The 107,985-nt window shown below is 48.4% G+C and overlaps 2 protein-coding genes across 5 annotated transcripts; both read right to left on the reverse strand.

Annotated features, from left to right (window-relative positions):
• Positions 1-10,084: 10,084 nt before the first annotated feature.
• On the reverse strand, positions 10,085-27,830 carry LOC103766797 (putative neutral ceramidase C). Its single transcript, XM_029962625.1, has 20 exons — positions 27,662-27,830; positions 26,036-26,121; positions 25,501-25,650; positions 24,717-24,893; positions 24,240-24,367; positions 23,603-23,680; positions 23,068-23,188; positions 21,347-21,472; positions 21,051-21,137; positions 19,339-19,443; positions 19,126-19,207; positions 18,519-18,634; positions 16,096-16,190; positions 15,164-15,203; positions 14,240-14,335; positions 13,557-13,652; positions 12,845-12,994; positions 12,008-12,067; positions 11,327-11,415; positions 10,085-10,274 (listed from the first exon to the last, which is right to left on the reverse strand). Exons 1-20 carry the CDS (start codon positions 27,828-27,830, stop codon positions 10,085-10,087), a joined length of 2,241 nt encoding a protein of 746 aa, XP_029818485.1.
• Positions 27,831-34,298: 6,468 nt separating this feature from the next.
• SGMS1 (sphingomyelin synthase 1) lies at positions 34,299-102,910 on the reverse strand. 4 transcript variants are annotated; one of them, XM_018079942.2, is made up of 7 exons: positions 102,698-102,910; positions 95,819-95,937; positions 47,327-48,153; positions 41,724-41,841; positions 39,197-39,407; positions 38,451-38,617; positions 34,299-35,989 (listed from the first exon to the last, which is right to left on the reverse strand). In XM_018079942.2, the coding sequence occupies exons 3-7, from the start codon at positions 47,935-47,937 to the stop codon at positions 35,810-35,812; spliced, it is 1,287 nt and encodes a 428-aa protein (XP_017935431.2). In that variant the 5' UTR covers positions 47,938-48,153; positions 95,819-95,937; positions 102,698-102,910; the 3' UTR covers positions 34,299-35,809. The 4 variants fall into 4 exon arrangements, with proteins under 4 accessions (XP_017935431.2, XP_017935433.2, XP_029818476.1 ...); XM_018079944.2 differs by lacking the exons at positions 95,819-95,937; positions 102,698-102,910 and adding an exon at positions 77,193-77,209; XM_029962616.1 differs by lacking the exons at positions 95,819-95,937; positions 102,698-102,910 and adding an exon at positions 68,704-68,947 and having other exon boundaries at positions 39,254-39,407.
• Between the last annotated feature and the right edge of the window lie 5,075 nt (positions 102,911-107,985).

Genomic DNA, 107,985 nt, shown 5'->3' on the forward strand with positions numbered 1-107,985 from the left:
CCCGAGCTGCTGGGGCAGCACAAGGCGTCAGCTGCCGTTCCCAAGTCGGCTCTCACTGCTCAGGGCTCTAAACTTCAATTTTAATCAGTTTAATCAGCTGGTTATTGGAATGTTTTATGTTGCTGGAGCAAATAAAACATGTCATTGAGTTCACCCCAAACACTCACTGCCCACCTTCTCCTGCACCTGACAGTGGGGGCCCAATCCTGCCTGGCTGGGAGGATGATGGTCCTCCTTTTTGGAGCAGGGTTAATTTTCCCCTGATAGTTGTATTTTGTCCCATTCCCATTTAGAGCCAAAAAGCTCTAAAATTATGAGGATAGATGACAATTTTCAAAGTCAGCACAACTGTTTCTGGTCTAGGGACACAGAGAGCAGGAAACAGCCCCTCTCTGTCAGGACCCAACCATGGATGGTCACGGAATCACAGTCATGGAATGGCCTGGCTTGGGAGGCACCTAAAAGATCCTCTTGTTCCACCCCTTGCCATGGGCAGGGACACCTCCCACCAGCCCAGGTTGCTCCAAGCCCCAACCTCCAAGTGTCCAACCTGGCCTTGGACACTTGCAGGGATCCAGGGGCATCCACAGCTTCTCTGGGCAACCTGTGCCAGTTTATTGCCTATAAAGCAATTTATCTCTAAACCAGGACTACCCAAATTACAGGGTACAAACCACAGAGTAGCTCAGGCTGGAGGCACCGGGGTGGGGTGGGGTTTCTGCTCCAACCCTGCCGCAGATGCAGGAGGCTGTGTGGGGCTGTGTCCAGGAGAGCTGGGGCAGTGTCCAAGGATGGGGAACCCCACCACCCGGGGGCCCATCCCAGCTACATACCTCCTCTCCACTCCTTCCAGTTTGGGAATGCCTCCCTTCAGCTGGGAGTCCCAGGCAAGGTGCAGGATCCAAAACTGGAGTGCCACATCTGGGATGAGTCCCCTCCCCAGACCTGCTGGCTGATGCCACCCAGGATGGAGCAGATCTTCCTCACTGCAAAGACACACAGTTGTTTGATTCATGGCCCATCCACCTCCCCCCCCAGAACCCCCAACTCCCTTTGAACCAACACTTAGGATTTCACCCACCAAAGAAATGACGTGAAAGTTTGGATCTGATCCCAGCTCTCACACCCCCACTGGAAGGGTGGTTTTTTTTTCCCAGTTTGGGAATTCATACTCAATAGCTCTTGCAAGTGCTTCAAACAGCTTGGGAAGCCATGGAAAACCCAGGAATCCGGCTCACAGGCATTACATTTACCGTGCTCTCCAGCACGATGGTTATTCCGATGGAGTGGCAGCAGCACACGCCAAACTGCACATGAGGAATGCATTAGTCAGTACTACTGAGTTGTTTGGAGTGTCTCAAGGATGGATTTTTTAAAAAAAATAAAAATCTATCCGGCTTCCTGCCACAGGAGTCCGCAAAAGCCACAGAAAAATCAATTTGTCTGGGTTTGTGCAGGGCTTCCGCAGCGTGGAAACCAAATGGGCTCTTTATTGAATCCAGTCCCCACTTACTGCCTCATTAGAATCTCTCCTTTTCTTTCACCCACCATTATTTATTTGTCTTGGAAACACAACAAATTGACAAGCATTGAAGTCTCTGCTTGCAACACACGCACTGGTCCTTGATCAGGGCTTGCTGAAGGCCAGCTCAGCTCGGGCCATGCCCGGGTAGCAGCTCATTCCTCTTGTGATGGTGGCAGATATGCCTTAAAACACTCAATCCCTGGTCAAAACATTGCACCTCGCTTTGCTCATGCAGAGAAAATACTCTGAACAGCCACGTCACTCAAATTAAGGTGAATTTCTCATGTTTTCCCCCAAAATAACGCTCCTGATGAGGCAACGTGTGCTCGGCGTTGCCCAATATCACCGTTCCCCCCCGAGCAGGAGGAGCTCAGCTCTAACTGACCTTGAGTTGATCCCATTGCCCAGCTGGTCAGACAGAGATTTTGGAGCCAGCAGATCCAATGGATATCCCCCCCCCCAACTGCTCTTCCCAAATTCAGGCTTTGCCCTAACTCCTGATTCTTTCACGACACAATGGTGTGCTCTGGTCAACGAGCTGCCCTCGGAGAACCCAGCCCCAAACCATGTTTGTTTTTCCCCAGTGATTCACTCCAACTCAGCAAAGCAAACATCTTCCCATGGAAAACTTTGAAGTGTTGAAACCACATTTTCCATTAGAAACTGACGGGAATAAAAAAAAAAAAAAATCCAGTCTGCTAAATATTTCCTCCTCGATGCTGCACGGAGGGAGTTTCCCTCCTCTCTGACCTGACTGTCCTGAATTCCATGTGGTTTGACTGTGAAGGGTGTCAGAGCCATAATTTCTTCACGAAATTTGCCCAAATTTCCCTGATATTATGTCATTTTCTTGCCCTTCTCATGCCACGCGTGGGAGGACGGGTACAGAGCACATTAACACCCTCTTGGCTCAGGAATAATCAAAGCCTACGGAAAAAATATTTCACAGAGAGAGGTGTTTTTCAAGCACCGTCTTCAACAAACTGTAGGTGAGGAAGTGCATTAATTTTCCAGCTTTTTTTCTCAGCTCCCTTTGAAAAAACATGCCAGCAATGACCTATTTAATTTAATTAGATCATTCCCATTAAGAAGCTCACTGCTCCCCAGGCCATCCCCGTCCCCGGGGGATCAAAACCTACCCGGTGACGGCGAGTTTGGAGTGGATTTTCACTAATCTGCAGTTTTTTCCTTCCCTTTTCCCTGCAGGATACACCATTGCTAATGCAGCTGCCACTGTCACAGCCACTCAGCTCAAACAAGCAGTGACTGTGGGACAGGATTTAGCGACTTATGCGGCGTACGAAGCCTACCCCGCCTTCGCGGTCGCCGCACGCAGCGATGGCTACGGAGCATTTTAGGCCTGCCTTTAGTCAAGGTCCCCTAAATCAAGCACAGGCAGAAAGGAAAGAAAAAAAAAAATATCCCAGTCTGGTAATTTTTACACCCTCTCGGTTTTAAACTCATCTGTTGCCTGAGGTTCGTCTCAGTCGGAGTTTCAGTCCTGGAGTTCTTTAGGTTTGTAATGGGATATGGGGGGGGGAGGAAGGGAGAAATTAAAGGGAAAAAATCGCTCAAAATCAGGTTTTCACAGTAGAAAGCAAAAGCTCAGCCCAGAAAATGAGCAGGTCTCAGGTGTGTATATATATATATATATATATATAATATATATATATATATATGTACAGCCTATTGTGTGTGTGTTTACAAGCAACGACCTGTGCTGAATACAGTTGGTCCCGTGGATGTTGTGACGTGGGACAGGGGAAGGAAGGGGTGTCCCCAGCAAAACCCTCCATGCATCAGGAATTCTCCTACATTCACCCAAAAATTCCTCCTCCAGCCTTGACTCCTTGGCCACGTGGATTTGCCTCTCGCTGCCACCAGCACTGCGACGATGTGTTCAGGCACCTCAGGGGTCTTGGAGATTCTTTCTGGCACAGCCAAGGCAAAAAGTCACCTGTAATAAACCTTTCTGCCCAGCCAAACAGGCTGGTTGCCATGCTGATTCGATTTTTAGAGCAGGAGGCAAGCACTCAGCAGAGCTTTCCCTCTTGCTTTGCTCCTTCCCATCCACGTCCGCAAATCAGCAAATAACGGTGCATTTTTGTCCTCTTCCCATCAAATGGGAACGTTCACTGAAAGACAGGAAAACTTTCAGGACTATTAAGGCTGAGGACCAGAAAAGAGCTATTCATTAAGGCCAGTTCTCTACTTAATTAGAGCATGAGAGCTCACAGCCATGGCCCAGTAATAACAGGCACCTCTACAGGAACAAAATGATATCCAAGGAACATTTCCACAGTTTGGAAAGGGCCTTGCCTGTCTGCCAGTGCTGCTTTACACATCAAATCAAGGCTTCTGGCTGCTGTCATTCCACCAAAAATGAATTTACTGGAACAGCAGTAAAGGCACCTCTTGCTTTGGAGAGCACCAGAGGTCGGTGTTGTGTCTGAACACTTTGGGGATGCTGAGAGCACCCCTTGCTTTACAGCAGGAGGGCATTACCCATTTATTTTTGCCATGGGATCGAGGCAGGAGGAGTGATGCTCTGGAGATATCCTATGCAGTAATGCACACTGTGAAAATTCAGTCTAGGACCACAAAGAAACCCCTTTTTTGAGGGGGGAGAGTTTACAGCTGGGTTGACAACACCCCTCGAGTCCAACAGATCTGGCCCCAAATTTCCCACCTGGTCTGGGTGATGGGATGTGGCACCAAACAAGCCATTCCAGGAGGAGTTTTTCCCGTGCATCCCCAAAACTGCACGAGGCACAGAGGTCTGTGACACGGTGTTGGCTGCTGGGAAGGCAGTGTTTTCTACTCTCACGCTCCGGCTGACTCGGCTTCGCCCGGAATGGAACAAAACCACACAAGCTGTGAAGTTTGTGGTCCCGTTAGACCCCTTCTATTTATGAAGTACCTCGCTGGGGTGACCCTAAAGGTATTACAAGCCCTCTTGTGGCTGCTGTAGGTCACACTTTAAGTGACAAACCTGTTCACAGAGGGCTGAATGACCAAGAGTGTTATGGATCTTGTGGCTTTTTTTCCCCTCTTCTGTCTATGTCTTTAAGTCGTGTTTGCCAACGAGTAACACGTCCCTGAGTGTGTCTCTCTCAAAGGCCACCGTTGGCAAGAATTGTTTCTCACTTTGCCTGTTCAGTGACTTTAGTCTGCTTTTTCAGCTATTTATATGAGTTCAGAAAGATGTCAAAGGAAAGGGCAAGAAGCAGTATTAAAAAAGTGTGTGCATGAAGCACTTATTTTTGTACACTAGTACAATATTTGTATAGAGTTTTAACACTATGGAGTGTAGAAAAAAAAAAAAAAATAATCACACTTTCCATTTACTGGAGGACAATCGTGAGTGTTTAAAGGGAATGAAGTGGAAATGGCATCTCAATCATCCATTACAAGCAAATTATAACTGGGATTAAATTCTGTGAAGCAGGTCTGTAATTTTAGAGTAATCCGAGGACATTCACTGGACTTTGGAATATCATTAAAACTTTGTAAGCCAACCCACGTGCCTCTGTTCTTTTATAGCCCGAGTTCCAGCCCCTGTGTGGTCAATAAGAGCACACTCTGCTCCGTGGGGATCGATGGGAGGTCAGGCAGGCAGGGTCACAAGCTGTTCAGCAGTGCCAGGGGTGTTTTCCACTGCACCTTGGTGACACTCGTCGAGCTCACGCAGCAGAAAATCAGCAGTTTTACGCCTCTGCACTTTTAAATAAAACAATCAGGGGGCTGGTGTTTTTTCCCATCAGCTCTCTGGTCAATATTTATTTCTCTGTCAGAGCTACAGGAATCGCTTTTGCTACAAATTGATTCCAGGGGTAATTGTTCCTTGCCTGATCCCAGCGGAGTTTTCTTGGGGTGAGATCAACAGCGAGGCAGCAACGTGCAAGAATAAGGGCTGCAAAAATAAGGGCATGGCTGATACCTGGGTCAGGACTGTGAGGGACTGGCCCCATCCTGAGGAGAGCCTGTTGCCAGGTCACCAGTAGGTAAATCAGCTCCACTCTGGTCACTTCAGGATGAGAAGCTGCTCCTTGGAACACCGTCGTAGTTCAGCAGCTGAGAAACAGCAATTCCTGCTTCCACACCTGGTACAAAGGATTCCGGGTTTGCACCTTCCCAGAGAGATCCTGAGCCCAAGAAATGGGAGGAAGGTCTGGTACCTTGCTCCTGAGAGCACACAGCCCTCAGAAAAAGGCCTCCCTACCAAGCCAAAAGAGATTTTGCCAAAATAACTTGACATTGTTCTTACAGACTCACAAAGAGGTCAGCTGTGCTCTGGGCTCCAGTGAGAACAGCAGCTCTGCCAGCTCCATTATTTTCCCTCATTAGCTTTTCCTGATGTCCTGCTTTCCTTTTCTTTGAAACCAGGGCAATGGCAGAGTTTGCTTTTGAGCTCTAATGTTTCCCCCCCCCCCACCTCGGGAGCTGAGATTCCCTCTTTGCTCAGCAGCAGCTGGATGATCACTTTTGGAGAGCCAGAATGATTTTTTAAGGAATCTCAAATCCACAACCCAACTTAAAAAAAAAACACCACCATAATTTCCCTTTTGTAAAGATGTGGGTTCCCAGTGGAGAACAAGACAGAGCCAAACCCCACATCCATCCTCCACCAACAAGTCTGAACATGTTTGAGGTGTACGTGATGAGAAGATCAGTGGCCCAGAAAAATCAGCAGATGGCCTCATATTTGGCTGCTTGTAAGGCAGGAGGTACAAAACCTGCATTTTCCATCTCCCTTCTTCCAGCCAGCCCTTTCCTGGAGGTCTCTGCAGCACATCTGAGGTGTAAAGGGGGAATAAAACATGCCTGAGCATGTTTGGAGCTGGATAGACCCCGAAATGTCCCACATGGAAACTCTCTCTCATGTCCCACTGAAACCCCCTCCATGGGACAGTGTCTCCAGTGCCTTTCAAGGGGATTTGCTTTACCTTTGAGCTTGCATGGTTCCCTTTTCCCACTAGTCCAGCTAAATCTCTCAGAGGCCATCTCATGCCTCCATCAGACACCTACCTGGATTTCTCTTTTTTAGGGGGAAAAAAACCCCAAACAACAAAACAACAAAAAGCCACCTTTGAATGGTGACATTCCAGTCAGGGATCACAAATCACTGCTGTTCACCAGCTGAGGGTCAAGCCTTGTGCTGCTCATGGTGCTCTGATGGGATGCTCCTTTCTTTCTAGGGCTGGAAATTGTTGTGTGTCCCCAAAACCTCAGTCTTGGCTAAAACTGCAGCTCTCGGCTGCCCTTTGTTAAGGGCCAAGGCAGGGCTCAGACAGCCTCTCCCTCAGGGCTGCTTGGGGTGGGCTGCTCTCTCCCTGGACATGCCCTGCCAGCTCCATGCCCAGAGACTCATCCTGGCCTGGCTCCAGCTATCTGCAGGAAACGGGGACTGTGCTCATCCAGGTTTGGGGCTGGTTAAGAGAAACCTCAGAACAGTGACACTCCTTGTTCCCCAGGCCCACCCTGGGCACGTGAAGCCCCAGTTATGAAGGTGTTAAAAATCAGAGGGCTGCTGGTGGACCTGCAGAGAGGCTGCACACAGATATCCACTGTGGGATGCCTGGAAAAAGCACCAGACAACCACAGGATCAAACAAACCCCAAAGACTGCAGCGAAGCCCGGAGACAGCAGAGGATTCTCCCCCCTCCCTCCAGTGCCTGGGGTCAGATCCTAATTCGGGGTCTCTTCTGCAGCTCCAAACGCCGCCGGTGAATTTGGAATTTGCGCCGTACAAACAGGACTTTGCACGGGAGGAAGGTGGTGGCGCAGCCACAAACAAAGTTTCCCAAGTCCGTACCAGTTCGTGTCCCACGACAACCGAACTAAAACAGGCGGAGTGCTGCCCATCTCCCGAGCTCCACATGGAAGGAGAGCAGCTCTGATGAGTGGTGCTATATTTATAACAGCTGGCGAGGCGCCCAAATTCCTGAAAACATTTTCTTCCGAGCTTTGGGTCCGTTCGGCGGCGAGCTCGCTCTTGTGCAAAACGGCACTGGCACCTAGTGGCCGCCGGCTCCAAGCGCAGCATCCCAAAAAGTTTTCAGTCGGCACCCGGTCGCTGTGTGCCAGCTGCAGGAGACAGCCACGATGCTGTCAGAGAGCAAATAAAACCAAGGGATTCTCTTGCCGCGGCTGCTGGATTTTCTAGACAAAAAATTAGGGAAAGTCGCAAAACCCCCTGCCCCCTAAACTTCCAAAAGCCTGTGCCCGCTGCTGCCAGCCAAATAAAACAGCTGCTAAGAGGTGTCTCACAGAGCTGTCTGCTCTGGGGCACGGGGGGGACTCTCCAGACACCCAAATTCTGCCTCTCAACACCTCCTCTCCCATAAGAAACTCCAGCTTCTTAAAAACTCTCTTTCGGGGTCAGATGCTCACGTTTTAGAGGGTGGATCTTACCCACGAGCATTTTAACTGTGCAATTCAAGTTTGCTTGGTTAAACCTGCTCAGTGCTACTGAAAGAGATCCACAGTTAATGTCATGCAATAACAGAGACAAAACTACCAGAAACAAACAAACAAACAAAAAAGAAATACCACAGTGGGGGGGAAAAAGTGAAACACCATTTCCTTTTTCCTGGTGTATTTCTTTTAGGAAAACCAGAGCACTCCTGTGCAATTCACTGTGGTTTATGCAGCGTAAGAGGAACAGCAAGTGGAGAGAGAGAGAGAGACTGTTATGCTGGGATTCATTAGGCAGCACCATTTCCAGCCCAAAAAGCAGTCCCTGTGTTTCACACAGGTGCTCTGACCCTCTTTGAAGGGGCTGTGATCACACACGGTCCCACCTGGAAACATGAGCAAAGCGGGACAAACTCTGCAGTGAACTTTCTGCATCATTTTACAGCCTGAGTGTTTCTGCCCTGGGCAAACTGATCCCACGGCACAGCAGCATCCTCTGCCCCTCCCTGTATCCCACAGTGCTGCCCACAGAGTGATTTTGCCAAGGAAAGCAGGGCAGGAGGGCTGGCTGGGCAGGTTACTGGGAAAGGACATCGGGAGCATCCTCAGGGATTGGATTCCCAGCGATGTTCTTTCAAAGCCCTCTCTTTCCTGGCTCCATATTGCGAGTGCTTTGAGCTCCTCCGGGTGGGGATCTCTGAGACTGATTGCAGCTGGTTTAAAATGAATAATTCATCCTCTCCCACTGATGTTAAAGAGAGGCGAAATTATCTGATTGATGATTCTCTGAAGAATTAAAGAGATTGCATACAAAATTGGTACACATTATTGGAGCTTATTAAACATTTACTGTCAGGTCCTAGAAAAAAATCCAGATCTGAAAGGTGTGTTTTCTCTGGTATGTGTAAACATCCTTAATTTTGATCTTTTTGATGTGTCCCAAAGTGATATTTAGAGGGTAAAATGCCATCTGCTGCCCCTTTGTTGTGGCTGGAGGGCTGGGCAGGAGCTTAACACAAGAAGAGTGGACAAAGTCAGCCCCAAAGTCTTTCTCACCCAGCATCTGGTCTGTGCCACAGATGTGTGAGGTCTTCAGGTCATAAAAGCAGCACAAACACAGGTAGTCCTTCCAGACACTCAGTGGCCTCCAGTCCATCTGTAGTTTCTTGGGCCACTGAGAGCTTTCTGAGGGGATTCTCCTCCAAAAGCTCGCCCAGCAAGCTGAAATTTCAGAACCCACTCGTGGTGGGCAGCACTGAGCCCACCTGGCACACCAGTCACTTCAGAAGTGACACTGGTGAAGGAGAATAAATAACACAGACGTTTCTTTCCAGAAGGAAAAAAAAAAATGCCAACTGTTTCAAACTCTGAGTGGCTGACCTTCCTCTCCTTGCTTGAGGCCTGGGAGGTGGGAGCCCACACAGCCACTCTCAGCAGGCACCTCTGAAACTGGAACCCCTGATTTACGGAGAGCTCTGGGCAATTCTCTTCCCGTGGTGCTGTTGTTATCCTCCAAAGGATTAAATTAAATGATATTCCAGCCTTCCTGATGAATATCTATCCTATTTAACCCTTTGTCATCCTAAGAGGTCAGCTTTGCACTTCAAGCACGCTTGAGGAATCTTCCCTTCTGATGCCTTGGGAATTCAGCAGCTCTGAATTCCAGTTTTATGGACTGGGCTCAATTTTATGGACTATTTTATGGCCTGGATTAGCTCCCAATATGCACTAATTCCCTCAGAGAGATCCTATTCACCATCAATATGTGCTTGTTTAATGACTGAAGAAAAAGTTACATCTTTTATTACAATAAGAATCCACTGCCATGAGATCTGGCCAGGACAGGAACCGCTTGAATGAGAACACACGAGGAGACTGAACTGCAGCTAAAAGCCAAAACTTTGCAGGAAGCTGAGCTTTGCAAAGCAAAGGATGAGCAGCAGCACTGGAGGGACAGCAATGATGTACAGAGCCACGGGTGCCCCAAAAAAACCCTTCCAGAACATCACAGAATCACAGAATATCCTGAGCCTGAAGGGACCCACGAGGATCATCCAAGTCCAACTCCTGGCCCTGCACGGAACCCCCCAGATATCAAACCTCCTGCTCAAGGGAAACAATTCCTTTAATGCCTGAGATCAGCTATGGAACTGTGATTTCAAAGGCCGAGGAGGAGCCTTCGAAGGGAACGGTGATGGTGCGGGTGAGGAGCACTCTCTTCTTGTAGTGCCCGAAGTAGCGGATCCGGTACGTCCCTGGCTCTGTGCCAGCTGGGATGTGCCACTCGATGCTCACATTGCTCTGACTCAGGGATCCTCTGCTCCAGTAAAACCTAGCAAACAAGCCAGAAACCTGCAGTCAGCAGGAAACCCCACTTTTCGCTTGTTCCAGCGGCCCAAGAGCTCGCCAAGTGGAATGAGATGAAAGCACTCCGGTTAAGGACATTTTAAGAGCTTCTTTTGACCTTTCCTCGTATATTTAGGCTACCAGAGTAGCAGCCAACAAGCCAAGTCAAAGCCCAGCAGGGCTGAAAAACAGCTGGAAACATGGGAACACAAGTCAGGGGTCTTTTTGGTAGATGAAGAATATTTCTACCCCTGTGTTCTTCCATTTCCAACTCCACATCACAACCCTGTACAACATCACCCCGTGAGCAACATTCACCAGCTCAGCCCTCCCTGTGTAGGGGGAATGCTGAGCAAAGAGGAGGAGTACTCACTACAAGTGAGATAAGCACCCCCATTTCAGGACCTTAATTAAAGGAAGGGGTTGAACAAAACATCTTGAATAAATTTTTTTTCACATACCAGTCTTGCTGAGATTGAAATGAATATTTACAAATGTGACTGGATGAAAAACTGACTTTTGGTGCAGCTCTGAAAGGTGACCCCACCTTTGCTGCTTAATGGATGTTTTCCCTGAGGACTGACATCCCTAACCTCAACTTTTCTTTCTTGCAAACTTTTTAAATTGTTGTCTGTATCTCCTCTGTGATGTACAACAGACCCAGACAGCTTTTCCCAGTGAAAATCCTCTGAGTCTCTCCTATTTTCCATTTGGCATCCTGTTCATCCACATGGTGTGACAGATGGATGGATACAGGCTATGAACAAGCTGGACCCCAAACCTCCTGTAATTCTTGCCCTTCCTTCTGCACTTCCCAAACTTCTAAGCCTTCGTTGCAGGTGCCAGAGCCAAGGGGAACACCAGTTTTTGTGGTCTTGACAAGTTAACCACCCAAATATGGACTGATCCATCCCCAGAAAGCACCAACTGCAGGGTCAAGACTCTGAAATCAGGGAGCTCTGAAATGAAGGCCTTCAGGCTAAGTTTAAATTACTCCCTGGAGTCTGTGGAACAGTGAAATCTGCTCAGGGCACCCACCTGGTGTCCCAGGAGGCATCATTCTGCACCACCTGCCAGGTGCCTGAAGTGTTGGTGTGCCTCTCCACCGTCAGGAAGTTGTGTTCAGTCTGGAATAAAAATAGCAGAGTCAGCCAGATGCTGAAGGTACAGGCGTGTCCCCACCTCCTGTGTCACTGTAAAGTGGAGAAGGGCCTGTGCTTCTGCCTGCTTCACTGGCAAATGGGGTACTGACTGGCACTTACTGTGGTACTTACTTCTCTTTCACTGCCAAATCCCAATTTAGCTAATAAATGATGCAAAGAACTTATCATTAAAAAGAGAATGGACGAGTGAGGTATTTGCTATCAGTGTCTGTGCAAGGGGATTGATGGGACAAATTCTTTTCTAATTTTCTTTGTTTTATTAAAATAATGCACCAAGGTGATAGGATGGAGACTAAAGCCCACGTTTGCAGTGCCTGGATGGCACTGAGAGTGTCTGGCCTCACACACGACAGGGTTGACTTTGACTTCAACAGTGTGAAGAGTTCATGAACAGCCCAACGTGGCCAAATTCAGTTCTCTGCCCCAAAAGCACCCTGGTGGTGGGAATTCCCAAAGCACACACCTTCTTCTGAACCCCCAGCAAAGCAAAAAGCACTAACTGAACATCCACTGATCCCACATATCCCCAGTTCCAGGGCGGCTGCGTCGCATTTACCGCGTTCTCCGCGGAGTTCCGGGGGTTCGCTCCCACAAAAGTCACTTCAGCAACTTCTCCCTGGGGGGGAAATTGAGATTTGTGTTATTTGTGCCATCACACTGCACATTAAGAACATCCTTTGAAGATGCCATTTGAGGGGTTTAGGGGTTTGGGGGTTTTTTTGTGCTATTTTGGTGTGTTTGGTTTGTTGTTGCTTGAAATTATTTATAATTTCACTTGTTGAAACGGCAATGGACAATTTATGTTTTGAACTGGCATCCTGTGCCTTGCCATTCCACTTGTCCTGCTTGCTGGATAAACTCCACCATAAAACTGGATAAACTGCACACAAAAAAGGGAGGAAACAAGTGAGGTTTTTCAGAATGTCTCCCTGCCTTACTGCTGGAGAGAGCAGTGAGATGAAAGTCCTTGCTCTGAACATCTTATCTACATTTTGAGCACTGAAAACAGAACCATTTCCAACATTTTAATTTCATTTCATTTACATTCCACAGCAGAGGCATCAAAGGTGACCTGATTTCTGCTTGTAAAGGAATCACTGTGCAATATTTGCCTATTTAATCAACTGGTATTTTATTTTGAAGCAGAAGAGGAAATCTACTTCGTGGTGAATAAAGGGCTTTTGTTTTCCTCTTGATTCACCCCTTTGAGTCCCATTCAGCACGATGACATTGGTATGAAAACACTCTGTGCCTTCTCAGCCACGGTCACCAACAGAAACGTTTGGTCTGAGGGCACCACGATCCTTTAGGGAACACAGACCCTTTTGGGACAGGGGTAAGAGTTTAAAGGTGATTTCCTGAAGAGGTTTTAGTGAATCCCTGAGGCTCTCACCACTCGGTACTGCTGCCTCACTTCCTGCAGCACATCCCCAAATGTCTTGTTGGTCGGCGCGCGTTCGACACCGAGGGAGGGCAGCAAGGTCAGGTTGCCTATGTTGAAAAATGGGGGCTCTGGGCCACGGGGCAAGTCCTGGGTGGTGTTCTGGGAGAAGGAACACGTGCTTGTTAGACACACACAGACATAACCAGTGTCTCCCTGACGAGTCACATCCCTGGTGTGGCTCTATATCCCACACCACTGCTCGGGCAGATTTTAAGAATAATAAAGTGAGTGTAAAACCAAACTGGAGGATCTTGCTCTGCATGCAGGAGCAATCCCTGCAGGACACTCTGTTGCTGGCATCCCCTCAGACCCATCCACCAGAATATCCCAGGACTGCCCACCAGTCCTGCACATTCACATGATCACACTGATCAAGGACATCGCCAGCAGAAATGCAGCAGAGGGGTTTTTTTTCCCTTTAGGTAAAAAAGCAGCAACTTCAGGCCATGCTGAAAGGTTGGAGGTACTTATTTCCCAAACTTTGACCTGAAAATCCCCTCGAATTTCTCAAGTGGCATGAGACCCCCATTACAGGAATTATCTTCATACCACGAGTGTTTCTCAAGAGAAGAGAGGGCAGCAATCATTCGGCCTCACTGAGGAACAAATACAGGATTTAAATGTCTCCAGCAGCATGTGGCCTGTAGAAAAGGTTGATTACCGTGGCAATAGCCCTTGCAAGTCCTCTGTAGAGCTGGATGTAGGCAGAGAGGGTGTGTGGCCCATAAATAGTCGATGCAGCCTCATATCGTTGAACCTGGCGAAGGACAAATGGGGAAAAGGAGGCTTTGAGGGACTCTTGGGTGGTTTACACAGCCCATCCTACTGCACTAAGACAAGATCAGTGGTATATCAGGGTTTATTTACTGCCAGGGAGACAGTCCAACAACTGGCCAAAATATTTCTGCTGCAGTTCCAGGTGACTCTTCATTCTTTTACTCATGGTTTGCTCTCCCTGTTTGCTCTCCCAGTTATCACAGACTGTACTCTTTTTAAAGGCTTATGATGCTTCAAATTTTTGGGCTGCACAACCCCAGTTCTTCCAAACTCCCCTTCCAGTTCAGGCTTCCTAAACCCAAGGAGTCCAACCAATGGTCCACATCTTCCTCACAGCACAACATCTACTTTGCCTTGTGGAGACTCAGAACTGTGTCAGGCAACCAGCCTTTCCACAGCAACGGGGCACTGCAATCCATGGTTACCTCACAGCCCTCCTGCTCCAAATCTTTCAGCTTTTTGTGGCAAAGTGCTCTAAACACACATAGTTTCACACTAATTATCACCCCCATCCAGCCAAAAGCTGAGCTGGATTAAACACGTAAAATCCACAATTTTAACATTTACCTGGTATTCTTCATAGGTGGCAATGTAGTGGGTGTAGACATTGCACAGACCTGCAATTACCACATTCATCCCTGGTGTCCCATGGGAATCAAATTCCTAAGAAAGGAAAGAAAACACCTTGAAACAACTGCTTAATGCACAGATAAACTGCTGTTATTACTATTGTTGTTATTACTATTGAATCAATATTGTTATTATTGTTATGGTGGCTGGTATATTATTATCATCATCATCATCATTATCATTCTCATTATTCTGCTTTACCAGGATAGAATACAAAGTTACAGTGGGGAGAGGGCTGGATGCTCAGGACTGTAAACCTGCAAGTGCAATTTGCCTTTATTAACATCTCATATCCACTTCCCAAAGAAAAAGGGGGACACGTGACCTCCCATTCCAGTAAATTAAATGCATTTGAGGGTTTTCTGGCTGTATACCCCTAAAAAATCGTGACATAACTGTGAGAAAGGATCAGTGAGTTGCAGAGACAGCAGCTGAGACTATGATGGTGTTCAGGCTGCAGCTGAGGTGCACCAATCAAATGGGAAAAATACATTTGCCTTTTTTTTTCTTTTTTTGCAATTGTTCTCATGTTGCAAACTCCTGGTAGGGATTAAGGAGATAAAAATTCTCCATCCCACAGACAAAAATCCTGCTAGCATCCTGCCTGGATCCCAGTGGAATTAGCTTGTGTTGGCTTAATGGATTGAAACGCGATGGGTTTGCTTCTTTTGGGGAGGATATTCATTTCTGCTGCATGTCAGAAGGCACATGCAAAGTCTGTCTGAAGCAGCTGTGAGAAGGAAGCAGCTGTGAGACACGAGCTCCGTGGCCCCAGCTGGGAGGAGACAGGGGGAAAAGCAGAAGGCTCAGGAAATGGGAGGTTCCAGACACTCGGGAGAAACCTCTTCCTCAGCAGCTTACCCTTGTAACAGCTTCCCGCAGCCTGCGGCCAGACATGGTCCTAGGGCATGAAGGGGACAACATCAGGCTCCAGAAAGCATAAAATCCCAGAATCATTTTGGCTGGAAAAGCCCTCCAAGGTCACCGAGTCCACCCTGTGATCAACCCCCCCCTTGTCCCCCAGCCCAGAGCACTGAGTGCCACGGCCAGGCCTTCTTGGGACACCTCCAGGGATGGGCACTCCAAACCTCCCTGGGCAGCCCCTGCCAAGGCCTCACCACCCTTTCCAGCAACAAATTCCTCCTCCTGGCCAACCTGAGCCTCCCCTGGCACAGCTGGAGGCCGTTCCCTCTCCTCCTGTCCCTTGTTCCCTGGCAGCAGAGCCCGACCCCCCCCGGCTCCCCCCTCCTGTCAGGGGGTTGCAGAGAGCAGGGAGCTAAAGCAGGAACCACTGGCTGGACTTGCAGCACCCCACCAGAAACTCCCACAGCACCTCCAGCACTGCTCAGCATCCCTTAAGGCCCCTCTGAGATAAGCTCAACCAAAGCACCTCAAAAGATTTTTCCCTCATCACCACAGCCTGGGTGAGGCTGGAGACACCCCGAGATGGGGCAGGAATAAAGGTGCTGGAGACAAATCATTATCCTGTTCAAACTCTCACCATTGTACCACCAACAGTCAGTGCAGTTCATTATCAAAACTCAAATCAAAATTAACAAGTTCCTTTTGTTTCACTGAACCTGCATTTTGCCATGAACACTTAAAATTATTTAGGAATCCTGTTTCCATCTCATTCATTCCCACAGTGAGTTTATATATAACCTTGGGGACAATTTTTACCCTGCTCCCCCTTTCTACCTGCACACAGAACTACCACAGGGGGTTTAAATGAAACGCTGTCGGCTGCAATAAATTAATAAATGAACAAATTTCTCTCCTGAAGGAACACCCACGTGAGCTCTCCCGGGACAGCAACGATGGCCAGCGATCCGATGGCAGCGATCTGCACGTCCACCACGTCCGGGTGCCACGGGTGGGGCCAAGTCATCTGAGGGGGCACAAAAAGTGGGCACAACAACTTCAGGATGGTAAGGAAAAAAGAAAAAATAGCTGGAGTGTTTTCCTTCCTCCAGTCATAAACCGGTTGGTAAGTTTATTTGTAAATTCAATTTGTTTGTAAAACACGTGAGAGTGTGTTTTAGTTTCACTGGTAGGTCTGACCATTACAGTCACACAGGGCACGTGGAAATACTTTGTTTGGAAAAAAACAAACAAACAGGGTGTTGCCAGAGGGATAGCTTAAAGCAAAGTGGGTGAAATAAGGTCAGGGCAGCACCTATAAATCCCTCACCTGCGCGGAAAAAGGATGGAGCTGGGATTGATGAGGTCGAACATCTGATCAGGAGGGCAAAAGCGAACGAGTGAAGTCAGAGATCCTGATGGTGATGGGAAATGAGAGTTCCCTCTTCATCAGAATCATGGAATGGTTCAGGTTAGAAGGGACCTTAAAGCTCATCTCATCCCACCCCCTGCCATGGGCAGGGACACCTCCCACCAGCCCAGGTTGCTCCAGCCTGGCCTTGGACACTTCCAGGGATCCAGGGGCAGCCACAGCTTCTCTGGGCAACCTGTGCCAGGGCTCCCCACCCTCACAGGGAGGAATTTATTCCTAATTTCTAACCTAAACCTCCTCTCTATCAATCTGAAGCCACTCCCCCTCGTCCTGTCACTACATGGTCTCCCAGAGGGGGAGTTCCACCCCAAGGGGGAGTTTCTCCTAGAAAGTGATGATGCTCAGGGAACCCTCGACCTAACCCTGACTCCCAACTGCCCCTTAGCAGGGACCATGCCCAGACTCAGCACCATTGCAGCAGCCAAAACACACACACACAGCAGCATTTCATCTGAAAACAACGGCAAAAAAAAAAGTTAGATAGAAATGAAAAAGCCAGTTAAAAGGAAATCGGGAACAAGAGCTCGAGGCTGGCACAGCTCCAGCAAATGAAATGCAAAATCCCACTGCAGCCAGCCAAAAAGAGGGGGTTTTTTGGAGGAGCAATTTACTGGGGTCAAAGCATGAATGACAAAACCTCACATCAGAAGCAGGAGGTCTGCCAGAGCATCCATCAGATGTGATAAAGTTGTAAGAAAAAAAGTGTAATTTCCTCTCAGTGACACAGTTCTAGATGGAGGAGGCGGGTGGGAGGAGCTGGGACCTCTTTTTAGGGGAGATGAGGTGAGGAGCTGATTGAACACAAAGTGACAGAAGGAAAAGCTTTTAAGGAGACTGGTGAAAGGAATAACAATCATCCAGATGGCATCCTCTAAGTGCTCTAAAGGACCTTGGACATGATCCCGCTCCACTGCAGTGCATTTGTCTTAATGCCAAGGGAACATCAGGTGGGAAATGGGGCATCAATTTTCATTTAAAGCTGTAAGCAGGATTTTGGGAGGGCTCAGTAAGAACAAACACCAAGTCCTGCCCAGGATGGAGCAGCCCCGAGCATGGGGATGGGCTGGGACCAAGGGAGCAGTGGCTCTGCAGAGGCTGGGCCTGAGAAATAACCCTTCCCTGTGGATAGGGACCCATATGCTGAGGGCTCTCCATCCTTGCTGACTGTCCCAGCTCTTCTGGACATGGCCCTGAGCAACCTGCTGCAGCTGCAGTGCTGGTCCTGCTGGGAGTAGGATCATGCTGGGGAACCTCCCTCCAGGGTACTTCCAGCCTGAGCCTGCTGTGACTCTGCCCATGGATGAGCAAGGCTGGCATCAGTCCGTGCTGCAGCTCACAGAACTATCAGACAGTTGCACAAATGTGACAGAAAAGCAGAGAAGTCAACAGGACGTTTCCAGAGGAAGCCACGATCGGAAGAAACCTTGGAATGTAACAGTGAGGAAGGTGGGCAAGTTGGTTCAGTCCCCAGAGTTCCCAAAGGCCACCGTGATGAGTTGGTTCATTTTGCATGGATCAGTCTGTCCTATGACAAGAGGAAAGGTCCTCCCATGGATTAAGGCAGGAAACAAATGGCAGGACAGAAGAAAGAAACACCCAGAGCTATTAAGATCTGAGCAGCCACAGAGGATGGGTGTCCTGGAGCCAGAGGCTGCTGGGAGGCAACACTGAGCTCCACACACTGGTGGCTTTCCCTGACCTCATGCATTTTCCCTGTGCATCCAGCTCAGGGCTGTTTCACAGGCAGAGAATTAGGCCAGGGTAGATCTTCAGTTGGATTTTTTTGGCCCTAATGAGAGCAGGAAGTGTGGTCTCTCCTCCTGGGACACATGGAAAAGATGCTCTGAAAGAGGAAAACTTCCACCTCTCTCACTTTGATGCAAACCTCTGCACTTCCCAGGGCACACAGTGGTGTGTCCTTACCTCTCCCGTGCTGAAGAGGATTGGCTTGGGTTTGTGGCAGGCTTTTGTCTCATTTGATGGCTCTCCCAGCAGCTGGTCCCGGATCTGATCCCAGAACGGGTCACCTTCTACTGCACCTTGAGGGGGAAACACCTTTCAAACACTGTTCATCAGCTGCCCCAGCAGCTCTCAGACAGACACGACTCCCTCCCTGCTCAGGTGGGGTGGGATATTCCTCAGTGGATTCTGACCATCGCCCTTTCCTGGGGTGGTTTGAAAAGTTGAGCTTTAGCCCAGCTGAGCTCCATCTTGGCAGGCTTCAGGTAATGAGAACAAATGAGAAAGAGTGTCCCAAATCCAGGTCTTTCTTCTCCCCACTCCCCATCCAGTGCTCTCCCTCCTTCAGGGCATGGCCATACCCTCCTTCTCCAGGAGCTTTCTGACGCACACAGACAAACCTGCAAGGGGGCTGTAAGGTCACACCTTCCCAAAAACATCCCTTTGGAGGCTGTGGTTCAACCAGCAGCTGATGCTGCCAAGTGCCTCCAGGGAGTTCAGTCTGTGTGGGGGATGCCCCGTGCCCTCCCCATTTGTCCAAAGCCACAGTGACTCCTGCCCCCCAGGCTACCTTGGGTGAAGTTGAAAGCGCCCACGCCGTCGATGGTCCCCGCGGCAAAGCTGTGTCCCAGGGCTGGCTTACACGTTTTAACCTGGATCAGGCAGGGAGAAAAACAAGGAAAAAGGGATAAAACCCAGCTCCCCTCAGTGTGCCAGGTCCTGCTGTGGGACTCTGACCTTTCTTGCTGCCTGGCCCCCCTGTCCCAGCAGCCGCCGCTCTCACCGTGTGCGTGGCATTGAGCTCCACCGACACGTCACTCATGTTCACCCACTGGTGGGCCGAGCTCAGGGGCCCCCTGACCTCCTGGGAAGCCTTTTCATACAGCTCCTAAGGGACACACAAGGTGGAGATCCTTGAGGAAGAAGCAGTCAGGAAGCCAGCCCTGCTGAGATACAGCCACCTGGATTATGTCTTCGTTCTGTTGACGCCTTCCCACGGCCTCTTCCAGGTGTAAAAGCAAGAGTGTATTTCCCAAGCTCACAAGGTGTTTCTATCACCCCGTCTCTACATCCTGCTCGCCCTGAGCCCTGCAAGCTCCCCCTGTCTCAGGGAGGGAGGACACCCTGTGGTCAGCAGTTTTCCACATGCCTTTCTTTTACAGCTGAAACAGGCACCTATTTCTCAAGGGTGGCAAATTCTTGTTCCTGGTGCCGCCTTTTGGCATTTCTCACAGCTCAGACCAACCAGAAGGAGTGTTTCCTATGAGAAAGAAGCTGTATTCATTGCTCAGAAGTGCCTGGACTTTACCATGTATTTAGCACAGAGTTGACAGCTAAGCCAGTCAGCTCTTCAGGGAGCAGTTTGCCAGCCCACGTGCCTCGGGTTGGGACACAGAAAGTGCTGCCAGAAGTTGTACAGCTTAATGATGTTCCTGGAAGGAGTTGAGGGCGCAGCATTCGAAGGTCAGGAGTCCGAGGTGTTGAAAACAACTGCAGTGTTTCCCCTCTCTGTTTTACACACACCAGGACGCTCTGACTGGGACAATCTTGCGAGTCACGATCAGCCTGGAGTGACTTCAGGGCAAGGATCTGAAATGGTGATTAAAGGAAACCACCAAGCCTCCTGCTGGACACGTTCCAGTTCCTACCAGCTGCTGTCCCTGAAACACTGCCAAAAACTCTCCTTGCACTGACTACCCTCACATTACACGAAGCCACGGGAGGGGAACCAGTAAAGTCAGGTGGCTTTTGAGCCCTCAGGTGACACAAGGGAGCCCATAGGATGGAGGACACCGGCTGAGTAAATGCAAAGCCAAGCAGGGCAAGTGAGTATCTTCCATGGGTGTTTAATCTGGCACATTTTAACTCACATTAGTGTTAGTTTAGGAGTGTGATGCCGACAAGTGGTGTGTGGTGGTGTCTCTGAGCTCTTCCACCTCTGAGATGTGTGCGTGGGAGGGAGGGGGAGATGGGAAGGGGCAAGATCTACATTATATCCCTATAAGGGATACTGAGATTAAAACCCAAACTGATATTTTGAAATCACAACACCTACAACGATGTATCTAAATATGTGCCAATGTATCTAAGTGTGTGCTTTCTGTTCTAAATTTAGGTGTCTAGTCAGATATGTTATACCAGAAGGAGTTTTTCACTACCATTATGATTTCATACACTGCCCTAAGTTTAACAAATTCCAGGCTCTGAGGTCCTCTGATGGCAATAGAAGACCAATAAAATAAGATCAATAAAGAAGACCAATAGAAGATCAATAAAACCTCATTTACCCATTAAAAAAATAATCAAGAAACTTTTCCTTAAGCATATAAATGTAGACTTTGGAGTAATTTACATCTACAAACATTCACAGAGGACAGATAGAATGTTGAATATAGAACACCCTGAGCTGGAAGGGATCACTGAGTTGTTTAAATGAACGTGCATTCCTGTCATAACAAGCTCTCACACACACTCGCAAAGCGAAATATCACTTACCCTTGCTTTTGAGTAGATATTTTGCCCTATAATCCTTGTACTCTCAAACATGTCATTCCCGGGCCCCTGGGCCATGCACATGGCTGCCTGTGGAGAAATTGGTTGGAATGGTAGCCATCAGTTCCCACGGAGAACACGGGGCACTGCCGAGCGGGAGAGCTCACGGGGGCTCGTCCTGCCGCGGGAACTGATGGCCTCCTGCCAGAATCAGGCACTGGGCTGCTGCACTGACCCGGGCAGCAAGGCAAACTGCAGGAAACGGGGTGTGTGAGGCACAACAGGTAGGACACACTCACCCCTCCGACGGGGCAGGAGCTCTGGGGGTTGTCGCACGACTCGCCCGTGTTGGCGCAGGTCGGGCCGCGCGTGTTGGGCGACACGTCTCCCAGGTTGGAGGAGGCGAAGGCGGCAACGAAGGAGCCCTGCCAAACCCAGAGGTGCTCAGAGGGGCTTTGGAGCCTCTCAGGGAGTGCAAACACCCCCTGCAGCTTTCCCTGGAGCCGGTTACCACCAGCTGGCGAGCCCGTGATGCTGCTGAGCATTTCCGAAGCAATGCTGAACATTTCTGGGAGGACTGGAGTGGGGATTTATGGATATCAAAGGGGTTGGGGGCAGGAAGAGCAAGGTAGAACCGGACACCCAGAAAGCAATTGCCATTTCAGGGTGGCCTTCAGTCTGCTTTGGTATCCAGCCAGTGTTTCTCCATGTCCCTCCTGTGTCTCAGTGGCAGCTCTTCCCTCCACGTCCCCAGTTTCTCGTGTTACTGATCAGATGCCAAGTGATCATTGTAGCACCTTGCACAGAATTATTTTTTCCCTGCCAGGCTTTCACCATGACTGATTTACAGGGTGACAGCTACTGGATCTGCAGGAGTTAACATCAAGCAGTACCTGTCAGAAGCAAAGCTGGTTGCACACTGAGCACTGGCTGAATTCAGCTCTTGCAGATATTTCATTTCCCACCCACTCTTTCAGAGCTGGGACATGTCAACACCAACTATTCTGATATATTATCATCTCTTAATTCATTTTCTTGTAAGGCTCCTAGACACAATGTGCCAAATATTGAATCCTGCAAACACTTCTTAGCGTGTCAACTTCCACTGACTCGCACCTGTAATGATGCACTAAAGCTGAGTCTTGTTAAAAGCTTTTGGATAATCCACCACAAAAAGAAATACTTGCAAGCAGGAATTAGGAAGACTTCCTCTAGTTTCCATTTTTTGCTGTGAACCACACGTGTTCCCAGAGTATTAAAAGAGAAATTGGGCAAGAGTTTCTAGGCACCTGCTGGAGATACACCCAGGACAGCCTCTTGATCAATTCGTGACACAAAGTACCTGTGAGATGGGTTCGTGTCCACAGTAACATCTCAGAGGAAATAATGTTTTTTAAAGGAGCTGTGTTTGCAGTCTGAGGATGGCAAATCTTCTGGGTAAATGCAAATCACAAGGCAGAACTGGCTGGAAGCCAGGAGAAAAAAGTGGGGCTGAGCACAGGTTTGATGCCCCCCCCAGATGCAATGAATGTATCCCTCTGGATCAAGTATCCTGCACATATCTTGCTAGTATAGAATCCTGGAATGGTTTGGGTTGGAAGGGAACCTAAAGCTCATCCAGTTCCAACCCCCTGCCATGGGCAGGGACACCTTCCACTAGACCAGGTTTTTCAGTGCCCCATCCAACCCGGCTCTGAACAGTGGCAGGGATGAGACAGCCACCACCTCTCCAATTTCCAATAGTCTAATCAAAACAAACGTGGTTTATCATTTAAGTCTAAATAAATGCCACTGATTGCTAGTTTGGAAAGTCAAGAAAACACCTTCCAATTTCTCCCCTCTAGAGGAAGAAAGTAATTAAATCACAAGCGTTCAGTTTTGTCCTTGTTCTGTGTTTATCCTGCTGTCCCACTTCTCTGTTCGAAAGAACCCGCTTTGGCCCTTGCAAAGCACCAGCCACCCCCTCCGTGCTGCAGCCCTTTTCCACCCATTATTTCCAGCAGCCTGAAGGCACTCCCACCTCTCCAGGGAGCATTCCCTTGTTCTGGTCCTGCTCGAACAGGTAGGACGCGTAGCCCACGTTGTCGCTGTTCACCAGGTGGTTCGTGTTGTTCATGCTGACGGGGTGCACAGCAAACCAGCTGGGGGGGAGGCACAGGACACTCATTGTTCAGGCTCTGTGTTGGCAGCTGGCCTGTTCAATCTACATATTTGCAGTCAACCTATGGAATTTTCTTTGGGAGAACACAAACACAGACTCCAGGTACTTGGGGATGGATTAACAAGGGCAGAGTACTCCCATCCTCTCCCAGCCAGGAGGGTGCATGGCTATGATGGTCCAGGTCTTGAGGCCACAAGAATTTGGCAGTTCAGACCCGGACTGACTCTTTTACTAATCCAGAGGATTGTGTTCTGCAGGGTTTTTTTTATTTTCTTACTTCAAAGAAACAAGGAGGAGTCAACGATGTAAAAAAGGGGGGAAAAAAGGAACACCTTCATTCTTACAAAAAAGAATGAGGATATGAAGGAAAACGTGCTGCTTTGGTGGTCAGTACCTGATAAGGCCTAGCTCTTGTCCATCCTCACCTACCATCTTCAGAATCACCATTTCTTTATCTGTGTTGGATGAATACCTGGATGAAAACAAAGCAGGGAAATCTCATTAGCACCAGAGCTGTAGTCACACTCTGCAGTGCTCTGACGTGTTAAATCTCCACTAGGCTGAACAAGGAAATAAAAAGGTTATGCCAGGTATTACCAGAGCACAGTGAGACCTTAGAGAGGCATCTGAAAACAGCTGTGAAGGGAAGGGAAGAGTTATGGTTGTCCTCAGGCGCTGCTTCTCCAGAGAATGGAGAGAGCAGCTCTCTCCAAATACAAATTCATGCACCAAGGATAGCACTTCAGTGCCATCTGAATATTTTTTTTAATAAATAAAGCAAAAGTTCATATCCTTAACCAATGTCTCACATGTTTGGAGAGCACAACTTTGAAGCCCATTCTTGAAACTGATTTTGGGGGACACACCCAGGAGCCCAGGATGGCAACAGCGTCATTCTGCCACATCTTGACTCCACATTTCCAACCCTCCCGTGAATGACCAGAAACACCAACTGCCAGATGGCTGCTCATGGTCCCAGCTGGAGGATTCTCTTGGGGGCTCTGTTTCCCTCCTGCCTGGGGAGCTTTTACCTGCTTCGCTCGGATGCTGGATTGGCGAGATAGGAGAAAGGGCTTCGGTTGATCTGGCTGTTTTCTACAGTGCCTCTGTTTATAAAAAGCCTTCCTCTCTTCATGCTCTCATGTGCTATGTCTATGCTCTGGAAAGCAGGAAGACAGGGAATATTAGTCTGTAAGACATGCATGAGATTATCTAGAAAAACCTCTCTCTTTCCCTTCCTAGCTGCCCCCAACCCTTTCTTGGGAGTTTGGGGGTGCTTATTTAATTATTTTTTTTCCTTAAGCAGCCTAAAATTCTAGAAAACCATATTTTGAAGCTACTCACAATTGTCTCTAAAGAAAGAATTTAAGGCTTTTTGATCTGGTTTCTCTGGTAGACACAACCCCCCCTCCAAGTGTGTTTAAGACTGTAGCATTCAGAGGTGCTGCCACAACCATCACAGCCAGAGCTCTGTCAGTCACCAGCAGGTCAGAGGGGGTGACACCCACCTTCACGATGCCGTTCACGATCGAGTTGAGGGTTGGTCTGATGAGCCCTTTGCTCGTGATCCAGAAGAGGGTGTACTGGAAGTACCCCGCCGGCCCCGAGTGCGTGTGGGTGCCGCTGAGGATGACGTTGTCCTGCCGGTACAGGTCACCGTACTTGCTCTTCAGACTCTCGAGCACCTAAGAGGAAGGATGTGGTCTCAAAAAGCCCTTTTTCGTGCCTAAAATCTATAGAGATTTGTGCCAGCCCTTGCAAAAAACCCCAGCCACTCATCCTCCTCCTCCTCACTCCTCCCTTTCTGCCTGATACTCCCATGTTGGTGGCACAAGTAGGTTACAGTTGTTGACCCGGCAAGAGCCTCAAAATAATAAAATCTGGTAAGTGAAGACCTCTGTGGCCAACCTGAAGTGAATCCCAGGTCATCCAAGGAGTCCACAGTTCTCCAGCATCTCCCTCTCTCCTCTGTGCTGCTGGAGACCCAACATTACACAGTCACCATGATCATGTATTCCTGATTGCAATGGACTCCTGATAATTTTTCTGCTAAGAGAAGCATGGGTAAAGTGCAGTCTCATGGCGAGGAATCAACAGCTCCTCTGCCTCAGAGACACAGGATCTCTGCAAGAAGGTGCTGCAGGGAAATCCCAAAGCAAAGGGCCAACGTGCTGCCGAGCTGGACGTTATTTAGTGATGACTATGAATGCACAACCCTACATAAACTATAACCCTCGTGCAAACACCAGCAAGAGCCCACCCTGTGGCAGCCCCTCACCTGCAGCCACGTACCTGCAGCCTCACCCTCTGGGACACCATCCCTATGTCAGCGCTGACGAACACCACGCGCCGGGAGCCGTCGGGGTCTGCCACGATGAAGGCTCGGCTGTAGAGGCGTGTGAGGAGCCCACCAGCCGCCTGCTCCGGGTTGGCATAGCCCATCTGCAAAGGGGAGAGCTCCCTCAGGTCCACCCAGCCAAAATAACGAGGGATACGTTCACCTGCATGGACTCCTCCGAGCGTCAGAGGACTCATTCAGCACATAAACACTCTGAGCTGCAACTCTGCCCTGCCCCGGGAGTGCAAGGATCATGGAGTGGTTTGGGTTGGAGGGGACCTTAAAGCTCATCTCATCCCAACCCCTGTGCCACAGGGACACCTTGCACTGGACCAGGTTGCTCCAAGCCTCAAAGAAACTTCACCGAATGTTTGCAGAGGGCACACTTTGTCGAGGCAAAGGCTCTGAACTGGAAACCCTGCAAAAAGTGCTGTTGGGTGATGAACAATCAGTATTTTGCCAACCCCACGTTCGATTCCCCCAACTTACCAGGGGAACCTGTGCCACTGGTCCTGTGCAGTCAGCTCGACCCACGCCCAGCAAGTAGTTTGCTGTTTCTGATATGTCGATGGAATCTGTAAGAACAATAACCAGTAGATCAGTGGACACACGAGGGAGCAGAACTGGAGATAAAAGAGGCAACCCAGCTTTGTTCAAGAGAATCCACACCTGAAACCTGCTGGACATCCCCAGAGGACCCAGCAGACCCTGGGCAAGGGGGTCTAGCTGAGTCCTCTGCTGGGGTTTCCAGTGGGCTGTCGATGTGGTCCAAGGGTGCTGAGGCTGTGAAGGTATTTGGGGTGGTAAAGGGTGGAGCAGGCATGAGGAACTACAGAGGGAGGTCACAAGATGGTGTCACTGGACCATGGAAAATGTGTGGGGACACACAGGGAGGGGGAAACAAGCCCAGGGTTGCCAATTAAACTCTCCAAGCCCATCACCACCACGCAGGAAACGGATCCAAGGGTGCAAGTGCTGCTTCACACAAAAAAATCAGCTCAGCAGTGGCAAGAAAAAGGGGATGGCATGTCAGGAGCTGCTGGGAAGGACCAGGGAAGAAAAAACACCCACATGTTTCCCTGGTGCCTCCAACACACCCTGCGTCCAGTGCTGGCACCCTGGTCCTCCTCAAAAAAACTGAAGCAGAGCCACTTGAAGCTCAAAGAAGGGAAAAGCAGCTCTGGGCAATGACCTCCAGGCAAATGGTGAGGAAAAGTAATGCCAAAGGAGGTCATGTCTTGCCCCAGCCATCGTGAAGGTGCAGAAATCCTTATAGGATGGATAAACTCAGGGAAGAAAAGCCATAGAGGGCTCTAAAATAATAATAATAATAATAAATAAATAAGGTTATCTGCATCTCAGGAAATCCCAGAGCCACAGATCACTGGAGGCTGAGATAATCCTGTGGGAAAATATTGAATATTTCTGTTCTCACAGCCTTTCCCAGGCAGCTGCTGCCTCTCAAGGCAGGACACTGGGATTAGGGGATGCTCGGTCTTCCCAGTCCGGCCTTTCCTAGGCTGTCACTGAAACCAGAGAAGTGAAACACTCACACTGGCCACAGACTGGCCATTTCTGTGATTTAAATTGTCATCAGTGAAACGGGTCACCCATTAAAACTACCCTTCCTCCACCTCCTCCCCTTCTCCCTCCTCCTACAACACGGAGGAGAATCACTTGCCCAAAACTCTCACGTGTTCCAACCCAAACCCCCGAAGGAAGAGTGAACTGCAGCCAGCCTGAGATCAAACTCTAGGAGCTGGAAGGTCCCCCTGATGACGTGTGGGGCGATGCCCTGTCCAGGGGCAGAGTGAACTTGGGGCAGCCCCCAGCACCTGCCCTGTGCCCGGGGATGGGGTTGGAAATGTGAAGGGGCTGTGATGGGATGGCAGCAGCTGTGAGGCCCCTCGGTGCAGTGCCAGGAGGGAGGGAAGGGAGGATGTGTGGGTCCCTGCAGCCCCACCACGCCCAGGGCTGTGCATCCATGCAGGTGCTCCTGCCAGGTCTGCCCACCCTGCTGAGGCTGGGCCCAAGGGCCGTGCACAGGGGTGGTGATGAAGGCTCAGCAGTGCCCCTCTGTCTGTGTCTCTTTAAAAGGCTGCACTGGGCACACACCGGAGCAGCGTGGGAGGGTGGGACTGAAGAAGCTCAACTTGCCATTGCTGGGTCTGTTGAGGAAGTGGAGGACGAGGAGCACCACGGTCAGCGTGATCACCAGCGCCAGGCACACGATGAGGATCACCCCCAGGCGTGAGGAGCAGCACTTGGACCTCTGCCCAGACATGGTGGGGGCACTGTGAAGGCACAAAGGGACAGATGGGACAGCCCCAGCCTCGGGCACAGCACACCCAGAGCACACATCACACCCTCCAAGAGCTGCTGAGGGTTTGTGTCCCCCATCCCAGTGCCAGAGCAGCAGAGATAAGGATGGGAAGTGCAGGTTGGCTTTTCAACCTGCTTAAGGCAGCAGAAATATATCTCCTGGGAGCAGCAAGCACTCCCTGTCACGAGGGCTGATAGGACAGGGCGAGCACCCAAATTACTGACCCCACATTTCCCAGAACACTTGGTTCACCCTCCCCAAAGAATCTTTGAAATAAGCTCCACAATATTCCACCAGACTCCACGTTCACTGAGTGCCTGGAGGAGATGCTGCAGCCTGAAGCCTCACAGCTTTGCAGTTGCTCACATGCTCAGAGCACATCAATACTGTCACCATAATAAAGGTCAGTTTAACAACCTCAGCATGAGAAGAGCACAGCCCATTGCAGGTCCAAGTGCAAATCTCTCCTGGCTGGAAAAAGTGCTGGCTGTGACAGCTTTCCCAGATAAGAGCCTACATATAGATACTGGATTTCTTCAGCATATAAAAAAGTTTGCTTTTGGATATTATCCTTCCTTCTTCTATAAAGAAGAAAGGTTTATTTTGGGTTAAAAACAGAGGCTTGGTTTGGGTTAAAGATTAACAAGAAAAATCATGTAAAATACAGCTATGGGAAAATATGCTGTTGCCCTCTCTGATTTGTCCTGCTCTGGCAGCCCAAAATTGCACCCAAAAATTCAGGCTTGCCCAGTGGGAAGTGACACTTGGAGCTAAGATGTGCCTTTTGCCCTTCCTGTGAACACCTGCACGAGTTAGGAATTAACCTTTAAAACAGCTTTGGATGTTTCTGTGTGTCCATAGATGTCTTAGCAGATCAAACTTACTGCTGATCCCATCACTCTGCCTGTGACCCAACCACGAATCTGCTCCAAAGGGTTCCTTGTTCAGAGCAGGGAGGGGGATCTCTGTCCTTGGGGATGCCCCCAGCTCACCCAGACACAGCTCCAAGCAGCCTTGGCACTGGCACTGCAGTGAGGGAGATGGGGAAAATGGACACCCAGGAGAGGGGAAGGCTCCAGGGAGACCCGAGAGCCCCTTCCAGGGCCTAAAGGGGCTCCAAGAGAGCTGGAGAGAGACCTGGGACAAGGGATGGAGGGACAGGAAAAGGGGGAACAGCTTCCAACTGCCAGAAGATGGGATACTGGGAAGGAATTGTTCCCTGGGAGGGTGGGGAGGCCCTGGCACAGGTTGCCCAGAGAAGCTGTGGCTGCCCCTGGATCCCTGGAAGTGTCCAAGGCCAGGTTGGAGCAACCTGGGCTAGTGGGAGGTGTCCCTGCCCACAGCAGGGGGTGGAAGGAGGTGATCTTTAAGGTCCTTTCCAACCCAAACCAGCCTGTGAGTCTGTGATGATCCTGTGATTAGAAAGGGAAGAGTGAGGCAGAGCCTCTGATTCTCCTGGAGGCAACATTTGCCTTAGGGTGAGTCTGTCAGGGGGCTTGGGAAAGCTCCTGCCTTCAGGTTATTCCCCATAGGAATGTGCCCTGGAAACAAGGGACCTGCAGAAAACAACTGCTGAAATGAGCATTTATGGGCTTGGGAAGGTTGCAGTGAGAAACAACAGCACCAGAGAGCCAAGTGGTCACCTAGACCTGCTCTAGGTGACCTTTCTCATCAGCTTCTTTTGCCCTGGTGAGCTACAGCAGTTGTCATCAGGGTTGGATTTCACACAGGAAACATTCTAGTGGCAACAAAGCTAATATTACAGGTTTCCTTCCTCCTGCTTTAACTCTCCAAGCGTGGCACTGGCAGCCAGGCTTGGACACGCACAGCCCCAGCCTCAAACTCATCAGCACCACACACAGAGACAGTGCTCATTATCCCCCTGATCCAACCCAAACAACACCACAAGAAACAAACATTCATCCCGTGGAACCCCGGTGGAATCTCCTGCAAACCTCCCCGAGTTCCCTCACCTGCTCCAGTGGCCAGAGGAATGTCTCCCAGCTCCAGACCTGCTCCAAGCTGAAAAGTTGAGCTTGGAAATCGTTGCTGTATAACCCCGTGAGTCAAGCACTGCACAAGATAAGAAGAAACCAATCAATAATTTCTAGTCCACAGGGAGGTGAGAGGATTTTTTTCCCCCTAGTGTGTTTATGTTGAGTTAGGGACAGCACCTGCCTCTCTAAAATAACCTTCCTGGGGTTGCACTGATCAGCTCTGGTGCACGAGGAATTCGGGAACAGGACTCTTTTCCTCCTCTTTGCTTCATCACTGATGGAATTCCACAGCCTGTGGAATGAGGGCTGCTTCCCAGTCTGGCCATGACTCCTAATCCTCACAGAAGATTGCTCCTCAGGGTTTCCAAACTCTACCAGAAGAAGAACTTGAGAGCAGGATTGTATTTTAAGTGTAAAATAATATATTTTTATTTATTAAATTTGTTAAACCCAAGCTTTTTCCATCTATTTTCCCCTCAGGTCCCAGACAGGTCCGGATAAATTCACCAGCTGCTAAAGCATGCCTTATCCAAAGGGCTTTGACAGCTTGCTCCTCCCAAATATTACAGGACCCAGCCCACCCCTCAGATGTGGTGGTAAAGGAGAGGAAAGCTCCAACTAGCCATTCCCCTTTCTCCCTCCAGCATCCATGCACTTTGCTTGGGAATTCAAGGCTGGGATCACCTCTGACGTTTTCCATCCCAGCTGGGGAGTTTCAGTTTTCCTCTTTCATCCCCTTTTCTCCCGTACACCCCCAGTCCAAGGGTTAACCTTCCAGCTGGAGCTGAGCAGGGTCTGCGTCACCACTCCGGGGTCATGTTCAGTATTGCCCTTTGACTCGCTGATTTTTGGACTGGCTGCTTGGGAGACACGGGATTTACTGATACCTTATCTCCTCCCTGCAGTTCCCAGGGAACCTGCTTTGCCCCTGACACCGGTGGAGAAGCCACCTGCTTTGCCATGTGGGGTGCCAGATATCCCTGGGCACTACTGTGCTGCTGGGAACGTCTGAGCCACGAGGGCATCCCAAATCCTGCGCTGGCCCTGGAGGTAAGTGAAGAGCCTTGTTTGACAAAACCATGGAGCAGCTGCTCTGCTGTCACAGGAAAGGTCCTGGCACAGGGATGAGCCAGGAATAGGCTGTGCATTGGCTCGTTGGTGATACATTTGCTAGATCCTCGTGAAAAGCCAGGAAATTGAGTTTTAATGAACTGCCACAGTGATGGTGTGCCCTGCCCTGCCAGCCTCACCCCAGGGACTGCAGGGAGCTGAGGAAAAGGCCTCACCGTGGCTCTGTAACTCCAGAGAGAACAAACCACCTGTTGGTGGGGGTAGAGGAGGAAAAGGAAGTTTGGTGACAGCTCAAAACATGTTTGAGGGGAATGTTTTCAATTGCTTTCCTTTTCAGAAGACTGCTACGTGAGGGTATGGGGACCCACAGCTCCCCATCTCCCCCGGCTGATGTGCCCATGTCCACACGCCCTGGCTCAGGACTGCAGGAACCAACAAGCCTTCGGGTGCAGAAAAGGGACTTTCAGCACTGCAAAGACCTCAGGTGAAGTGCTGAGGGCTTGGGAAATCCCTCTGCCTGTGGGAAATGTGAACTGTTCCCCCCAGAGATGTTGGATTACCGAGATGGTGCCGGGTGGAGCACACAGAGATCATCACACAGTAGCACAACAGGTTCCTCAGAGCCACTGTCAACCCAGTGAGGAACAACAAACTGCCCCAAAGAAGTCCTGGAAATGCACCTGGCTTCTGCAACCTCATGTCTTCCCCCTGGGACAGGTCACCAGCTTGGCCACCACGAGGAAGGACAGGGGTCCCACCAGAGGCACGATGCTCACCCCAAAGCAGCCACACCGGAGCACCTAGCCTGGAAAATAAAACTTCCAAGGAAAAGCTGTCCTGTCGGGGGCAGGATGCTCAGGGATCTGCTCATTAACCTCTGATGGTTGAGATCAGAACTCTACAGATCCAGGCTGGAAGGAAACTGGAGCTTGGGAAGAAACAGCAACCATGGTTGGAGGGCTCAGGGCATCCCTGAAATTATACTCCATCCTGGGGTGGGAGGAAATGTGGGATTTGAAAGCAGGCACAGTTGTTAAATGCATGCAGACCCCCAGAAAATTCTTCCTTTGAGGTCCTTGTCCTGCCATGCCTGGACAGCCTGGCCCTGGACATCAGTCTGGGCTCATGTGACATCATAACATGCCAAGTTCCCTTCTCATAAGATTAAAGGTTCCCACAGATCATCCTCTTTCCCAAGACCAAGAGTCCTCCAACTTCTTCCCCTTGCCATTTTGTGCTAAAAGACACTAAAGAAAGTTATGTTTTCTTTAAAATATTTATCCTTCTGAAAAATGGCTTCTACCCATCACTGCTTACACACGACACCAATCTGTGACCTCCCCAGGCACAACCAGGGACTGCAAACAGCACAGGATTTTCATTTTCAACAAGAAAAACGTCTAAAGCCACTCAGGATCAATGGATCCACTGAAGGAACAAGGCAAAGCTGAGAGAAGGAAAACCAGTAAACACAGACTGCCAAATGTGCATTTCCTCATACAGCAAACATGGTGCTTCCAAATGGTTAAGAAAGAGGATTCAAACTCCCTCTAAGATCCCCTAGGAAAAAAAATAAATTCAGGGAACTGGCTCTGATATGTAAATCCATGAAGCATTTGCTTCCCTTTCTGCTCCTTACTTTTCAGTTTCTCATCCCTCCACAGCAAGACCAGATCATTTCAGGAAAGTGACCCTTTCTTCCAGCATCCTCATTTCACTTTAAAACCAGCATTTCCTGGTCTCTTGGAGAGCTCATTTTGTGCAAGCCATGGAAATTGGGATCAGGTAAAATGAAACTCTTCCCTTATAAATGCACAGGAGACCACGACCTTCTCTGTAAATTTCTGAAACAAAAACACCCTTCTGATGGGTAACAAAGGGACTGAAATTTCCTTTTTTAAAGAAACCCAGAAGACCCGGGAGGATCACATAATCCTGACAGCCCCCACAGCCCTCACAGCAATTAAAAGGCCTGCTATACAATGCTGTTTATTAAATGAAGGCCAAAGTCCTTTTTTACCAGCACACAGGATCCCGATGGCAGGAGATAACATTTTTGAGCAGAGTTGTCAGCAAAAAACCTCCCATGCTTTGGGGCAAGGACACACCAGGCATGAATCACTGCAGATGGACCATACCTGTGAGGTTTGGGGGGGGAAAAAAATACAGCTGAAGTGGGAAATTTGGGTTCCCAGGTCATTACTGCAACGCTTAACAAGGAGCACCATCACAAGCCATCGCCCATCTGAGGAAAAACGGTGCTGCCGAGCAGATCCGCCCTGGGAAGGAGAAGGACAAGGCAGCACAGCTCTGGATCAGCCCCCAAGGCACAGCATTCCCTGGGTCCCCTCCTCCAGCACAAGGCCATGGCACTGAGCTCCCTGTCCTGGCTCACCCAGACTCCTCTCCCAAGGCAGCACCAAAGCAGGGCGGGTGGGACAGCTGGGACCACGGGGAGCAGCATCCATGCAGTAAGTCAGACACTACAATGCAGGGATTCAGCAGATTCCATTTAATGTCATGTGCATATATATATCCATACATTTACTTATGTCAATGGTTTGGATGTGCGTGATGCCAGGCCTTGAAAAACCTACTCCTCAAAAGCGGGAATTCCCTCAAAAAATCACCCTGGGTGCTTTGAAAAGTGACTTTTAACCCCAGAGTTGCCAAGATAAAGCTGTGAATTGAAGGCAAAGCATGCAGAGCTGAGCCCTAAATTCTCAGGCAGCTCTGCAAATGCTGTTGCAAAGGGTTTGGCCAAGAAACCCCCTCCCTCCCTCCCACCCAGGCAGACAGAGAACTGATAAGGAACGGGTTGGTCTTGTTCAGCATCCCAAGCCACAACCAGCAGAAGCAACACCCCATCAGCTCCTCAAGGAAGTTTTTGGCCAAGGTTGAGGAACAGGGTAGAGAAGTCGAGATAAACCATCCCCAAAAAAGAAAGAAAAGAAGAAATGACACTTTCACCACCGCGGACTCACAGAAATTTGCTTTTCTTTCCTTTTTTTTTTTGTTTTTTTTTGGCGTCCAAGCGCCAGGACTGACAGACCCTGGGGCAGTGGGGGATGCTCCCCCTGCCCTGTGCTCCATCCCAGCAGTTCTGGGGTAGGTTTTTCAAGGCCTGGTGATGGCTCCCAGGAAGGCTCCTCCCAACCCGCCCCCGGCTCCCGCACTCGATTGCATAGCATTTATTTCAGATAAGGCACTGTTTTGCCCAACAGCAATTCGAAATCAATGCAGTTTCCATACAGTCCAAATCGGATGGCCTACAGTGCAATAACATCAACTTAAAGGCAAGGTTTGGAAGAATAAACCCAGCTTTAAATTTTCAACTTAACATTAAAAAGATAAAGGAAACTACACGTTTCAAAAGCCTTTTTATTTTCCTTCACCATTGTTGTTTTACAATACAAATATCACCTTGTGAATACACAAAAAACCTACAGAAGATAACTCTGCTTCACGTAAAATACAGAATGGATATATATATATTTATATATATATTTTTCTCTTCTTCATTCTTTTTTAAAAAAAACTATTTTTGTTCTGCACATTGGCAAGTTTAGGATAGGATACTTCCCCAGACATACAGTATGTATGGTAGGAGTGAAACTCAGAATTACATGCAGTTTCTGCACAAATATTTTAAAGAAATAGATTATCTTTGTTGTTTTTCAACAACACTGCAAAAGGGGATGGAGAAACTATACGTAGTTCACTCAGTGATCATTTGTAAAATTCTTAAAAAACAGGAATTCATGGCTGTTTTACTTGTTAAAATCCAGCTACCAAGAATAAAGTGATACTTTTTAGCTTGACCTGCCCACAATGTGTGAACAAGATCGGACCCTTTTTATTTGGTGGGGTGGTTTTTTCCCTAACACATGGCAATTTCAACATTATAAGCAAATTTCCAGTTTAATTTAGCTATAAATGCAAAAATTAGTAATTATATAGTATATATAATTCTGCTTTCATGGAATACTTTATTTTAAATAAAAACATTTAAGACTGCCTACTGACCATACAATCAAGACAAGAAAGGCACTAGAAACATAGACAAATCTCTCTCTCTCCCAAGAAGCATTTTCTTTAAATTTTAACTCTCTATTCTCTGACATGTAAAAATCTTTTTAAATTTAATTTTTTTTTTTTCATACACGTTTTGAAAAATAAAGTTAGGAAATACTTAGAAAATCACTTTACATTTTTTCTTTTTTTTTTTTTTCCTTTTTTTTTATTTTTTTTTTTTTGCACTTTTTGACACAGTCAGTCACTGCAGATTCTACAAAATCAGGATTACCAAACCTTTCTGTGTCTATCATCTTATTCGTAGCGCGGTGCAACAGGTAAGAAAGATTTCTTGATTTCACCCAAGGCAGGTATTTAGAAACCTTCATATAGTCATTTGCTAGAAAATGGCTTACAGCCCAATCTTTGGGGCAAGAGATATGAAAAGTATGTTTTCCCAAGAAAATAATATGCTTTGTTCCCAGACGTGACTGGAAAGACCAGAACTCATGATACAAAAGCTCTCGTTTATGTCGTCGCATCATATACAAAGGAACATGGCGATGGGCAAATGCAAATCCCAAACCTACCGACAAGAAACGTGTAACAGTGCACGATAAGTTAAATTTTTCTTTATTGTTTGTCCAACGCAGAGATCCTTTGGAGAGGAAAAAAAAGATCACAGTGCTTACCAGGTAACTGAACGGGTCGAGTCGAGGGGAGCTGTTAAAAGAGAGGGGGTTAAGGGAGCAGTTGATTTTTTTTTATATAATTTTTTTTTTTTGTTTGTTTTCTTATGGCATCTTCTCTCAGGGAGTTGTGAGCACTTGGGCCAGGTCCTTGCCCCGGCACTGGCCGTCACGTGTCGCTGGCCAGGCGGCTGTACTTCACCGGCCGGCCCCGCCGCAGCGCCGGCCAGGGCAAGGGCCAGTGGTAGGAGCGAGGTACAATGCCTTGGACATTCTTTTCAAAGTACTGGAAGGGCTTGTACCACCAGACCCTTGCGAGGAGGTTAGTTTGGGAAGCTTCTTTTAGCACCTGCGAGGAGAGAGAGAATGAGAAAGGGGAGAGTTAGGGAGGATTTAGGAAGCGCTCGCTCGCACGGCTTCGTCGGTCCTGTTTGTCACTGCTGCTCCCAAACAGCTCCCAGCAGGCCCAGAAACACCTCCCAGACAGAGCTGCACAGACAAAGATCAGGAGAAGCCAAGCTACTCTTCCACAGCCTCCCTGCACACACCCCAGTGAGGTTCACCAGCCTTTCCAAGACCTCAGTTGTTCGATGGGCCCTCAGGGAAAAAAAAAATGAATGGCCCAAAGATCAGTCTTTCCTCTCCCTTGGGAATGAAAAACCCAGCCCAAAGCACAGTTGTTACCATAAGTATCTCTGAAATTCCCTGTAGCTCAAGAATGGCTTTGGAACTTCCCAGGCAGTGAGCAAGGCACACCTCAACCCACTCAGAGCAGGTCAGGAGCCCTGCCCTGCCCTCCACGTGCTCCCAGACTGCTCCCACCCACCCTTTTCCTTCTCTTAGCCACGAGCAAGCCCCAGCTGAGACACAAGGAGTGGGCAGGCCCCCAGGGAGTTATCCAACCACCCTGCTGCATGTTTTCAACACCAGAGCCGGGAATCACCGAATCTGCCCACGGCAAAGTGCAAGCACTGGGCTTGTACACTGAGCTCTACCTCCATGTCAAGCTCACACGTAAAATAAAGCCACTTCTGCTTTTAACTTGAAGGTCAGACAGAAGCCAAAGCCCTGTGCACATGAGGAAGGAGAGGTGAGCACACAAAGGTGTGCTCAGGAAAGGATCCAGGGACTGGCATTTCCCAACATCTCAGCAGCTCAGGGAAGCAATGTTGAGCCACCTTCTGAATCACACCATGCAGCACAACAGGCATGTTTCCACACAGTAAGGCAAAGGGCTTTGCTGAAGCAAGTCCTCATTAGGACTCAGGGCAATCCTGACTGCAATGCTTCCAACTTGGAAGCACAGCCACCCAGCAACTGTTTTAACAGAGCCCAGGAGCAGATTCAAAGCCTGGAAGCCCATCTGGGGCTGTATGACAAGAGGTACAGAGTCTGAGCACAGGTTGCTATTGGACAGGGTGGCTCCCAGACTGACTGAGCAAAGTGCATCTAATCAGCAATTAGGCATTTTGGGCTAAAAACATACCACAGGGCTTGACTGTGGTGATTGCTTCAAGTAACATCAAAACCAGAGGAACAGAGAATGAGTTGTAGCCAGAAGGCCTTCAGGGGGGCTGGAACTAGATGATCTTGCAGGTCTGTTCCAACCCAGGTCATTCTATAAGAACTCTATGATACGATCTAAAACTCTGGCCTGTCACAATATTAACTCATTTCCTATCATCACAGTAGGTCTTTCTTAAACATAATTAACTGAGGCATGTGCAACACACAAGCAAAAAATCTTTCACCAAGTGCACAGAAAATATTTGGACACCAATGTGCCGTAGAAGTGAGCTTCTGAGAAGTTCAGCTTCTCTTAACTCACTCTGTCTGTTACCTGTGGCAGAGATTTGTAAATCTTGTCTCAAAGAATCAGTATCCTGAGCTGAATGGGATCCAGAGGGACCATCCACTCCAACTCCTGGCCCTGCACAGGACACCCCAACAATCTCACCATGTCCCAAACCCTCCTGGAGCTCTGGCAGCCTTGGGGCTGTGCCCACTGCCCTGGGGAGCCTGGGCAGTGCCAACCACCCTCTGGGGGAAGAACCTTTCCCTGAGATCCTCCCTTGACACAGCAGGGGAGGTTTCACATTCCTCAGCCCTGCAAGCTCCTCTCTTATTGCTCCAGTTCACTGGCAGGGAAAACCAATGACAGTAACATGAGACATCATTTAAACCTCTTTAGTCAACCTTTGATGAACCTTTTACAGCTCCTCTCTGACTGAGTATAATCATCAAGTGCTGTGTCTCCTCCTCAGCAGCTCCTTGTTCTCAGTATTTCCCTCATCACCCTATTTTCCCAGATATGGGCCTTAGGTCAGAAGCAGCCTGTTCTCAGCTGCACTGCCCTCCAAAAGGAAAACACTTTCCTTGGTCAGGAGAACTTCCCACCACTTGGACACATTTAAAAAAACTGGTTCATTTTTAGTGATGCTCTTATACTATTCCTCAAGAGGCCTGTCATCAAACTAAAGGGCACAAGCCACAGAACACAAGGAAAACCCAGCTGGCCTCAACAAACAAAAAAACCAGGCAAAGAACCCCACCATATCTAAATGGTTTGCTCTGCTAACACCAAACTGGCCCAAATTCAGAAGGATTTCAAAAACTGAGGCTATCCAGGGAAAAGCAGAGGCCTGCCTGCCTTGGGTAGACCTTCACATCTCTCTGTGGTCAAGACACAAGAAGAACCCAACCAATGATGCCTTTCTTTCCTGCAAACGTGGGTGGGTTCACTCCTGCTGGATATTTCCCCATCACCACCCCACTGCAGGCAGAGCCCCCCAGGAGTGGCAGGAACTCACTTGCTGGTTGGCCATTGTGTGGTACCACCAGAATAGCCTTGTAGTGATGTAGTAAGCCACCACCACGTCCACAGTGTAGTGGTCATGAGCAAGGAGGATGCAGAACATCCCAACCATGCTGAGTGCCCAGCAAAGCCAGTGATACCACCAGAGTCGCCGTGGGGAATCTGCAAGGAAGCACAAGCAGCAGTTATTTCAAAGTGTTATCAAGACTAGTGCTGTAATTAGCAGAGGTCATGGACTGCAATCCTGCAGGAATATCAGGAGCAGGAATGCTGAGATCACAAAATAAGTCCCATTCTCCTAAGGTGTAGCTTAAAATTGCAGTCGGGGTAAGGAGATCCTTGGACAATACAAAGGTTATGAAAGCTTGGAAGGAGATATAATATACCCTGGCCAATCTAATTAATCAATTTGTGTTTAGATGAGATATTAGGAAAAAATTCTTCCCTGGGAGGGTGGGGAGGCCCTGGCACAGGTTGTCCAGTGGAGCTGTGGCTGCCCCTGGATCCCTGGAAGTGTCCAAGGCCAGGTTGGAGCAACCTGGGCTAGTGGGAGGTGTCCCTGCCCATGGCAGGGGGTGGAACTAAATGAGCTTTAGTGCCAACTAAAAACCAACCCCAAAGCACTACAACCCTTGTGGTGAAGGGTTTCCCTAATGTCCAGCCTAACCCCACCCAGCACAACCTCAGACCCTTTCCTCTCACCCTGGAAAACACACGTATTTTAACTTTAACTGCATTTACCACCGAGCACAGCAATAATTCCCTCAGTCAGGAAGGACTGATCAGCCAGGCACTCACACTCTTTGATGAACAGGTAGGTGAGGGTGAGGATGACGGTGTGGCCGCTGTACAGGTAGTCACCACACATGTTGTGGGAGCCGGTGATGGACAATCCTCCACCAGCAATCAACTTCATTATCCTTCGCAGGTGAGATTCCCAGTCTCCAAACAGCTGGTGCAAGGGGAAAACACAAAAGTACAGTAAAATAGCAGCTTTAACCTTTCAGGTTAAAGGTTTCAAACCTTTGTTTAAAGCAAAGGGTTTAGCCAGCGACTTTGCCTTTTGGTTCTTCTCTCTTTCTGCTTTGATTCACAAGTTCAAGCAGCAAATAAATCCCCAAACTTGGCAGCACCTTTCTAGGGGGGGAAAAAACTGGAAATGAGCCATGATTTTATTGATGCTTTGCACCTATTACAGCTGGCATTCATGTGAGGTTTTCCTTCTGTTCAAGAGGCAACTCTAAAATAAATTATCTTGATAACAGCACAGGCCCTACTGATGACAATCCAACAGAAACCAGGATGAACTGTACATCCAGCTGCTGAAACCAAGACTTGATGAAGAGTATCTCACTCCAAACCCAAAGGCCACCTTGGAAAAGTCTTCAAAGTAATCTCTTTCCACCTCCCAGTCCAACAAAAACATGTGTGGTGTTTGTCAGAGCACAGTGCCCAACTTCAAGAAGTGGCAATTAATAGTTTCTGACAGACTTCAGCAGGTTCTTTGCAGGAATTAAACATTTCCTGTTAACTGTTCATTACAAACATTAAAATGCTCCCCAAAGCCCACTCTTCACAATCATATATAACTTAGTAAGGTGTTGAGAAGTTATTCTTTTCCCACCAGTGTATTTGTAGCTTTCAAGAAAACCCAGCTAATCCTTAGTCTGACTGGGGCAATGGAGGAGCACAACACAAGCTTGTCTCTATTTGAGTAATGAGAAGGATTTGCCAACACTGTAAATTCCCAAAAATGGCGATTTATTCCCTTCAGCCCATAAATACCTGTGTTCTTTTTTAATTTCATAACAGATGACTGATCAAACACTGTGTTGACTCCTCTCCCACTCCCCTCTCTTTCCAAAAGCTCTGGGTCCCTCCAAAAGCCACACGTGGCTTGGCCAACATTCTGCCTTGGCAAAGTGCTGGTGTCAGTACATTCACTGCCTTCATCTCCCTGAGGAACTGCAGCAGTTCAGCTCTCTTTGCACCTGCCAATCCTCACCAAAACAACGGCAGCACGTGCCCCAAGCCACAGCAGGATTTTACTACTTAATTTATGGCTGTGCACACAAAGACATTTTGGGTGACATGAGATGGATGCAACACCACAACCCCTGTCCCATCTCCACCCCAAGCAGCTGAATCACCCTTCCAGGCTGACCAGAAGGGTCTTGTCCAAGCACCTCTGTCCCAGTAGCCTGGTTTCATCCACGGCTTTTGCGAGCCCAGTTTATTTCCTGGCACAACAAACACGAGTCAGTGCTACACTGGGGAGGAGGTGACAAGCCCTTGTGCTACCACAACTGCAAAAATATATATATATGCAGGAGACAGAGTTCCACCAGCCTCAGAAAAGCCTCGTGGGGCCATTTTCAAACACAAATCATATTTGGATTTGACACGCTGAGGTGGTTAGAAATAAATGAGTCACGCGTGGCACACCTGCAGGCTGCACACCTTCAACTGCTTTGGTGGAGACAGAAAATTGCTGATCCTGCAAATTAGTTGAAAATGCCACAGAAGTAGTGTAAATCAGCATTTTGAAAAGGGTGGGAATGACTGCACTGCCCCAAAGCACCTGTCAACACCTCCACCAAGAGGGAAGCCAATGATCTGCAGGAGGATGTCCCTGCCAGGCCAAACCAGTGTTCTCAAATTAGAATCACAGAATGGTTCGGGTTGGAAGGAACCTTAAAGATTAGGGACACCTTCCACTAGCCCAGGTTGCTCCAAGCCCCGTCCAACCTGGCCTTGGACACTTCCAGGGATCCAGGAGCAGCCACAGCTTCTCTGGACAACCTGTGCCAGGGCCTCACCACCCTCACAGGGAAGGATTTCTTCCTAACATCCAATCTAAACCTGCTTCCTTTCAGTTTGAAGCCATTCCCCCTTGTCCTGTCACTCCAGTTCCCAATGAACAGTCCCTCTCCTATTTTCCTGTAGCCCCTTCAGACCCCTTCTCCTCTCCAGGCTGAACATTCCCAGCTCTCCCAGCCTGCCTCCACAGGGGAGGTGCTCCAGTCCCCTCAGCAATTTGGTGGTCTCCTCTGGACTTGCTCCAACAGTTCCATGTCCTTCTTTATGTTGGGAGCACCAGAACTGTGCACAGCATTCCAGGTGGGGTCTCACCAGGGCAGAGCAGAGGGGCAGAATCCCCTCCCTTAGTAACAACTCTTGAGAAAGCGTTGCTGGGGGTTTTGGGAAGAGCAGGACATGTGGGAAACACGCAGGTTAAAATCTGGAAAGGCAGCCAGAAGCAGTTTACCTTTGGAGAACACTTGAAATGCATTCCAGGTACTGGGAGCGTGGTCACATACATTGTAATACACCGGTACAGGTATAGTGTGCCAACTATACAGAAAAATCTTCTGCTAATTATAGACCTAGGAGGGGGGGGAAAGAAAAAAAAAGAGGATAAAAATAAGGAGGTCACTCAAGGCAAACAAAATACGCAAAAGGTAAATAAAACAAAACCACCAGCTGTTTTCTTCTGATGCTTTTGGAACTCGTGACAGTATCAGCTTACACCTGAGAACACTGAGCTGCCCCACAAACCTTCCCACGCCTTCCAGGTCACAAACACAAGAGCAACTACTCCAGTAACATTACCCACGGAGGTGATTACAGGAAATCTAAGGATTAGAACACAAAGGCCAGTGCAGATTGGGTGCTGAAGACATTAAAAGGGATTTCATGCCCCAAACTCCCCCATTAGTTGTGGGCTGTCACCAATTTCCTATTCAAGGCAGGGGGATAAAGTTACAGTATTTTCATTCTAAGATGAAAAGAAGGAAGTTTGTTTCAGCTGACACACATATTTAGTAATGACAAAGGGGCTCTTGAGAAGAAAGAGCTTGGATAACCCGAAGGAGTGAGAACACATCATTCCTGAGCAGCATTACAAAGGGAGCAAGTCACATCAGCAAGGAAACCTCCAAACTACAACTGCAGAGCTGCCCTGGCCACAGCACAGGGTGTCTGCAGGGGAAGCCACTCTCCAGCTGCAAAGACATTTATTACTGAGGGCTGCCAGCGAGTCCCTGGAGGGCAGATGCAGCTTTGGGGTACAGAGAGCTGGTTCTGCAAAACCAGCAAGAGCACAAGAGGGAAAGCAAGGCAGCTTGGGCTCAGGAGGGACAGCCAGCCCCAAAACTGGCCCCTTGGGTGTCACCACAGGGTAACAGCTAAGAAAACCTCAAGGAAAGAGCTACAACAATTAAAGCTCTTCTGGCACACCCATCAGAGAGACCCTAAAGAGACATCACTGCCAGGACTGCAGGAATCAAGGGCAAATCCAATTACAGCAGTTAACCACCCTTTGTGTTCTACAGACCCTGCTGGTTTTGCTTGATTTTAAATAATTATTTGCAGTTATGGTCATCTCAAGCTGCAGCTTCTGGCATTCATGGAATCACAGAATGGTTTGGGTTGGAAGGGATGTTAAAGCTTATGTTGTTCCACCCCCTGCCATGGGCAGGGACACCTCCCACTAGCCCAGGTTGCTCCAAGCCCCATCCAACCTGGCCTGGGACACTTCCAGGGATCCAGGGGCAGCCACAGCTTCTCTGGAGAACCTGTGCCAGGGCCTCCCCACCTTCACAGGGAACAATTCCTTCCCAATATGCCATCTAACCCTGCCCCTGGCAGTGGAAAGCCATTCCCCCTTGTCTTGGCACTCCAGGTCCTTGGAAATAGTCTCTCTCCATCTTTCTTGGAGGTTCCCTTCAGGCACTGCAACTCCTTTGCTGCTATTGTGTTCACTTTTAAAAAAATAGTATTCCTATCAAGCTGAGCTCTTTCAAAACTCAAAATTGTCCATCTTTTTAATTTTTAATAGCTTTTGGCAGAGTTATTAAACTGGAGAGCTCCACTCTTGGAGGAGGATGACTTTGCAGTGCCAGATTAATAACAACTTGAGTGCCTTGATTTATCAGAAAAGCATCAACTCTTACAGGGTAAACACATTTTGCACTGGAGTGCTCACTGCTCTAACACAGTATTCCCCCTTTTTTCTTCTTTCCTCTGATGTAAACATGGACCAAGACTAGAATTAAAAATTACACTTATTAATGTGGCTCCACAGACTGAAATTTAAGCATGGAAGGTACCAAGTTGTTGGGGCAGGTTTTCTCCTCTGCAGAATTTTTCTCCTGGAAGGGTGATCCAGTGAAGGTCTCACACTTGTGCCTGGCTTTTACTACTTGAATCTGCTTCTTTCTTTATAATCATAAAGGCAAACAGGGGAGTTGGGGATTAAAGACTGAGCAGCACCATATTTTAAGAGCCTGAAAAAGTGGCAGCATTTTATCGAACGCTGAACTTCTCTTTTTAATTAAAATTACCCACAAACCCATTCAATTTAGATGGATTTGGCACATTTCAGCTTGGGGAAATGTGAGAGTGCTCTGCACTGTAATACATATAAAAAAATAAATGTAAAAAGCCTCCTATTTCCCCTTCCTCAGAGGATTTGTGTGCGTGTGTGATTTAGAGCCAGTGATTATTGGCCCAGACAACTCTGTTCCAACTCTCCAGACCTCACCAGTGCACACGCTGCTTTTTCAGTCCCATGAGTGAATCAGATGTCAAGCATGGCCAAAATCCAGTGCTGTACTTCTCCCAGAACATCTGGGAATGCTTCCCAGAGAGCCTTGTTCTGCCCCAGCAGCCGGGCTGGACTCCTGGGGCTGCCCGTGGTGCCGAGTGCCCAGCCCAGACCTGCACACCCCCTCCTGCTCCTGCTCCCTGGGCACAAACCAGCCCAACTCCCTGCCAGGGACAGCCTCAGAATCCTGGGATCACAGAATGGTTGGGGTTGGAAGGCACCTTAAAGAACATCTTGTTTCATCCCCCTGCCACGGGCAGGGAAACCTGCCCAGGGAAACTAGCCCAGGGTGCTCCAACCTGGCCTTGGGCACTTCCAGGGATCCAGGGGCAGCCACAGCTTCTCTGGGCACCCTGTGCCTGTCCCAGGGGCCATGGGAACCCCTGGTTAGCTGCACATACACACCCAACACCCCCCCCCAGTTTGGCCCCAGTTCTGCAGTCCCACAGAGGAGACATGGAGGGCATATCCCACAGGATCAAGCAATCCCTGGACTGAAGGAGGAGAACCTAAGTGATGAGTATCATGAATGACACATCTCTGTTGTCCTTCTTCATGGCTTGGGAGAACAGCAGGCTCAGCTTGGACTAAATCACTATCTGCAAATAATGGATCTGGTGGGATAAACAACAGGAATTTCACTGCTTGGTGAAGAACAGTGTTTTAAAAAGCCTGAAACTGAAGCTGCCTGAAAGGTTCCACCCAGCCACTGGTTGCAATTCAACTCACAGGTCACAAAGCTGCTGCTTCACCAGTGACCCTGAGCTTGCAGGGGAGACACCCCTGACTGGTGTCTGTCACCTGAGCAGGGGAGCAGCCAGGTCTCATCCTGCCCAGCAGCCAGGGCTGCACATCTGACCTTCACATCAGAGGGGGGCAAAGCTTAACCCTGACCCATCAGAGGCCAGAGAAGTGAGGAAGGTCCACCTGGCCTAATGTACTCCCTTTGGTCTTGACTTAAGTGTCAAAGGGAAGTGATAACCCACACCACAGAAGTGATTCAGCTCTTTCTGAAGCCCCAAATCACCACCCATTTGGTGGTTCACCATCCAAAGCCACCTCCTGCTCTTGAGAGCATGTCTCCTGTTCTTCCCCTCATGCTGCTTAGCCACAGCTTGGGCTTCTCAGACTTCAGTACCTCTGCTCATGGATAGAAGATTTTTGGTGTCACGATGCATTAAATGGTGTCACAGAGCACTGTGTGACCACTCCACACACTGACCACCACTGATCAGCTATTCCAGGGCTGATACCGGGGATGGAAAGCTCTGTGACTCCCTGACACCTTCCCCTAACACCAGAAAAAGCCCCCTAAAAGGGGCTTCCCACGGCAGGAGGTTGGAATGGGATGATCTTTGAGGTCCCTTCCAACCCAAACCATTCTGTGTCTCTATAAGGCAGGTGAAAAGGAACACACTAAAGCAAGTGGGGATGGGGGGGAACCTTCACATCTGTCAATGATACCAACATATGCACCTTACCATCAAACCCAACCCACATCTCACTGCTACAAAACCTCCATGGACCTCAAGAATTCTGGTGTTCTCCCCCTAAAGGCTCTGCTCAGCTCCATCACAGGGTGTCTGATCCCTCACACCACCCATTAACCCCACGCCTCTCTCTTGAGGGCAATCCCACATCACCTTCTCCAGGAGTTTCCCTCGGCTTTGCTCAGAGACCTCAAGGAATTAATGCACCCACCAACAGGAGAGTGGTACTGAAGCTAGAACTTCCCTTCCAGGAGCTCTTACAAGTGTATAACAGTTTAAAATTTTACCTGATAAAATAAAGATGAATAAACCATCACCTCAGCCTTGTGGATTAATCTGTCCCATTCCCACAGGAATCCACAGCTGTGTCACACATCCTGCCCCAGGCTAAAAATTCTCTCCTTTTAAGCCATCTGCACCTCATTAAGTGGGTGAACCACCTGCTTGTGTTCAAGTTTTAATGTTTTGCTCCATTACAAGGGCAAGTGATTCACTGGCCACTGCTTTTATTTCTTTCAAAAAGGGAAATCTTTAATTCTAAGGCCATTCCCAAGCCCCGTGAACCAAAGGATCTTGTATTTCACATGGTGGGGCCCAAATTATGTTCCTTCCTCAGTTTTCTACATAGAAGTCACCAAAAAGTCAGTGAACAGGTAGAGAATGAGATGTATCAGCAGAGGAGAAAAGAAGAGAAGCCCCTCTGGGCAACTGTGGGGCTGTGCTGGTGCCTGGCTGTGGAAAGGAAAGGTGTTATGCCACCTCTTACTGCTTAACCTGCCTGACTTTGAACACTTCATTTAGCACGAGGGTTTACATCAGACACTCGAGGTCAGGCAGCCCAAGGTGTGCATTTCCAGCTCTATAAATACCTCGCATTAAACATCCACGTGCCCTCTGAGGAGGGGAAGTGGCAGGTTAATATTCCACTGCAAGGCAAATTCACCCTTGCAACTGTGACCAGTATGAGCAAGAGGCTGGGACAAGCACTGAGACCTTCCAAATTCAGTGCAGATCTAGGCTTTTGCTTATTTTATGATTGGCTTTTGGACATCCCTCGTGTTTGATGTTACCTGCCCCACCCAATGGCAAGAAGAGAAGGCACTTCAGTGCTTTTCCCACGCAGCAATATTCAGGTGCACAGGCTAATCCCCCACCTGCTGCTTTTGTGCAGGAGTTTTAGGGTAGGGCTTTAGGTCAGGCAAAGCACAGAGACATTAAATCACAGAATATACACAGCTGGAAGGGATCCATACTATAATCAAGTTAAACTCCTGGCCCTGACCCTCAGAGCGTTGTCCAAACCCTCCTGGAGCTCTGGCAGCCTTGGGGCTGTGCCCACTGCCCTGGGGAGCCTGGGCAGTGCCAACCACCCTCTGGGGGAAGAACCTTTCCCTGAGATCCAACCTGACCTTGCCCTGACACAGCTCCAGCTGTTCCCTCGGGTCCTGGTTCACAGCTGCCCTCACAACAGTGTGAGCTGTGCTCCTTCTAAACAAACAGAACAAGCAACTGAGTTCAGAACATATTTCACCCAGTTGCACATAAAAAGGGCTGCAGTTAGTTGTGCAGACAAGCACAACCAGGGGTATTATTTAGTTTCTTAGGGAATAGTTGGATCAAACTTCTGCCTTTTGCACAGGCAGCTCGCACTGCACGGTACCTATTTCAGTTTTGGAAACCCAAATCAGGAGATCACAAGAAGCTTCACTTCACTTGGATGCAAACCAGCCCCTCCCCTCCAAAAGCTGTCAGTTTTCTGAAGGTTTTACTTACTTGTACTTTAAGAGCAGCCACTGAACAAACCACAGTCCTACAAGGATCATGCCGTTGATTTCACAAATAGAAAAAGCCCATTGCACCCGATCAAAGCGATCAAAAAATGCGTCTGGGAGGGGAGGCTGCACCTCCTTGGGAGGCACTCGTTCGTGGACGACTGAGATAGTCACTGTGGTAAAGACGAAACAAGAAAGTGCATAAATAAAAGCCAGGAAAGTCTTGCCCCACTCCATGGGGTACTGCGAGCGCTCCGGCTCTGGCATGGGGATCTTTATCATCTCCTTCTTGAACCCGTTTGGCACCCCGTTGAGCTTCGCCTTGCCGCCGAAGCCGTTCTCGCCGCCGCCGCCGCGGATGTGCCCGTTGGCGTGGCCGTTCTTGTGAGCCTCCATGTGGTGAGCCATTTTCAGAGTCTCGATCATGTGCAAAAGCCGCTGGCCGCTGTCGGAAGACACCCGGGACAGAGGCGTCCTCTTAAAGTCCTCCTCCGTCAGGTCGATGAGGTCCCGCCCGGTGAAGCCCCTCAGGGGCTCGCAGTACTCGGGCACTGCGTTCTCCATCAGCCAGCCGGTCACCTCCTCGGGCGACCACAGCACCACCTCTTTCATCTCGCCAGGCAGCCGGGGCACGGTCTGGCATGGATCTCACAGGGGGCAGCGCTCACTGCCACTCCAGAGCGCTGGGAAGCTCCTCCTTGGCTTCATCCTGTCCCAGGATCCGGCCGGAGGCGGGTGCCCGTCTCTAACCCGCCCACAGGAGCATCCGGGCGCCCTGGCAGAGCATAGGAGTCACTTCACTTCATATTCGTGTTGGCATTCTTCTTCCTGGGGAGGGGAAACACCCAAAAGCACTCGTTAGGACAGCGTTTTGTTGGCAGTGCAGGGACAAAGACAAAACTCCTGCAGAAGAACACCTCGATTCTGCATGGAAAAGACCAACTCATTTGAGCTCCAGCCTTGGACACACAGCACTGTCCTTCCCAGCTTTGCTGCTGATTCCTTAAGAGCTTTAACACCACTTTGCAGCTGTGGGAAGACTCCTGCCTGCTCTGTAGTTGTTGCATTTTCCATTGCTGTGCAGTTCTGGTCCATAACCAGCATCCAAACTCCTCTTACAATCCTCATACTCACGGATTTAAGGATCTACAGAGGGAATGTTCAGCATTATTCATGTCAGAAGCCTTTTCTCCCCTCACAGACCGGTACCTTAATGCAATGTTTTGCACTAGTGATTGAACATGAAGCCTGGTTTTTGTTCTGCAAGGCAAAACCCACAAAATCCCAGAATGGTTTGGGCTGGAAAGGACCTTAGAGACCATCTCATTCCCACCCACTGCCATGGGCAGGGACACCTTCCCCTAGACCAGGTTTGCTCCAAGCCCTGTCCAGCCTGGCCTTGAACACTTCCAGGTGCCATATCTAATGTACCAGGTCACCAACACTCAAAAATCATGCAAGGATCTACTCTCTGGGCCAAAACACCAGCAGGAAAATCAGTGTCCAAACAGATGAGCCCAAAAATAAAGCATTTAGGTTTGCAGGTGTTTAGCAGCTCTTTGAGGTAGATTTTACTGTTTCCATGGCATAGTGCTACAATTCAAAGAATTGTTTTCTATCAGCTAAAAAAAGGAACCAGGAGGAAAATAAAACTTTAAAAGAAAAGACGAACTAGGTAAGAAACTTCTGCACCCAGTGAATTACAAAAATAGCTTAGAAAAGCTGGTCACTTCCAATACAAAAGGTACAGGAAAACAGATGTTACTTCCTGAATTTTTGAGGCACAAGCAGCAAAAGAGGTTGTGGTCCCATGGCAGTGACCACCACCAGCAAACCCCCACGGCTGAGACATTTATTCAACCAACCAACAAAAACTGGTCCTCCCCAGAGCAAAGGGAAGAGACCAGTGAACCCCCCTTGTCTCCAACCTGCCATCCCACAGACCACGTGTGAGAAAGAAAGTAACAGCATGGGGAAAAAAAATGTATTTTGAAAAGTCACATCAAGCCTTTATCAGCTTCAAGAATATTTTTAGCCTCTTACAGGCTACCAAGTGTTTGTGTTTCATTGCAGGGAGCAAAGCTGTGACTGAGAAAAACCAAAATAATTTACTCTACTGGCAAGATTGGAGGTGAGGTGGTTCAGAACAGATACAGAGCTTTACTCCTGTACAAACATGGCCACACTGCACACCAATGTGTTTTTTGACCTGTTGCCTCTGAACTCAGCAGGAAACACAGGGTGCAGTTTTCAGTCTGTTTTTCCCTGGAATGAACCATGATGGTTGAGAAAAAAAAAGAGCTCTGGAGGAAGGACTGGCAGTACTTTGAATAGGGCACCTCTCCCTTGCTGGGACATATTTAAATCCGTGGAGCAAACCAGGGATGGAGATGACTCTTCCACCTTGTGAATATCTGTGTTGTTTTAAAACAGAAGGGAAGATGCAGCTCTATTTTCTTTTTTTTTTTCCTCAGTACCAAGAAGGTTTTCAGCCACAGATTGCTTCATTATTCAAGTTGTGTTTAGCAAATCAGTATTTAGTTACAGAGCTCTGAACATGGAAATAGGACTGAATTATGCATGGTAACCCACATTAGAAGCTCCTACAAGGCTGGCACTGAAGGAGAGCAGCTCGGCTCTCCACTGTGCCTATCTCTGTGTGCTCACTGTACTTGAGGTATCCCAGGGCACAAAAATTCCCAACTAATCCTAACAGACTTCTCCACGGGCTTCTTCTTTCCAAGGATGATGCCTTACAATGCTGTTAAAGCCTAAGTTATTTATTTTTTAATGCTGTTACAACACCTGGTCTGCAGCAGGGCCTCAGCTTCCCGTGCTGTTCCACGGCTCCACTGCTGCCTCTCCAAGTTGTGTGTTACAAACCCAGCCTGGCTTGGGCTGCCAGAGCACCCTGTGTACACCACGAGGGGGGGCAACATTAAACCTTTTCAACTTCAAACACTGGAGTGACTGAATCCCAGTTTCCAGGCAAACCCTGAACCATTATCCTCCCAACAAACCGGCTTTCTGTCCACTCCCTGACGACATTCTTAAGGACTCACAATCCCAAAGACACAGGGCAAAGGGCTCCATCCATCACTGCTTAGGAGCCTGTAGCCAACCTTCAAACTACATCTCAACAGCCAGGAAAGGTTTAGACTGGACAGTAGGAAAAATGTCTTCACTGAAAGGCTTGTCCAGCCCTGGTGGTGTCACCAGCCCTGGTGGCATTAAAAGATGTGTGGATGTGGCACTTGGGGACTGTGTTTTAAACTCACCACCAGCGATGCTATTTAAGGTACCACACGAAGAATAAAGACTGCTTGACTCCAACTTCTGTAACTTCATGGATTATGAAACATAAATCTATCTCCTAAGAGTCTTAAAAACAAGAAATCCCCTCTCACAGGCAGAGGCACAGACATCCAGCCCACCTCGTGCTGGATGGATGGAAGAGGATGGTGAGGGGTTCACCAAGGAGCTACTGAGCAGAAAGTTCAGTCCTGAGGGCTGACATTTCTGGGAGCACGAGCCAGGTGCAATCCCAGCCCGCTGCTCTCACACCACCAGCGTGTAAATCACTATCAAGAACCTTTTGTAAAAGCAGAGTAACTGATACTCACGGGAGGAAGGCTCAGAGGAAAGACAATACTCTGTGCCAAGGACACAGGCCACGGAGTTGTTTTCATTGAGAGTTAAAATGAGGAGAACCAACTAGAATTTCTAACATCACCTACCACTCAAGCCTCTGTTTCACAGCCTGTCTAATGGAGGAGGAACAGGCGAAAAAGCTTCTTTACGAACACCTTCCAGCTTGTCACATTAAAAATTCCTTGTTCCCTATGGTGTATCTGTGACAGCTTGATCAGGTAAGGTTTGCAGAAACTGTACAGGAGACTAACAACCCTCACTGACCCCCCTGTTGCCACAAAAGGTCTCATCCTCTCCACAAAAGGTGGGGACCAGCATCGGCTGCTGCCAGGCCACGTCCATGGGTTCAGCTCCATCCTACAAGGATGGGCACACAAGCATCCCCAGCTCTGACACGAGCTCTTTAGGCTGGGCCAGGCCACTGAAACACTCCCTCCATCTGCAGCAGAGCTGCTTCATTAAGGAATTATAAATAACAATGTGATTACCACAATAATGCCAACTGCACTATGATAATGATGCCGTGTAAAACCGGCGTCTCAAAATACCCGGCACAAGACCCAGCGGGATGAAACAACCTCATCAAGGGTTCCAGGTCCCACCTCCTCCTCTTTACATGACCTCTTTCCCCCCTTGTTCCCAGCAAACACTCAAGTGCTAACTCAAACCATCAGGAGTAATTGCCACCACCACTTCAATCTGCACGTCTGTGGTTCTAACCCCCTGACCACAGCAGCTGGAACAAGGATTTGAGAGGGCACTAACTATACACAACCTTGGCTATCAAGACCTGTTCTCTTCTGCACTGCTTTGCAGAGGTGCTGTTGGGCACAAGGGCTGAGTGTGGGAGCAACCAACTCATTGGTTAAAGGGTGAGATAATGAGCCACAAAATCATCAGCTGGTTACACCTCCACACTTAGAATCATGGAACGGTTTGGGTTGGAAGGGACCTTAGACATCATCTTGTTCCACCCCTCTGCCATGGGCAGGGACACCTTCCACTAGCCCAGGTTGCTCCAACTCCCTCCAACCTGGCCTTGGACACTTCCAGGGATCCAGGGGCAGCCACAGTTTCTCTGGGCAACCTGTGCCAGGGCCTCCCCACCCTCACAGGGAACAATTCTTTCCCAGTATCCCATCTATCCCTGCCCTCTGGCAGTGGGAAGCCATTCCCCCTTGTCCTGTCTCTCCATCCCTTGTCCCAGTCCCTCTCCAGCTCTCTTGGAGCCCCTTGGAGCCCCTTTAGGCCCTGGAAGGGGCTGAGAACAAGACACAGGTTTGGGGTGTTCTTGCAAGCAAAAAGCATTAAGTCTTGCCATTAACACTGATAAGAGAAAAACACATTCAGTAGCAAAAAAAAAAGACCCCCAAACCCAGTCTGCCCACCTCCAAACTCCTCCTTAAACACTTTGAAACTCGACTGAAGAAAACCAAAGTCCTCCCAAATCAAATCACGCCTTCCTTTTACTCTCTAAGCTTTGCTGCCAAGGCAACAGTCACTATAGAAATCAGTAAAATCCTCAGCCATTTCAGCAGCTCCTCACCAGGAGCCAGGGAGATTTTCCAGTCCTTCCAGAGGCAGTGGGTGTGTTTCACTTGCAACCCTGAGTGCCCTTCCCAAACACCCCAGGGAAGTTGAGATGATCCCACCACCAGGGAACAACAGAGTTCAAATGAGCAAGGTCCAGGGATAGGCACAGATGGGAGACACAACAGTGACCTTTTGTGTTTGGAAAACAGACCCTGAGATTTACACTGATTACACGTGCACACAAATAACCAGGAGAAATCCAACTGCTGTAAGGATTGGAGGACTTAATGCTTTATAAACCAACCCACAAGGGAATTCCCCAGCCCCACTGGTGAGCAGGAGTTACACAGGGGCTCTTGTCCTGCCTTTTTACAGCACAAAAACTGTTACAGCAGGGTCTGAGTCACTGCTACAGTCACCTCCTCTACAGGCATTTTATCATCACCAACAATAACACTGACACCTCAATAACTGGACGTCCTGTCCTGGACAAGCACCTCTGCACACCAGTGTGTGATGCCTGCCACAAATTATGTGCTGGACAGCACTAATGAGCTCTCAAGCAATGTTTCCCTCTCTCCAGGGCAGCCTTGCCACCAAACCAGGATCAATCACCCCTTACAAGGGACTGCTGGCACTCTAAAGCGTGCCAGGAAAGCTGATTTTGTACTGTAAATACAAACACATGCAAATATATAACAGCTGTAAGTATAAAATCGAAGCACAGGTGGGCTCCTGAGTCACACAGAGCTCCAGGAAAGGTTACCAAGGTCGTCCCCAGATGGAAAACATTGTCCTGAGGACACCAAGTCAGAGCAAGTGGAGTTACTACTACGAAAAGAGAGGCTGGGATCAATATGCAAAGCAACACCCACATACCCTGAGCAGCTACTTACGTAGCTTCAGAGAGGAAAAAAACAACCCTGCCTGTATACTACATAAATCCCCGAGCAGCCCATTTTTTTCCAAATTACTTTATACCAAGAAGGAAAAGAACTCTCAGCGTGTATTTCCTATCCTAATTTAATAAAAAGAAAAATCCACTCACGGGCTGAGATCTCGGTTTAACAGCCCATAACCCAAGCCCAGAGTTCAGCAGCAAGGATTTAAAAATAAAAGGGCTTGTAGCACATTTGAATAACCAAACAGCTCATCTCCAGATGGGAACCACCACCAGGGAGTATTTCCATCACAGAAGTGTCTATGGGGATGTGCACAGTGATCCAGACCCCTTCTTCCTCCAAACCTGATGAAGCCTCATCCCTTTGCTTCTTCAGGAATTCCAGGGAGGTGATTCTGCCCCTTTACCCCACTGGAGCTTGGAGCTACCTGGTCTGGTGGAAGGTGTCCCTACCCATGGAAGGGGCTGGAATGACATGATCTCTAAGGTTCTTCCAACCCAAACCATTCTGTGATTCCATGATTCGAAGCCCTACATATCTCTGCTCAGCCTTCTTCCTCTCCCTTTCTCCTTGTGGTTGGAAGTAGTGATGGAAACCAGCAAACACTCACGGGAGGCTTCACCCAACCAGGAGCAGTTGCTAAGCAGGGCTTTTGTTTTCATAGTACGGAAATCCTGCTTCCAGTGATATGGGGATGGAAAGGATGGGGTGGGGAGGGCAGGGCCCGCCTCCAGTTTAAGTTCCAAACAATTATTTCACACTGGGAAGTCTCCTCAAACGGGGGAGGGAGAGCCAGGCACCAGGCCCAGAGCCCGTGCTCGCACCCAGGGGCACAGCCATGGCCTTTCTGCCCAGGGTAAGGGTAACCCAAGCACTCATCTCCTTCTGTACTCCATTCCACAATCCTAATGGCTCAATCCTAAAGTAATTTATCACCTGCAGCACAAGTGGGACCCATACCAGCTTATTTTTCAACAGCTGCAACAAGAAACCCACCTTCCACATTCCGCCCCCAAACACAAAGGGGTGCGTGAAAATATTAACAGACCATCACAAATCCTTAAACATGAGGTATGATGGGACACGAGGAAAAATCTTCCCTGGGAGGGTGGGGAGGCCCTGGCACAGGTTGCCCAGAGAAACTGTGGTTCCTCCATCCCTGGAAGTGTCCAAGGCCAGGTTGGACGGGGCTTGGAGCAAGTTGGGACAGTGGGAGGTGTCCCTGCCCATGGCAGGGGGTGGAATGAGAACTCCAAGGTTCCTTCCAACCCCAACCAGTCTAATTTTGAGTAATCTGCTTAGACACCAGGATTTTTATCTCTCCAGCAGCTTTTTACAGCAAGATCAACCTCCCCTCACCCTCCTGTCCAAAAAAAACCCCCCTCAGGCACCACCACTCGCGCCGTGCTCAAACCTTGCCCGTCTGGGTCCTGGACTGGAGCAACCCTGAGCGTTCCTGGGCTCTGTGCTCAGCCAGCAGCAAGCTCTGGCCGCCGTCTCCAACACAGCCAAACACACATCCGTGTGATGCCTCAGGATCTGGGTCAGCCAGAGATAGGGAAGAGCTGGAAACAGAGCCCCGTGTCCTCGGGCAACCTCCGAGCTAACGCCGTTACTGAAGAGACGGAGCGGTATTTGCCTTCCTCTCGAGACTACCCAAACCTCCTCACATTTATACCCAAACAGCAAAAGATCTCCAAAGGAAAACAAATTAAGCTCAAAAAAAAAATAAAAAAGGGCAGAAAAAGCAGGTTTTTTTCCCCGCTACAGGATGGAAACAGGAAAATAAGGAGAGATTATATGTCTGCGACGTGTTCCGTATTTTAACTCAGTGCAGGTGCTTGGGGGGGTTTGGTGAGGTTTTTTTACCTACAGTGACTACCTGGGAGTTGTTTATTGTTAGAAAGTCATATTTGTGGTGAACCTCTGGGAATGCAAGTGGTAGCACAAATTTAAAATAAAAAAAAGTAATGGAAACAGGAAGGGAAGTTACGCTCAAGGAAACTGAGAAGAGTCTTGTGACTGATGGTAACATGGCTCTAAAATGCTGACTCCAGCATAATTTTCCAAGCCAGCCATGCAGATTAGGAAAAGGAAAGCTGGCAGAAACCACAGCGAAAACAGAGCCTCACTGAAGGCTTAAATCAAGTATTTGTCATAGTTTTTAAAATTTGGGTTTGTTACTGGATATGTATTAGACAGTAGCCAAACCACAACAGTTGCTTCCTCCAAACTATCTTTCCCAGAGTTACAAGTAAAGGAGAAGAAAACTAAGTTTACACACTATGAATCTCAGCCTAGAATAATATTTCCATATTTCATTAGCAATATAAATATTTTATTTCAAATACCCTACTTTTGAAGCCCAACACATCAGACCCAGATCAAAAAGACTCCAAGCCTCAAGAACTGTAATATAAATATCTATAAATCCTCATGCATGATGCTGTCCTCTGCATTTCAGCTGTTACTATTCATAAACCCACCCAAAAGACCATCAATATTATTCATGTTCAATGCTGTTCCTCTTGGAAAACAAAACAAACCCTGTGTTTGTCTTTATTAATTTAGTTTCACGTAACACACAGTGAGCCTGGTTTGAAAGGCACATCACAAATAGTCAAGATTATTTCTGGTGCAAACAGTCCAAATTTTTGAGCATTGAACAGTCCTCCTCTCTCCAGCAATAACCTCTTCAGAGTTGTACTGTAAATCAAATATGTCTCTGAAATACATCTGCATGAAGGAGAGGAAGACTCTTATTGCAGAGTTGGTCTAGAAAAATTAGAAACCCAGGAAAGGATAGAAAAAGTGAAAGAAGAAAACCAACCCCAAACAACTTCGACTGCCAACACACTACAGGCGTACAATCACACGATGGGAATTCGTCTGACTGGAGCCAGACCTCCTGACAGTGCAGATGGGCTGCCCTGGCATCTTCCCTTCCGTGGTTAATGCTCCAGGCGGGAAAAATCCCCTCAGTTTGCCAAACTCCAGCCACCTTCCTTCCTCCCCATCACACGGGTGCCAAATCCCTGTGTTTGCACTGGAGATCTGCCACCGTTGGCCCCGACGGCAAAAACGCGCTCCAGCAAAATCCACCGCGGCTGGAGACACGAACCCCCCCCTCCCCAGCGCAGCCATCCAGGAGCTCCTTCCTCGACAGCAAGAGGGCCAGAAGGAGAAGGCCAAACAGCTCTGCTCCCTACTCTAAGGGTCCCCATTTTTTGCCTTTTCTAGGTAACTTTGTGGTTGTAGCCTGGTGTTTTGGGACTGCTGATGCCGCCGCCGAAGGTGACGCTTTGATGCTGCCACAAGCTCCAAATTTCAGAATTTGGACTCCAGAAACCCAAGATATTCCTTCCCCCAGTGCTGACAAGTAGTTTTATTATCTCTGTATCAGGCCCCAGATTATAGAGCCACTGACTATTCCCACTCAGCTGCTCCCCATCTACGTCAGATGTGACGTCCCTGCCACCGATGAGCCTGTGACACCAGCAAATCCTGCTTAAAGTCTTGCTGCTGATAACAACTGGGCACTGCACCACCAAGGAACAGATATAAAACAAGTGTTCTCCCTGAAACATGAGGCATTCCTAACATTTTTAATTGATACATACTCTAAGATCACAAAACAACACTGAAAACATGCTTGGTTCCACACTGACCGTGTGTATCACCAGGTAAGGGTGACACAAGCCACAAGCAGAATCACTTGAAGTCATTTACAGTGTGTTCAGAGTCTGCAGAATATGTTTTTAACATTCCTCTCAGCTCAACGTTATCATCAATTACATTCACAAATAAGGAGAAATAAGGAAAGATAAGAAACTCTGATCTTGCTATCTAACTGTTCTGGAAATTATGAATATTTCAATAACCACTTCAAAGCCTCAGAAGCAAGTTCCTCCTGCAGACACATCCAATTACCTCTAAATTTTTTTTCTAGTGACACACTCGAGGCACAGGAGATGTGTCTGTGTCACACTGTCCCAACATCTTTATGGAGATGTCCATCAGCCACCCGGTTATGATCCCAGGGAGAATCTCCGGCACGGGGGCTCTCAGCCATCCCTTCTCCTGCAGGCAGGGCCTCCACTATCTGGTACACTGAACATGAAAGACTGGCTGGCTGTGCAACAGATTCACATGCTGAACTGGTAGGATTTGAACACATCAATCAAATCAGTTCAGAAAGTAACCTGCAATTCCAGCCAAACAAGAGAATCTCAGCTGCAGGTACTGGGTAAGTCCGACCAGCTTGTGCTCACACCATGGAATTTAAGCTACAGCTAAAGACAGAATCACAATCACAGAATGGTTTGGGCTGGAAGGGACCTTAAAGCTCATCCCATCCCACCCCCTGCCATGGGCAGGGACACCTTCCACTGTCCCAGGTTGCTCCAAGCCCCGTCCAACCTGGCCTTGGACACTTCAGGGATCCAGGGGCAGCCACAGCTTCTCTGGGCAACCTGTGCCAGGGCCTCCCCACCCTCCCAGGGAAGAATTTCTTCCCAATATCCCACCTAACCCTTGCCCTCTGTCAACTTTAAACAAGAACAGTATTTCCCCTTACAACCCCCCCCTCCCAGGGAATGCTGTCATCCACTCCTTCCCACAGCCCAGAAAACTGCTGCAAAGCGACTCAAAATGCAGAGCAAAGCTCAGGCAGCAGTTTGTTCACCCTTCACAACCAGAAATAATTAAAAATACTTAAATCAGATGCCTCCTGAGATGGTTGGTCATGCAATACCTCTTCTCCTGCCACAGAAGGGATAGAGGGATGTCCAGTTGACACAGCATGAGGGCACAGCCTCCAGCAAACTTCACTTACCAGCCTAAACATCTTCTTTTAACTAAAGGAAGGCAAACCAAGCGTTACACTACAAACTGGCTGATGCACTCCTCAGAATCTGTGCTTCCTTTCCTTAAGCTGCACATTAGGCAGGAGGAATTTACAGCTTGTAGCACCTCATGTCATTCCCTTGATCCACCCCATGGAAGTGTCCACGGCCACGGGTCCTTTATGGAGCACGTAACAAGCGCAGCTCCCTGCAGGGAACCAGCCACAGGCTGCTCTCTGCAAACACCTCCAACTGCTTGGATAATTTCAGTTGGCTTAGAGATTGAGAAGCCACTTCCAGCCTTGGGAAAACAATTTTAAAAAACCAGCATTCCAGCCTGGGAAGTCGACATGGGAATTAACCATTTAATTGACTAAAGGTGACTAATTGTCACTTTGGGATGACCACTGAGCTCCTGCCTGCAAAAACAAGGCTGGGTTTCATGGCTGCTGTTACACAAACAGTTAACTGCAATAAGGAGGTGCCTGTTACAGCACAGAGAACTGCAGGAACCCAGTGGCACAGTTCTCCTTCCAGCCACAGAAAGAGGAACCCAAACAAATAAACCCCAGTCCCTTGTGTGGCAGAAGCACCGCATGACCAACCAGCTCAAGAGGCATGTGGCTTAAGTATTTCTCATTATTTGTGGTGGTTAAGTGTGAACCAGAAGAGAGGGATAGAGAGGAGGAAAGATTTAAATCTGCAGTCACGTAGCTTTCTGCAAGCAGATGGGTGAAGCTCAGATTAGCAGGGTATTAAGGAGAGCAAGGCAGGGACGCCGATGAGGTGCCGTTCGAAAATAGCCCAACGCTGACCTGCCTCCTCTCCCAGATGGATCAGTGCTGGCCATGAAGTCATGGCTCTGCTGACTGGTGGGGAAGGATGGGAGATGGCAAGAGAATTGGATAAAGCTGCTGAGGCTGAAGCTAAAAGGGGAAAGGCAAAGTAGATAAGGAAGCAGCAGCCACGCAGGAGAGCGCGATGCTCCTTTACATCACCCTCAGCAGCGAGATGCAGGAGGCTCGCTGGGAATAAGCCCTTCCCGTAGCTAAATACTCAGGAGACACGTTCCCTAGGGATGTCCAGCAGGATGAATTATCCCTGCTGTGTAAGCAAACAAAAGATGGGAATAACAATTCCACTGATGGTTCTGCTGGGCAGGGGCTCCTCCGAGCAGGAGGGGTTTGGATGTTACAGCACCCCAGAAAGCCATCTGGGCATTTAGATTGGATATTGGGAAGAAATCCTTCCCTGGGAGGGTGGGGAGGCCCTGGCACAGGTTGCCCAGAGAAGCTGTGGCTGCCCCTGGATCCCTGGAAGTGTCCAAGGCCAGGTTGGATGGGGCTTGGAGCAACCTGGGCTAGTGGGAGGTGTCCCTGCCCATGGTAGGGGGTGGAATGAGATGGGATTTCAGGTCCCTTCCAGCCCAAACCATTCTGGGATTCTGTGAGCTGGTAAGACCCCATCCAGTCACTCCTGACAGGCTCCATGACTACACAGCATTCCCTCAAGATCTGGGAAATGTATGCAGGCCTCCTGAGTACATCAGTAACCAGAATATTTTAGGAGTACCAAACAAATAAGGGCCAACTTGCCACAGCTGCTGCTTTACCTACTCATTCTGTGGTCAGACTTGCTCTACAGGACTATCCTTGAGCAGTGCTCTGACAAGCATTTTACAGGTAAATCCTAAGAAAGTCTCCCAAGATCTTCTAAATCTGAGAAAATACAACATTTTAATAAGAGGCCCTAAAAAATTAAATCTTCCATGTAGAAAGATCATGAAAATTCATTATGAGTCCTCCAGAAATGCCAGTGTTGCTCCTGCAAGTAACAGAGCTGTCTGAAATGACTACTGATGGGAAAAATGGAAGTACTATTCTGGAAACAAGAAGATCAAATACTATAAAGTTCACACCAGAAGATATTAAACAGTCACAGAAGTCTGAGTTTGGGGTTTGTTGAGGTCTTTTTTTTTTATTTATGTGGGTTTTAGGGGTAAGGGTGGGGCTACCAGAGATTGCACAGAACATACACACACATGAAGTTCTCTTTTTAAAAGAAATATATTATCTATCCTCAGGCATTTAAAAACCTTTCAGCTGGGTCTGAAAATAGCCTAAATTCACAAATATTTCATGTGGGTGAGGGGATAAAAGTACTGGCAGATATCCTGATGAAATATGCAGCTCACCCTACGTGGCACCACAACAGCACTGACAAAAAGAGTCTCATTCTAGGTCTTATTTCACATCATCAGTGAAACAATGCAGGGACTGGAATTAATTTCAAAACTTGTGCTGGTCTGGATTGGTCTGAAACGCAAGACATGCCACACATGGCAGCATGTAAGCTCAGATTTAATGGGAACACCGTTGATCTCAGCCCAGAAGAGCCACAGCCTCAGACAGCACAAGGATATCACATTCCCATCTGGTTTTGGGATTTCTTACCCTCCCGAAGGGGATGTGCAGGAGACAGGTTTCCAACAGCAGGGTTGGAGGCTCTCTCTGCTTTCTGGAAGAGCCACGAGGAAGGATCAACATTTAGAAAGCTCCTGAGAAAGGGTGGGACAGCCCCCAGGGAGGGACACAGCGCCAGTCCAAAAAAAAAATCAGGCAACCTGCATCTCCTCAGCTCACTAAAAGCCAGGTTTTGCCAAGTAACCAATTTCCTTACACTCTTCATTAAATAAAACATGAAGGGCAGGCAGAGACATAAAATATGAATGCACACATGTCCGTAAGCAACAGGCCCTGTTATTGTAGATGCTGCATAAATCATCGAGGACAAGGGGACTCATGTCCCCTAACAGAGGGCACACAATTTGGGGTCAGCTAACAGGCAAGGAAGTCTGATATGAAGAAGTGTTGCATTTATATCTGCTTTTGTGATCTACACTGCCTAAAACCAGCAGACACTGCTTTGGTTCATGTATTATTTAGTCAGGCCAAATGGGAGAAAGGCAGAATCCAGCCCTGGAGACAAACATCAGCTGGTTTTGGGGTGGTTCTCCACCCCACAGAGCACTTGCAATGGGATGGCAGGGCACAGAATCCCAGAATGGTTTGGGTTGGAAGGGACCTCAAAGCTCATCTCATTCCACCCCCTGCCATGGGCAGGGACACCTCCAACCTGGCCTTGGACACTTCCAGGGATGGGGCAGCCACAGGTTCTCTGGGCAGCCTGTGCCAGGGCCTCCCCACCTCTATGGACACTCACTGCAAATTAAGCCAGAATGGTCAAAATGCTGCTTCTGTCAGAGTTCTCTGTGAACCTGCCTGAAGCCATGACACAAGTTATGAACTGCACTATTAAAACTCACTGCTGTATCTGTTTTCCAGCCCTTTGCCAGGCACAAACACAATGTCTTTACAATTTTAAGTGTTAGCAGTTACAATTATTGCTTTGGCAAATTTCCCTTGGGAAGATTAATAGTTACCTAAGGAAGACTTGCCCCTAAGCACTGCCATCTCCTTTTTCTTTATATTTTTTATTTCAGGCAGTGGACTGACAAATAACACCCCTTTTTACAATGCACAGCATCTTGCTTTTCTTGTATTTGCACCCTTGGATTCAAAAGGCACAGCAGCTTTCAGACAACGACCTCAAAGTTCAGTCAGGACAACTGTATCTAGTTGAAAACCACCTTCCACCTTGAAAATTGGGAACCAACTAATTCCACCCTCCTGCCATGGGCAGGGACACCTTCCACTAGCCCAGGTTGCTCCAAGCCCAGCCCAACCTGGCCTTGAGCACTTCCAGGGATGGGGCAGCCACAGCTCCTCTGAGCAACTTCCTATTTTCAAAGGTACTTATAAAGACAGGACTTCCTCTCTGTTCCAAAGCTCTGCATAAAACTGGATTTATTGATGCAGCCCCATGATTCATCAGCAGAGCGTGGTGACAAACTGTACCAGGCTGGAATCTAACAAAATCAGGAAGAAAAAAAGAAATCAGGAAGAAAACTCAGGAGTATTCATCTCAAACTGAGACCCAAACGAAAACCAGCAGGGGTGTTTGTTCCCTCTGGCTTTTTCCTTCTTTATTTTTCTTTCCATCTTCGAAGCATCCACTCTTTCCTCCCTCCTTTCCCCCTTCCTCTGGGTCTTGTTCCTGTCCCACGTGCCAGACCCTCCAGATTCATGTTCACCAGGCTTAGGAGAAAGTGGGGAGGCTGCTCAAACCAGGGCAGTGCCAAAGCACCTCCTGAGGGTTATTTTAGATAGTTATAGTTAGTTATATTACTTATAGTCAGTTATGTAGTCAGTTATTTTAGATAACTCTGTGATGGATGGCCGGCAGCGCTGGCAGCCTCCTCAGCCTCCTCCCCTTCCAAGAGTTTTGAAAAGGAGAATCAGTCTGAAAGGATCCCGAGAACTGCAAATAAATGATGGCCCTGTTCATCAATTAGCTCAGGCTGCAGTGAAATCAAAGTCACAGCGGGCTCTGCAATCACTCAAAATAAACCCCTCGACGGGATCACTCCTGTGCTGATGGCTCAATTATGCCTGGGCAGAGCGTCACAGAACATTAAACACCAACAAAAGCCTGAGCCCAGGATACTTTTCTCCCAGATAAATCTAATTCAGTACCCAAGTGCTTTTAGCCTAAATAACCCTGAATTACTGGATCAATTCTTTTCCCACCTTTCCCTCACAACTTGCAAAAGCCAGGCCACCGCACACAGGGAAAAGTGTTTGCAAATAGACCCTTTGCCAGATGGTTACACTGTTATCATTTCAAATATATACGGTTTGGCAGAGAGTCTGTGATGTAAACTGAGTGGTTCAGAAATCAAACTGTTCTGCTGGGCTATGAGGGTTCACTGTGACCTCCCTAGGAGGGCTTCTTCACTCCCCTAAAATCCTGTTCCCGCTGCTTCTCCACTCCTCTGTTCCCAGCAAAGAGTTGCACCACTTCTGTTTCCTGAAACTGCAAGGAGAACCACAGAGACAAACCTACACAGCAGAAAAGTTGTTTTCATTTCTCATTTGGCTTTTGCAACAGGAATTCACCTCTCACAGCTTCAAGTTTCCCAGGACTAGAGATGCCCTCACCACCTGAAGCCCCTCTCCACTCCCTCTCTGCAACTGTACTAACACAAATTGAAGTTTCTCAAGGCTTGCCCAGGTCACATCACAGGATCCCAGACAGGGTCAGTTTGGAAGGGACCACAGTGGGCATCTGGTCCCACCTCCCTGCTCCAGCAGGGCCAGCCCAGAGCACAGGGCGGTGTCCAGATGGGGCTGGAATAGCCCCAGGGAGGAGACTTCACACCCCTTCTGGTCTCTGTTCAGGGCTGGGTCACTGCCCAGCCAACAAGTTCTTCCTCCTGTCCAGCTGGAACTTCCTGGCCATCAGTTCCTGCCCGTTCCTCTTGTGCCATTGCTGGGCCCCCCGAGCAGAGCCTGCTCCATCCTCTGCCCCCTCCCTGCAGCCCCTCCAGCCATGGCTGAGGGCCCCTCTCAGGCTCTGCTCTGGAGGCTGAACAGCCCCAGCTCCCTCAGCCTTTGCTGCTCCCAGAGCTGCTCCAGCCCTTGGGCATCTCCGCAGCCTGCGCTGGCCCCGCTGCAGGAGCTCCCTGGCCCTGCTGTGCTGAGGAGCCCGAGCTGGGCCCAGCCCTGCAGATGTGCCTGCCCAGGGCTGGCCAGAGGGGCAGGATCCCCTCCCTGCCCTGCTGCCCCCCAGGATCCCACTGCCCTCCCTGTCCCCAGGACACACGGCTGGGCAGGGACAGCTGGTTGCCCACCAGGACCCCCAGGTCCTTCTCCAGCAGTGCTGGTGCCTGGGGTTGTTCTTATTTGTTGCTTTAAACCTACGTACAACATCCAAACACGTTAAGGAGAGCTGAACAATGCCAGGATTTAGGTGGGGTGTGACCAGTTTAGAACAGACAAACCAAAGCAGAGCAGGTGGCTGAGTTTAAAAGGGAAAATTTCAAAACACCAAAGGACTTAGAAACAATAAGGAAGAAACCCAAAGGGTTGGGAAGTCTAAGAAACTGAAATCAAAGTTGCACCAAAACTCACTAGCTGACTGCCTTCCTACTAAATCCCTCTCAGCCCTGATGCTTGGTAAATCAACAATCCCAAAGCATCAGCTTCTCCAATACAAATAAACTGGAGTCAACTGGGTTCAGCTTCTTGGTTTCAAAAAGTTAATAAACTGTAAAGGTCCATTCTTCCTGGTGAAAAATCTGCTTGACTGCTAAAGTGATCTCAAATTTACAAGAAAACAGTATTTACAACTGGGACCAATGAAACAGTGTTTTTATCTGTCTATCTATCTATCTATATCACTGGGATCAATGAATTTTTATTCCTGGTTATGAAAAGCAGCCCAGTAATCCATGAGAAATCATGCTGAAGCATTTTGAAACTTAACTGAGTAAAATCACCTGCTTGTCTTCAGGATTCCTGTCCAGAGGCTCGAAGAGTAACTTCAATTCTTAAGTTCACTTTTAAAAGACAGACTCATTCCAGGTAAAGGTAAAACTTGACCTGGTACTAAATTCCAGTGAGCTCTGGATAGGCTTTTATCTATAGCTTATATCCACAGCCCCTTGAAAAGAATAATAAGTGCTGTTTGTCTTCAGGTTATCTGCCCAGGAAAGTGCTGTTGCAGGTTTTCTGAACTAAATATTACATAGCTCAATGTTCTTTAGTTATGCTGATGATACATCCAGGATATCTGAAATCCCCCTGGATATTTCTTTCCAAACACTGAACAGGATGGATCACTGGTTATTGGTATGTGGCTGGGAGTGCTACAACAACAGGAGCAGCAGGACAACTCACACTGCTCTCGAGGCTGACAAAGAGTTAAAAACAAAGAGAAAGCAAATAAAAACGAACTGAAACCCTCAAAACCAAAGATTAAAAAAAAAAAAAAAAAAGGGCAGCAGGAAAGAAACACTTCAGCAAAGAAAAGAATGGTTTCCCTAACTGGATTTTGTCCTTATTTTAGGGAAGGCAACAGAAAATACATCCAAACTTACAAGGACCAGCGATAAGCACAAGGAATAGTGATAAACTCAGAAGAGCTGCTGACAAAACACTGTACAGTGGCCACTTCCTAAACCCAACACTTAAAAAGCTCGCAGCTTCCAAAGCACAAGATATTTACCCTTGGCTTGTCTGTTGACTCTTTCTCCTGACACTTCACACACTTATTGCAAAATGAAGTCTCTTACCAGAGTGTAACGTTACAACCGAGCAGCACATTCACACTCAGGAAGCGAAATTACGCCCCCAGCACTTGCTGTGGGGTTTTTTCCCCAAGTAGAACTCTCCCCATAAAATATGAACATTAACAATTCAAGTAGCAAAGTAAATCTCCTTCAGGCTTTGTCCTTAGCTCGGGGGGACTAACCTGAAGTAGCTCAGCCGAGCACAGCTGGGATTTCAAGCCCGACCTTTCCGACGGGAAGCTTTCGCGCCGCTCACCTGAACTCAGCTCCAGCACACCTGGACTCTGTCACCTGCGCCAGCAGAGTTTCCCAGAGGCATCCCCTCCTTCCTGCCTCATATCCCCACCCTCCTCTCCTGTGCCTGGGCGGAAAAGCTGCTGTTTCCCTGGTTTTCTGCCGGCAGGCACACAGGCAGGAGCGAGTCCTTCCCCTTTCGATGGCAGCAGCGAGTTGTCAGAGCAGCTCGGCCGTGTGTTGAAACTATACCTCGAATTTCCTAATCTGCCTTTCTATTTTCAACCAGAGCCACTCCCCCCCACCTTCTCTGCCATGCAGACAGCTGGAGACAGAGAGCTCCATCGGGCCAGTTTTCCTGGCAAAAAGTCATCCCCAGGCCAGAGGCAAGTGCTCCAGGGGGAGCAGAGACAGTCCCAAGGTAGCAGAGAGGGAACGGGGCTGTCTCCCTTCTCCTGTCCTCTGTGGCCACAGCAGCTCTTACTGAACACACGGTGTGGCAACCTGGTTGCCCAAAGGCCCATCGCTCTCCTGGCTCAACTAAACTGGCTGAGATCCCAATCAGCATGTCTTGTCCCTAAAATCTCAAAGGAGAGAGGCTTAAACAAAGATTCAGAGCGTGGGCTTGGCTGCTCAGGCCAGAGAAGGAGGGACCATCCTCCCTTCTGCAAGCCAGCATTTACCACCTGAAACAGCACTTGAGAGCACTTGCTGGGGTGTCCCGAGGGCAGAGACCTGTTTCCACAAACTCACACCTCTTGGGGAAAGGTCTGGATTCACCTTCTCCCCCAGGTCTGGATATCTCCTCCCCCAAGGACTTGGTCTGAGGTGTAACCCAGACACACGGCAGACCCTCACGTGGTAGAACAGCTTTAAAAAGCTCAGCTTTAAAAAGCTAATGTGCAGCCAGGCTGTAAAGTTAACCAAGCAAAAAGGGCACTTTCCTGAGCAGCAAGAGCAGTTTGGAGCTTTCCCAGGCAGCTGGAAAGCACAGGGCACACGGAGCACAGGCTGTGCAGGGCGCTGAGCCAAGCAGCTTTGGGGGCTGAGGTTTTCTTTAAAGTGAGGTCCAGCTTTCTGAGTTCTGCTCTCAAAGGTCTTATTAGGACCAGGAGATGCCTGAAAGTCTTGCAGGACACCAGGCACACCTTTGGGTAAGACAGCCAGGTTGAGAGCTTGGCACTTAAACAGACACAGCTCGGGGAGGGGAAGGCACAACTGCACTGCTGATTCAGGGAGCTCGGAGGTCAGCTGGAAGTTTTGAGTCATGCTCCTGGACGTGGGCACCCAGAACAAGCTTAAGCCCTTCTTGAGCCCTTTTTCTTTTGTTCAGGCAACGGCTGCAAACATCACAAATGAAGCTACTTCTGCTGTTCTCCCTGTGCTACGTGTTTTCTATAGTTCAAGTTACTTGCATGGAGTAGACTCACTGCAAACACGATCGATCAAAGAGCGAAGTGAACGCAGACAGGACTCTGCAGACTCTAAGTACTCAAATACCACAGGGAAATCCATTCCTTACATGCCTACAGAAACAAAAGTCAGCCAAAACAGAAGGCTGGTGTGGAACTGAGCACAGCGAGACCCACAGCAAACCTTCCCAGGTCAGATTTGAATCACAGGATCCAAGGAAACAAAGCTGTGGAGTAAAACACTCCATCAGCCATAAATCCATTTAAAATGAAGTTTCATTAATGAGTTACAGTATTTACCGGTAAGTAAATGCTGTGTTTCCCCTTTGCCTTAGCTGGAGCTGCTCTCTCAGGAAAAATAACACAGGGGGAGCAAGTCCTCTCCCATCATTAATCCACCGGACAACACGACTTTATTAACCAGTACAGAAACCAGAGCAGCAGCAAACACCCACACACGAAACCAAGACCTGCAAGTAATTTCACTTCTTACCTCCTGGAAAACAGGAGTTTCAGGGGCAAGAAACCTCTTTAGCAGCTTTTCCAAGCACCCGGCCCGTGGGTTAATGATTTACCTGCCGGCGCTGTAAGCAGATTAGTTTGGATAAGAGAGGTTTTGTTATGGTTTGCTTTCCTGCCTTTGTCTGCATAACCAAATCAACTCACAAATGAAGGAGGCAGAGCAGGAAGAAATTCATCCTCCTCTAAGCTTGCTTACCCCATCCTGCTTTACAAACCCATTCTTTTATAGACACACATGCCCATATACACACAGACAGACTGAAAACCAACGCCTGGAGTAGCTCTCGTGCCTGTGCATATACACAAATATACGTGTCAAAAATACACACAAAGATGAGCTACTGCAGGCAGCTTGTTTAGTTCCTCATCACTACAAATCTATTAGAAAGCTTCCAGATTAAAGCATTGTGTTCCAAAGAGGTTTAGGATGAGAAGGAAAGGCGGCTGTGCCCGAAACACACAAATAGGATCACAGCCCGTGCAAAGACTCTGCTGCATATCCAAGGCACAGCTCAGGGATAAAGTGCTGTTCCCTCTTGCTGCAGCACCTTCAGCTCACCAAGAGGATTTCTGTGGTTTCCCCGTGACTCACAGGGCTCTTCTCCACACCCAGGGCCACCCTCCTCTAGCACCAAAGCATTCAGGTTTTTGGGCAGCGGGTGACACACAGGGCAGGCACGGTCACATGGCACTGCCTCGGTACAGCTGCTATAAAACCTCACAGAAAGTCTAAAACACCTTCTTGCTCTTACTGTTTCATAAACCCTCACTGCCTGACTCTGAACACAGTTCAGGGGGACAACACAGGGGTACTCACTGCTGTCCCAGTTTTAAAAAAAAAAACCAAGCTAAACTAAAAACTAAGAGTAAACCCAGGCAGCAAAGAGACAAACCACAAGCTTAACTGTCACTTTAAGAAAAAAAAAAAAAAAAAAGAAAACACCCAACCAAGAGTCCCCAAAAGTCACTTTGTAGATCTTACTGTATCCGAGTCCTTCTGCTCCCAAAACACAGCCCCCGGCCCTCCAGCAGCAGCCGAACACGCCTTTTAACTAAAACGGGATCATCCAGCCCCGAGAGCTACTCACTGGTGGAAATGAGGCGGCGGAAAACAGCAGCCAACTTCTCCTGTTCCCAGCTGCCAGCCAGACCCGGCGCTCCCGGCGGGACGAGGGGGAGACGCGGAGAAGCCTCTTGGAGCCGAAGCGTCCCGGAGCCCGGGATCTCACCCCAGGAGGAGCTCGCCCAACTTCCTTCACATTAAAACATTAAAAAGTTGCCTTTCGACTTCCCCGTGGCCGGGCTTCCTCAGAGCTTCTCGCCGGGAAGCGCCTGGAAAGGGAAAGCAGGAGAGGTGAGCGGTGCACTGGAGGCGATGGAGCCAACTCCCCCTTGGCCATCACCCCAGTGCGTCAGCAGGGACAGCACCAGGAGGAGGAGGAGGAGGAGGAGGAGGAGGCTGGGAGGGCCAGCACGGCCACAGGGCTGCAGTTTCCAGCTGGTGCAACACCTCCCAGCAGCACTGGGTTCTACCAGCAACTAACACCCTAAAACGGGGGGAGATTTATCCTATAAATTCAGGTCTGTCAGTCCCTAACGCGCGCAAGGAACGCCTCCAATCGGTGCTGCTTTTGAGAGGCTCAGGGTGACACTGTGAAGCTGAAAGTGTCAGGGCAGGGAGGAAGGATTCCTTTTCCTAATATATATAAATACCAGATGTTAAGTCCTACCCTAAAACCAAAAAATCCTCCACGACAACAGAGGAATAAAAAAAAAAAAAAAAAAAGGTTGTATTTCACCACACTAAAAGGAAACCAACGAATTTCCCTGAGCTTCCAACCAAATTTTTGGCTACATCCCACTGCTGTCACCAGCAGCATCACCAGTATCCAGCTCCTATCCCAAAAAACACAGCAAGGGCTGAGGCAGCCAGCATGTCCTGCACACAGATACAGCGGGAGAGGATGGTGCCGAGCAGCCCAGGGAATATGGGAGGGAGCAGAGGATATCTGCTGGCCCCTGCCTTGGGACAGCAGGGACTTGCTGTAATTTAGGACAAAACCACAGCACAGAGTCCCACGTTGGAAAGCCTGATGGGATGAGCAGTGCTGGCAGGGTGTCTTCCAGCAGCTCACATGGGAGCAACAACTGCACGGAGCCCGCTGGCCGCCGTACACAACACAGATCCTGTCCAGGAGTGAAGTCAGAGGTGTGGGGAGCAGCCTGATCCCACTCCACAGATGAAATCATGGGGGAAAAAAAAAATAAAACCAGGCACCAGCACGAACAAACAGCAGCATCAGATTTTCTGAACTCCGTCCCAAGAGAGGGAGCCTGTTGCCAGGAACACCGAGGAATCTGCAGAGCCACATCGAAGAAACGCAGGGTGGAAAAAGTATTTGCAGAAGCCTCGCACAGAAATCCTTCCACACCCCTCTTGTCACACAGAAAGCAAGGATTTTTAAGGAGGTTTTTTGGGGTTTCTTAATAGATCCACGTCCTTGTTCCTAACACAGGGGGACAGACAGTTATCCAATGCAACATCTTCACCATCAGCTCCTCCATAAAGTCCAGAAGCCTAAAAATGGCCCATGGTCAAGTCCAACTCGGCCCCTTTAATTTAAAATCTGAGGAGAGATGGGAAGTGTGGATGAGCCATCAGTAAACCCCCTTTCTCCAGAAGTCTTTTAGTAATTGAGCCTGGCAACACTCAACAGATGCATCTGCCTGACCTCGCCCTGCTCTCCAGGAGGGATTCTGGAATAAAACTGGTGATTACTCATTACCTAAAGATTTCTGAGGTGTAATTCTATCAGTGCCAATTCTGTAAATCCCTCCCACTGAGGGCAGATATGAGGAATCGAAGGATTAAATGGAAAAGACACTACAGGCCGTGGATTCCTCACTATGCAGTGTCTGCTTTGGGGCATCACACACATCACGGGGCAGCAGAAGGCACCTGGTAAGCACAGAGGCCAACTTAATAACTCACTTCTGACAATGACTGAGTTCATACTTGACAGAAACGCTCTTTTGTTACTCCAGCAGATCTTATCTCGGCAATATTCCCCCCCTTGCTCCCGGACTGTGTGAGTTCAGTGACCTCAAGGCACGTAACAAAGCCGGCCCTGTTTTCCCACGAGTCAGGTGGGGCCAGAAGGGAGAACAGAGGACAGTCTGACGAGTATTACGGGAAATTAAAAGCAAGTTTTGGGAACACCTTCTCAACCAGGGTGCATTTACATGCTGCATGTGTCCAGACAGATACAACATAACACCCTGCAAAGCCCTAAACAAACAGAAACAGGATGAACTCTTCCACAGGGCATGCAAAGAGGTGGGTTTTTCTTTCCTCCTACACAATTCAGCCAGCACATATTTAGCCCAAGGGCTGAAACAGAGGACAGCCTGAGCTGCTGACATCATTTTCTTTCTATAGGACTGAATATCTGGGAGTACTGCTCTCACTTCAGTGGCTGTTGCTCTGTTTCATCTCCACCTTCCCACACTGTGCTTCAACAGGAGAGAGACAACCACCACAAAAACCCCTGGAGAAGAGGGAGGGTCACCAAGTGTTGATCTGTTTGCTCCTTTCAGGACCACGACATGAGCAATGTGACACAACACCAGATTTGGGGTTGATTATTGGCATTGAAGAGAAATAAAGCTACTACCAAGCTCCAGCACTGATGTTTCTTATCGTTCAAGCACTGGCAAGAGAGCATCTCTCCAGAAGCCTTGCTGGGGAAAGGCTGTCCTTGCCTGGACAGCTTAAAATCTACCTAAACATCGCAAAAAGTCAGATTATACTGAGCCCACTTTTTCCCTACCCATCAGTAAAGAAACTGTACATTAGCAGGTGGAATTCAGCACTGAAGGTGGCAGGTAAAGTCTAGTGCAAGCAGTAAAAAACTACTCATGATTACAGAATCACAAATATTCAGGCTGGAAAAGACCTCCAGGACCATCGAGCCCAACCTGTGATAAATTCTCTTCAGGGAGAAGCAATTCAGCCTTAACCACAAAGTGACTACCTGCTCACTTCAAGGAAACAAATCTCCTTGCCTATTATTTATACCAAGATTATTATTCCTTCCAGCTGCAAGCTGAGTTTTTAAACCAATTTTCTTGAGCTGAAATGTGTTTGTAAAGAAGTATAAATCGAGGACACTGTTAAGTTTTGAACAGCTCTGGCAGAGACCTTTCAGCACATTTGCTTTATGGTCCAGAAGTCACAGAAACACAGAATTCCAGAACAGTTTGGGTTGGAAGGGACCTTAAAGACCATCTTGTCCCAATCCCCCTGCCATGAGCAATAAAGCCCTTTTTATTCAAGACTTAAAAATACCCACCAGGGGAAAAAAATAAAAAAAGCACACAGTGGATACCCTCAAAATATCATCTTTCCTACTGAAAAATAACATGATTATTTACTATTACATATAGTAATTATTATTATTTCACCTCTATAACAGCATTACAACTTCTTAAATGCAAGGCTGTTAATGGACAGTCACTTTGGAACTTAAAAAAAAAAAAAAAGCCATTAAATTGACTTTAATGGGGTTCTGATGGATACTAAAACCCATTTAACAGTTGACTTTGAAATCTGTGAAGTATTATCAAAATAAGTTGGCACTTCTGGAAGTTAAGTGTTTAGGTGTGTTTGATGACACAAGAGGAGATTCCAGAGTGCTGATGTGCTCATCAGCTCCAGCAATTAAGATTCCCAGGAGGAATGCTGTGTCATGTAATGTGTGACTCACAGAGCAAGTCCGGAGGAAACCACACTCCTCTCTCTTTTCCTATAAAAAGCTCAGCCTGCTTTCAAGTTGAACTGAGTTCCCTGAACAGAATTCCTCCCGTTCCAGCACCGCTCGCTTGAGCACGTGTGCAAGAGCAAAGGTGTGTTTTAAATCCCTTGCAGAAGCCTGGCAGCGAACCAAGGGCTTCCAGAAAAATCAGCTGGAAACTCCCCTGGCTCCTCCTTCCTTGGGAAATACTTTGTGTTGTTGTATTTGGACACGTGTCTGTCCTCTGACCTCCAGTCACGGGGCTGCTCCCTGTTGCGACAGCTCTGAGGGATCACACACACCCTCCCCGTGACTGCAACCTGGAAAAAAGGCTGGCAGGAGCAGCACTGGGACCCCCACACGTCCTGGAGGTCCACCAGGACATGGGATCTCTGGCTGTGGGTGAAGGGAGTCTTTACATCTGGACACTCGTGTTGGCCAAGCCACACAAGCAGCTCCTGCAGTTCCCATCTAATCTTTGTCAGGGGATAAAATCCACCGCTTTTGCTCATCACATGTGCTTCCCTGGGCTGCAGGACGTGTCCAGCTTCTGCTCCTCCTGATCCAACGCTGTGGTTGACCTTTAGATCCTCGGAGAAACACCTGGATTTCCTCAGGGGTGGCTCTGAACACCTGGCACTTCTCCAAAGGCCAGAGCAGAGGAAAACACAGTGCCACGCTGGAATGGCAACTCCCTCCCTCACAGGGGATGTGCAATCACACACCCAGTCCAAAGCAAGTGTTTAATCCTTCATTTTAACCTGGAAGAGTGAAGCTTTCCATAAAAGAGAAAAACAGAAACAAGATGCTCTTTTCAAACTCACCCATTCAACTAAAAGGACATTTTTTCACAGGGCAGGGTGTTATTCCCAAGTGAACTGCATCCCACATCCAGCTGCAGCACTGCCACCCCTATTCTCTGATCCACTTATTTTGTCCTCTGAGAAGCCTCATTACCCAGGGGTGTTAAAATCCTCTGGTTAAGGAAGTCACTGCCTCAGAATGCCAATTTGGGTATATTTCCCCCAAACCCAAAACTTCAACCCAAAGGCCTCTGATTACACATTGGTTCCTCACCAAGTGCTGTAATGGGACACAGACTGGTGTCCCACTGGTTTTTCCATCGAAACAGTTAATTCCTTTGCTATTTGCCCCACACCTTGCTACAAGGCTGTTGGGTTTGTACACCAGCAGTTTGGCACAAATCAGGTGCTCTGGTTTCTATAAAGCCCTTGACAGACCAAGCTGGTCATTCCCAGGGACATGGCATGGAATGACAGATGCCAGCTGCTGTTGTCACCCAAGGAGCAACCAAGGACCTCCCAGGGAAAAAGCCTTGCCAGGTTTAAGTATGGCTTTGCTGATGCTATCTCTGGCTCTTCAAAGGAATTTTTTACTAATCTGAAAGGATCTAAAGGAAACAACACTTTCCAGTTGAGCAAAATTAGCATTTCAAAAAAAAACAAAACCCAACCAACCAGAAATAAACTCACCCAAAAAGCAAAAACCAAAGCAAGAGTTTACACAGGATGATGTTTCCCACTACAGGTCAACCCCAGGGTTCCCGGGCGTGGAGGGGGCTTTTTCCTGCTAAACATAAATTAAGTCTCCACATCCTGAGTAGTTGTTTGCACATCACCCCAATCACACAGGGCACAAAGCACAGAGAAATCCACAGCTCCTGCTGGCACCTCAGCAGGATGTTTATTATCCCAAACACCTGACCAGCGCCTGCTGCTCTTGTCAGGAGGGTCCCTCTCACACCCAGGGAGCAGAGGCCACTCAAAGACTCTAAGAGATGGAACATGAGCCAGTTACTGATTGATCCCTGCCTCCAGCTCCCCTTTTCCCCCCTGTCTAACTGGAAGTCAATATTCACAGGTTAAACAGCCCTGACACACCCACCTATCCAACACCTTTCTCATTAATACGCAAGATGTGGATTAATATTGCCAAGCAGGGCTTCAAATATCCATTTCCTCCATCCCAAGGACAAACAGAACACAACAGAAGCAACCAGGAGCTATTTGTGAGGGCCACAGGGTGTTATATTCCCAAAATCCTTGGGAATTTGGTGCTTTACACACGGGGGAGCCATGTGATCCCAACATTTCAACACACATCCTCTTCTCGGGACTTCAAGTGCCATGAGTCACCTGGGTTCAAAATATGACCAGGTGAATTCAGAGCTGAAAAGAAGAAGTTATGCTCAGGCAGCTGGAGGTATTAATCCCAAAAGGCTCAAAGGGCTTATTGGGGAAGCATGTTTTTATGTCCCCTTATGCTCATCCTAAAAAAGGGGGAACAGACAGAAATGCCACCACAGACGTGGGCTAGTTTAGGTATAACTAATAAAAAAGGAAAAATCTATAAAATCTAACTGTGCTTTTATCAGCCAATGATCAAAGTGCAATAAAAACCATTCTTAACACCTGTTTTCAGGCACTGGCCTATTAGACCTTATTTTTATAACCCTGACCTTCAGTCCAATTTATTCCTAAAAGATGTTCAAGCATCAGTTCTGCATAAGTATTAAAAATAAGAGCCTGCTCCTTCCACCAGGACCATTAAAAACCTTCCTTCCTAACACATATATCCCCTCAAAAATTCAGCACTCACTGAAATCCCAACTCACAACATTTCTTACTTTCCTACAAACACCTGAATTATGTGTCTCTGACTACAATGCCAAGCACTAACTTGAACAGGAACCTGAAAGAACTTCATCCTGCTCCCTCCAAAGCCAAGTCTCAGCAGCTTTGACCTCAAAAGGTTTGGATTGGAAGAGACCTCATCCTGTTCCACCCCCTGCCATGGGCAGGGACACCTTCCACTAGCCCAGGTTGCTCCAAGCCCCGTCCAACCTGGCCTTGGACACTTCCAGGGATCCAGGGGCAGCCACAGCTTCTCTGCTCCTCAACTCTATTTACAACATAAACATACTATGCTGTAGCATACACAGAGCACCTTAATCAAGCCATGGCCAAATACCTTTCCCCTGGCATTCAACAAATATCTTTTGGCTGGAATGTACTGTGCTCACACATCTCTGTCCTTGCCACCAGTCACAACAGAAACATTAGGTACGTGTTTTCAAGCCCCAGAACCTCAAAAAACCCTCCTTGCAGAAGCACAGACGAGGGGAATCACTCTGCTTGACACCAACTGCAGAGGGATGTGGAGCTGCTGGAGTGTGTCCATGGAGATGCTCCCAGGGCTGGAGCCCCTCTGCTCTGGAGCCAGGTTGGGAGAGCTGGGGGGGTTCACCTGGAGAAGGGAAGGATCCAGGGAGACCTGAGAGCCCCTTCCAGGGCCTGAAGGGGCTCCAGGAGAGCTGGAGAGGGACTGGGGACAAGGAATAGAGGGACAGGACACAGGGAATGGCTTCCCACTGCCAGAGGGCAGGGATACATGGGATAGGGGGAAGAAATCCTTCCCTGGGAGGGTGGGGAGGCCCTGGCACAGGTTGCCCAGAGAAGCTGTGGCTGCCCCTGGATCCCTGGAAGTGTCCAAGGCCAGGTTGGACGGGGCTTGGAGCAACCTGGGCTAGTGGAAGGTGTCCCTGCCCATGGCAGGGGGTGGGATGAGATGAGCTTTAAGACCCCTTCCAATTCAAACCATTCTATGATTCCATGATTCCGTGACACCCTGCTTCCTCTTGGGTCATTCCCGGTGGATCACCCAAACTCAGCAATAACTGGAGCTGATCCCATGCAAGTTCCATGGGGCAGAAGTGGATATCCAACTGTGGATACCACCACCCTTCCTGTGCCTCTGGAATCCGGAGTCAAGGACACTGTCTTTTTTAAGCACCTCTAACTAATCCCGTGGGATGACATTACTGGGATACTCCTGTGCTGCACACTATGACTTTGGAGGGTAAAAAGAGATTAGTTTCCTCTCTGTGCACACCAAAGAACACTAATGCAGAACATTTCCACAGAACTTCCACAAAGTTGTGTTTTGTGGCAATCACTGTCAGAGGTTTCACCCTGCAAAGAAGAGTTCACAAAAATACAATTCTGTTATGAGCTAAAAATATCTAGTAGGGAGTACAACAGGGTAAAGGCAAACACTTGAATTTTCTGGAGAGAGGTACACTTGCTTTCTTCCCTGTTTATTTATGCAGGACTCTTGGATTTGCTCAGGGATTGGCATTTCTGCAAAAATCCAGTGCTCAAACATGCTCAGCTTCACACCGAGCCCTTAAAAACCTTGAAGTGTTACTTTCTGTGTCTTCTACAGCTCACAAGCAGCAAAAAGTAGCAAATGCAGCTTCAGACCTCAGGAAATCAGCCTTTACCCAAAAGTAAACGCCCTTAAATTTTGCCAACTACCCTACAAGCACAACACAGATTATCCAGTCTACACCTTTATAAAACTGTCATCCAAATTATCTGAGATTCAGACCAGGCACGATAAAAATGGAAAGGCTGGGGAAGTTTCAGAGCCAGAGCTCTGAATTGCTTAGAGAGCTGAAGATAAGTCGAAATTCAGCTTTGCTGTAATGCCATCACAATATTTGGGGAGGTAGAAGGCAAAGCCTCCCTGCATCACGGGCTGAGGGGGGGAGAGCGACCCCTGAGCTCTGATGCTGTGCCTGCAAGCAGCTGATGGATTATTAAAGAGCCCCTGTGCTCAGCCCGGAGGCTTTTCAGCGACTCATTTCACAGGTCCTCCCTAAAATACCGCCGGTGTTTGACACCTCCACCCCCGGAACGAGCAGTTCAGGGTTTGGGGGGGTGTTTGTCACTGCATTAGTCAAACAGAAAAACGCCCTTTACCTTCCCAGGCTGGTCCTTCCTTCCCGGGGGATCCTTTTCTGCCGCTCTCCAGGCCTCCCTTCTGACCAAGAGGAGGAGAAAGAACAGCTTTATCCTGCAGGTTTGGTTTCGCTTCGGCTCAGACAGAGATTTTTTTTTTTTTTTCCAAAGCAAACACTCCTGCAACGTCACCGGGGATATAAATAGCCAGAGGAGAAGGAGGGAGAAGCAGCCCTTCTGGAGAGACTCGGTTACATTAGGAAAGATGTAAGTAGGGGGAATATCAGACAGAAATAAAGCCTTTATTTTCCTAAAGCTGCATGCACAGCGTCCACTTGAGCACTACAGCCAGGCCGAGTGAGCCAAGAGAAATATTGCAGCCATCTAATAATAGGGAGGTTCTCACACATTCCAGGCTTTTGCCAGGAGACGTGTGCTATTCCTGCTCGGCAGAGGCTGCCATCCTGGCAGCTCACACACACTGCTCAGTGTCCAGCTGAACTCCAGGAAAGCCAAACTCCTGTACTCACCCACCCTAAGGCAGGGACACAGGCATGGCAGGGCCTGCAGGGTGTTTGTCCAGAGAGACCATGGCTGATCCATCTCTGGAAGTGTCTGGATGGGGCTTGGAGCAACCTGGTCTAACAGAATGTGTCCTTGCCCATGGCAGATGGTGGAACTAGTGAATCCTGAAGGTCCCTTCCAACCCAAACCACTCTGTGATTCCAAGGGGAAAGCCCTGACACCATTTTTGGGAGCCTGCACCCCTGGGTACCTCTCTGAGTGCCCTGCAGGCAGCACAGGAAAGGGGCAGGAGGTCTGACTGCACCTACAGGGCTCCAGCCTTTGTGATCCCTGAGATGTGGTGGGATAAATCACAGCCCTGGATGAGCATCTGCATGCACAGGTCCTTTAGGAAGACCAGGATGGGTGCTCATGGGGGACTTCACCGCCTTGGTATCGGCTGGAGGGACAACCCAGCACAGCAGAAACAACTGAGGAGGTTTCTGGAGTGCACCAATGACACGTTCCTAACACAGGTGATCCAGGAGCCACCAAGGAGAGGGGCTCTGCTGGACCTCAATCCTTACAAACAAGAACTGGTCAGGGATGCCAAGGTCCTTGGGAAGCCTTGGCAGCGGTGACCATGAGATGGTGGAGGTCAGGACTTGGAGAGGAAGGAGCTGGGGGAAAAGGCTGATCATAGCCCTGGACTTTAGGAGAGGAGACTTTGGCATCTTCAGGGATGTGCCTGAAGAATCCCACGGGCTACAGCCTGGGAGAAAAAAGGGGCCCAAAGGAGCTGATTGATACTAAAGGATCATCTTCTCCCAGTTGAAGGACAGTCTATCCCAACAAGCAGGTGATCAAGCTGAGGGGGCAGGAGCAAGGAGTTCCTGATCAGAGCCAAGTGCAAACTGCAGCAGGTGATCCAGGAGGAATCTGGGAACACTGATCATGCAGGGAAGAAGCTAAGAGAGCCAAAGCACATCTGGAGCTGAATCTGGCAAGGGATGTGAAGGGCAACAGTAAGACCAACCTTCAGGAACTGCAGGCCCCTGAGACCACAGGGAAGTCCAGACAAGGAAGACTTACCCTTAGCAGAAGAGGATCAGGTTAGGGAACAGTAGCCTGGACACACTTCAGCCCATGGGACCAGATGGGATGGAGCCAGGAGTGCTGAAGGAGCTGGCTGGTGTCATTGTGAGGTTACACTTGACCATCTTTGAACAGCTGTGGTGAGTAGGAGGGGCTCCTGACGAGCAGAGGAAAGCAAACATCACTCCTGCCTTCAAGAACGGAATGGAAATGGATCTGGGGAACTACAGGGCTGCAGCCTTACTTTGTACCTGGGAAAGAGCAGCTAATTCTGGAAAGCACTTCCAGTCACTTCAAGGACAAGAGGGTGATCAGGAGAAGTCAGCACAGATTTACGAGGGGGAAGAAACCACGCTTCAGCAGCCTGACCTCCTCCTGGGATGAAACAACTGCCTCGCTGGATGAGGGGAGTGCAGAGGACATTGTCTGTCCTGGCTTTGGCAGGACTTCCAAAACTGCCTCTTTTCACACCCTCAGACAAGCTGGGAAGGCAGGGACTGGCCAAGGGGGCAGTGAGGTGGAGGGAGAACTGGCTGAATGGCCCAGCAGGTTGTGGTCAGTGGCACAAAGTCCAGCTGGAGGACAGACACTAGTGGTCTGCCCCGGGGTTGATGTGGGAGCCATCATTTAACCTCTTTGTTAATGACCTGGATGATGTGCAGAGTGTACCCTCAGTGACACAACACCAGGAGGAGTGGCCAATGCAGCAGAAGGTCACACTGCCACCTGGGTGAACTCGGACAGGCTGGAGCAAAGGGCAGACAGGAACCAATAAAGGAAAGGCAAAGTCCTCCCCTGGGGCAGAACGACCCCAGGCACCAGGGCGGGCTGGGAGCCGACAGGCTGGGAAGCAGCTCTGCGGGCAGGATGTGTGGTCGGGGATGACAACAGGCTCCCAGGAGCCAGCAGTGCCCCCTCCCAGCAAAGACCACCAGCACCCCAGGCTGCACTGGGAGCAGTGCTGGCAGCAGGTTGAGGGAGGTGACCCTTCCCCTCAGCACTGCTGAAGTGCTGGGCCCAGCTCTGGAAAAGACACATGGACACACCCCAGAGAGAGTCTGGCAAACAGCCCAGAGCAACCAGCTCTAGGTGACCCTGCTTGACAAGGGTGGCTTGGACAAGATGACCTTCTAGAGGTGCCCTCCAGCCTCACCCAGCCTGTGGTTCTGGGACCACTTTGCTGTTCATTTTCCCACCCCAGATACGGTTCATGACATACACAAATATTCAGAAGCAGCGCCCGGGCCCTGCCTGAGGCACTGCCCAGGGCACAAGCCCACCATGTCACAGCGCTGACAGATCCCACACCAGCTCAGCAGGAACAGCCCCCAAGTGCTGTATCTCGCTCTCAAGGCTAAGATTCGGTTTCCAGCACTTGCTAACTCGCCTTTGCTATGGTTTGGCTCAAATTCTGCTTTCTCAGTGTGACACGGGGGGCAGGAGGTGTTCTATCATCAGACTCCCTGGGATTACCAGATTCCTTAAAACTCTCTTACAGTCTCCATCTCAAGTTTTTCCTCCTTTTGCCTTTCTTTGGTTTTTCTTTTTCTAAACCTCACCTCTTAGATGAATACTTTAAAAAAGCCCTCAGCTCCACAAATGCTCTGTATCACCTCTAAAAACCAGAGGATGATTATCCTCTTTTACAGCAAAGCAAGACATGGATATCCTCTAGGTTTACTAGCTAAAATCTTCATTAACTTGGTAGATAACTACTTGTAAGAACTGAAATCCTCAAGTTTTTCATTCTAAGGCCAAGAGATAAAGTTGTAATTTTTTTTAAATCTCTAACATTCCCTGTTCCCACAGCCTGGCAAAAAGGCAAGTGGGAGCCACGAGCAGTGGAGGGAAGTACAAAACTGATCCTACCCATTCAGATTTCACCCTAGGAAGGAGGGCCAGGGAAGATTCCATGCAGAATTAAGGTTTCTGTACGAAAGCTCAAGATAAAACGTGTTTCTACCCAAGCGTTAGCGCATTTGTCTTGCCTGGTTCTCAGTTTAGCACACCTCCTCCTCCTTTTCCTCTCTTTGCAAATAGAGTGAGCAGGCTGGGGGCTGAGCAGGGAGGAGGAGAGCACAGCTGAGATGGGCCGTGGCAGCTGCCAGAGATGTGGCCACAGCACTCACAGTGTCCTCACCCAGAGCAAAAAAGACACCACCACCATTTGAAGCTGACTCGCTGCACGTGTTTGGTCGTGGGGATTTAAGGCCATCCACGATTCTGGCTTCTTCCCATGGGTGTTTTCCAGGGTTAGCCTGAGAGAGTTGAGGCCGTTCAGCCTGGAGAGGAGAAGGTTGTGTGGAGACCTCACAGCACCTTTCAGAGTCTGAAGGGTCAACAAGGAAGCTGGAGAGGGGCTGTTCATTGGGAACTGGAGTGACAGGACAAGGGGGAATGGGTTCAAACTGACAGAGGGCAGGGATAGATGGGATATTAGGAAGAAATTCTGCTCTATGAAGGTGGGGAGGCCCTGGCACAGGTTACCCAGCAAAGTTGTGGCTGCCCCTGGATCCCTGGAAGTGTCCAAGGCAAGGCTGGAGCAACCTGGGCTAGTGGGAGGTGTCCCTGCCCGTGGCAGGGGGTGGAATGAGACATGCTTTAAGGTCCCTTCCAACTCAACCCATTCTGGGATTCTGTGAATAGGTGCACGAAGAGGCAGCCCTGAAACAACAGGAATTCCCTGCACTGATCTCCTGGCCTGCACAAGGGCTCAGACTCTCAGCTCACTCACAGTTTTGCCTTTAAAAACCCCACAGCTGTGAACATGAAGTTTAGCCCAGCATCTCCAAACATCAAAGCTGCTCATCCTAGGGAGGCAAATGAGTTGCTTTACACTTGCAGCACTCTCAGCACACAACAAAGCCCATTTACATGGTACTCTTCTCTTGGGCAGCATAAGCTTCTGTTTCATACTGAATTAAACCCAATAAAGCAGAACCAACCAAACCCAGAAATAACTACAGAATCCTCTCTGGACTTGCAAGGGAAAAGAGAAGCTGCTAATTGCAGCCTAACTGAGCTCCTCACTGCCATAAAAGCATTAGCAGCCCTGTCTCTGTAGTGTGCATCAGCACAGGCTTCCTTAAATCAGGCATTTTGGTTCTCATGGAAGCAGCTGGTGTGGCAGCACCCCCAAAATCCATCTGCCCCATCAAAGAGGGAAGATTGGTTGTTCTCCACAAGCAAACCATTCGTGGTTACTCCCCATCAGTTAATCTGCAGCTCCATCTCCCCACCAGCCTGACCAAGCCATCCAATTTTGGCTGTGGGCAACGGGGAGCAGCCTCAGGGAGGGACTGTTTATATGGAACAGTGCCAGGAGCTGCTTTAATGAGCTCTGCACATTTTCCTGCCCCAAGGCTTGTGTAACAGAGCCTCTACATTTGTGTTTCATCTTCTTGCTGCTCCTGCCTGGCACTCAGATTATTTCCAAGGAGCACCATGCAGCAGGTTCCAGGGCTACTTGCTGATTAAATGAGGCATTTGGGTCCAGCCAGGAAGGGTTTGTACATGTTACCCTGCTGTAATGGGGTGGCTCCTCCACAAGAGACACATTCCAGCTGTAGGATGCCAGCAGACTGCATTTGGCACTGGCAGAGCAAACAAAACAAGCAGGGAAACAGGGATCCTGCACGTCCAGCACACCACTGAGATCCACCCAAAGGGGCCTGTGACGCTGCAAAGCACAATAATGAACGTCTGGCTGCAGCTCCAGGGGGCTCATGGCTACTGGAGAAATAAAACCAAAACCACAGGCACACACACAGGAAGAGAAAGAAAGAAGTATATCTGGGAACAGTACAGCAGTGGGGAGGGAGCCAGGACTCCATCCTGCTCCAAAGGAGCACATTTGGAGCCTGGATGTTGCACCTCAGGCAGATACAACCTGTTCCCCAACGTGTCTTTTCTGAGTGGTCCTGAATCAAAAAAAGCATAAAGTGAGGTGCAGGGGACATCCTTACACCAACCCTGAGGGTGTGAACGAGGACAAACAATGAAACCAACACAGCACAGCCAGAGTTTCATTACAGAATCATCCAACAGGAACCTCAATAGAGGTTTGGGTCGTTCATCTACTGACAGAAGTAACAGCCTTCCTTCCTTAAACACACCTCAGACAGACACAGCAGCTCCTTCTCCTGTTTAAGGGAGGCTACAGGGTTTTCTGTGATCAATGAGGTTAAAAACTTGACAAGATTTCAGCAGAAAAGACCTTCATTATTCATTAAATACTTGTAATATTGACTAGCTGTTAATACAGCTGAAGACTGTATTTGCTACACCACTAACTAAGGGCAAATTCAAGCTTCCACATCAATCATTCATCTCTAAGACAAGGGAAAAACTCAGCATCCCAAAATGGACCACAGCTTTTCAGGGTTTTCAGTGCTAAATGAAAGATGACTGTAGAAAATTCCCTTGTAAGTGTTTATTATTCTAATTTTAACCTTAGGATGTTTTTAGGGCCAGTGAAAAACAAGACCAAAACCCAAGAGACCAAATAATCCACACAGGGATTTTCTCCTGCCTGTGCTAGTTCAAAAGTCATTCTGAGATGCAGAGGGTTTTTTATTTTTAAATCACTGTTTAACCTCTTGGACTGGAAGCATTAAATTACACCACAACATCAGACTGGACTGTGCAAGAAAGCAAGTCTCTCAGAGAGGAAGGGACATGGATTCCCATGGGAAACAACACTTCCCAATATAAATATTTCACCAGTATCCACAGTGGGAAGCAGAAAACCCTCTTTTCCTTTGCCTTTCCACGGTGAGGGATGTGGGACTCAAGGAACACAAATACCTCACAGCAATACACTCTCACCCAAGCTCTTCTTCAGCCTCACACAGGCTCCACCAGTTCCTTCCCAGAAAGGTAATCCCTTAGCTGCAACCAGACACCCCTGGGGTGTGTTCTGGAGAGTTACCAAGCCAAGAGAATTAAAAAAGAAAACCAAAAAACAAACAACAACCAGAGCCAAAACTGGCCAGTCCCTGGGGCGAGCAGCTGCCTGCAGGGATAAACTCCCCTTGCAGACAGCACCACACTGGTGCCAAAAGGCTTTCCCCAGGAATTCTGACCTTTATTCCTTGGCCAGCCCCATCCAGCGAGCAGCAGGATGGCTGGGTCTCAGCTCTGGCACTCCTGGCTGCACTAGAGCCTGTAGTCTTCTTCTAAATCATCATCAGGCCAAGGCACACATGCAGAATTTACCCTCCCTCTCCACCCTACCAGCTCACCACACACTGACAGGGCTCCCATAAGCTTTCTACAATCCACCAATCCACCTTTCTACATCTTCTGTGGTCAACAGGCTCTTCAGCTGGATCCAGGTACCATGTGCTGCTTGTTTTGTTCCTTGTGAACTCCCCTATATAACCTTGTCTTCCCTCTGTGTCAGAGCTGTAGTTTGGTTACTGACACCACAGTTGGGTTTGTTTTGAGGGTTCTCCCCTTCCTTTGTGTTTGTTTATTTTTTTAATCCATAAGCCTACGTATCCTTAGCTCCAAAAACAGAAAGTCATAGCAGACAAAGACCTTCCAACACAGCAAAAAAAACTTAAGCACATCATCAATACAAAAGCACTTTCTCACACAGGAGTTCAGAACCTCAACAAGTACCATAATAAAATGCAATAATAAAACCTTTAAAGGAGCCCAGGTCAATAGACACAGTGCCAGTTAAGTGACCTGTATGACAAGTTACACTTGTTTGTTGGGGGAAGAAGGTGCCACCTGCTCACAACATTTCAGATTCAGTCCCTCACTCCAGCTCCAGTCCCTGTATTAACTGAGTTTGCCACATACCACACTCCTCCTGTCCCCAGCTCCAGCTTTTCTATCTCCTCCATCTGCAGTTTCCTCAGGTGAGCACCTCTGTTGTTCAACAGGTCTAGGACTTTTGAGCCGTGTTGTGGGAGTATTTTGTGTAAGGTAATATAAAGAAAATAGCTCATTGTTAACCATCTACAGACCAAGAATCAGCATTGTAGCAGGTAAAAGCCATTGCAGGCAGCTTATGAAACACAGCTGATGATGGGAGCAGGAGGGAATGCTGGAGGTGAGAGGCACAGCCAGTCAGGCTGTCACAGGGAAAAAGAAGAAACCCAACTTGCAAGGCAGCTCACAGTTTTTAAATCTTACCTAGATGAAACTATGAATCCAATTATATACTTATTAAATATTCCACACTTACTTACAATGATTACAATGGCAGAACATAGGTTACAGGGTAACCATTGTCTGATATTGACCCCATGGCCATCCAAATCCCAGAATCATGGAATGGTTTGGGTTGGAAGGGACCTTAGAGAACATCTCGTTCCAAACCCCCCTGCCATGGAAGCAATCAGTAACTGGAGGACGGGCCAAGGACTTTTTCTAAGCAATTTATGCTTAAATCATCATAAACCATGCAAAAAATTCGGGGAAATAATTCAAGTATGACTCCATAGGCTCCTGCTGATTCCTGCTGCAAACAGGCTCGTTTTTCCCCTGCAATTCCAGAGGAGGGATTTTTTTCCGCCACCACTTTCAGCTGCCACAAGCAGGCTATTGTTTGGATGTAGCCATGCAGCAGCACTCCTGATGCAAGCCCACAGCTAAGGCAGCACCGTGGAACCAAAATGGAACAGGAGGGAATTCAGCCTGAGAATTCAGAACAGAGATTCCTACTAAATACCTGTGTGGAGCAGCACGAGATCCTTCCCCTGCTTCGGCACAGCCAGGGAAGCACATCAGAGAAGTCCTGCAGTACTTCCCAACATCCAGGTGCCCGCAGGGATGTGGTGGATCAGGGGGCAGCTCAGCAGCAAGTTCAGAGCAAACATCCTGCACATCAACTGCCCCAAATCCAGGCAGCCTGGAACTGCTCCAGAGGTCCCTGTGCCTCCCCGGCACACAAACACCACCGCTGCATCCTCTCTCTCGTTCAAAAAGTGACCCCAGATCAGCTGGACACCCCAGGATGAGTCCTCTCTGTGCACTGGCACCTTAATTCTGAAAACTCACTCCTGCTCCATCCCTGGCAAGGGGAACCGAACTGCCGTGAGCTCACTCGTAGCTGTGGCAACAGCAAATGCAAATCCTGCCAGGCTGCAAAACTTCGGTCTCCTCCAGTGCACGGCAGCTACATGGGAGCAAAACCACCTTCCCCAGGGATAAACTGGGCTTCTGAAAGCTCTGCCCTAAAGCAAAAATCCAGCTGGCAGGGCAAAAGTTAAACCAGCCACACAGTGCTTTAGCTGGGCTTTAATGCGCAGAGAAAACGGAGGCAGAAGAGTTTGGGAACAGGATGCAAGAGGATCAAGGTCTCCCACGTGCAACTGCAAGGGCTCTACTCGCTGTTTACACCTGGGGAGGAGCTGCTCTGTTTGCAGCCTCGAGTTTCAGGCTGCCCAAGTCATACCACTGCTGTTTTAACACGATGAAGTTACAGTGCATAGACAGGCACAGACAGAAAAACGGATTTAATTAATTTAAATCAATTCTTTCCTGTGAGGGTGGTGAGGCACTGGCACAGAGGGGCTGTGGATGCCTCAAGGCCAGGCTGGACAAGGCTTGGAGCAACCTGGTCCAGTGGGAGGTGTCCCTGCCCATGGCAGGGGGTGGAACGAGGTGATCTTTAAGGCCCCTTCCAACCCCAACCATTTTTGATGTCCTGATGAAGTGACCCATTTTTCAAAAAGTAATCAGAATTCTAAAGAATCAGCACATCTGAATGCAAGCCCACGAGCTCTTCCCAGGAAATAAATTGGATATTTCTAATGAAGTTGCAGGCACTAACTGCATAGAACAGTCAGGGGTTAAAAACGACTCGTGAGGGTGGTGAAGAAAGGAAAGAAGAAGAAAAAAAAAAAAAGCCTCACCTAACAAGTTTCCAGCTGCAAAGCCTGTGTGAACTTCAAGACCTGAATTGCAAATTGAGCTTTGGTGAGAGTTTTAACTCGGCTTGCAGGGTATCTACTTGTGGTTTGCAAAAACTTCTCAGACAATATGCTGAACGGCAAACAGAGTAAAAAAACCCCACCGATAAGAAGTTTGGGTGGAGAGCTTCGAGATTTCTGGTTGCGGTGGGGGCTGGTTTTGGTGTGGGGCGGGGGTTGTGCGGTGTGTGCTTTGCTGGGCTGTTTGTTTGGGGCTTTTTAAAGGGCAATTTGGGTTACCAAGTGCAAGTCATTCCCAAGGCTGGAAACAGTGCAACCTAACCTTCACCTATTTATGAGCAAAGCCAATCCAATCCCACGGGCAGGTTATTCTATCTGGGAGCGAAGCAAAGGAGCTAAAAACGAAGGAAAGGGAGAGTTACCATGGGATACCAGGATGCGTCACTTCTCTTGGCTCTCGTGGCTCCACGTGACATCTGAGCCGTGAGCGAAGAACTCAGCAGATGGGATAGGAAAGAAAAAATGTAAAAAGGTCTCTAGATTATAGCAAAGTTTAGGCTTTAAAATCTACTGCTTGGGGCTACAGAAATAGAGGCAAAAATATTTATCTACAAACCAAACTCTCTGTCTATAAATCTATTGCCGCCGTGCAGTAAATACACGCTTTTCCTTCCAACAGTCATCAGCATCCACACTTTTCAGTTCCTAACAGTAAATTTAAGTCCAGGCACATCCAGAAATACTGCCCTTGCCATCTCCAGCGAGAACTATCACTTGCCTTTCACAGGAGGCAAAGCAGGTCAGCAGTTTGCAACTTGCTCATAAATACAGAAGTAGCCACTTGACAGCAACAGACAGGAGCAGTTCAGGGTTCAAAGGAGATCAGAAGAGGGATAAATCACTTGGAATTTACTCTCGAAGTTATCACACAGGTCACCAAGTCCACGCCTTGGGATGGAGCCAACTAAATGAAGGCTCTTTTGATTTCCAAGGTATCCCTGTTGAGAGCTGTTGGGAGTGACCTCCACACTCTCACCTACACTTGAATTTTCACCCCACTCAGTCCAGTATAAATTCTTAAAACACCTCCTGCTCCGAGTCCACACAAAATCATGCAGTGAGTGGTTCGATGTTGGAGGGTTTTTACCCCCCCTCTTTTTACAGCTGCCAGTCTCTTTCTAGCATACCAACACAGCTCTGATTCAAAGGACATGATTCCATCTCCATCCTCCTCCACCTCCCAAAGCCTCCCAACACCCACACGCTGCTGAACATCAATATCTCCAGGGAAATTCACTCCTTTCATAAGCTAGCCAAGCAAACCACCTCCCTGTAGTAAAAAGTGACAGAGAGCACGAGAAACCTTCGCCCTCCGCGGGTGCAGGTGCAATCCCAGAGTTCCAGCTCTACCCAAACATTACCTCACGCTGAAAATTGAGTTTCCAGGGTAATGCTGGAGCCCATCTGTCTCCAGGGCACCACAGTAACCTGATCATTACCCCAGGCATCAGCTGGCACGCTGCCACTCCAACCCACCCGGCTCCCAGCACGCTCCTGGGAGCTCCAGACTGCAAAACTTCGGCCAAGGAACACAGGGAATCAGCCAGGACACCTGCTGCAGTCATCTGCTCCTCAACACCAGCTTGTTATCACCTGAGTCATCTGCTGTTACATGGGAGAGGAGATATCCTACCTTGCCTTTGCTGCTCCAGGTTGCAGCCCCTGCATTCCACAAGTCCGTGACATGGCATTGGAAAACAGCCCCGTGTATTTATGACCTCCAAAAGGAAGTTCCAGGTTTCTACAGACAGTTAGTTCAACACAGATGAATCACCTTCTTCAAAGGTACCTGGGGAAGAACAACCCCAGGCACCAGCACAGGCTGGGGGGACCTGCTGGAGAGCAGCTCTGGGAGAAGGACCTGGGGGTCCTGGTGGGCAACCAGCTGTCCCTGCCCAGCCCTGTGTCCTGGGGACAGGGAGGGCAGTGGGATCCTGGGGGGCAGCAGGGCAGGGAGGGGATCCTGCCCCTCTGGCCAGCCCTGGGCAGGCACATCTGCAGGGCTGGGCCCAGCTCGGGCTCCTCAGCACAGCAGGGCCAGGGAGCTCCTGCAGCGGGGCCAGCGCAGGCTGCGGAGATGCCCAAGGGCTGGAGCAGCTCTGGGAGCAGCAAAGGCTGAGGGAGCTGGGGCTGTTCAGCCTCCAGAGCAGAGCCTGAGAGGGGCCCTCAGCCATGGCTGGAGGGGCTGCAGGGAGGGGGCAGAGGATGGAGCAGGCTCTGCTCGGGGGGCCCAGCAATGGCACAAGAGGAACGGGCAGGAACTGATGGCCAGGAAGTTCCAGCTGGACAGGAGGAAGAACTTGTTGGCTGGGCAGTGCCCCAGCCCTGAACAGATTGTCTAAAGTGTGTGAAGTCTCCTCCCTGGGGCTATTCCAGCCCCATCTGGACACACTCCTGTGCCCTGTGCTCTGGGCTGGCCCTGCTGGAGCAGGGAGGTGGGACCAGATCCCCACTGTGGTCCCTTCCAGCCTGACCTGCTCTGGGATTCTTCAAAACATTGCTTTAATAACTGTTCCCTGAGCCAGGAGTCTTTAACAGCCATGGCTGGGTTTTATCCAGCCTCCTTCGAATATGTAACCTTCCAGCAACATTCCTGCAGCAGGGAATACCACAGAGTAACCACACCACCAAAACAAAAACATCACCAAAAGAACAACACTGCCAAAAGGAAAAACCTTTCCCTTGTTATAAGCTCATGCTTCCTTGGTTTTTTTCCAGTGAGGAAGGCCTGGGTACAGTCATCCTCTTTGGAAGATGCAAAGCTCACACTCCCATAACATTCCTCTTCTCACTCCCTCCCTTCAACATCATTTCTTCTCCACACTAAAGAGTCAAAGTTTATCTATCTCCTTTTATACAACAGGTGCTCTGTGCCTTTGATCACCTTCAGCATCCTGTGCTGAACCTTTCTTTTTCTGGAGACAGAGAATTCAAGACATGGGGAATCATGGAGAAAAATGGTTTTTTTAAATTATTTTCTTTTTACAGCAGCTTGTTCTGTTCTCTCCTACTTCACTAATAATATTTGTTCATTCGCCAGTTTGACTTTGCAGCTATTTGCAGTGTAAGGATCTCCAAATTCTGTAAAAAAAGCCTCCCAAGAGCAGAACAAACCCCCAAACTAATAATGTTTTTGCATCCTGACAGTGTTGTGGAAACAAGTGTTAGGCTTCAGAGACAGGAAAGAGCCTGGAAAGTGCAGTAACCTCTAAATTTCTCAGTTCCAAAACTTCATTTCCACCAGAGCAGCAGAAAAAGGAATTAATCACAACCCTCTCTGTGCATTTGTCTTCCTCCACACATCTCAAGCTGTTCGTGCTTTGTAAAAAACTCAAATAAATATACATATACACGTACACATTTTGGCCATCTGTATTTATTTCTTGACACAGCACCAATAAAAGGGAAGTGCAGAGAAAAAAAACTGGTTTTTATTAGTAACTGATTGCTGCTTAACAGCTTCACTGACCTTGTAGCACACTTCTGATTCCTTACCTGCCTTATGATTTTCATGTGGAAACAGCACCCAGCTGTGCCATTAATACTCACAGTACACCCAGGGGCAGAGCTGTATCCTGAAACTCCTCCTGGACACAGATTATTTCCCCCCCCCCTGTTTTCAGCACCTCAAACTCCTCCCAACACGGGATGACAACACAGGTTTGCTTTAAGAAGTCCCTTTTCACTCCACCTCAAATTACCACACAGAAGCAGATGCCCTGGTCCTTCAGGGTTCTGAGCAGAAAGCTCACCTTGCTTTGAGCAAGCCGAGGTCCTCCCCAAGCTCTAACACAACCCCGTGCTGAATATCACCAAGGATGAGAAAAACCAATTAGAAAAACAGCAGCTACAACAGTGACTTGCCTTATGTCCTTTGTAAACAGCTTTTAAGCTGCCAGGTACAGCTCTGAAGGAGCTGGAGGTAGGAAGAGACCCCCTCTAACTGCTGACAGGTAGGGAAATTTGAGCTTCAGCACGAGCATTTGAAGATGAAAGAGCACAACGAGGGTGCTGAAAGACAACTGGCAGCTTGAGGAACACACACTGGTTTTCAAATCATTCCTGTGATGTAGGATAATGTTTATGATCACAGCATTCACTGGGAATTAGAGCATCCATTTAGCAGCAGGTTTGCCTGATCAACTGTCTGGGGACTTCAAACACATCAGCAAAACTGCACAACTGCAGAGGTGCCTTTGCAGCCTCGGTGCTCGGCTGAGAAGCTTCACAGAAGACCAGAAGATGAAGAGGGAGAGAGCAAGTCGAGTGTGCACCTGGTTCCAGGCAAGCTGCCTGCTGTCCTTGCTGCCTGCTAAGCCCAGACCTGTTAGGCCACCTCTGCCTCACCTCCAGTGCTTGACTCTGCACCTGCTGCTGGCTCCAGTTCAATGCTTTCCAGGCCAGGTCACTGCTTTTGGAGCGGGCAGAGTCTGAGGAACTCGTGCTGTCAGACAGAGACCACCAACACCTTTAGCAGGGGGCAGACACAAGCACCTCCATCAGCTAATCTGATCAGCAAGAGCATTCCCAAAACACGTGGAGCAACCTGGATAACACACCCTAATAACAGCAGCAGCATTTGTGCAAAGCATGGCCCTGGTCTTTCTGCCACTCACCTGCCAGGATGTGCCCCACAGCTCAGGGAGCTCCCAGGCCTGTATTTCCATGAGCTTTCCAAGAAACTCTTTGCAAAGCTTGGGGAATTTGGGGATGTGTCCACGTCTGGAGACTCCACAATGCAGGAAAAGGGCAGGGAGGCCCCTGCAGCAGGAGCACGCTCTGGCCAGGAGGATATTTAAGTCTGCCTGGGTGTCTGGGACACACACATGACAGGAGTAGTTTGGACAGGCACACAGGACTGGTGACAGATCAGACATCCTCTGCTGGGACTACAAAAACCCTCAGCATTTTAATTACCAAATTATTTCATCCATCCTTTGCTGTGTACTTATCCCTACGGAGCAAAATATGTTAAATGTAACATTTTGTCTTCCCAAGGAGTACATGGAAATCTGTCAAAACGGTGGCTGACAGCCTTTCAACTCCTCACTGGGAATGGGGACAGCACAGGCCAGGAAAAAAACCTTTTTGATTTCATGCATCTTGAAAACACAGACAGAAACATTTCAGAAATGAACTGCAACAAAGTACCTTGTGCAAGAATCCCAATAACCATATTATCTGCTGAATAACAAATGAAAACAAAAATGAAAATAAATAAAAAAACGAAACCATGCAGTCAGTCATTTCAAAGAACTGCATCTGTCATTAAAATAAATGAACTAACCAGTTGGTGCTTGTCCAGAAAGAGAGAGCTATTTAACAGAATCCCAGAACAGTTTGATTTGGAAGGAACCCTAAAAATCATCTCCTTCCAACCCTTATGGGCTCAGAAGCTCAGCCCCTCAGTCTGAACACAGCTCTGCTGATTGCAGAGACACCAGACAGAAACCAGAGAGCAAAACAAGATTAGAGCTCAGCGAGATGGTGAATCCAAATAAACAAGACATTTTGAACTATTTCCAGCATGACTTCAGCACAAAATAACATTTGCACGTCAATGTAATAGTTGATGTTTTAACTGCACGCTAAGGGAACAGTCACGTACAGCATCAGCTGCTCAGCCTTCAAAGGGAGCAAAAAGAGCTGCAAAAGAGCTGTGCTGTAGTTCAAAGCCTTTCAAACAAAGACTAAATTCATTTACATTCAATCCTCAAGCACTTGAACCCAAGTAGAGCACGGCCTGTCCCATCCCCAGACATCCTGGGGAGGTGACAGTGACACTTGAAAAGAGTCGGGATGGCACCAACCATCAAATCCCAGCTGAAGCCTCGTGTCTGCAGGACTCGGGAGTAAAAATGAAGCCAAGGCCAAAAGGAGCACAAGCCAAGAGGATGCAAAGCAAGAGGGAAAACCCATTTTGTCTTTGAAGCCCTGTGAGGACCGGTGAGCACACCCTGACGGGAAATCCTATCACTGGGGCCCCTAAGCCATGAATCAACCTCGGAGTCAGCCTGGGCAGCCTGGGGACAAAGGAACAATCATCTGCTAATTCGGGCGACAAAGATGGAAAGGGAAGGCTCCTTCTTCACGTTAAGGATTAATCATCAGCAGGTACAGCCTATTTGCTTTAAGTGCAGCCACTTCCTGCCAGCACATCCCTGCCTTTTCCAAGAAACAGGGGAGCAGCTCCGTGTCTGAAGGCAAATGAATCAGGAGACAAGACTGAAATGATCAACAGCACCCAGAACCAGCCAAGCTATTTAATAAGCAGCTAGGAAATGTACCAAAATCCAACACAATCAAATTGAACACAGGGAACACACAGTCTTTGCTCCAAAATTCCATTAGACTTTTAGGTTTGGGTAAGTGCCATGTCCAGTCCTTCCTGGGACACCTCCAGGGATGGGGACTCCACCACCTCCCTGGGCAGCCCCTGCCAAGGCCTGACAGCCTTTTCCAGGAAGAAATTCGTCCTGATGTCCAAGCTGAAGGCTGGTAGAGGAGTCCAACAGGAGCTGAGGAGGATGCCCATGGTTTCTCAGAGTGTGAGGATAAAGCCAGGAGCAGGTTGGCCAGGTGGTGCTGGAAAAGGTCTTCCCAGTTGTGTGCAGAGGGGGAATAAGGCAGTGCTTCCACTGGGATACTTCAACCTGTCCCCCCCAAGGGGCCTCCTCAGTCAGCAGCAGCTTCAAGCTCAGGTTTGAAGCTAAGCAAAGGTATCACTCAAAAAGTCAGTGTCACAATGAACTCGTGGCCTACAGGACACAGAAACACTCTGCAGTCACATTCAGTTCTGTACATGATTCATATATTCCCCCAAAGGTGTTTATCCATGCACAAGACAACACCCAGAAACCAGTCACCACTTTTAACAAGATTATTTGACATTTCCCAGGGCGCTGGTTTTTTGGTGGTAGTGGGTATTGAGGGTTTTTTTGGTGGTGATTTTTTTGTTCCTTTTCTTTTTAAACATCTGCTCTAGCCAACTGCTGCCCATTTAATTGGGAAATCTGACTACTGAGTAAGTCTGCACTGGAATTTACTTTTAACCATTCCAAGCCCTTGCTGCATTCACACACATTTCTACTTCTGCACAAGCAACTTAAGCACCAATACTTTCAAAAGACAGCACAAGCACCGAGGCCCTCTTCCTGTGGAGCTAAATTTGGGAGGTATAAGCACACCTGACTGTAACAAGATTAAACAAAAATCACTGAGACACAGGAACTGAGTTCCAGGCACAAACCACTGCTTTGCACTGCTCTGTCTGCCTTGCAGAGCCACTCTTACCCTGTGATTACACAGCAATCAGTGCCTGCTTTGCTCTCTGAGCCCTGGGTTTCTGCTTCAGAGCCACTGAAATTTAAGTTTTAAGAGAGAATTCAGCAAGCAGCTCTAGCAAGCACATTCTGTGCCAGGAGAAGGATGAGTATATTTATATAACAAAAGGCTTCCTGGATTATTTTAAGGCTCGAGTTTTGCAAAGCGAACAATTGAGGAAAGGGATGTTTTTCCTTTGTTTAAAAAAATAATACTCGTACCAAGAAGAAAGACAGAAAGAAAGGGAAAAAAAAAAAAGCCATTGAAAAGGCAGCAGTGTCTTGATATTCTACAACCCAACAACACAGACCCCACAACATTCACTTGGAATCTTTTCCAGAGCAGCCTCTTGCACTGCACCTGTTGATGTTCAACCCCAATTAAACCTGCATTAAACTTTAAGTAACAGATCACTCCATTATTCACCATGTCTGTGTGTTGGTGCAGAACCAACACAGTGACAGGAGCTTCTGGTGTCTGCTAAAAGCATCTTCTGCTCTTAATACTGATGTAGCTGAAGGAGGGTGGGGAAAACACGAATTCTGCATGACTGCTTAAAACAAGCCTAAATATCACAGTTTGTCTTGAACCACTATGACACAGGTGCAGCTTTCAGGAAGCAACAGCTCCAAAAACCTGCTCAGACCAATTCACCTGACCTGCAACATGCAAAAAAACCCAGTTCCCTCAATTTTAGTGGCGCTGATGTTCAGCCACAGAATTTTGCTCATTATTTTTGGTGGTATTTCTGTGGAAAAGCCACTCAACATCTTGATTAATCAACCCGTGAGATCCAGATACATGGAGCCCTGGGACAGCCACAGGAGAGGGGCTAAAACCAACTTTTCCAAAAAACAAATTTGCTCAGGGCACCACAGGAAAAAAAAAAAAAAAACCCACAACTGCATCAGGAAGAATCACAACTGAAAGCTGCTTTTCTGCTCTGTCTCTCAGCACAGCCTCTCAGAATCAGCCAGTTCAGGTTTATTAATATTCCAAAACCTCGGGGGAAAAGGCAACAGCTTTCCCAACTAGGAATGGGAGGCACAAGGGACTTTGTTCACTCAGTGTGCTGGTCACTGGGGCTACACACAAACCAATAACAGCTTTTAAAACACATTCCTCCTCAAAATTTCTATGCCCAGTAGCTCCACTTTTATTTCCTGATTTTTACTACAGCTCTTCAATTGGTCACGGGGCTTTCCCAGCAAGGATCAAACCCAACAAAACCACGACAAATCTTATGAGGTGCCTTTCAGAAAATCCTCACACAGCTTCAAAGGATTATTAAAAGAGAAAAACATAACTACATGCAGCAAGAAAGGGCATACACCCCATTTATTTTATCTTTGCAGGTCATTCAGCTACGTCAAAGCCAGACCTGGGAATGGCAAACAGGTATTCCAGCCACCAGTCTGGTTCTCTATCCAGTATATCACTCCAGTTTCAACAGCCAGAGGGGCAAAGATTTCCTTAGAAGTAGGGTTTGGGGAGCATTTATCCACACCCTACATCTTCTCAAGTTTTGCTCTTAGTTATCTTTACCTGGAAGCAGGAAAAAGGAACCAATCTAAGTGATCTTTCCATTGCCTTTCCCTAAGATTTTACAATTTAATACCAGAGTGTGACAGCCTGTGTCATATCCAAAGGGAAATGGATATCTGCCCACCCAAACCCAAACCAAGAACTTGCCCAAACTCAGGTCACAGCAAACAAAGTACTGAACAAACACACCAAAAACACACGTGCTTGAAAATGCAAAGCTCATTGACTCACCTGGAATTGCTTTTCTGCCCAGGGCACTCGATGCATCAGGTCAGAAGCTCATTGTGAACGTGAGAGTCGAAGCTCAGGAGACCTGCTGCTGGCTGCTTCTCCCAGAGGCACGAGAGTCACTGTTAAAAACCCCAAACAAATAAAAATAAGGACATGTTAGGAAGCAGAGTTGGCAGCAAGCCTTCATTAAAGCATCAGCAGTTGTCACAGTGTGAAGATGACTTCGAGGTCCACTGATAGCTGGGATATACAGGAAAGACCACGGATGGTTTGGGTTGGAAGGGATTTTAAAGATCATCCAGCTCCAACCCTGCAAAGACACCTTCCACTAGACCAGGTTTGCTTCAAGTCCCATCCAACCTGGCCTTGAGCACCTCCAGAGAAAGACATAATTTTAAAAATAGTATTTCCCAAAGGACTACCCAGTAAGAAAGAAGATCCTTGTGTCCAAACAGGCCTACAAGCAGCTTTCTTTGGGTCTGAAGGAGGGCTGAGGTGCTTCTCATTCCACTCAGTGGCATCCACTACTCTCCACACGCACCAACCTTCCCACAGAAGTCTGTCTTGGATATGGGTTCATTTTCCTGCCAGCCTGCACCTGGCAAGAGTGGTTTGGATGAAGCACCACCCCGGGAACAACGTGGGAAATGGAGCTGTAGGAAACGGGCCACTGACCCCCTGATGTGGCCCAGGGGCACCATGGAGCAGAACCACCTACAACATCCAGAGCACCTTCTCCTTCACTAAAGGAACAACCCAGCAGAACTCCTGGGACACACATTGCCCCAGGGAGCACTAACTGAAGGAATAAACCTCAAGGTGTGTTTGAAGGGAGCTGGTGAAGTCACCCTGGCTCTGAACACAAGATGTTTTGCTGACAAATAAGCTGATGCAGGGGGAGTGAAGGAGGAAGGTTGAAAGCCTTTCCTGACAGTCTTCAAGATAACCAAGATCATTCACAAGAGAGAAGAAGCACCTGCACAGAAGCAAAACCAAAAACTAAAAATCAAAATGCACAGGGCCAAAACCCTCAGGTGGCAGCACCCAGGGAACAGGTTTCCTTCCATCCCTGTTACCTCTTGCACAGCTAAACAGAGCCAGCAGCAGCACAAAAACCACTCCATCCTGCCACTGGGAAGCAAATCCACTCGCCATCCAACCCCTCCAGCTTCCAAGGGAGACAAAATCAGGACAGAAATTCAGAAAAGAACCAACCCCTTGCACTCTGTAGGGTTCTTCCAATTAAACCTTTACTTTCAGATAAGGGAAATCCAGAAGGTCTCCCTGCTCCATTCACATTAGCTAGAAAAGTGCAATTCATCCATTCCCATTCAAACCCTAGTTGGGGAGGGAGGGGGAATAAATAACTCTCATTGTGCTTGCTGAAACAGAACCCAATCCAAGTGAGTGGCTGCCAGGAAGCAGGCAGCTGGAAGCACGGCGGTCCTGCTTTCCCAGACTCCTTTTTAGCTATGTTTAGGATTAACTGGAAATTTGCTTTTGGGTTTTGCCCTGCAATCTTGCCTCATCTTCGAGATTAACCCACCCAAGTGCTTCGGGAAGGGTGACACCAGGTGCACCCCCCAGCCAGACAGCTCGTCTGTGCTCCAGGCTGGAAGTCAAACAGCTTTTGTCCACGGGGATGGAGCCAGGGCACACTGCCAGCGGATGAGCCGGGCACTGAGAGCCCTGCTGTCCTGCTGCAGCACTGCAGTAACACAGGCTAGTGTTGATAGAACCCAAGAGGAGTTACCCAGCCCATGAACACCCACCAGCAAGTCTTCAGGACACGGGGAGGCCCCGTTTCCATCAGTGACTGGCTCTTATCTCCCAACAGCAGCCGCCCTCCCGACGTGTTTTCGCGTCACGCTCGCTCACCCGCCAAGTTTCCCGAACCCCCAAAAAACCACCCACGTGCCAAGAGCGTGACCCAAGGGAAAACCAGCCTGCTGTAGCCCTCCCTGCACCCAGAGGGGATGCTCCAAACCCTGCATGCCCACTATTGTAAGGACAGTTCCCCCATTCCAAGAGACACCGGAGCACAAACTGGCGCTCAGACGTAAACACCCACCCGGGATGAGCGAGTCGTGAATCAGCTCGTGCTGCTGAGCACCACGAGATGCTCCACCCCAGCTGCAGCCTCTTCCTCTCCCTACAGAGCCACACAGACCCTGTAAGGACACGTTTCCTGCCACAGCCACAATTATTTCTGGGCCAGTTCGAAGCCAGCAGAAGGAATTCACGCTGACAGTTGGCTCTGGGTACTACCAGGGCTGTGTGGCAAGGTTTGATTAGAGCTCGTTCTTATCTTTCCTGTGGCATGCACAGCACTGCCTTGTATTATTTGACAAACTCTGACATTTGTTACATATTTCTCAGAAAATAAAAGGTCTGTCTTACCCAAATCAATGAGCCAAACTCCTCCATCCTGAGGAAGACCCTTCTGTTTGCACAGCACTGACTGCTGCTCTGCTGGGGTATGAGCTGCCAAGTTCAGGGCCCTGTTTCCTTAAACTGTTAATATCCTTGTGGAAATAGTTCAGTTTCTGGAGTTGCTAAGCAATCAGGAGCCAGAGCAGCACGAGAGAAACCCGGATCTATTTTAGCATCTAACGTGACAACGCTCAGCTCTGTCTGTGCCACCACTGGCTCTGACAGCCACAGGATTTCCTTCATGCAGAAGCACCAGCTAAGAAGAAATTCTGAAGGTTTTGATGCTATGAAGATTAATGACTGAAGTTACTTGCCAGCCTCGTTCTCTGTGTCACAACACAGCCAAGAACTACCAGTCAGTAGGACTCAAACACCCTCCAGAACATTGCTGGCTTAGTCACAAAATATTCACCATTTTACAACACCTGATCTAATAAACTCAGCCTGGAGCAGGCTCACAGTTGAAGCCGTATCTCTGACTAATGTATTTGAAGAGATTACAGCCAGTGGAAACCTGTAGGATTTCCAGAAAGAGCACATGATTCCTTTATTAATAAGTCAGATGTTTTCCAGGTGAATGCCACCCCCATACTATCCACGCAGAGTTACAAGCAAACCAACCATCCACATAGTTTAGGAGAGTTAAGTGGCCACATCTGAGTGCTGAGGGCCACTCTGGGAGACTTGACAGAAGTGAAACTCTCTCCCTGATGCTCTCTCTGTCTCCATCAGCACGGACATCTTTTCCTTCCCACTTCACACATTCTTTCAAGCAGCAACAGTAGGCTGCTGTCTTACTTTCTCACCCAGCACAACCAGCAAGGATCAGGAATGCCTGTGAAGGCTGGATTAACCAGCTCATGACTGCTTCTTTGACAAGGCACCTCGATGATGAGGGAGCATTTTCACCTCACACCCTGGCACAGAGTATTTCCACATTTCACCAGCTCTTTTTTTCCCCCCTCACCATGTTTGCTTTGCCTTTGCCAGACTAAAGTACTCCTTAAAATGCTCTGGAGAAATTCAACCTATATAGATCATTGTTCACCGAGCCAGTTCACTTGTGGCTTAAAGAAATCAAACTAATTGATTTAGAGAGACGTAAGGGATTTTGAGAGAACGCTCAGCCCATGTCTGAGATGTCACTTTAATCCTCACAGTTAATTCTTTAAGCATAGGAAGCCATTTAAATTTGTAATGCAGTTCTTACATAAAAAACCATCTCCACAGGCCTGCTAATCACGGAACTATCTTGCAAATTGATCCTAATCTACAGCTGCTTGTGTCTGCACTCTTCCTGTGGAGAACATAAAATCATGCAGCCAATGGACACGTGAAAGGGTCTGCAAGGAAACAGTGACCCTCATCTGGTTCAGGCACATCTGCAGGGAACCACTGAGCACCACTCTCCCCACCAGCTTTTGCTCTTATATTTGAGTGACTTCCATTTTGGAGTTTTGTTTTTAACTGTAAAAAAGCAGAATATTCTCAGCTCTCATTTCCAGTTTTGGAAGACTCGGAGACAATTCCCTCTGCCACACACACCACATTTTTAACCAGAGCCATCCCTTCCACCTTTCCTGCATGGAAAGCTGCTAGCAAACCTGCCAGCAAACTGCAAACTCATTCCTAGTGTCCCAAACTGTGATAAAACTCATCACCACAATCTACAGCAACACAATTACATGAATCAGCAAGATTTGTTCATGGGATTAGTTTTTGGTTGGTTGGTTTTGTAGGATCTGAGTGACCTGACCACACCTGACCTCTCCAGCAGGAGACTGAGCTTTTCCCTGCTTCCAAAATAATCATTCCTCTTCTCAGACCTCCTCCTCCCCACCTTCTTCTTGTTCATCCTTCCAAGAAAACACCTTGCAGGACACACTCCTCTCCACAAATCTGGCCCCAACACGAGACACTTGGAAACCTTTGCACGACACAGATTCCAGGACCCTGAGAAGTGACACACTGATATTTTCAACTGTCCCCAAAAGGTCAGATGCTCAGAATTTTCCAGATTAACCTGAACATACTCAGAAGAGGAAAAGCTTAGTTAATTCTGAAAAAGCAAGTTATGACTAGGCTAGAAAGCATTAATAATATGAAATACTGTGAGAAGTTGCAGTGTAAGATCCTTGCCAGGATATTTGCAGTCAGACCTATCTACATAAAAATCCAAGGTCTGATCACTTGGACACATTAGGGATAAGGAATGTAGGGTATGACCAGAGTACAGACCTTGGTGTGCTCTTGGAACAGGCAATGCCACCAGTGAAATTTCCTGGTGTTCACCACCAACAGAAACTACTTCAAGTTGCTTGTTACACTGCTTATTTTCACCCATCAAACTGGGGTTTGGCCTCTCATGGATCATCTTCCATTGGCTGGTCCCTATTCTGGCTTTGCAGGAGCTGGAGGAGAATGGGATGAAAGCTGAGGGCTCCGTGACAAGCACAGCCCACGTGCTTCTGCTCAAGGGATGGAGACAGGAATGGTTCACCTTGACCTGCAACACACCACACACCAGAATTCCCACTATATTTAAATACATGGCTTCACTCCCAAAAGCCTTCCTGTCAAATTATCCTCTGATTTGGAAACAAGCCACAGCAGTTTAAAGTCAGCTCTTCCCATTGTGCAAGTGTTTTGAAACAACAGGCACTCACCTCTGCCAGCCCCTGGAACAGGGAACAGCTGAGCCTAAGCCATTGCAAAGACAGAAATCCCAAGGATTGCTTGGGATTCACGGACCAGAGAGCTGAGAAACTGTATTTGTCAAATGTAAGATTTTTTTTTTTTTAGTTTTTAACATGAAGACAACCACAAGTATGAGATTTCACCAGGTGGAACACGATTCCTTCAGAGCAGGGGTGTGATGGCCTGGGAAAAAGGGGAGACCAGGACAGATGCAGATCCCAAAGGGAGGATGGGAAGAACAGAGAGACAGGAATTCATAAAAGAAGCTTCTCTGAGCTCTTAAAATATCATTCAATACTTTCCTCTTCTAAACAGAAGATTTGCAAGATAATTATACTGGTATCAGACCCAGGCATGCAGTGCTTGGGCAGCTGTTATATCTTAACCTTTTCCATTCACCTTCCTGCCCAAGAAAACTTCAAACACAGGCTAGAGACTGGGAAAAGGGAAGGCACCACTCCTGCAGCATCCCTGGGCTGGAATCAGCATATCCAAGACCAGGGATTACATTTCACAGGTTCCCTGTGGTGCTGCCATCACTCAACGAGAAGTCTGGCATTTCCCTCCACCATCACAACCCTCAAAGCCAGTCACCCCAAGCTTCAGGGCTTTTATTTTTATTATAACCACATTAAAAAAAAAATAATAAAAATAATTTAAAAAAATTTAAAACAAGCAAAAAAAGCCGCTACCCAAAAAAACAACCCTCAAAGCTGCTTTGCTACATCACTTATATCAACACTAAAAGCAGCTAAACTGCTCTGTATCTGTTTTCCTCCCTCAGCTCTCCCTCATTCCCAGACAGCAGGTTCCAATCCACAGGTTGGGAACGCTTTCCCCTCTGTAATAACACGTGGGAGATGTTTTAGAAACCCTTTACCGTGAAACAACAAACACCAGAAACGTGTTTTTCCTCTGGAAGCAAAGTTATACAGAAACAGACTTTATCTCAGCAGGTTCCTCTGATTTTCAATTCCTGAGGTTTTCGAGCACATTTCTAGGGGTTCCTACTTAACGACCCAGCAACATTCTGGGGAAACTGGGGGGAGAAAAAACTGCTGCAAACTGCTCCATAAATTAAACAAAAATACTCTGGTAATGGATGCCAGCAATTTTTCGTACAAGAAACGGCTTGGAATGTGATATGCCAATCAAAATGAACATTTAGATCTGACATGCTGCCCCACTGCATCCCACTCCTGACCCTGAGCTCTGTAGAGCTCCTTGTTCCCACTGCAGCATTCCCGGTGGCTGCATTCCACTGCCAGGGGAAAGGCTGCCTGTAAGCAGCTTATACAGATGCTCTGTTTATCCAAAAACATTTAAGCTCCAAGAAACATTAGAGCGAGACACAGATTTCAGCATTTGCACAGCAAAGAACTGCAACTCCTACAGATATTGCCAGAGACTTTCTTCCTTAAGGTCCTCCAGCTAGAAAGGACTATTTTGCTAAAGCAAAGCTACAGACAAAAAGCAAAGTGTACTCTCTAAGTGATGGGCTGCAAAGGGTTCTTACAGCAGAGCTGAATAAAGCAAAGGTGTCCTTTCACTCCTGCTCATTTGTTCAGAGCAGATCATGGATTATTCAGGAGGGATACCCAAAACTTACGGGGTCTTCCCCGGTAAGCAGGCTCGGAAAACTCCTGTGAAAGGGAATTTCCCCAGCAGCCTGTCCCACAATCCCCCTGGCAGCAGGGAAATGCAGCCAGCAGATCCCCTGCTCTGCTGGAGTCCTGCAGTCACACCCACCTTAAAACACAACTGTGTCCCAAGCACTTGTTGGTTAAGACAAGAGGAATTATCCACAGCCAAACAATCCCAGTTATCCCAAGGGTACAGAAGTGGAAGACAGGAATACTAAGATTGTTATTGCTTAAAAGTGGTAAAGGAACAGCTTGTTTTCCAGCTCATTTTTCTTCTCATTTGAAGACAGTGCTGCAGACATGATTCCTGCTTGAGGAGAGTAAATTAAACGTGCTGGACCCTCTTCCTAAGGCCAGGATACTGAGCTTGAGGAATTTTTTTGGAGGGGGTGGAGACAGTTACCTAGTTATCTCCCACTCTGCTGGTTCTGCAGCAGTTATCAATTAGTGCATCTTCCTGTCCTGTCTCCTTATCTGTCTCTGCAGGCTCAGCATGCCAGAGCTCCAGGTCCAGCTTTTCCTGGGATATGGTTTTGTTGTTATCTCCTGCCAGGAAATCCCCAACCAGAAGCTGGTTCTGCACCAGTCCCTCACTTCCATGAGCTGCCTAATCAATCAACTGACTTATCTCAAACTACACTGGGAAAGCAGAATTAACCAAATACAAACAGAAAAAAGCCACGGAGACCTTCACTTACTCCTGCTGCCTTCCAGGATGGAACATGCCTGGTGTGGTCAGAGACCTCAGACAAACAGAGCTGCAAGAAGTGAAACCCAGACAATCCAATACACCAAGAAAACTCCAAAGAAAGTAAAGTTGGAATAAACTTTGGTCAACTCCCTGCTTACCCTCCATGAGGTTAACTTCAGCCCTACAAGACTGTTTTTCAAGCCCAGCCTTGTGCAACACCCAAATATAAGATTACTAGGTGAGGCTCAAGAGTTTAAACAAAAGTAAGTAAACCTATCACAGGTCCCATGAAATAATGAGAAATAATCCCAGCTTGGATGTGAGAACACAAGTAATTTCAGTTCTTGCTTTAAAAAGCCAAAAAGTGCATTATTGCTCCGTATGGAAGAAGTGGCAAGATCAAGATGGGACCAAGGAGGGATTGTTGGGGTGTCCTGTGCAAGGCCAGGAGTTGGACTGACGATCCTTGTGGCTCCCTTCAACTCGGGATATTCCAAGATTTTAAACCAGACAGACTTTATTTTCCTGTTTTTAATTACACCAGGGAGGAAGGCAGTTACACCAGGCATATTAAGTGCCAAGACTCACTGTTCTGCCTAAATGCAACCCACAAACCCACCTGCAGCACTTCCTGAGGCAGGAGCTACAAAAGCAGCAAGTCACACAAGCTTTGCAAGTCTTAGACTAAGGGAAATTAAAAAAAAAAAAAAAAACAAAGAAAGAAAGAAAAGGACTGTACTGCACCTTTGAAAGCACAGGAGGGGCAGAGAGGCAGCCTTGTCACACAGCACCTCCAGCTTTCACAGGGCCCCAGAAACCTTGACAAATGAGATCTGTCTGTCTGCCTCCAAAGACACACAGTGAAGCAGTAGCAGAGCTGGAAAGAACTTCAGACTCAAAGCCCCAGAGATTTCAGTCCTGGCTGCCCAGTCAGTGCAAAGAGCAACAGGCAAAGCTGCCTTGTCCCCTTGGATTTACATGTCAGTACTAAAGCAGACAAAGTGACTTTCAGCCTCCCTGACAGACCAAACCACCACTGCCAGTGCTCTTCCAGTGGTTTAAACTGGTGACAGAACAGCTCCTGGCCACCTCACCAGAGACCCTGTCAAGTACTGCAGAAGAGGGCAGCACAGAAAATAAACCTATTCCCTTCACTTCCAGAGACTTACAAGGGTTATCCTCATCTCAGTGAAATTGTAACAACGTTTTGCCTCCTTCAAATACTTTTTTTTTTTTTTAATTTGGGGTCTGGTTTAAGAGCAGGCCAGAGAGCAGGGGAGCATTAGCTCAGTGTCAGCTGGGTGATGACAGCCTGCACCACTCAGGGTTTCACTGACCAGCAGAAATGCTCTCAGCACAGGGCAGACACACAGTAATGACACATGAAATCACTCCTGCTATCTCGTTTCCCACTCCTCTGCACAACACAGCTTATTTTTAGATTATAACCTCTGATGCAGGAGGGAAGCAAAAGATGGGCACAGGCACAACAGCTGCAAGCTAAGTCAGAAACACCAAGGAGGAGACATTTCCACTCCATGTTTTGTTACAATAGCTACCCCTTCACCTCACATTCAGCATTTCTGGAGTCACAGCAGCAAGATTTTTACTGGCACCTGGATGTCACCTTCACACCTGGTTTCCCCACAGTCACAAGCTGCTTACAAAGAGCCTGTCACCATCCCAAAAACTGCCTCCCCCAAAGGGAAGGTTCAGGTTGGCCATCAGGAGGAATTTCTTCATGGAAAGGACGATCAAATATTGGCAGGGGCTGCCCAGGGAGGTTTGGAGTGCCCAGCCCTGGAGGTGTCCCAGGAAGGCCTGGCCGTGGCACTCAGTGCTCTGGGCTGGGGGACAAGGGGGGCATCGGGCACAGGGGGGACTCAAGGATCTCAGAAGTCTTTTCCAACCTAAATGATTCTGTGATCCTCGTGAACCAGAGCAAACACTGCTTTTTTGCCTCTTGTTTCATAGGGAAAAACAGGATTGAACGAGCTGGGTCAGGTACAGAGGAGGAATTTTGAGCAGGTGACTCCTGAGCGGTGTGAGAATCTAGAAGTTAGTGAAGCTCTTTGGTAAGCTCCTTCCTCCCTTCTTTCATAGTGAGGTCTTTTATTTTTTTAGCATAGCAAGCACATCTCACAAACCTCTCACAGCCACTTAAAGGCAGGGTTTAGTGGAGCTGAAGTGAGGCAGCCTATCCATCAGCTATTTCCCTGAAATTTCAGCTGTTACACTGCAATTGTCTTCCCTCTTGCTTTTTGCTAATTCTGTCAGTGCCACAGCCATCCATGGGTAGCAGGAGGAAGGCAGATGAGCTCACCAGAGCAGCACAACCAGGTAATGGCCCAGTAATTCAATCCACACCGACCCTCTGGGAGTATTGGATTCCAAGCTGGGTCTGCTCAGGAGCTTTGGGACCCAGCTGAGGTGCAGCCTGCTCCCAAATTCCACAAACCAGGCCTATTCCTTGGGTCTCCAGAGGCCAAGCAGGCAGAGGCTCTGCTCTCAGTGTGCTGGAAGTGGTTTATTCCCTCTCAACTGTAAACCACAGCAATTCAGCAGCAAAGCCCCATCAGTGCACCCCAAAGTCCCTGCAGTCACCTGCCCCACACCCCAAATTCAGCAGGACTGTTCTTCTCCTGCAACACTGGCTTGAGCCTCCCGGGAAAAGAGATTCTTCCAGCCATTGCAACAGAGGAATAAATGAGACACTCGCACAGAAATGCACCGAGGGCAGAGAATTCAAGCTGGATTCGCACTTGACTAATTGGCTGAGAGTAAAAGTCAAGTTACAAGATGTACCTGTGCCAATCACGTGTGTTTAACTAGGAAAAAAACAAGTATAAAAGTGGCTAATGGGCAGCAGCTGCTCTGTATTAAACATCAATACGTGCCTAGTGTGATGCAAATTATCTTCAAATCTCAGGAAGATATTTTAAATGGGCTTAACACACCAACAAGCAGATGACTTGCTAAGTGCAGGGGGGAGTTGAGGGTCATCTCTGTTGGAGAGCAGCACGATGTGTCCATAAATAAAACTAACTCAAAACAAGGACAGCTGAGCCCTAAGGAAGCAAAACAAAATTAAATAAACGGAAACTTCCAGCTACAAAAGTTATTTCAACTTTCCAAGGTTCCCATAGTTCGCAGAAGAAATTGTTCCACGTACTTAAACTTTTCTACCTCTTGTCTTGGCCTAAAAGTCATCAACTTCTTGGGAAAGGAATTTAACTTGGAAAAGGAATTTTTCTGGACCACACACCCTTGCAAGGCTACAGTAATTGCTTTTTAATCTTGTTTCTTCTGGGCATTGCTGCAACAACCGTCCTGTGCAGTTAAACAAACCACAAGGGATGGTCACCTCCCAGCTTGGGGAAACGACAGTCGGTATTCATGTAGAAATTCCATGTAAAAAAAAATATAACCTTCCAGAGTTTGCTTTTGAGAGTGCTCTGTTGGCTAAGCCTGTGCCTTAAGGCAGAGCAAAGCCCTTCAGGACAGCAAAGCTGGCCAGGGCAGCTGGGAGAGGCATTTTTGGGCTCCCTGCAAAGCCTCAGCTATCCCACAGCAGGAGCTCTCCCAGAAGTGACAGCTCAATACCGAGAACTGCCACCAACCCACCTAACGAATACACACTTTCAGTTTAAATATATTCACATTCTGATTAACTCTGACCACAGAAGAGATGCAGCAGCCCTTCCACTGCACAAGCCAAGAGGGGAAGGCACATGGGCTCCTTCAGATGAAGGAGCTGCCACATCCTGGTCTTGTCATCACCATTCTTTTAAAACCCTCTGGCCCTAAAGCCACAAGTGTGACCTGCACTTAGCTGTGACCTGCATGAGCAGCTCATGCTCACCCATCAGCCCTCAGTCTCCCCATTCCCACCACACCACCTCAGCGCTCTGAACACTTTGTTTGGACAAGTTTGGCAGCAGGGTCAGGATTCCAGCAGGAGCCACCTTCCCCTTTTCCTTCTCACACTTTCTGTGGCAGATTTTAACGCCACACCCCGTTACCAACCTGAGGTTTTTGAGAGACAACACCAGTTCCCACAAGAAAACAAAGTGCAGGATTGGAGGGCGAGGGAGGAATTCCCTGCTGGGGGATGCTCCTGTTAGAAACGTCAGGATGGGAATCTGAAAGCTGCACCCAGACAGATGTGAGGGACTGGTCATCTCTTCCAAACGAGTCTGTGAACCAGGAACACACCACTGGCTTTTGCACTGCTTCCCTCCCTGAGAGGCCACCTCCTGTAACGCATCCCTTACTCGAGTTTTCCGCTCGCTTTTTAAACGCCAAACAGCCTCTTCCAGCTCCAACAGCTCATCAGATGATTTATGAACGGTGCAAAAAAAAAAAAACAAAACCCCACTCAATTGGCAGGAAAGAGAAAAACCGAGCTCCACCGATGTATTTGCAAATCTGACCTGAACAAAGCAACATATGTTCTCAACAAATTAACAGAAAATAGGGAGGGAAATTGAGCTAGACCTTCCACAAAAAAGCAATAGTGCTGCTGGAGCTGCAGAGAAATCCCATGCTCAGGAGCAAGGAATCACTGTCAGCAGAAAGGACCTTCTCCAAAGGCACAAAGACCCCACTGTATCTTGTTCAAAAGGGATAACAGGAACGTAACACCAAAACGAGCAATGGTACCATAAAAACACCAGACAATAAACAAACCCATCAGAAACTGG

Source organism: Manacus vitellinus, unplaced genomic scaffold, assembly GCF_001715985.3.
Source record: "Manacus vitellinus isolate BGI_N305 unplaced genomic scaffold, ASM171598v3 scaffold_48_pilon, whole genome shotgun sequence".
Lineage (NCBI taxonomy): Eukaryota > Metazoa > Chordata > Aves > Passeriformes > Pipridae > Manacus > Manacus vitellinus.

Bases quoted from the DNA above. Each gene is read 5' to 3' on its own strand.
- LOC103766797 (XM_029962625.1), bottom strand. From the start codon at position 27,830: ATGTCTGGGCAGAGGTCCAAGTGCTGCTCCTCACGCCTGGGGGTGATC. The intron at 21,473-23,067 runs GTGGGAGTGCCT...TGGGTTTGGCAG, and splicing joins AGGGAATGCTCCCTGGAGAG to GGCTCCTTCGTTGCCGCCTT. The intron at 14,336-15,163 runs GTAAGCTGCTGA...TTCCTTTCTTAG, and splicing joins TGCGGGAAGCTGTTACAAGG to GAATTTGATTCCCATGGGAC.
- SGMS1 (XM_018079942.2), bottom strand. From the start codon at position 47,937: ATGAAAGAGGTGGTGCTGTGGTCGCCCGAGGAGGTGACCGGCTGGCTG. The intron at 38,618-39,196 runs GTAAATGCAGTT...GCTTCCTTGCAG, and splicing joins AATTATTGCTGTGCTCGGTG to ATTCCCCACGGCGACTCTGG. The intron at 35,990-38,450 runs GTGAGTTCCTGC...CTCTCCTCGCAG, and splicing joins ACACAATGGCCAACCAGCAA to GTGCTAAAAGAAGCTTCCCA.